General features: G+C 32.2%; 2 protein-coding genes and 2 long non-coding RNA genes across 7 annotated transcripts in view; 2 read left to right on the top strand and 2 right to left on the bottom strand.

Moving 5' to 3' along the window:
• Window positions 1–2,903, top strand: part of LOC145247427 (E3 ubiquitin-protein ligase HECW2-like) — a 328,541-nt gene extending 325,638 nt beyond the window's left edge. Inside the window, exon 29 of the mRNA XM_080109185.1 lies at window positions 2,454–2,903. Within this exon, the coding sequence (XP_079965311.1) occupies window positions 2,454–2,565 (112 nt within the window). The 3' untranslated portion in view covers window positions 2,566–2,903. The remainder of the gene's footprint in view (window positions 1–2,453) is intronic.
• A 27,508-nt stretch (window positions 2,904–30,411) lies between these two features.
• LOC145247425 (uncharacterized) lies at window positions 30,412–63,347 on the bottom strand. Of its 2 annotated transcripts, XR_013863261.1 has the most exons (3): window positions 63,103–63,347; window positions 40,789–40,928; window positions 30,412–33,567 (listed from the first exon to the last, which is right to left on the bottom strand). It is a non-coding gene; the product is annotated as an uncharacterized LOC145247425 (long non-coding RNA). The 2 variants fall into 2 exon arrangements; XR_013863260.1 differs by lacking the exon at window positions 63,103–63,347 and having other exon boundaries at window positions 40,789–45,722.
• A 122-nt stretch (window positions 63,348–63,469) lies between these two features.
• LOC145247225 (uncharacterized) lies at window positions 63,470–136,901 on the top strand. The gene is made up of 4 exons (XM_080108851.1): window positions 63,470–63,496; window positions 72,978–74,971; window positions 76,917–77,027; window positions 131,943–136,901. The coding sequence occupies exons 2-4, from the start codon at window positions 73,726–73,728 to the stop codon at window positions 132,821–132,823; spliced, it is 2,238 nt and encodes a 745-aa protein (XP_079964977.1). The 5' UTR covers window positions 63,470–63,496; window positions 72,978–73,725; the 3' UTR covers window positions 132,824–136,901.
• Window positions 77,846–128,239, bottom strand: LOC145247423 (uncharacterized). 3 transcript variants are annotated; one of them, XR_013863258.1, is made up of 3 exons: window positions 128,141–128,239; window positions 106,760–108,096; window positions 77,846–81,073 (listed from the first exon to the last, which is right to left on the bottom strand). It is a non-coding gene; the product is annotated as an uncharacterized LOC145247423 (long non-coding RNA). The 3 variants fall into 3 exon arrangements; XR_013863259.1 differs by having other exon boundaries at window positions 106,783–108,096; XR_013863257.1 differs by lacking the exon at window positions 77,846–81,073 and having other exon boundaries at window positions 103,009–108,096.
• Window positions 136,902–144,179: the final 7,278 nt, after the last annotated feature.

Here is a 144,179-nt window from a genome sequence, read left to right as displayed (position 1 = left end):
AATTTTTATATATTATAAAGTTGCAATTTCAAAAATAAAAAAAATATATCCATAGGACTTGGGTGCATTAGCTTGAATCGAAAGCGAAATAAAAACTTATGAAAAAATGTGTATGTATATGCGTGTGTGTGTGTGTGTGTGTATATATATATATATATATAACTTGATTTCCTTTAGCCATAATCGAAACCAAAACTTATGAAGAATTCTTGATAAAATTATTTATAAAAAAAAAATCAATGACTTAAGTGCCATCAACTATAATCAAGACCAAAACTTATGAAAAATTCTTGATAACAAGAAATGGAAGTCCATAACAATTAAGCGACCCAGATGTAAGCGTGACACAGAAAATAACACACACGCTATCGTATTAATATATAGATTATTGTGATATCATTAACCTATCATCAATAGGTTTGTTATCACTTATTTATAGTCTCGATTAAGGTTAAAAATTAATATTTTGTTTGTAACTTTATTCATTCTTTCATAAAATTTTATCAACATCTCTTCACAAACTTATTTTTGTTCCTCACTCACCGCCATGATAATTATTTGTTTTTTAGATGTAACTGATAATTGAGTGCATCTTCTCTAATAAGACTTTAAATATCTAAAATTGTTGCCAATATTTAATATCATTTTAAAACTTTGCAATTACTGTACAATTTGACATGATAAGAGTAGTTATTTATTAGTAGTTATATCAAAGATTGAAAGAAAAAAGGTAACCTTTTACTAAACACTCCGCATTATAATATGAAGATCAAGGATAAGTGGAGTAATCCTAGGAAGAGATGTTTATTCTCCTCTACACCTTGGTGTATTAGCTAATTTGAAAGGAGCTAACAGGTTATGTTTGACTATGACTAATATTATGAGTCACCTGAAAATCTATAGAAGTTTTGACCACTCCAGAAATAGGCACCCTGGTCAGTCAGTTTTTATGTCTATAGATTAACAGCTGATAAATCTCTGAGCTGAGTAATCCTGGAAAAGGAGTGAGACCTTCTCCTTGATCTAAAAGCTCATGAAAAAGGGAGCTGTGTGATCACCTTTCTCTATCCTGCATTGATAATTCAAAACTGGCTTTGAAATGATGATGCACTTTTTCTTCCCTGCAGCCTCTTTCTCACAGAAGAGATGTTGCGAGCCTGTCTCTCCGTTACCGTTATTTTCATGGCAAGTGCTCGTCTAAGTTCCAATTTATGATCTCCCTTTGTCACACTTTCAAAAAAAATATTCAACTAGCTACAACCACTATCGACAGTTCCCCCCCACTCTCTATCTGTGTCTAAATCTAAACAGATTCCACGGGTTTGTATTACTGTACACATAGATTCGAAAAAGTTGTCAAAAAACAAATATATAACAAATAAATGTTATCAAAGGCAAGATAAGTTACTTTTCTGCCAAACTAGATATATTTTTTGTGTTTTTATTCAATGTAACATATTTATTCAGCTCGAAAAATATAGTGTTTACCGATGTATTCGAAAATTCAAGATGGCGTCTCACACCCTCTTTAATACTGTAAGTTTGGAAAAAGGTGTTATAAATAAAAAACTATACAAAATACTATTAAAAACCCGCCGAATATATGTCAACCTATGTCACTGTAACATATAATAAGCGAGTTTTTAACAGTATTTTATCCGTTTTTTTTTTTTTTTATAACATCTTTTCCCACACTTACCGTGTTAAAGAGAGAATCAGACGCCATCTTGAATTTCCAATACATCGGTAAACACTGTATGGTTTTCGAGCTGAATAAACATGTTACATTGAATAAAAACACGAAAAATATATCCAGTTTGGCAGAAAAGTAACTTATCTTGCCTTTGATAACATTTGTTATATATTTGTTTTTGACAACTTTTTCGAATCTGTGTACAGTAATACAAACCTGATTCCACAAACAAAAACTTCTTTCCTAAAACTGCCTGCTTGTGGAATTTTTTTTTTTTTTTTTTTTACACGGTGGTCACCACTTATCAAGGTCTGGAAGCCACTCAGGGATAAGGGTTATTGCCAAGTACAGTACGTTAGTGTGGAGATTTGATGAAGTGTTTACTTAAGAGGGCGGTTCATTAGGAATTTGTTAACGTTGGACTTGAAGACATCCAAGTTGTAGTCAGGTGGGAAGCAGGCAGACGGAACAGAGTTCCACAGGCGTGCAGTTCTAAGAAAGAAAGAATATTGTTCCCTTGGCCTGCTTCCCAGCCGACTGCCTTCAAGTCCAATGTAAATGAGCTTTTGTTGAATCTTCTTAAATAATCAAATTCTACTCAACTTACACCATTAGCGATTACTACACTACCACATTACATTTATTAACCCTTATCCTGGAGTGGCTTTCGGGCCTTGATAAGTGGTGACTCCCTTGTAAACAAGAAAAAAAAAATTTTTTTTTTTTTTCTAATACCTATATACATATTTTCTATTTCCAGGGCCCATACATGTTTCAACCGTTTGGATTTGCCTCCATATACATCACAAGAAATGCTTTTTGAGAAATTAGTCACTGCTGTTGAGGAAACAAGTACTTACGGTATGGAGTGAAAAAGCCAAGTGACTGGTGTTACTATAACGACGTGGATGCAACAGCAGTAGCAGCATTAATAACAATTTCTAACAAAAAAAAAAATTGAAATGACAGTTGTATTTTCAACAGCAGCAATAGTAACTTGTGTGTGCTATGCAGACACTATTATACCATTTTTTTTTTTTTTTTTTGACGGACGTCTCCCCAATTCCTACGACCCTCAGTTTATCTGTATTTTGGAAACGTTATTCCCTAGCAGTTCGTCTACAAGTAATACCAACTCCTGCAAAACCTTCTGTCCATATGTTCGTGCATTTATTTCGTTGGTAACAGAAGTTTTTTATGAAAAAAGAAAGAACAAATATGGAAAAGACTCAATAAAATCAATTAGCCACCAAGAGTTAAGTCCCTTTGTTTATACAAGGGAGGGGATAAATAAATTATGTGTGAACCTAATAAATAAATAGTGGGCAGGGAGGAGGTGGGAGATAATAATTTTTTTTTTTTTTTTATATAAATATAACAGACAAATTATCTTAAGTTTATGGCCACAGATTAACCATAATAGTTAATTTCCAACCAGAAATTGCTTTTTAATCAACAGTTTAAAGGCTTCAAAACTAATTTGGAAGCAATCTTATAATGACCTTTTTTTTTTTTTTTGCTTATTTTTAATAATTTAAAATGACTGAATTGTTTTACTAGTGTGATCGTGTAGAAATTCAAAAATAATTTTGAAGCTTTAAACTGTGATGTAGAAAGTATTAATACCCCATCATTTGTGGTCATAATGAAAGGAGAACAGATTTTTTTTCAAGTGCCCCTGTCGTATTGAAGAACCATAAGGGAGGTATATCTAACATGTAATATTTAGTCTTTTTATCTTGCATCTCTGATAGTTGTGATAGGAGCATGCAATAAACAATGTTCATTCTTAATTTATACATAACTGACCGGTTGATATTCATTGAAATGAGAAAAAGTATCCCCCTCCTCATATGCACTCGCTCAAATCTCTTACAGATCAAGATATAGAAGAGTGCAAATAAATAGAGGGAGGCGGCGGGGGGGGGGGGAATATTATTTCTGCTTTTTTTATTTATTTATTTTTTTTTTTTTTTGTTACACAATTCACTGAAATTATGATTACTTTCGGTAAGTAAAGTATTTTTTTTTTTTTTTTTCATGGACATCCTTTTTTTACTTTTTAATATCACCTTTTTTAAACATTAGGCAGGATTTTTTATAGGTGGTAGGGCTAAGTTATGAATCTGTGATCCCCCCCCCCCCCAGTTTCTTTTTAAAAATTTTTTTATATCTAAGTTAAAAAAAAAAAAAATAAAATCGTTTTATCATTCTATTTAACAAAGAGCTCAAACTCAGTTGGATCTATTGCAATCACTTATACTGTAATACTATTACTAAAAGTATGAACCCACCCCACTCCAACAATGGAAAAAATAGCAAGTTGCTTTCAGTCAATCAAAATAAATCACCCAAAATAAGTTATGTAAAACTAAGACTGTCTATAACATTTTTTTTTTTGTTTTTTTTTATGTTTGGTGAGAGTACAGGGTAAGGGTCATATTGTTTTGTTTATAGGATGAGAGGAATATTTGGGGCTTGTCTAGAATGCAACCTAATTAAAAAAAAAAAAACCAAAAACAACAAATATAAAAACTTGGTGCTTATGCATCCATGTTACTGCGCTATTTTTTAATATCAAGTTAAATTCAATTTTTACGATATATCAGTTTATTAAACTGTTAGGTGAAAGTACGAAATAGTTACAAAACACTTTCCCCTCTCCATGTTAAGAATGGGTTTCTAAATGTTATTTTTTCAGTGCAGTAACATAGATGCTGTATGTATGTACCCATCACTGAACAAAAATGTCGCATTCCAAAAATTATGTAAATTAGTCAAGTATTTTTTTACCAAAAAAAATCAAATTTTACGAGTAGCAAGAATTTGTCATTTGATCTGCCATGTTTTAAATAAAGGAAGACAACTTAATTCGAACTACATAAATCAAAATCAGCCTTGTAATTGGTACAATTTACAATTAAAATCAGTAAAAGTCATAAAAAAGTGATTTTCTGTATAAAAAAAATACTTAATAAATTTGTGACTTTTGGAATACAACATTTTCGTTTTTGTTGTATGTATATACGTAAGAAAAAAAATTTTTTTAGGTTGATTACTGGATAACAACTGAATATTTTCACTATTTCATATAAGTCTAAATTCACTTTTCATTGTGCAATTTTCTCCCGATATATTTCTTGTAAATACAAATTGGTACTTGTACAGTTTAGTCAAGACATTAAAAAATGAAAATATAGAAAAAAAAGGTTATATTGCACGTATCCATTATGGAATGAAGTTCTCCGAAAAAAAAATTCCACTTAATTTCATCAAGAGTAGTTTTTTTTTTTTTTTTTTTTTTACAGTGAAAAACAATTTGTTATGATACCGAGCAAAAGGTTCGATTTTTAGGAAGAAAAGCTAGTTATTAAAGATGAGGAGGGAGCGTCGGCGCTTTAACTGGAGTTATCTCCCCGTGGCGTGTTTAACAAATTCCATAATGGCTGACTTCAATGCGCTCTCATAAGAACGTGTTTTTCCACTGTAAAAAAAACTATTCGATCAAATTAAATGAAATTTTTTTTCAGAGATTTTCAGTCCAAAACCAATACGTACAATATAACCTTTTTTTTATATTTTCATTTTTTAATGTCTTGATTAAACTGTACAAGTACCTACAAATTGATAATTGGTCAGCGGTGCATCTTGTTATCTGGCCACTGGACGAATTTTATGAATTATAGGTATTAGGATTCTGAGCTGTTTTGTCCTCAGCAGGTATCCTCACACCACGTCTAGTTTCTTCTTCTACCATGTTGAGTATCCACTAAGCATTGGACAAAACTCATGGTTTATTGGTATTTGTGGTTTGAGCTGCTTGGTCCTCTGCCAAATATCCTTGTGCCACTGCCAATCTTAATCACTCCATCGTACCGAGTGCCCACTGACCATTTACATGGTTTTATTCATTATTTTTGCTGTTTTTCATTTGGTTTTGTTTTTTTTTTGTCTTTGCATACAGAAAATACAGGAAAATCTTTGATGCACATATTCATTATGAAACGAAGATGTTATATTAAAAAAAAAATGCAAATTGATCAAGTACTTTTATTTTTGACAAAGAAAATAAAATTTTATGAGTAAGCAAAAAAGCGCTGTTTCACTTCACCATAAAAACAACCAACGGCAGATAAGTCCACAATAATTCAAATATGTGAGATCAGCCTTTTTTTATGATACAGATATCACATTAATTGCTTTAAATCGTTTAAAAATGATTTTCTTTATATAAAAAAATTACTTGATCAATTTATGTGACTTTTGGAATATGACATTTCTATTTTTTGACAGATTTTGCTGTAGTTTTGATTTTTTTTTTTTTTTTTTAATTAGGTTAAATTCTAAATAAGAACCGGCAAAAAGCCATTTAATGTAATAGACTTAAAAAGTACTTCAAGGTCAAAAACAAGGCAAAGATAAGTATTAGGAGGATCGATTCAGACCCCAAAAACAGTAATTCCATCTTCCTTTGTCAGAAACATCGCTCCTGGAATGTGAAGACTAACGAACAAAATAAAGAAATTTGGAAATAAGATAAAACGGGAAATGTAATGATTATTGTTACTCTTTTAAATGTTAATTTTCTCATTATTAGTTTGCTCCCACAGTGAGAACTCCGACACCAGGGTCGGAAAGTGGGATTGAGAAGTCAGCGCTCCCGAGAAGGGGCATTCTCACCTGCAAAAAATGTCTGGGTAGCCCCATCGGCATTCTCCGGTAAGAGCACCTCAGGTGATTAGCTATAAACTAACCCCTTCTCAAGAAGAAAAGGTAAAGCCTGTGAAGGTGGACCTTCTAGAACTGCACATAAACAGCATTAAACTGCAGTCAACAGGAACCAGTTCATTACAGGAATATTCTAATTTCTGTTGATTTTGGGGGGCATAGGATAAAATATAACTGGAATCCTAAAACAAAAAAAAAACAATTGTTGTGTGAGATTCAAGTTCATGATGGTATCAAGCATCAGAGCTGAAGGCAAATACTTTGTCCACTGTCACCAATCAGATGAAATTATTATTTTATTATTTTTTTTCACTCAAATAAGTTTGGCATAAAGATTTTGTTTACATCATTGCATAGATCTAAAATAAAAAACCAAAAAAGAACATTCTTATTAAAATAAAATGTTAGTGAATATTAATAAAGCATTTTTCTTGTCTGAATTTTCACCTTTTATTTAAAAATCAAAAATAAAGAAAAATCTGTATGATATATGTACCCATGACAAAACAAAAAAATCATTTAAAAAATCACGTAAATCGATTAAGTAGTTTTATTTTCATAAAGAAAATCATTTGAAACAATTAATTAGAATTCATAAGCATTACAACGTAAATCTTGCATTATTGAATTTTGAATTATTGCTGAGTTATCTTTTTTGTCTTTTGAGATTTTTTTTTCAAAATGGTCGGCGAGACAGTCATTTCTCAGATACTTATAAAATTTTATTTCATTTAAAAATGAAACTACTTGATCAATTTATGTGATTTTTGGAATATGATATTTCGGTTTTGTCACATGTATAGAAGTTATACATTTTTTTTTTTAATATAGGTGGAAATCTAGACAGGAACTTAAAATTCTTAAAATATGTTGAACATAAAGTATTTTATCTTTTTTTTTTTTTTTCATTCAAAATATGTACAATGATTTGAGGTGAATGATATAAACAATTGTGTGATTTGATTGGCTGATGGAAGGAACATGTCGGAAAAACTAAATGGAGAGTGCTGAGTATTTTTTGTGTTTTTTTAATTTTTTTGATTCATTTTAAAAATAGTTTTTGCTTGTTGTTCCCACAATTAGTACTGCCTCTATTTTTTAACATCCCTGCAATAATTGATACTGCTATTCTTAATATTTGTCAGTTGTTGGCAAGTAAGCATTTAATTTAAAAAAAAAAAATGCTTATATAGTAAATGAAATATCTCTGAAATTGATTTGTTCTCCGAAATGTTTTTTTTTTATTAAAAAAATCTTACGAGTTCAAATTTTATCAGTTTTTTTTGTTTGTTTTTTTTTTTTTTGAATAGGTCAACTATCGATGACAAAATTGTATTTTTTATTTTAAGAAAAAAAATTAATTTATTGGAAAGTTAATAAATCTTATAATGAGATGGAAATAAAGCTGAAAATACCCATTAATTTGTGTTATTTAAACTATATTAATGATAATTTGTGTTATTTTAATTATGTTAATATATCATTAATTTGTTATTTTAATTATATTAATGTGTCTTTGAAAAATTGTTTTTTGTGAAAAACTTTATTCCATGAATGACATTTTAGTATAATTTCAATCTTCAGTTTGTTAAAGCCAAGTGTGATTCGTGACTCGACACCTATATTATATACATAAATGTAGTAGCATAGGGATATATTTATGACAAGCAAGCTATACAGAAACGTTTGTGTTTCATTCCACCAAGGAATATGTCAGGCCAACTTCAAAAGTTTCATGTGATTTTTGGAATATGAGCTTTTCGTTATGTTATGGGTACAAACATCATACAGATTTTTCTGCATTTTTGTTTTTAATTTAGGTGAAGGTGCTTATGCAGAATAATGGATTTTAAGAGACGCATTTCAGACGAAAAGATTATTACATAAAATTACAAAAATGATCTAGCAGAAAAATAATTACAAGTAAAAAATAAAATTTATCGAATTATCAAGTTTTATTGTATGGTTTTAAAGTATTAAAATTGGGAAGTTTTTTCAAATTTCATGATTTATGAGAAACTAACTTATCTCCCTTGTTTTCCTTGGAATCTGGCAATGGAAAATTTTCAACCACTAGTCTCTATTTTTTTTTCCTGAAAAATAGATCTAGCATATCCCTCTCCTGCAAAAAAAAAAAAAAAAATGTGAAATAATAATAGAATGGAACTCTTTTTTTTTTTTTTTTTAAGCCTCGATTTTGGTGAAGTTTTGTTTCTTTAGATGTAGGCTAATTTCTGAAATTGTTTCTGCATTGTTTTACCGTCGTTGTTGCATGGATTTTGGTTTTAAAGTATTTACTATTTCAGTGGTCCTTTTGTTTCTATGAAGGAATCATAGACATTCAACAAAACTCATAAATTGTATGACTTTTACGAAAGCTGTATGTTACCCTTATCCGCCATGTTATTCGTTCATTTTTATGAATGTTAAAAGCTAAAGTAGTTTTAGCAATAACAACAACAACAACAACAAAAATTCATTTAAAAACTGAATAATAAACAGATTCCAAATATTCTTGGAAAATTGGATGCTCAACTTTTGATTACATTTAATGAAAACTAATTCAATAAAAAAAAAAAACTAAGGTCAATAACATAAGTCAAAGTTGTGGGTTTTTTTTTTTTTTTTTTTTTTTAACATACAAGTCTAGAATTAAACCTAATAGAAAAATACATAGAAATGAATAAAAAAAAAAAACACAGAAAAATCTTTGACCTGTCACAGAATGAAAACGTCATATGCCAAAAATTATGTAAATTGATTAAGCAATTTTTATTTATATATATATATATATATATATATATGAATTTTTTTTTTTTTTTTAGGACTTTTAGTGATTAATAGCAAACCATAGCCATTACAAGGTTGATTTCGATCTCTATTCCTGGAGAGGTAGTTATGATGAGATAACTAGCAATAAATTTTAAATATGGAGTGAAACCCCATTCTTGCTCATAAAATTTTGGTTTCTTAGTTTAAAAAAAAAAGTGTTGATCAATTTACATGAATTTTGAAATATGACATTTTTGCTTTGTAGCGTACATCATAAAGTTTTCTGTTTTTTTAAAGAGATTGAATTCTGGGCTTGTACCATTTTTTTAATATTTTATTTCTGTTTTAATAATTTTAGAAAAAAAGGAACAACTTGAAAAATGATAATTATGACCGTTCATTTTTTTTTTTTTTTTTTACTTTAGAATTATCTCCCTTGGTAAGCTCTGGTGGCTAATAAGTGATTTTATGCAATTGACATATGAACAGATGCTGTGTTTTACATGGGGCTTTTTTTTTTTTTTGTCCTTCCCATAAAGGGTAACACCATTAATGAAAAAAAAAAAAAATGCCGGAGTGGGACACTATAAAAGAAACAAAATGCATACGTAAATAAAAAAATGAAAAATACAAAAGAACATTTTCTTATCGAGAATAATTTGAATCAATTTTATTTTAATTTCTAAGTCTTTAATAAAATTTATGTTACAGAATAAATGTCGAATGAAAGAAACTGGATTCGGTAATTTTGATACGATTCCAGTCAAAAATGCCCTGCTAATACCCCACTTCTCCCCTCAAAGCAATTGACCCTAAACCTAACCTCAACCTTCCCCTGCAACAATTGTGACTGTAAAAAAAAAAAAAAAATTAAAAAAAGACAAAAAACAATGCTTTGAAACAGATCGTTCGAATATTTTCCCTTTTTTTTATTTGAATTCCCAATTTGCATATTTTTGTTCATATTTTTTTCAGCTGTATAAAAAAAAATACAATTTGTAAAACACTGGAAAAAAAAAATGTAGGTAATTTATTTAAACCAAAAAAAGAGCAAAACTACTTATATTGAATAAAGATGAGCAAACAATTGAGTCAGTTGAGCTATATTTTATTTTTATTTTTCATGTTTGTTATTTTATATGTATACAAAGCTGACCTGAGTGTCAAATAAAAATTAAATTGTGTGTGTGTGTTGTGCTGTGCTGCTCCTGTCTTTAGCTAGTGTATTTTTGGCAATAGTAAAGTCTTAGAAAAGTGCCAAGAACAGTGTATATTAAAATACACGTATCTAATTTGATGAATGAAAAAGAGCTAACTCAACTCAACAATAGGATTTGGGGAATGGTATGTGTGGTTAGTTTACCTTCTGGATGGTATGTGTTTACTGGAAATTAAGCTGCAGACTTAAAGAGATTTCAGCATGTTGCAGTCTAGTCATCTGGGATTGGCATTGGAAACTCGAGGCAGGTGCATCACATTGCAGGTGTTTTGGGAAGAATCCTGAACTTCTGTAATTTACCACACATCGTTCAGTATATATACAACATAATCACGTTTGACACACCGGTTCCTATCAGATCACTGAAGTTAAGCAACAATGAGCCTGGCCAGTACCAGATGGTTGACCATTTGTGACTTCCAGGTGCTGTATGTCGTCTCCGCTTATCTTAGCATTGTTTCCAGTCGTCCTGGACTTCTCCTTGCCACTGGACTCAAACAGTGCCGATTCAGGAGAGGTGTTGCTGGAGATTGCACAACCCTTGCCTCACAATTACATGTGCAGCTGCCCCTACAGGGGGTATCCTTTGTCTTTCGAGACTGAACAGAAGCATCTGAATCGTTCAGTATGAAAAAAATTTTTTTAATTAAACTTTTCTTACAAAATATTACTTTAATAGAATTTCGATGTGAAGTAATTTCTTTCAATTTTTGCATTTCACATTTCATGCCTTTAAGAATTGACTTTTATTTAAAGATGCTTGGCAATCTATTGCATCATTTCAAATTTCATGACAAATTTAAATCTTATTTCTTCAGTCCACATGAAATCATGGTCATGAAACCTCATTTACAAAACTTGTTGGATGCATTCTAAAAATTCAGCAGACATTTTCGTTCTAAGCTGCTGTGTCTACAAATTACCCTTAACCCTTGTTTCTTTACATCCACAATTTTTATACTTAATATTGTTATATCTGTATGCAAATCAAAACTGGTTGACAAATAATTCATATTTTGCATTTCATTACAACTAGCGTGGGTTGCCCGGGTGATTGGAGGTGTGTGTGGAGGGGGAAAAAATGTGTTAGTTCAAACCCGTGATGTGAAGGCCGGAAAACTGAGGTCTTAACCGCTGTGCTACGGCAGTAAAGGAAGTTTAAATTTAGCGATTAAAAAGTTAAGTGAATGAGTTCACACAGGTGCGTAAGCATCACGCCATAGGAGAAGGAAATGACGCACTTAACTTTGGCTTCAAACCAGTTAAGCTTTACACTCCACAAGATGTTGGAAAAGCAGCTCCCGATAAGATGATGAAAATAAATGTAGACACGACCTCCTTTTATAAATCGGAGATATTATAATTTAAGGTGTATATAAAAAGTTCTACCCCCCCCCCCGAAAAAAGCCTTTGCCAGACGTACAAAAAAATTGTGCACACACATTCACACACACACACACACACACACATTCACCCACACGTGCATTTACACACACACATTCACACATACACACACATTTTCGCTTTTATATTATAGATAACTTGTAGTTAATTTTTTTATTTTTTCAAATTTTAACAACCAAAATGTTTGAGTTAAAATGGTGAGTATTTTTTAATTAACTTTAAAATGAAACTTAGTTATTTCTGCATTCATCATATGCATACTTAACAATCATACAAACATGCATGCCACGGCCTTGCTGTTTTAACAGCGTTGGTGGCCACGGTTCTCCAAATTGTAATTTGGGGAAAAATTAAAGACAGTAGTTTCCTTTTGCTTTCCATCTTGATTTACGGGTGTATCTCGCCTCAGTGTTAAACGAGTTTGCTTAACTGTAGTGATCTGGCAAGAACTGGCGTGTTAACGTGATTGTTGCGTATATACAATACAAACAAAATAATAGAAAAAATAGAAAATGAAATATAATTATTAATTAAGTTTAACTCCTTATAAGAAAAGCTAAAGACAAAATTAACAAAGCTATCAAAATTTCTCATGAGGAATAGCATTAAACGTAGTTATTGCTGTATGGATAACATGCAATAAATAGAAAAAAGTAGACATAACTGCCTAGAAAGAAAATATTTACAAAATTCTATGCAAAAACTGAAAGAAATCCTTACTCCGCATATAAATCTATATATCTATAAAAGTGAAGATGTCTGTGCATGTCTGTCTGTATACATTTTCCTACCAAATCACTCTGTCAATTTTCAGTCTAGAAACTCGAGTTTGACATCAGGAGTAATGAGATTTGGGAAAATCTTTTTAATCGGTTTTCGGCCAGAAATTTGGCTGTTAAGGGATCAAAGTTCGATTTGACCTTTGAAAACTCTACCAAACTCCTCTGCCAATTTTGGGTTTAAACACTTGAAATTTTAGATATAGGTTACTTGGACATGGATCAAACTTTTTAATTTGATTTGAGCCCAAAACAAATGTTAAGGGAGTCAAAGTTAAAAAAAAAATTTGACCTCTGCAGTCTCTACCAAATTACTCGGCCAATTTCTGGTCTAAACATTTGAAATTTTACATAAAGAATATTCAGAGATAGAGCGAGCTTTTTAATTGGTTTGGGTCAAAAAATTGAGCTGCCAAGGGGTCAAAGTTCAAAATATTTGACTTTTGTGGTGTCTAGCAAACTACTCAGCCAATTTTGGGTCTAAACCTTTCAAATTTATACATAACAGGTATTATTCAGACATGCAGCAAGCATTTTAATCATTTTTGGAGTGAAAATTTGGCTGCCAAAAGGTCAAAGTTGAAAGAGTTGACCTTTGCAGATTCTACCAAATTCATCCGCCAATTCGAGGTCTAAACACTTGAAGTTTTAGATGTAGGTAACTTAGACATGGGTAAAACATTTTTTAATTTGATTTGAGACTAAAACAATAAATGTTAAGGGGTCAAAATTGGGGTCAAAGTTTTGAAAAATTGACCTCTGTGGTCTCTACGAAATTACTCAGACAAATTTTGGTCTAAATATTTGAAATCTTACATAAAGTGTATTCACATGTAGGGCAAGTTATGAACGGTACATAGGTCCCGAGCAATACCGGACAGAACTGCTGGTAAATTATAAAGATAATTGTTGGGAAGGAAAGTTTGCTTTGCTCAAAGAGTTTTTTCATATTGAACAATAAAATCCATTTAATTGGAATTCATTATTGAGATGAGTATTATTTATTAAATTTTATTTATTGTGAACCATTATCCTCGTCTTTTTTCTTAGTTGATAATGGTTCGCAATTAATAAAAATTAATAAATAATACTCATATCCATGATGAATTCCAATTAAAATAATATACACCATTCAGTACGGACCTGACCATGGAAGATCAGATAATAAATAAACATGAAGTTATAAGACCAAAAAATTCAACCTTGATCGCTCTTCGGGGCCCGTGGCACAGTTGATAGAGATGTTGAATCTCTACGGTTCCAGGTGAGAATTGTCTGAAGAAAGCGGTTTCAATTCTACCCACTGGCCAGAGGCTTACTTGGGCAAAAACGTGGTGAGACAACAACAACTACGGAAGACAGTAATTGCAGTGGATGCAGTTACCACCTGACGAAGGCCAGAGGAATAGTTGGTTGAAACGCCGTTAAAAAATTAAGAAATGAGGATAATGGTCTGCAATTAATAAAAATTAATAAAATCCATCTTTTAAACATTTCCATCTCCAACCATCAATTGACTGCAAATAACGGTTAAATGTGCATGGTAAATTACAGATTTCACAAAAATTGGCTATGAATCACTACTTGGCAATCCATTGAATCATTTTGAAATTATCAGACAGCTTCATGACAAGTTGGAATATTATTTCTTCGGATGAAATTATTGTCATAAAACATGATTTACAAAATTTGTTTTAGGCTTTCTAAGAACTCAGCGGCCATTTTTGTTCAAGGCTGCCATGTCTACACATTATCATTTTAAAATGTTTTTTTTAAATTGCTAGCAGTAATAGACGTGGTATTGATGTTAATTGATTGTTGAATGAAAAAATAATTGCCAAGTAATGAATGTTTCACAGGGGATATGATACAAAGCAACAATAAATAACAGTAAATAAAAAGTATACATACAGAAAATAATGGTAGGTAATAATATACATGTAATAAGTGTAGATATAATTATTGTTATTTATGGTTGAAAAACATACAGAAATAACACCACTCTATCTAAATATGTATGCAAACAAAAAAGTAAAGATATTATCTCTATAATAACGCAGAAAATCTTTAAACTAATAGTGGAAACTGTGAATTAACACCTCCAATAAATCCTGAGCCTGACATATAAATGATGCGACTGATAAAAATAAATCCATGATTTTTCTGAAGTACTAACCTTCAAATAGAACATCAAAATTAGAGTTCAATCATATTAGTTTACAGATTTTTATTTATTTATTTTTTTTTTTTAGCAAAGCCACTATTAAAAATTTTCAGAACAAATTTTAATTTCATGTGTTAATAAAGTATTGCTTTCTAAGAGAAATACTGTTTAAGCGAAGCAATGGTTTGATAACTTATTCGAACTTTGCTTAATCGGAAACAATAGTTAAGAAATGGTACACAGATTTATCTAATTTTGATTACTAAATCATGCACAGTGCTTTTTTTTTTTTATCAGATAAAACTTCAGTTTTATATCTATAGATATAGAAATCCTATGAAAGGCCTTTGAGATGTCAAGAGTTACTGCTCTAGAAAAGAAACTCCTGTCAACAAATTCACTGATCCTGTGATATTACAGGCAGCACATTAGCTGATCATCTTGCAGGATGAAAACCATATTGCTTGCCACTGAGTAAACTGTTTTTGCTGAAATGATTGACAAATTTTTGATTCATCACGGCTTCAAGCAATTCATGGTACACAGGAAACTGGTTAGTCTGTATTGAAATGCAAAAGATCGATCTCAAATATTCTTAAATACTGGTCAGACTGACAGTTTACCAATGTGTTGGGAAGTATTTTTCCTTTAAGCAATGTGTGAATAGCTTTGTAAGAATGAGAGCGAGTTCCAGCTTTAGTTTCTTAAGCACTGTGATGGGAATGTTGTCAAGACCAGTTGCTTTGCTGGCATTGAGTTCTTGATAAATTTGGCAGCATCCCAAACAGATATATGGACGTCACTCAGTATTTTCAGTTGTAGAGAGAAGTTCAGGAGAGAACTCTGATTGTAAATGGTGAAATTTGATACAAATTTCTCTGTAAAAAGTTTAACTTTACTAAGAAAATTGATGATAGTTGGGATGGAGGTCATGTGTCTGTTCAAGACCCATGGGGATGATAGAGAGCAAAGATTAAATTCAGTGCCGTCGTACGACCATTGGCCGGTCCCTTAACAACAATCAATCCCAATGTTTGTGCTGCGGTTTTCTGTTTGACTTCATCTTGTCATTTTAACCATGTCAGAGACAGAACAATGGATGGGCACTATTTAAGATAAGTTGTCAAGGAAAAGAACAAGAGGACTTGCAAAATGTCCGTCAGCAATAGATTCGCAACAATCTGTGTTAGATCATGAGCAAAGGAAAAATTGTGACACAACCTTTCTTCATCATCAGTCTTAAGTGGATTAGCTAGTCAACATTATAAACATTAAAATCATCACAAACATGAATGCTGGCAGAAGGTTAAGCAGAGAGGATATCTTCTAGTTTCTCCACATACTCTCAAAGATAGTAGTGACTCTGTCATTTCGGGGATGATGACGAGCAAATATGATTGGTTGGTTGATTTTGTTTTACGGCATATCAACCCTTTTCGGGTTATTTAATGCCGAATCTAAAGATTTTGAAGAAAAAATTTTTAATAGAATATATTTGTTGTTTTCAAGTCGGTTTCTATTTAACCCATAGTTGGAACCTTAACAGGTACTACTACTCCGGGTCAGAGTGGACCTGGGAGCAATGGTAATTAAAGTGTGGCTCCACACTCCCCAAAGCCCGCAAGCTGGGGCCTCACCACTGGATATAGTTTAAGGTCATATCCAGGACCCCCATTGAGGGACTTTTACCCTCTGTAGGGGGGCAGTTGGTGTATTCTAATGCCCCACCGACAGGGTCTGAGCAAACATGAATGCAGTGCTGTTGTATGACCATATGCCGATCTCTCAACGACAGTCAATCTCAGCATTTGTGCTGTGGTTTTCTGTTTGACTTCATCGTCTTATTTTGACCATGTCATCTCTTACACTGACGATTGCCAAGGACACAAACACTAGTTTACAAATGTATATAAAAACAATGCAGATTCATACAATAGAAACACAAAGGTCGATATTATAAATCAGTTGTGCGTTTGTGATACTGTTGTTGCTGTTGATAGTGAACGGTCATGTTGGAACCAGTGACAATATTTCCTTTCTAATGCAGTCTCATTGAATTTCAGATGCTCTCGGCAACCTCCCTGAGCTGAACACTGACTTGCTTCTCAATCTGCCAAAATATGACTCCAATTTTCTCTCGTTTGCTTGATCTCCTCAATGAAATGACCATATCCACTTGCCCTCTTAACATAACACAATTCAACTTGGAATGCTAACTTTGGCATTTCAATTACTAATGTCTCCTGGAACTATTCTAATTTGTTCTTTTGATGTCTGTTAGAATGACATAACACAATCAAAAGGAGTTAAATCCTTTTCTGTTTCAGACAGTTACCTCGCCTCCTTTAACTCGGTTATGGGAATTCTCACATAAAGACACAAGAACGGCACAAGATAAAAACTAGCATGTCCCATTCATAACGCCTTCATATTCGGATGACAAGGCAACGAGGAAACCTATAGGACTGAAGTTGGATTATAAAGAATAGGTTTGGAAGAATCGTTTTCATTTAAGGGCTATCCATAACAATGTCTAAGTTGCTTCACGTGTGTGTTCTTGGCTGCTTTTTGAAATTCTCTTTTTCTCTCCAGTTTTTGTTTGGTCATTGGTTTTTGTTAACTGAAGACGATTCGGCAAAGAATCAAAAACGTTCGTGATACATATGGAATAGGCAATAATTTTTTCACAAAAAAAAGATAATTTAGAAAATTGAAAAAGCAAAAAATATAATTAAGCAGGGAATTTTTTTCTGTGTAACAATGTTTGCATGCACACAAGCACAAACCCACACATATTATATATGTGTGTGTATATATATATATATATATATATATATATAGTTGTCATTTCTTTGTTTATTTTGCTTGTTTGTACTTTTTTGAGCAGATTGCATTAGCTTAATTCTAACTGAGAATAGTTTTTCTCTTACCCATGTGGTGTCCTCGAATGGGGAGAAATATATATATTTTTAAAATACATTAGCTACAAACGTGTTTCATCATCATATAACTTATCAGTGCAGTTGAACTGGAAAAGAATCGAACCCAGGACCATAGAGTCCTGAATCTAGCTCCCTATCACTGAGCCAATACACCCCACTTAAATATATACCACATCTGTTAGTAGTTATCATTTCTTTGTTTATTCTGCCTGTGGTACGTTTTTGAGCAGATTGCATTATTTTAATGCTAAACTATATATCTATAGAAGCGTGTGCGTGTGTGTGAGGACACTTATCAACTTATATACCTAATAAATTTTTGATCTAGACTTGAAATTTGGTATATAACGTATTAAAACATCTAGACAAAAAAATGCTGCTGCGAGGTCAAAATTGAAAAATTGTAACGCGAGTCATTTGCTTGCTATTTCACAAATGTGCATGCGTGAATCTCACATTACAGATATTATATGAAGTTTACATTACAGATTACTTATGTTAAGAGTAAGTAGTTTGAAAACACCTCTAAAAGATTGTGTCATGCTGGTCTAAGGGTTATTGTACTTGACTCATTGTTTTTAGGTTTTGGTTTCGATTTCAGCTTGAGTATTTAAAAAAAATTTTTTGTTACTTACAAAAACTTAATGATTTAGAAAACGACATATTACTCGAATGCACGTCTTAGTTTCCGCACTAATTAAAATATAATATTTATGTGTATTTTACGACCGGGCAACACTGAGCTGTCAGTTGAAATATTTTTATCTTTATCTATGTCATGCTCCCAAATATATATATATATATATATATATGATTAGATCACTCTGACAGACGTTAAAAAGCATTTAAAAAATAAATGTTTAAAATTCAACAGCGTAACTTGCGGTTAACGATAGCTGAATGGATTAGGTCCTTGCTAATGAAGCCAGAGATGGCTTCTCTGGCCAGGTTCGAATCTATAGACTGGTGTTAATTGTGACACTCTGCATTGATGATTCCTGAAAGGATGAAACACTAGTGTCTGTAGGTATTTAATAATTATTATAGTAAACAATATACAATATATATATATATATATATATATATATATATATATAATTAAAAACTGATTAACAGAAACTGGGCAGAACTAAATGTCCAGTATACTTTTGTCTGCTTTGGATAGGCATCGTCAGCAATGAATTCGCTAGACATTGTTTTTTATTACACATCATATTACTTTGCCAAAACACATCATATTTGTCCGACAATCTGTCATTGAGGAACCTGCACCTCACCCATATTAGCGTAGCTTCATCAGATTTCATGCCAGGTGGGGATGACTGTATAGGCCGGACTAACCAACAGCTACATAATCGCATCATATGATGCATACTATCCAAAATACATAGTGGAAGGCTGTATAATTTGCATAAGTCATTCAAATCTGCAATAAGAGAACAGTTTTGAAAATGCTAAAACTAAATGCATTTTTTTATGTACTAGCAGGACTACCCAGTGTTGCCCAGGGCAAAATTGTAACAAACTTCTACCTCTCTATGGCACAATCATGTTGAGACATCCGTTCTTGCCAGATCACTGAAGTTAAGCAACGCTGAGCCTGGCCAATATCAGATGGGTGACCATTTGGGAAGTCTAGACGCTGTTTGTACCTTCTGGGAAGGTTGGGCATGTGGCCAGCACCCTTACCCCGAAAAAAGAACTCCTCGCTATAAAAGCATCTACAAAGTTGTAGATGGATATGGATGGATGGACCTTTCTATCTTGCCCCCCCTCCCTCCCGTTTTCTCTCCTTCTTCCCACCCTGTTCTTTTTGGCCACTGCTGCCAGTGTCCATAATTTTTTCGAGCCAACAATGGTTACTGCTCATAACTGCCACCATCTATTTGTTTTCTGTGTGAATATTTTTGGGCTGTTTATCCATCGTCAGTAATTTACGTGACTCACATACGATAATGCACTAGATAATCAAAGGTTATTTCGTTTTTTTTTTTTTTTTTTTTTTTTTTATAAGTGGGGGGGGGGTCACTGTAGCTGTTCTGGTTCTGTGTCATATTTCCACCGGGCAATGCTGGTACATGGGTCCTGCTAGTTTTAGTTATATTTATAATGGTTAAATGCGAATAACGACTCTTATGTGAGACATGAATTGTTGGCATCTTACGATCAAGTAGTTCTTGTTCACATTTGACATGACTCGAACCATCAAAACTTTTACTGATTATCTAGCATTATAAAATTGTTCATTAGTCTTTTCTCAGGCTTCATGCATAATAGTCTTCTCCTTTAACAATTACAAGACGTCTCTCCAACCTCCTATATCTATGACAAATAACACCCTACCTGAGAATTCTACCTTCAAACTCCTCGGCCTAACATTTGTGGGCAATATGGACTGGAACAAATACATAGAGGACATTAGTAGAAGACTACTCACACCTGAGAGTATCCTGTACCTCTACAAGGTCACCATTCACCCATGTATGGAGTATTGTTGCCACATATGGGTTGGTGCATTTACCATTAGTTTCTCCCTTTTAGATAGGGTCCAAAAAAGAGTTGTCAAGTTAATCGATCCCACTTTATCAACTAAGCTCCAGTCTCTGTCACATCACTGCAATGTTACATCACTGTGCCTGTTTTACTTAATGAAATGTGTTCTGATGAACTCGTTTCACTGTGCCTCCTCGACGTACGTATCCCCGACAAACCCGCTTAGCAATAAGATCTCACCCCTTCACTGTTGTTGTCCCTAAATGCCAGAAAGCTTTCTATTCTAATAGTTTCTTCCCTCGAACAGCTAGACTTTGGAATTCCCTTCCTGCTGCCTGCTTCCCTGGCTGTACTGATATGCAGAAGTTTAAATGTAACATAAACAAATATCTGGTTAATCTTTCCTAGACATGGCCCCAAATAGTAGCCCCTTACGTCCAAATGGCGATATGCTTTGTAAGGGGTGAACATGAGTAAAAAAAAAAAAAAAAAAAAAAAAAAGGGGCCAAAAGATTAAGGTCTGGGGAGCTTATAGATCAAATGGTAGAGGTCATATGATGATGAAAATAATATCTTTCTCTGTTTGATTTTAAATTTTATTTACAAATTTACTAGCTTTGACATAAAATAATCTTTATTCATCAGATAAAATTTGTATCCGATGCTGCATTCACATGTTATTATAGAAATGTGGACAACACAAATCAGAGTGTAAAAGCAACTTTCTTGAGCGACCATCTTACAATAAGTAATTCTCTTCTTTTGTAGGAGAGTTATCTAGAAAGGGGATATAACTAGAGAGAGAGCAGTGGTCAGGGTTTGGTTACATGTAACATCTCCCCTCATTAAGGAGGGTGTTGATTCATTTTGTTTTCTTCTTAGGTAGAAGTGGTAGGTGAAATAGTAATAAAGGGGAGAGTGGACTGTTTATTCATTGCAGGTTTTTAAATAATACGTCCTAAATGCGTAGTCAGCTGTTGACTGTTGTTCCTTTCATGAAGGCTTTCTTCAGTTGACTCGTTTTCCTGCACAGGCCTCTCTTTGTGGTATGGGTTTGTCAGGCTGCATTTCAGAGTGAGGTGTGTGTGGGGGTTGATGGTATCCTGGGAACGAGGTTTTGCACAAGAATCGCTTGTTTCGGCAGTGTAGTTGTCCATCTCTTGTCTCTATTTCATAGGACCTGCCAGTCATTTGTTTTAAGACAGCTGCTTCCCTCCACTCTCTTGTATAGGGATTGGATAGCTGGACTCAAACATTATCTAGAAAGGGGATATAACTAGGGAGAGCAGTGGTCAGGATTTGGTTACATGTAACATCTGATGTCTTTATACACAATAATTCAAATTGTTCTTTCTGACACACTGCATTCGTTTGCAACCGACCTTCTAGGATTACCACTAATGGTGTGCTGTATTTTCTGAATGAATTCCGACGTTCTAGTGGACTCTGTTTATCGAGAAAGTCTATGTACCATCTGAATGTTTGTCCAAGGTGACTTTAATAAAATAGACATTCTCATTATATCTGATAGGCTGTTCCACTGTCATGACATGAGTTACCGTTCCTTGGTCGGGAGTTACTTCCCTTGAATAAATGGATCGGAATCATAGACAGAAAATGTTTCTTCTCAGGAGATGAATATGACTTCATCATTTGCTGGGTTATGTGAGGACCATGACTTGGCTCAAAAGGTAGAATTTAATTCTGGTTGGTAATGTTTTAAGCCAGAATCTGATGTTGTTGACAACATTTCAAGATTGTTCCTTCTGACATATGGTGTTCTTTTGCAGTCGATCTCATAGAACTTCTAGGATTACCACCAATGTATAAATTCAGGCATTCTAATGCTGTAAGCATGCACAATGCTGTATGTTTAGTGGGGTGTATAGTTGCATGGTATGCAAGCGTCAGGCCAGTGAAGGGGGGGATATCTGGCTCGAAATTTGAGTATCCAAACTTTTATTTCTCTGTCATAAATAATTTTTTTTTTATTGAGAAATGTCTCTGCTCGATAATTTAGTTATACACTAACTAATCAACTTGCAAGGCAGATTGATTTCATCTGTTCCGCGAATACCTACTTCAGCTCCTTTAGGAATTGTGATTAGTCAGCAGTCCATTGGAAAAGACATCATTTCTCTCTTTCCCATCTTTCCCTGTCCACTAGAACATATTTTTCTATCTTTCTCTCGGAAACTACTGGTCTGATCAAGCTGAAATTTTATATGGACCTTTGTTATATTAAGATGCAGCAAACGAAGTGTTATGGCATCTGTTTGATGCACAGTGAGGAATTAATAGGGATTAGTTGCCACAATACCATATTTACTTTAGAAGTTTTCTTGGAAACTACTGGAACCAATCTGGCTGAAATTTTGTGTGGATTTGTTATGATAAGGTGCTATTATGGTATCCATTCAATGCACCATTAGGAATTAATATGGATTATTAGAGATTAGTATTTAATGTAAAAATGAGCACAAATTTAACCATAATCCAATCACCAATTTGGCAAAGGATTTCAACGTCAGTGGGCTATAATTCTTGCCTGTTTTCAACGGTAAAAGAGTTTTAGGTTTTATGCGTGAATGTACAAAACCTAATAAAAGATTACTTTGCAGCACAAAAGTACAGAGTAAATAATCAACGCCTCTTTTTAGAACCAAACAACGAAAGGGTTTATTTCAAAAGAAGGACTGCGTCCAAAGTGAAAGAAAAGGAATAAAATCTTCTCGTGTCAGCAGGCAGAAACTTGAAGGGTCCCCAAGTTGTTCAGTGGAGGTCTTCAGTGAAGTAGTCACAGCCATTTTTATTGTCTGTGGATAGAGAGTGAGAGGAGAGAGGTCTGTCTTCTTTGGGGGTCTGAGCTCCTCTGCTAGCTGCTGGCTAATTCCTGACAGAGGTAAGTAGTTCCTTAAGGGACATATAGGGTTAATGCACCCCAGTAGCTGACTGGCCAGTGCATGGTTGCATCAGTCAGCAAAGGGGTATTAATCCACGAGAGAAAATAGTTTATGGTGACTGCTCCAGAGTTATATATATATATACTGGCTTGAGGCAGTTGCTTGTCTAGCCACACTGATGAGCTATGAAACAGCGAAACAGTACTGTATGTGGATGACATACATATATATATATATATATATGTGTGTGTGTGTGTGTGTGTTAGTGTTGGGACGATTAATCAGAATTGGGAATTGGAAAAATCGAAAAAATTGATGCTTATTTTCTGATGCCAAAACGATTCTTTTGTCTTTTTTATTTGATTTTGTTTAAAGATAAATCTTCCAAAATAATAAATATTTATTGCTTTTACCAATAAAACTAAAATCGATTGGTCATCTTCCACAAGTGTAATTTTACTTTTAGGAAAATATCTGCATATTTAACATGTTTTTTTTTTTTTTTTTTGTTCTTTTTTTTTTGTTCTTTTTTTACAGAAATCAGGGAAAATAACAATCTATAGTTAAATATTTAGAGATTTATAAAGAATCGGATTTGGAAGTGGGAATTTTATAAGAATCGGGGGAAAATATTGGAATCGTCCCATCACTAATATATTTCAGATGAGAGACAGATGGGCCTTAAACTGATGGACTGTCTGTGTTTGGTTCTGAGATAGTTTTTTTTTTTTTTTTTTTTTTTTTGTCATTGTAACATCAAATTCAAAATAAAACATTGCTTGTTTGTTTTAAAATTGAGTCATAATCATGTTTAGAAAGAAAATCTTTTGATATAGCAGTGATTGAGACCACAACATTGAAACTACAGCCAGTGTCGTAATCAAACAGCAGATATGGATGATGACAGCTATCACATCCGTGCTATAAACAGCAGCAGCAGCAGCAACAACACAATTTTTTCATCTTTGCTTAATTTCTAAGCTTCTGCAAGCATTTAACTTCTGTCCTGGATTACCCTATCAAGGGCCATCTCTCAGTTGATACAAGGGAGTGCCAACTATTTCGTCTCTTTTCTTAGATATTGACAACAACTCATAATGTTGTTCAGACAACCCCCAAACTTCTCGCTTGGGACTAAAAAGAAACCCACCCGGGCCGCTGGTCCTAGGTTCAACTTCGATAAAAAGACCCAAGAATTCAACATAATCACTGCTATACACGTGGACTTTTGGGGTATTTTTTGGCTGTAATTAATTTGACCAGGAATTAATTGTAATCATTTGTGTATTTAATGACCTCACGCAGGTAATGTGCTTGCTGTTTCATGCAGTCAATGGCTTTTTGAGCAATCAGCAACTCTGGCAAGGAGTTTAAAGAGATTCCAATGCTGACTTAGACATGCTCTTGTCTAGTCGTTGAGTGTCCGGCTACCTGTTCCAGTGCTTGTCAACGTCCAGCTAGCTGTTCTAGCCCCAGATCCTCTTTACATTGCCTGTGGGGTAGACCGGCATGCACCCATTTTTATCAATCAATCATAAACATGCCTGTTGGCAGACAAACACATGAAAGACACGATCCTATCATGTGTGAGAAAAATAATGACAACTTTTTTTTCCTTATCTTAATAACAAAGGAAAAACACAAACTTCCCTTTTTTTTTCTTTTTTTTTTTGCACATCCAACAAAAAAACCGACTTTAATTTAGGACCGAGATAATTATATGTACACAGTCAATAAATACTCCAGACGTCTGTGACTGTAAGAAACCACATCATAAATTAATTTTAGTTATTTTTATGTTTAATGAACCTATTCCAGTAATCTGCTTGCCTTTTCATAAAGCCAGCAACTTTTTCAACAATCAGCAGCTTGGCAGGGAGTTCAAGAAGACGACCAATCCCGATTTAGATGGGATTTTGTCAGGCTGTCAAGCCAAGCAGTAAAGGGAACCAGCAGCAGTACACAGTCTTTTTAAGACTAGCTACTAAATGATTCAAACCGTCCTTTTAAGAACGACTCACAAACTGCATACGATATGCACTTCATTCTCTACTGCTGCCTGCCTTCTGATACTCTTTCTTAACTTGCTACTTCAGTTCTTGCTCCTACTTCGACTGCAACATCAGCTTCAGCAGTTCCAGCTGCAGTGCCTGTCAATGTCCGCCTCTTTGCTCCAGTATTTATAGAAAAAGAGACAACGAAATGGAGTTTCATTCTATATTCAAAAGCAACTTTATTTGTCATCTTCATTAGTAGCGTGTACACAAGAGAGAAACGGGTTAGTAGAAGAGTTCAGTGTTTGTGCGCGCTTGTATTTATAGTTGTTGTGAAAAGAGTTCCCGGTGTGGAGACGAAGATTAGGTATAGGTCAGGTTTGTTGAAAGAGAGAGAAAAATGTTCGACGTGTTTATGGACTACTCCATTTGGTCATACATCGAGAACATCACCAACATGACCTCCTACAACACCAAAGCCAGCCTGATCACCGCCAGCTCCCAGTTCTGAACCCATATCAAGGTGGTGATTGAGACTGAAGGCGGCTACATTGGATAGATGTCAGCTCTACTACATAATCAAGTTACCTGAATTGATTTTTTTCAATAAAAGTTTACAAGTAAAGCTGTAATGTTGTTTTCTTTAGGGCGACAATTTTATCGTTCCACTCTGTAGTTAGGAGTCAGAAAAATGTGTGTAATAGATAGATAACATATGTATAGAAAAGTGGATATCTATTGTATAAAGAGCAGTTGTCTGCATGTTCATCTAAAAGTTAAAAAAAAAACTGCAAAACAAACACCCACAAAGTTATAAGGTATATTCTTAATCAGCGCTGCCCTGGATAGTTAATATCTAAAATTTCAAAATAATTATTAATTCTTTGGAGGTCAACTGGGCCAGGTTCGTTAGATTGTCGTTTTTCAATATTATTATGTATGAATTTGAAAAGAACAGGCAGACTCATTACTCGAGCAATCTATAGATAAAAGAGGATTGTATGTGTGTGTGTGTGTGTTCAGCTAAAGAGAAATTGGTTGAGTGGAGAATAAGGAGGGGCTTCGGTTTTTTTTTTTACATGGAGATCACTACTTATCAAGGCCCAGAAGCCACTTGGGGATAAGGGTTATTGCATGTAAAGTAATCAATGGGATAGTGTTGTAGTATTCGTTAGTATTGGAGATTTGAAAAAGTGTTATTACTTAAGGGGGCGATTCATCAGGAACTTGTTTATTTTGGACTTGAAGACATCCAAGTTGAAGTCAGGTGGGAAACAGGCAAGCGGTAGAGAGTTCCACAGGTGTGCAGTTCTAAGAAAGAAGCTTTGTTCATGGAATCTGTTTCGATTTAGGCACAGATAAAGAGTGGGGAAAATTATTGACAGTGGTTTCAGCTAGATGGGTGTTTATCGTGAAAGATTGGCAAGGGGAGGGCAGAGATTGGAGCTCAGACGAGTGCTTGCCAGTAAAACAAAGATAGGCTCGCAACATCTCTTTTGTGGGAGAGAGGTTGCAGGGAAGAGAAAAGGGCATCCTCCACTAAGGTATGAAGTCTATTTTGTACTCTGTCAAGGCAGGATAGGCTATTTTTAGCAGCTCCTGCCCAGATGTGGCAGCAGTACTCCATCCTTGGATGTACTTGGCTTTTATATAGATAGAGAATTGCATCAGCCGTGAGATATATTCTGGAGCAGTAGAAGGATCCCACCATTTTCCCAGCGACCTTGGAAACAGACGATGTACGTGTTCCATTTCAGATCAGGAGTAAAGGTCAAACTCAGAAGCTTATCCAAACATGGGGCCTTCCCTAGAAGAGAGCCATCCATTTCAATTGATGCCAGATGGGGATTAGAGAGTTAATGATGTAAAGATAGGAGCTTGGTTTTAGATGCATTAAAAGTAACCAGCCATCTTTTCCTCCACTGTACCACGCGCTCAAGATCAGAGGAGAGAGAATCCGAGAGCTTTGTCATTTATGGCCTTTGATGTGTTGCCATAGATAGTCGTGTCAGCATAAATGTCAATGAATAATTTAAGTATGTGTTTTGGGAGATCATTGATGTATATCAGGAAGAGAGTTGGGCCCAGGATGGACTCCTGAGGGACTCCAGCATTAATACTGTAGGCCTCTGATTTCTGCCTATCAACCACTACTCTCATGAGCCTATCAGAGGCTAGAAAGATAGGCGAATTACACACAGAGAGAGAAGATTTAATAGAAATAGATTACGTTTTTCCTTAGGTAATGCTGAGTAGTCCTGCTAGCCACATAAAAAAAAACATTGAGTCAACTAATATTCACTTCTTTTATCAACAGAATTTTTTTAGAGTAAAACAGCAACGCCAATTTTGTATAAAGACAAATTGAGATAGCGTTCTTGTCGGCAGTCTTGTAGTTAAGCCCGGCAAACTCAAAAGTAAGTGCGACAACTCTAGAAGGGTCACATCAGTATTTATACCGTCAAATCACGATATTACAAATTATTAAAGTTTTAAAACATAAAATAAAAATATTTAATTAATATTTAATAAAAAATATTTAAAAAAATTATTTAAATTTTTCATTTATTTTTATTTTATTTTATTACGCACAGCAAGGTTTCACGGTTTTTAAAAAATATTTTAATATTTTTTAAAAATTTAATTTGAAGTTAAAACCACAGCCACTGAGAGTGGTGGCGGTAAAACCGTTAAATCACAAAGTTTTATCATGATATTACGAATTAAAGTTTTATCATGATATTACGAATTAAAGTTTTATCATGATACTACGAATTATTAATGTTCTCAAATATTTTTAAATATTTAGATATTTTAAAATATTTAAAAAAAAATATTTTAAAAAAATATTTAAAAATATTTTTAAAAAATATTTTATTTCAAGTTTTACGCTTTAAACATGACAAAGTTTCAGTTTTTTTAATATTATATTTTTTTTGGTTAAGACTACAATACACTTTCTAAAAATGTTTCGTTTTTCTGTTAAATAAAAATGTATATTTTGTTCGTTTGCTTTACTTAATCAAGTGGTTACTTCCAATTTGTTCAATATAATTTTCAAACAAAATAACGATTTGACGGTGTAAATACTGATGTGGACTCTTCTAGAGTTGTCGAACTTACTTTCTTTAGAGTTTGCCGGGCTTAACTGCAAGACTGCCCCTATATATATATATATATATATATATATATATATATATATAGTCTATTTTGACAGCATTTTTCATTTAAGCAAACATTGTTAAAAATAACCAAGTTTCGGTAAAATCCCTTGAAAGCGTATTGAGGTTATATGAAAAAATAAAGCTGCGTACGCATTACAAATGTTTCTTTTTTGTCTCATTTCGAGTTAAAAGTTTATTTGCTCTACCCATTTGAACTAGAGAAAATCATGATTAAAATGTGTATATCTCTTGTTTTTTTTATGGATTTTTTTCGCCATATTTTTTTTCTGGCAATATCCCTCCAACCCCCATCCAAACAAATAAATGTCCATCCAAAAAGTAAAAAGAACACGGCCCCCAAAAACATGGTAAAAAAGTATCCCCCCACCAAAAAAAAAGTATCCACAAAAAAAATAAAGCATAACAAAATAATCTGAAAAGTGCAAAGTTCAAGCCAAAATAAAAAAAAAAGGCCACACACGCCAAACTTCTTTCCTTTTCGGGATAATGAATGCTCCCTCGAATGAACTGTGTACAACATCGGAGCCAATGCGTGTATGTCTGCCAAAATAATTAATTGCTTGAATCATTTATTTTAAAAGTAAAAACATTAACCATTAAAGTTTTTTCATTTGAAATTTCCGAGTTGTCAATTTAGTCTCATTTCATTTTCCCGTACGCTCAATCTGATTTTTTGATCACCTGTCGGATCTCCTGAATGTATATATATATATATATATATATATATATATATATATATATATATATATATATATGTGTGAAAAAAGGATAACTAATTTATGTGACTGTAAACGTTAAGTTTTTAATTTAAGTTTAAGGGTTTTTTCTTGTGGCTTACGGATTAAATTATTATATTTTCCAGTTGATTGTAAATATTTTTGAAATCTTGGGCTGAAATTTTTTTATTTTTGTTTCAACTCTAAATACGAAATCTAGAAAATGTTTGAAACATTTTTCTGAAATTCAATATGATGGTGTGTTTGGAAGTCTATTATTTTCGTGGCTATGTTTCTATGAACATTAAGTAAGTGTTTTAAATTTATGTTTTTATAGATAAGTGTTTCAAATTTGTTTTTTACAGATGTCTCCTCTTTTTTTCTTCAAAATATTGTGTTCCCTTTTCATTCCATATTTTCAACTTTGTAACATGCTTTTGAGTATTAGATATTCGTCTCTAATAAACAGTTTAGTGATCCAATGGAACACATGTAAGATGCAATATAATGAAAACTTAAATTAAGAATATATAAAAATTGATTCCATCTTTTGGCATGAAAACTGATATATATATAAATATATATTTGCTATCTTCAATTTTTATGCATATTTTTTGTTTAAATGGAAATCGGTTCAAACAAGATGTAAGAAACAAAAAATATTACTTCAAGATCCAAAAGATAATGATTCTTCTTTGCCACTTGCTGACTGTCATGCGTTGGATGTAGCCAAACCATTGCAGTCTTTTCTAGCATAAGGTCTCATCTACTGAATTGAAGTTAAGTCTGGATCTCAGCTCATTGAAAGGGGTTCTGTCAGCAAGCTTTGAGGAACATATATCCATTCTATCATTTCTGATCGCAGCAAGTCTGGTAATGTCCTCAATTGTAATGGACCTAGTTTCACTGGCAATATAGGAGAACACTTCTGACACAGATGCTGTAAGCATAGCTTCTATTGTGTAACGAGATGCCTCTGCAAATAAGAGTTAGAAGGTACTCTCTAAATTTTTCTTTCCAAATCTCTTCAGTGCAGATAATAAGCACATTGAAAAATGTTATTTCAAACTGAAGAATGACAGAGCAAAAAAATGATATTCCAATTTGATATATGACGGATCAAACTGAAATGAGTGTTTGATTTCAACCCAGAAAACAGCAATTCTTCCCCATTCGCTAGAAACATTGCTCCTAAAATGTAAAATAAGAGTAGGAAAAGTTCCGAGACTACTGAAGGTAAATCTAACGTCCACTTTCTATTCTCCTTAAAAATTGAAGCATAAAACAATGGCTAGATTTCCATTCTTTCTTTGTAAAATTAATTACGGACACTTGAGCCTTTATTTTTGTGGAAGAGATGGAAGACATTTCAGTTGAACATGTAGTAAATGAAGAAATTAGGAGAATCGAAACAATAAAAACGTTCTGAAAATATTTCATATTTATTTGTACACAACCTCAAAAAGGTTTTTGTAGTTCTGGATAACGGAATTTTATGCAAAAGCAAAACATAAAATTATAACTATTCTTCAGTGGAATGTTCTTTGTATCAGAGTCACATGTGCCACAATCAAATAGTTTATTACTGGTGAAAAATAGATGCGAAAGTGTAATTGCAATATGTGCAGGAAAGAAGAATAAAGAGATTTGAAATATTTAATCAAACGTTCGGAATTCATAGAAAATATTTTGACTTTTATTTGTACAAAAAAGGTTTCTGAGTTCTGGAGAGTTTTATGCAAAAGCTACTCTCCACATATTTATATTGATACATTAGTTCCCATCAGATCACCGAAGATAAACAATGATGAGCCTGGCTAATACCAGATGGGTGACCATTTGAGAATACTAGGTGCTATATAGAATGGCAGGATAGTGCTGATGTCAAAGGAAAAGTTACACACCTTCTTCTCTTCACAAAGTCGAGATCCCACTTCAGCCCCTTGATCAGAGTAATGTGAGATTATGGAAAGCAGGTGACTGATGTAATAGGGAAACAATTAGGAATCATTTTGTTCATGGTTTCATATCTCGTTGTGTTGGGCAGAAGATCCTTTTGCATACAATGGTTAAGACAATCACCCAGTATGGATACCGTTTGAACAGATAGAAACTGCAACCTACTGTCTGTACAATTGCAAAGAAATCTGCGGTAGTACAGCAAACATATTCAAGAAAACAGCATGAATAGGGTTGTAAATGATGAGCAACAATGAATTCTCGAATGCCTTGAAGAGGAGAGATACACGGAGAATCATAACTGTCAATGCCTGAACTAGACAGAGCACTATATGAATGAATGAATGAATGAATGAATGAATGAACTCTCCACATATTTTCTACCGATATGTTCTTCGGATCAGAGCAACCTGAGCCACAATTATTTCAAATGTGATGATTTGCGATAAGTGAAAATTCCATGTACTTCACAAGATTAGGACTTCCGATTTGTGTGTTCGTAAATGTTGAATTAAATTTGATTTCTGAGTTGAGCTATATTCACAAACATGACATGAATATGGTTTTTCACCTGTGTGAGTTCGCATATGTTTGATTAAATAAGATTTCAACGGACAAGAATATCCGCATATGTTGCAAGAATATGGCTTTTCACCAGTATGTGTTCGCATGTGGACGATGAGATCTGATTTCTTTGTGGCAGAATATTCACACATTTTACAAGAATATGGCCTTTCCCCCGTATGTGTTCTCATATGCGTCCTTAAACTTGATTTCACTGAAAACGATGATTCACAAACGCTGCAAGAATATGGCTTCTCTCCAGTATGTGTTCGGTTATGCTTGACTAAACTTGATCGAACTGAAAATGATGATGTACAAACTTCACAAGAATATGGTTTTTCTCCAGTGTGAGTTCTTATATGCTTTACTAAACTTGATTTTATTGAAAACGCTGAGCTGCAAACTTTACAAGCATATGGTTTTTCTCCAGTATGTGTTCGCATATGCAGAACGAGACTTGACTTCTGCGTTGATGAATATGCACATTCTTTGCAAGAATATGGCTTCTCTCCAGTGTGTGTTCGCATGTGCACAACGATGTGTGATTTCTTATTAACAGAATATCCGCATACTTTGCAAGAATATGGATTCTTGCCACCATGCTTTTGCGATCGGTTTGATTTTTTCGATTTGGAAACAGACTTTTTAGACAAAGATGAATCCACCACCGGTTTGTGTTTTCCGATATGTTTTGTTAAAATTGTTTTCCGTTTGAAAGAAGCAGAACAAACTTTGCAAGAATATGGCTTCTCTTCTGTGCGTTTTTGCATTTTGTTTGAAGTTTGTTGAAAATTGGGTTTATTTTATGACAAGAAACTGAAATTGAGGAAATTTTGCTTAAATGGTGTCTAAATGATATGGATCACTATCAATGTAAATATTTGAATTTTTAATGCTTCTTACTCCAAAAAGGCTGCCAATTTGGGAATTACATGAATTACATACTTCCTGTTTGAAGTTACTTGAAAATTATTGTATAGTTTTTCTTTTTCAGAAAATCTTGTTAAATTGGATCAAATTCAATGCAAATCTGATATATTTGAATTTTCCATGTGAAGCTGTATCCATATGATGCCTCTTACCCCAAAGAAACTGCCAATTACGGAATATTGTTTTTATTTGAAGTTACTTGAAAATTATTGTCACATGAATAGTGTTTTTTTTTTCAGATGAGATGTTTAAGCGTCTTGCTAAAGCAGAAATATTTTATCTGTTCTTTATTTTGTTTTCACAACAGATACTTAATCAGTGTCTAATATATAATAATAATATATAAGTGGAATTCAATGCAAATCTATTTAATTTTTTATTATGAGATTGTGCCGATATGATGCCATTTATTCCAAATAATTTAGGGATATGTATTAATTGATGTCTGATATATAGTTTAATTTTAACAAAAATCAGAAGCACCTGAATTCTCACAAAAGGTTTTTACTCCCTTGCATAAAACTATATTAAACTAAATATAACTCACATTTGGATCCTTAATGCTGATGCTCCAAATACTCATACTGATCGGTTCAGGAGTGAATTCTGTAGATATATATATATATATATAAACATGCCTAATTTTATAAAGATATATGCATATATGATTAATCTAAATGAATGTAGGCGAAAGTTTGTAAGAATATGACTTCTCTTTGGTGCACTTTTGCATTGTTTCCTCTTGGAGTCAATTGAAAATTATTGTTTCTGTTTTCTACTTGAAAATTGTTTCTTTTTTACACTTGAAAAAATATTGTTTCTTTTTTGTACTTGAAAAATATTGTTTCTTTTTATATTTGAAAAATATTGTTTCTTTTTATATTTGAAAAATATTGTTTCTTTTTTATACTTGGAAATTATTGTTTCTTTCCCAACTAGATGATTAACCATTAAATAATTTATTTGTTTTTTATTTTGTTGTCACAACAGATGAAGGATTCACATTCAAAAATTAAAGAAAAAATAGACATGTACATATAATAGATTCATATTATCTCTTTCTCGTTTCTTTTGTTTCTAATAATCCATTCAAATTTCTCAAATTCTTTCACACAGGAACATCTATAAAAAAAAAGAAAAAATGAAATGAGAATATTGCTTACACTTCACCGAACATATGTGTTCAATTAATTCATTAGTAATCATTATTATTAATCACATTTCTTGTCAAGAATTAAAACGCACATTATTACATTTAAACTTTAATTTCTGACCATTAGTATTATTATCAAAGGATGACACTCTTTAAATATTGTTATGAATTTGAAATTTATGAAAGCCATTTCTTTACAATAAGCGTTTATTTACCTTTAAATATATAATGCATGCTTTCGACTTTTTAATCAGTTTTCTGCAATAAATAAACATCTCCCGGAATAGTTTTGTCTTTTGAGATGTTGAAATGCATAGTTTGTAAGTCTCTTCAATTGTAAACACCTGCTACCCACATGACAATGTTATAATAAATAAGATGCACTTTTTTTAAATATCGTTATGAATTTGAATATAAATATTTAAAATTTAAGAAGGGCAAAAATAACATCACTTTCAATAGTAGTCCTTTGTTAAAATAGAGTTTGCAAGTCTTTGAATAGTCTCAGATAAATTGTTAATAAAAATACTAAATTGCTTGTCAAGCTATTTTTATTTTAGTTGATTAAATTTTGGGGTTGATCTCTTTTGTTATTATGAACTCCTGTGATCGGTATTCCACCAAGTATATATATATATATATATATATATATATATATATATGTGTGTGTGTGTGTGTGTGTGTGTGTGTGTATATTAGCATTACAAGCGTATACTGTATTTTTGTGGACATCGGCAATATTACATACCTAATGTGCTTCAACAAGTCATATCTTTTTTATTTGTTGGTCAGTTTTTAAAAGAATTACATTAATGGAAAAAGAATAGAATAAGCATTCTAATGATGTTAATTTATTTTTCTTTTATGCGCTCAATATTTTTATGCTCCAAGTTAAAAATGAAAAAAAAAACGGTAAAAAATTACGACAGCAAAAAGAGAAACTGTTATTTCAATGTTTACATTTTATATGTTACGTTTGGGTACACATGCGCGGGGTCAAATTTGATTGGATATAGCTGGAATTTTACAGGATATATAAGCATAGAAGTGCATCTCTACTGGACTTTGATTTATATTTTTATGACCACAGGAAGCAAAGTTACAACCGAGCAAAGTTGACAAAGAATATTTCAAAATTGATAAGATACATCGGTATATATCATTCATTTTTATATAGATAATAATTACAGAATTATTTTTATGTATAATATGTAAATATTTGATAATTATTAATTGTGTGGAAATTTCTTTAAAATGTTATCTTTTATAGAAATTCAAATCTACTTAACGGGGTAAAACAGCTCACTATGCGCTCAGCTGACTAAAGCGAGTTCCGTCGTATTCTCTTAAAAATAAAAAACTGTTTTTTCCGCTTTCAAAACGAAAGCAGAAAAATCAGTTTAATTTTTTAAATCTGAGTTTGTCAATTTAAAAAAAATTATTTTCAAGTTTTTCAAATTTGGTTTTCAAACAATACTATATTGTTGTTTTTAACGCTTTTAGTACACATGTACTAAAAGCATTAAAAAATAACAAAATATACAAAATGTTAACATTGTATTTAAGGTAGAATTGTGTTTTTTACTGGTAAAAAACAAAAAACAAAAAAAAACAAATATATAACAAATAAAAGGTACTTGTACACTTATGCTACCATGCTGAAATAATAACGCTATTTAGAAACCCATTCTTAACATGGGGAATGAAGGGTGTTTGGTTAACTATTTTGTACTTTCACCTAACAATTAAATAAAATATATTGTGAAACTTGAATTTATTTTTAACTCATTGTCAAGACCATTTTTCGAATCCGTAAAACAAATCTATTTTTTTTTTAACTGAGGATATCTAAATAATAATAATATAATTAGGCGGTTCGATAAAGTATTTCATTGTGATGTATTTTGTAAATTTTTACCTTGTGTCCACCATAACATTATTCTTGAAAATGATTATCTTGTAAGGTTTTCGAGTATGCTGAAAACGAATATCGCATTTAAATTTTCCGTAAATAAGTTGCTTTCCAGATATTAAGCAATGTCATTTCTTATGTTATTGCTGGTGGCCATCTTGGTACGTACATTTATGTATAGTTTCTCGGGGTTAGGTTTGCGCACTTGTGTGTAACAAGATGGCCACCAGTGATAACATAAGAAATGATATTGCTTAATATCTGGAAAACTACTTTATGCAGAAAATTTAAATGCGATATTTGTTTCCAGCATACCCTAAAACCTAAAAAAGTAATCATTTTAAAAATAAAGGTGGAAACAAGGTAAAAAAATTACCGTTTTATTTCTTTGTTTACATAGTTGAATTTTCAGTAAAACAACAGAATAGAAATGACAAAAAATACCATCAACTGGTGAATATATAGTTGTTGCTTATCAGGATTCCTGGTATCCTGGTACTGTGAAAGCTACATGAAGGATTCATGGAGAGTACAATTTATGGTTGCATCTCAGAAAATAGGGGGATATTTTGGGCCAGATAGAGAGGATTAAGAAAATTGAAAATTGGACTGGTCCCAAAATGCATAAGTTCTGGTCGACTATGAGAATTTCCATCTTTTACAGAAATCCAAAATTTATATGAAAAATTTTCTTCAATTTATTTCTGAGATTAATTTATATCTACTCAATTTTTTTTTCCTTTGAGGGGAGTAGTAAATATCAGCCATGAATATTCTTTAGGCATTCAGATTAAGCTCTCCTTTCGTGAGGAGGCAGAAACATGCCTGCTCTCAATAAAGCTATATTTGAATGCCACTATGATACTTAGTTTTGTTCATGAATAGACACCAACTGTATGATACCATGCACCAGTTTAAAAAAAATTGAAATTTGTATACCTGAATTTATAATTCATGGCTTATGGTAAAGAAATACATCAGATTTTACGGCATAATCAGAAAGAGCACACAATTTTACATAAAAGTGCCAAGTTTCATGAGAATAGCTTGAAAAATAAATAAATGGTGGCGAAATTACCGAATTTCTCGAAATGTTGAGGTCTGTAATTTAGCCCACTTTTTCTAAAGAAAAATGTCCACGGAAAAGCCTGAAGTTTGGCACTTAAAATTCTCATAAATTTTGAACTACTGATGGTATTTGTATAATTCAAACGGTTTTAAGCATTTTTTACATAGCTCTTTTTCATGCAAGTTGATAAAATAATAATTATCTAAAAAGAAAAACATCAACTTGTAATGCTATATATATGTAGTATGTATGTGGATGACTATATATATATATATATAGTCATCTACATACATTACTGTTTCGCTGAATCACAGCTCATCAGTGCGGCTAGACAGGCAACTACCTCAAGCCAGGATCGAAACCCGACCGCCCGTACGACAGTCATGGCTTTGAACCATTACACTAATCGACAGCTGCTATGTGAATTAATGATGTTTTGACATCGTCTGAATACCTGAGCTCGATTTGTTTACACAAAAAGCATCACTTAATAAGCTAATGATATATCGTGTATCACTTCCCAATATGCTCAACTCCAGATAAGGAGCATTATATATGACTAATTCATTTAATCACATAAATTAATATACAAAAGTATAAATTTATGCTTGAACTTTAAGTATTTACTTCAATACGTAGGTAGAGCTAGGTAGTAAGTTATAAAATATATATGGCAATGAAGCTACACAGAATATTCCGCACTAGTATTCAGGCTTATGCCTGATGAATCCTAGCGTGGATATATATATATATATATATATATATATATATATATATTAGGCACCGCCAAAAATGGCCGCAAAATCAAGTTGTTGTTGTTTTTTAAAACGAAATTACGTTTATTAAAATCCATTATTTCTGAGTAACTTTTTTTTTCCAGAAAGATAAAACCCTGAATTTTATCATATAGAAAACAGAATAATGTAAAACTTTTTCTACTATTTTTAATTCAATTTTAAATGTTAAATTTTCCCAAAAAGTTAACAATTGACATTTTTTGTCTTGCACAAAAAACGTACTTAAATATTTAAAAAAAAGGGTTTTTGAAATAATTAATTAATTTATTTATTGTCTAACTAAGATTTAGGATGATTTTCTAAGAGAATATGCAAAAATATTATAATATAAGTACCTGAATTTCAAATAATTCCGCTTGTTCATATAGGTAACCAGATATTCGCGTTGACGTAGAGTTCAGATCGACTCTGTTTACGTTTTCGTCTGATAAAAAGCAAACTATGGAAGACCAAACAGGCCCAAAAAAACTTATTTTTCAGTGACGAAAATTTCAATGTATTATTAAGCTGAGGCTGGCCAGTACCAGATGGGTGACCATTTGTATGCGTTTGGTTTTTAATGTGTATGTGTGTGGGGGCCAGACTCCCCAAAATGGGGGGGGGGGCAATTTAAAGCAGAATAAAAAAAAATTATTTCAGCGCGTTTGGTCCACCATAGTCAAAGGCGGCAAACGTTTTCAAACGGGATCGAAAAAAAAGATGCTATTTTTAACACAAAGGGCACAATATTTATCGAATTTTTTTTTTGGTATCGATTATTCAAAGCATGCCCTGTTTAATAATGGTCATGCATTATTCGGCTCGCTAAAAAAAAATTGTTAAAATTTTAAAATAGCTTTTTTCGTATAAATATTAAAAAAATTTTTTTTTTGTTTTGCTTAACTTAAATTAATTATTTTACTTAACATATTCACCGAATTTCACACTTCAAAACTCAAAAGCGGGATAATTAAACACAATCGAAGTTCTGATATTCAGACGTCAAAATAAGGTATGCAAACAATTTTTTTTTTTTTTTTTTTTTTTTGAATCTATAATTCTGTCCCTTACAACACAATATGTTGATTTCAGTCTCAGATGATTATTTTAAGCATATTTGTTCCCACTACAAAACAAGGGGGGGTTGTAAGCAAAAAAAAATATATATATAAATATCGTTTATGAAAAATAAGTACACTGTTATAAAGTTCATTCTTCTCCTAATAATCGCTGAAAATTTCGTATTGATCGGATAATTACCTGATTTTTGGTAGATTTTTAAAAAGACGGTCCGTCAAAAAGTACTGACCTGCCCCCCCCCCCCAGTTTTGGCGGTGCCTAATATATATATATATATATATATATATATATATATATATATATATATATATATATAAAGCAAATATAAAAGTAGAAGTTGTTTTCAAACAGTCTTTATTTGAATTTTTTTTAACAAAATTAGGTGAAAGCGCACTGGGGAACCAACCGAAGACTAACCTTTAAGAAGTTAATTACGGGGATATTGAAAATAAGAAAATGCCCTCGGAATAAACACCCCCAACTTCCCCATGTTAAGAACGGATGATGGAATAAACACCTCCCCATGTTAAGAACGGCTTTTGGAATACCTCCCATGTTAAGAACGGCTTTCGGATTAAACACCCTTTGGAGGTTGGAGAACCAATGCAGTGCGGTAATCGTGAAGAAAGAAAGAGCCTGTTTCCTCCGTTCGACTATAGGTGGCGTTACTGTCTGTCCACCCAGTTACGGAAGTACAAAATGTATATAATGCCACCCTTGAAATAAAAATAAATGTTTTTGTTATATTTTAATTTTAAACATGTTTCTTTTTTTTTTTTTTGTGCAAACATATTTAAGTTTTATTTTTTTGCAAACATATTTAAGTTTTATTTTTCCAAACATTTACGTTTTGATGCTTGTTTATTTTTTAAACATTTACGTTTTTTTTTTTGCAAGCATAAACTAAATATTTTTGCTATATTTTTCTTTTAAACATATTTATGGGTACAACCGTTTTTCCGCGAGTATTTTTTACGGTCTTATAATAATAATAATAAAAAAATCAACGTTTTTTCTTTTATCTTTTTTATGGACCCCCCCTTTTTTCTTAATTTTTCTGCACTTATTTGACCTTTTCCGCAAGTATTTATATATATATATATATATATATATATATATATATATATATATATATATATATATATATATATATATTTGAAAAGGGATATTGTAAAACCTGAATCTTACTTGAAACTACTATTAAAAAATAGCGCGGTACCAATAAGTGCATAAGAAAACTTTTCAAAAAGAAAAATATTTCAAAAATATTTAGTTTATGCTTGCACCCCCCCAAAAAAAAACCGTAAATGTTTTAAAATAAACAAGCAACAACACGTAAATGTTTGGAAAAATAAAACTTAAATATGCTTGCAAAAACAAACAAAAAAAACGTAAATATGTTTGAAAAAACAAAAAACAAAACTTAAATATGTTTGCACCCCCCAAAAAAAACCATGTTTAAAATTAAAATATAACAAAAACATTTATTTCAAGGGTGGCATTATATACATTTTGTGCTTCCGTAACTGGGTGGACAGACAGTAACGCCACCTATAGTCAAACGGAGGAAACAGGCTCTCTCTTTCTTCACGATTACCTGCAGTGCACATGGACCCAAAATTATAAAAATAATAAAAATATGTTTATGAACTGCTTTTTTAATCAAACATTAGGTGTTGGTAATTTTTTTTACATCAAATTTTAAAATATAACTGTTATAAAAAATATGGTACTTATGCACTTTTGTTACCGCACTGAAATAATAATGTTATTTTTTAGAAAGCCATTCTTAACATGAGGAAGGAAGGGTGTTTTCTAACTATTCTTTATTATCACTTAATAATAAAAAAAAATGATAGCGTAAAACTTGAATTTAACTTGAAAATACTATTTTAAAACATAGTGCGGTAACAAAAGTGTATAAGCATCAATCACATTTACGAAGTGTTCTTTTTTTTTTTTTTTTAAAATATGTTTGATATTTAATAACTTGGTGCTAATGCAGAAAGTGAACCGCGCTATTTTTTAAATCGTATTTCCACGTTAATTAAAGTTTTCTGATATGTTTTTTTTATTCAATTGTAAGGTTAAAGTACAGAATAGGTACAAAACACCCTCCCCTCCCCATGTTAAGAATGGCTTTTTAAATAATAACGTTATTATTTCAGCACGGATCAATAAGTGAGTACCAATAACTTTAATTAATTTAATAAGTTTTTAATAACTGTTTGATTTTTTTAAAAAATGTCTAATATATATATATATATATATATATATATATATATATATATATATATATATATATATATATATATCTCAGTTGTTAAATTAAAAAAAATGAGAAAAATCTTACCTTTCTTTCGAGGAGTTTAAAATGTGATAAAAATGAAAACAAAATCAAAACTGAGGTGATTTTTTGTGTTCAAAGCAGATTTGCTGTGTTTGTTAGGATTTCTTCGTCAATTGATACAATTTCTCGCATTTTTGTGTCCACTTCATTAAAAAAAAAAAATAAAACATTGAAAAAATCATTTTAAAAAGAAAAAATTAAAAACACATTTTAAATAGAAAAATGTTTAATGAAAACATTTCGACTGTAAATGCCGTGATGAGTCGGTGTACATTATTATTACGTTCCCTTTGTCAATAACGTCCGCTCTAATGATGTGATGACACGCTTTGAAAAAGTTGCTATCAAGTTTGTCCATGCTCTAGGTTGGGTTAATTACGAATTGCAAAAAAAAAAAAAAAAAAAAAAAGTGCGAAGTTAAATAAAAAACGTAAATTTTTTATGACTAAAATAATTAACTGCTTTACCAAGAGGAAATAGTAGGGCACATTTATAATTTTACACCGGTCTTTGTTTCATAGAAAAATTGAGGGTTTTTTTTTTTCTGGGTTTCTCATATTTTTTTTTTCTTTGTGTGTGTGTGTGTGTGTGTGTGTGTGTGTGTATATGGAGGGAGGGGTGCTATTTAACTAATGACAGGCAAAGGAAATCAACTTAATAAACAAATCATAGAATTATTCGATCTTAAACGTTTTAATGTTTTAGTACTAAATAAATAAATTTAAACGGAATTTTGGGTTCGTTACCAAAATCCGTTTTCCATGGCAACAAAAATGAAAGAAAAAAAAGGGGGGATATAAGGCAAATGTGTTGGAAATAGGAAACTAATAGAAATCAGCTAAAGAAATACAGACCCGAATGTGTTTTAAAATGATCCAAATTTATTAAAACAAAAAGTTATCATTGCCTTTATTTCCCAAAGCTAGGGTTAAAAAAACCCTTAAGAAACATTTAAAATAAATTTAAAAAAAAATACAAAAAAGACAATTCTTACTTGTAAGAAAGGCTAAATGAAAAGAGCATATAAAAAACAGAAACCAGTTCTTTTGAGTCCTTGTTTAAATTCAGTCCTTAACAAAATGTTCAGTCTTGTTGCGGACCAGGATATAAAATACCCTAACTCCCTACAAGAAAAAATAATGAAACGAATTGAAAGGAAACAAAGAACTCAAATGCAGGAATAAAATAAACATGTCGTCTATTTTCTGTTGAGAAATGAAAGTCTGGGGTGTACACGTGTTCATTCAGCCGTTGACGACTACGCGTGTGGAAGGAAAGGGAATACAATAGGGAAACGCGAAGTGGCAAGATGTCTGTAGAAAGAAAGGGTTAAGCTCAGTAGAATGTTGCGCACATGTCTGTGTCGATGGGCCAAAGCGAAGGGGAGATAGAGTGAGTAAGTCAATCCAGTTCATGGAGAGGGAAAGCTTATAAAGTGTGCTTGCGCTTGCCCCACATTACAGTAGCAGGGAAAGTGACATTAGAACATGTGGTCGGTTCGTCGACTAAGCAGGTCGAACACTGGTCCAGATGCAAAAAGGGAAGTTGACAGGTTTTGTTGACTTTTATACTGGGGTCAGTGTTCTGACTGCGCATGTCTGGCTTTCACTTTAAAGGAAGTGACGTTTTGCATGTGTGTGTACTTGTACGCGTATGTGTGCGTATATGTGTGTACTTTAGCGTGTGTGTGTGTGTGTGTGTGTGTGTGTGTGTGTGCATATGTGTGTGCGTATGTGTGGGTGTATATATGTGTGGGAAAACATGTTCGAACAGTCTTTCTAAAAAAATTTTTTTTTCTTTTTCGAAAGGAATCACAAACAAAGTCTCTTTGACCTTAAATGGGAGAAAGAGGTAAAATAGTTTTCCTTTGTGAAGGCTCAGATGCCTTTAAATTCAAAGGAAAAAAACGAAAACAATAAAGCCGCTTTGGTAGGCTTTATATGTACAAATAAAATAATTCATGGGATAAATTCTGGTATTAATGGAATATTTTTTTGTAAAGGAAACTTCGGTTGAATAATCTTTCCAGGAGGTTACGTGTGCCGATAATCTGCTCGACTTGACAGCGAAATTAATTTCGGTTCTTTACAGAAAAGAAATCCTCAAAACACGGCCAGTTTCTTCTGTTAATATTTTAGAGTTTCCCAGTCGATAAAAACTTGTGCTTTTTAATAACTGGGACTAATTTTCCAGTAGATAAAACCTTGTTATTTTTTGATAACTGGAACAAAATTACAATGAAACTTTAATAAGTCTTTCTAAAGGAGAAAGAAAGAAAACCCTGTGACGAATTTAACGTCTAATCTCTTTGACGGAGCCCGAAATAAAACCTCCTCCTCTCAGGCAGGTAATCTTCGAACTGATGAAAATGGGCAAAGCCCCTTTCTTCCTCCCTTTCTCACCCCCTCTCCAAAGGGAGAGAGAGAGAGAGAGAGAGAGAGAGAGAGAGAGAGAGAGAGAGAGAGAGAGATAAACAGGGAAAGAAATGTCCACGAGGACTATATGACAAAAAAGGGAGAGAGAGAGAGAGAGAGAGAGAGAGAGAGAGAGAGAGAGAGACGCACGCACGCACACACATTCACCAGTTGAAAAGGCCTGTCAGGTTCAAACGACTGCTAGACAACGGGGCCAAGAGAGAAGGGGAAGGGGTAAGATGAATGCTACAGGCTAACCAAAAATGATGACCCACCAACTTTCCTTTGACTGCTGATGGCGACGTCGATAAAAAAAAATATAAAATTCCGACAAGTCAAATGTGGAGCAGACAAGTAATTTTCTAGATTCTAAGACATTTTTTCCAATGTATTGCTACATAAATAAATAAATGGCAATGACGTTCGGCATTCATGTACATTAGTACTTTTGAGTTGAAAAAAATATGAACACCAATGAGAACATAATTGATTTCATTGGCTATTAAAAGTTATAATATCCAGAAAACTACTCGTCTGCCCCAAATTTTAAATGTAGCATTCGTTTTCAGCATACCCGAAAATCCATAAAAATTGTCATTTTAAAGGTAAGTATTGAAGTGGGGAAAAAAGCCAAAGAAACGATTTGGTATCTTTTTATTATCACACTCAACATATTTTATCCAAAAATAAAAATGAGATTCTACTCGACAAGAAAAACTATTCCGAAAAAAAAAAAGGAATCAACAGAGAAAATTAGATTTTTGGGGGTTCATTTTCTTATATAAATTTAAAGTTATATGATCACCCACTTCTGGGTCATTGGGAAATAGGATTTATATAGGTAAGTAATCCCCCACTCTAAAATACCAACAATTTGTAGCACTCTTACATACTAATAAGTTCATTTGGCTAGGGCAAAACAGACATATCCAAACTCGCACACGTGATTAGTTTATCATTGCACATGTGCAACACGGATTTCCACCCAAAGCTGGTTGCATATCTTGCTTCTTTGGGACAAAAGAAGACATTAGGTTCAGTGTCCGTGCGAGGGAGGTTTGGGAATGCCCGACTTGAGATGTCATCGCAACGCTGAGAGGCTGACCTTCCTAAGCTGAACCCTGACAGAAAAGTCTGCATGGAACCCCGTGGTCGATGCCACTTTTCCTGACCTCATTCTCGGCCACAAAGTCGCATTGAAAACCGTGGAGCAACATGCAGTTCTTGAGAGAGTGTAGGGCCGTGCTAAAGAGCATCTCAAGGTCCAGCAACCTTTCACGGCTGACTAGAAAGGAACTATATAAGGAACTAGCAAGGGGGGGCACCAACAACCCACTCATCGAGCGTCTGGGGTTGTCGAAGGAGGAGATCTGCTACCGATAGAGTTGGGTGCCAAGTTCGAATCATCTCAACTACTCTGAGTTTTCCTTGACCTGGCGATTGGCTCAAAATGCATTGCTCTGCAGCACCATACTGAAAAGTGCCGGACTAGTGAGGTCGTCAGGGTGTCCTTATTGTAAGACCCCAGCCAAGGAAACACTGGAACGCACATTCTTCGATTGCAGCGGACTCAGATGGTACTAGGCATATTTCAATGATGATGAGCAACCTCACCCGCTGGACATGTCCTACATCATCCACAGCGTAGAGCCGCCATGGGACAGGGAGAGATGAAGGTGTTTCTTGTGATCCTGGCCGTGGCCAGAATGGTGATATGGAGTTCAAGAGTGCAAGAGAAGCGCGGGCTTGAATCTTTTGCTGATCAGGATCTGGTCCCCTTCTTCAAGCACCAGCTGAAGGTAAAGATCAGATGTGATAGGAAAAGATTATACTCTAAGGCCTTTGACCGAAGATAGCTAAAGATAGTGAATCTGTGCGTGTGTTGCATACACGGCACTAGATCCTGCTGGACTCCTAAAACAAGCGTTTAGACTAGGTTCTTAGTAAGCCGAGTGAATGGCCCCGATAGCTGAATAGCACCAGCTGAAGGTAAAGATCAGATGTGATAGGAAAAGATTGTACTTCGAGGCCTTTGGTTCCAGATTCTGTAGAACTCCAGACCCCTAAAACAAATGTTTAGACAAGGTTCTTAGCTAGCCGAGTGAATGGACCCCTCCATCTTCGATAGGAAACCACACCTCGATCCTTTCTTTTCCGTCCCTGGCTACCCCAATAAGTAATCTTGGAGAAACTTCACATAAACCCCACCCAACCCCAGTTTCTTTGATCCTACCTAGAATTTCAGCCCCATATAGAGAACGACTTGCTTGTTTTTGACCAACACCAAGCCGGAAAACAGTGTGCATTCTACCGGCGAGAGAGGGTTGGGAAGGTCACACTAACATTAAAAAATTTTTTTTTGACTTTTTTCCCTATCCCAAGCCTATAATCGAATGATGAATGACTTTTTATAAAATTTTATTGTTTATTAATTTATTTTATGTTTATTAATTTTTTTTTATTGTTTATTAATTTATTTTATGTTTATCAATTTTTTTTATTGTTTATTAATTTATTTTATGTTTATCAATTTATTTTGTTGTTTAGTAATTATTTCATGTTTATCAATTTATTTTATGTTTATCCATTTATTTCAATGGTTATTAATTTATGTTATTGTTTATTAATTTATTTTATTGTTTATCAATTTATTTCATTGTTTCTTAATTTATTTTATTGTTTATCAAGTTATTTAATTGTTTATTAATTTATTTTATTGTTTATTAATCTATTTTATTGTTTATTAATTTATTTTATTGCTTATAAATTTATTTTATTGTTTATTAATTTATTGTATTTTTTATTAATTGTTTTAATTGTTTATCAATTTATTTTATTGTTTAATAATTTATTTTATTTAATATTAATTTATTTTATTATTTATTAATTTATTTTATGTTTATCAATTTATTTTATTGTTTATTAATTTATTTTATTGTTCATCGAATTATTTTATTGTTTATTAATTTATTTTATGGTTCATTAATTTATCTTAGTGTTCATCAAATTATTCTATTGTTTATCATTTATTGTTTGTAAATTTATTTTATTGTTTATTATTTATTTTATTTTTAATCAATTTATTTTATTGTTTATTATTTATTTTATTTTTTATTAATTTCTTTTATTGTTTGGTATTTATTTTATTGCTTATTAATTTATTTTATTATTTATAAATTTATTTCATTGTTTATTAATTTATTTTATTGTTTATTAATTTATTTTATTGTTTATCAATTTATTTTATTGTTTATTAATTTATTTTATTGTTTATAAATTTATTTTATTGTTTATTAATTTATTTTATTGTTTATTAATTTATTTTATTGTTTATCAATTTATTTTATTTTTTATAAATTTATTTTATTATTTATAACTTTATTTCATTGTTTTTTAATTTATTTTATTGTTTAATTTTAATTTTATTGTTTATAAATTAATTTTATTTCTTATTAATTTATTTTATTGTTTATTAATTAATTTTATTGGTTATTAATTTATTTTATTGCATATTAATTTATTTTCTTGTTTATTAATTTATTTTATTGTTTATCGTTTATTTTATTGTTTATTAATGTATTTTATTGTTAATCAAATTATTTTATTATTTATTAATTTATATTTTTGTTTATCAAATTATTTTATTATTTATTAATTCATATTTTTGTTTATCAAATTATTTTATTGTTCATCAAATTATTTTATTGTTCATAAAATTATTTTATTGTTTATTAATTCATTTTATGGTTTATTAATTTATTTTATTGTTAATAAATTTATTTTATTTTTTATTAATTTATTTTATTATTTATTAATTTATTTCATTGTTTATTAATTTATTTTTTTTGTTTCATTTTAATTTTATTGTTTATAAATTAATTTTATTTCTTATTAATTTATTTTATTGTTTATTTATTAATTTTATTGGTTATTAATTTATTTTATTGCATATTAATTTATTTTCTTGTTTATTAATGTATTTTATTGTTTATTATTTACTTTATTGTTTATTAATGTATTTTATTGTTAATCAAATTATTTTATTATTTATTAATTTATATTTTTGTTTATCAAATTATTTTATTGTTCATCAAATTATTTTATTGTTTATTATTTATTTTATTGTTTATTAATTTATTTTATTGTTTATAATTTTATTTGATTGTTTAATAATTTATTGTTTGGTATTTATTTTATAGTTTATCAATTAATTGTAGTGTTTATCAATTTTTTAATTTATTTTATTGTTTAATAATTTATTTTTTGTTTATTAATTTATTTTATTGTTTTTACTTATTTCATTGTTTATAAAGTTATTTTATTTCCTATTAATTTATTTCATTGTTTATTTATTTATTTTATTGTTTATTAATTTATTTCATTGCTTATTAATTTATTTTATGGCTTATTACTTTATTTTATTATTTATTATTTATTTTATTTTTTATTTATTTATTTTATTGTTCATCAAATTATTTTATTGTTTATTAATTTTTTATGGTTTATTAATTTATTTTATTGTTTATTAATTTATTTTATTGTTTATTAATTTATTTTATTGTTTATACAATTATTTTATTGTTCATCAAATTATTTTATTGTTTATTAATTTATTTTATTGTTTATTAATTTATTTTAATGTTTATTAATTTACTTTATTGTTTATTAATTTATTTTATGTTTATACATTTTAATTATTGTTTATCAATTTATTTTATTGTTTATCAATTTATGTTTTTGTTCATTAATTTATTTTATTGTTTATTAATTCATTTTATTGTTTATCAATTTATTTTTTGTTTATCAATTTATTTTATTGTTTATTAATTTATTTTATTGTTTATTAATTTATTTTATTGTTTATGAATTATTTTATTGTTTATTAATTTATTTTATTGTTTGTTAATTATTTTATTGTTTATTAATTTATTTTATTGTTTATTAATTTCTTTTATTGTTTATTAATTTCTTTTATTGTTTATTAATTATTTTATTGGTTATTAATTTATTTTATTGTTTATTAATTTATTTTATTGTTTATTAATTATTTTATTGGTTATTAATTTATTTTCTTGTTTATTAATTTATTTCATTGTTTATATAATTTATTTTATTATTTATTTATTTTTTTATATTCATCAATTTATTTTATTGATTATTAATTTATTTTTACTAATGTAGAATAAATTTTATTTTTACTTACGCAGAATAAATTTTATTTTTTACATGTGTAGAATAAATTTTATTTTTACCTGTGTAGAATAATTTTTTTCACTCATGTAAGATAATTTTTTTATTTATGTAGAATAAACCGTTTTTACTTATGTAGAATAAATTTTATTTTTACTCATGTAGAATAAATTTTATTTTTATTTATGTAGAATAACCTTTATTTTTATTTATGTAGAATAATTTTTTTAGTTTATGTAGAATAAATCCTATTTTTACTTATGTAGAATAAGTTTTATTTTTACTTATGTAGCATATTTTTTTACTGATGTAGAATGAATTTTATTTTTACTTATGTAGAATTTTTTTTTTTACTTATGTAGAACAAATTTTATTTTTACTCATGTAGAATAATTTTATTTTTACTTATGTAGAATAAATTTTATTTTTACTTATGTAGAATAATTTTATTTTTATTTATGTAGAATAATTTTTTTTACTTATGTAGAATAAGTTTTATTTTTTACTTATGTAGAATAATTTTATTTTTATTTATGTAGAATACATTTTTTTTACTTATGTAGAATAAATTTTATTTTTACTTATGTAGAATGAATTTTATTTTTATTTATGTGGAATAAATTTTATTTTTACTTATGTAGAATAATTTTATTTTTATTTATGTAAAATAATTTTTTTTATTTATATAGAATGAATTTTATTTTTACTTATGTAGAATGAATTTTATTTTATTTATGTAGAATGAATTTTATTTTTACTTATGTAGAATAAATTTTATTTTTACTTATGTAGAATAATTTTATTTTCATTTATGTAGAATAAATTCTTTTACTTATGTAGAATAAGTTTTATTTTTACTATGTAGAATGAATTTTATTTTTACTTATGTAGAATAAGTTTTTTTTACTTACGTAGAACAAATTTTATTTTTACTTATGTAGAATAAATTTCATTTTTATTTATGTAGAATGAATTTTATTTTTACTTATGTAGAAAAAAACATGAAAAATAAGTTAAAAAACTTTTAAACTATTTTTATTTTAAAGTAATTGTTTCTTCTATACTTCAGGATGACAAATAATTTAAGCAACTTTTATACAACTTTTACTTTTTAAGAAAAATTTGGTTTAATTTAAAATGAAAAATATTTTATGTAAAATAAATGCACGTGATGCAACAAAGGATTTTTTGACTAAACTACAAATGACAATCTCACAACGCTGTTGGACATATTGCCGTCGAACAGTTAAATAAATTAATCTGAAATAGAAAATACTTCACAAGGAGAAATTACGTATAATAACCAACTAGACGAAATCCAAGTACAAAGAACTGTTAGAACTGACTTATATACCACACATTACGAGCATATGATCCCCACAAAAAAATACTGCTGTCAAACCTAACATACTTATATGGAATAAGTTAGGAGAGTGGCAACCTTGAAGTGAGTGTCCCTAATGAAAGGGAGAAACAGACCAAATATCAAAGTCTCATGTATGATATGAAAAGAAACTGAAATCTTAGGGAGATATCAATCATGCAGATATTATAGGCGCCACAGGGTTTATGAAGAAGAACCTGAAGGTTTACCTAACTAATATTTCTAGTGAACTAAGTGAAAAGAGATCCATAAAATTGCACTTCAAGGAACAGCGCAGATATTAAAAAGAGCTCTCGGCTGATTCCAATAAAAAGCAGGGTAATGTTGGCAGCTGGTTTGGCTTCCCCATACCCAGCATTACAATCTTTAAAAAAAGAAAATTAAAAAGAAAGAAACACAGCATAACAGAGCAATACAAATGTTCATAACTCACCCACTCTTTCTGACTCTCGCTGACAACACACTTCTCTGTTAGGGCGCAACTTTGCTCAGGTGAAGACAAACAAACCAATATGGCTTCCACCGCACATGGGCTTCAAAACGGTATACACATAAACTTTTACATTTTCATACAAAACACTTTAATCTTTCGTGATCAATCACGTGACCGAATACATAAAAGGTGAAATCTGAAACCTTCTTCCTCTTTCTCACATTGCCGGGGGGGGGGGAGAGGGCTTCGGTCCCCGGCCGAACGTGAGTACAACAAACTAACAATGGCTCTCTTCTAACTACCATTTATTTCTACTTTTTTTTTTACGCTAAAGAACATACACCAACACACACCCACGACAACACATTAATACACTGAAGACTTTGCCCTTTCTTTCTCCTTTAATCGGCTTCCTTTGCCCTGGCGACTACTAGCTATAAACATGTGTTGACTGAAGCTGTTCTCTTCTCAACGAGCCAGCAATATATTAATTTCATTTCAACCTACTAACACGTTTCTCTCATCTATCAACGCTACTAACGAAAATGACAAATAAAGTTTGTTTATTAAATGGTTAAATGAGACTTCCTTTCATTGTCTTCATTATTAACTAAACTTTCATCTGTGTCCATACAGATAGGCTCATTCGACTACTAACTCTTTTCTCCTTTTCTTACAAATCATACAAATGAAGATAAATCAATAAAGTTATTATTAAATATTAGAATGAGACTTTGTCTTTCTATTTTACGAGTTAATCCAGGAGAAGCAAAAGTTGCAGATAAAAAAAAGGAACAGAATGAATTTTCAGGGATAGACATCCCACGGAACAAATAGCAGCAACTACGAGCGTTTAGTGAAACACCAAACTACTATATAATCAATATTGACCAAGAAGAAATTTTGGGATATTAATGACCACAGATCACAAGAGCTCCATTATCTGGCATAGGAAATGATTGCTATTGATATTCAAGTATATTTTGTAACATCTGACATTGGATTTAACAGGCTTATTGCGTAATATAGTAATGCTCTCTCCAGCATTGCCTGGTCATATAATAAGCTTAGATATATTGTAATTTATGCAGATTTTCTATTCATTATGATAGAGCCTGTAATAAACGCACAGTAAACGAGAACTTGTTTTTATTAGTCGCTATTTACAATAATGTACAACTGTCATGGCGTTCACACATGTATGATGAAACCCGGATGTTAGTTGGTTCAAGGGAAACTACTCTGAACCTCATTTACATATATTCAGCCAGTTCTCTATTGATTATTATATTGTACCCAATATAAATTAATTATTTCAAAGTTTTAAAAAATGACTTGGGTGCTAACAACTAGAATGTTTTGACTTTCGTTTTTTTTACGTATTTTTACTTCCGTTTTCGGTCTTGTTTTCATGAAAACAATGACTATATTTCTATTGTTTTTCAGATAATGTTTTATAGATAATCTGGAATCAAAAACGTCCCATATTTTACTTCAGCTAGCTTCCAGATATCGAACACTTGGTTTCTTAATGAATAGCCAGTGTTTATGAAACCGGGACAATTCGTTATTAAAAACGGAGAGGATGAAACATGATTTCACCAAAATGTAGCACAAATTTTAAAAAGTGAGTAGTTTATTGGACCCCCAACAAAAGAAGAGATGGACCTAGTAATTCACTCCTGTTCGTCCATTAGTCTGTTCACTTGTTTGCACTTTTCCCAATAACCACGCCTTGGATTTAAAAATTTTTTTCATAAACATTAGTCATGATAAAAGTACATTTTTGCTAGAACAGATTTTCTGGGATAACTCTAGGGGAAATTATAGCAGTAAAATTGTCCCCCAAATTGTTTATCCGTACTTTTCTTAATAACCACACCTTCGATTTTTTTTTTGCCAGAACGGATTTTCCAGGATAACTCTGGTTGATCCCCTGAGGGCATTATAGGGGTAAAATTCCCTTGCAAATCGTTTACTCCTGGAGTGGAGACCCTGCATGCTTGGCTTGTTTTTAATGTGTTCAAGTATAATTGGTTTAATTTGATTAAAAACTGTAACAAACTTCAAATGTTGATTTTTATATTTTGTGGGTTTCATGAACATGGCTAAACTAAATTTGATTTTTTTAACAGAATATCAATATACTTTACAAGAAGATTGACTTCCCTCATCAGTGTGATTAAATTAGATTTATGGGAACAAGAATGTCCACATACGTTACAAGAATATATTTTCTTCAATTACACATATTTTACAAGAATATGTTTACATTGTTATGCCCCAAAATCCACTAGAAATTATGGGAAAACGATGACACAAAAACATGTATAAAAAATTAAAAGAAATTGATCTATGATACCTATTCTCAAGACATCCGTGAAATGTATATGACGGTGGGACACATGGAAATAACAAGACAAAGCTAAATGGAAAAATCAATAAAATTTTTTAAATAAAAAATTTCAAAACAGATAGTCATCAATCTGTTGACATATGAGAGAGAAAGGAAGGGATGAGCTCACGATTCCTTTTCTTTTTACATATGCAAAGATTTTTGTAACTGTCCGTTCTTTCAGCCATATCTTTGATGGCCCATTCATTTACTTCTTTTGATTCTCTTTTCCTCCTTTTGTATTCTCCGTTATTTTATTTCTCCTTTATTCATCTCGCCTCACTCTGCTGTGCCTCCATCACTTCTTTCAATTGTCAACACTTTTCCTAGCAGTTGTCATGTCTCGCTTTATTGGCTGTCCCCTTCACACATGAGTGCTGCATATTGTACCTTCTCCTCCCTTTATAAAAATTCTCTCTCCCTCCTTCTCTGACTTTACATTTTCCTTTTCTTTTTTAAGCGCATGCTCGTCTTCTTCTTTACTGATTTTATCTCTCTATCTTTTAATTTATTTTTTGTTTTACATCGATGACTAATAAAAACAAAATAAAATATACTCTCCATCTGATAAAATTGAACATTTTCCTTTATTTCTTTACTTATATATATATATATATTTCTAAATGCATAATCCGATTTGGGGACTATGTCACAGCATGTGTGATTAAATTAGATTTATGAGAATAAAAATATTCACAAATAATTACGAGAATGTTTTTTCATCAGTATGTGTTCACATATTCATAAATGCATTCAATTTCTTGACAATATGATTTAAACGAATATGAGTTTTCTCAGGTATGTGTTTGCAAATGTTTTACTAAAACTGATTTCCGTGAAAATGATGAATCACAAACTTGACAAGAATATGGCTTTTCCCCAGTATGAGTTCTCATGTGTAGAACTAAACTCGATTTCACAGTGAAACAATAGCCACAGACTTCACAAGAATATGGTTTTTCTCCAGTGTGTGTTCGCATGTGTGAAACTAAACTTGAATTCTTTGTAGCAGCATATCCACAGACTTCACAAGAATATGGCTTTTCTCCAGTATGTGTTCTCATGTGTAAAACGAAGCTCGATTTCACAGTCGTAGAATAGTTACATACTTCACAACAATATGGCATTTCACCAGTATGTTTATGCATATGTAAAACTAAACTCGATTTCACGGTAAAAGAATATCCACATATTTCACAAGAATATGGTTTCTCTCCGGTGTGTTTTCTCATATGTACAGCTACATTCGACTTCTTAGTAGAAGAATACCCACAAAGTTTACAAGAATATGGCTTTTCCCCTGTGTGTGTTAGGATATGTTTTGCTAGAACTGATTTTCTAGAAAAGGCTAAACCACAAACTTTACAAGAATATGGTTTCTCTCCAGTGTGTATTCTCATATGCAGAACCAAACTTGATCTCACAGAAAAAGAATATCCACACACTTCACAAGAATATGGCTTTTCACCAGTGTGTGTTCGCATGTGTAGAAGTAAACTTGATTTCTGCGTGCAAGAATATTTGCAGAGTTTACAAGAATGTGGCTTTTCTCCGGTATGGGATCGCATGTGTACAGTTATATGCGATTTTTGAGTTGAAGAATAATCACAGATTTTGCAAGAATATGGTTTCTCTCCAGTGTGAGTTCTCATGTGTACAGTTATATGTGACTGTTGACTGAAAGAATATCCACACACTTTACAAGAATATGGATTCTCACCAGTATGTGTTCGCATATGTACAACAAGAATTGACTGTTTTGTAGCGGAATATCCACATACTTTGCAAGAATATCGATTTTCTCTAATGTCTTTTCCTTTATGTGGTAAAAGATTTGACAGACTTAAATCGGAAAAAACACACATTTCTGAAATGGATGAATCCACTGCAGCGTGTTTTACTATGTGTTCTGCCAATATTGATTTCTGTCTGAAAGAAGAAGAACAAACTTTGCAAGAATATAATTGCTTGCCTTTAGTACGTTTTTGCATTGTCTTTGAATTACTTAAAAATTAGGAATGACAGTTGATATGATTTCTTGTGATTTAAGATTTTCAAGTCTCTTGCCAGAGTTAACTTCTTAGTTCTATTGTCATATTAGGTTAAGATCTTCACTTCAGTGGAATTTAGCATTTCTTCCTGTTTGGAATAAATCACATTTGTCATATTGTCAATACAGTTTGTTTCCTGTCCTATGAATTATTTTATTTGCCTAAAGGAAAATAAAATGATACTAAAGTACATTTTTGCATTATTTATGAATTACTTAAAAATTATAATTGACAGTCAAATATAGTTTTTTTTTTGTCAATAGAGTTTTAACCCGCTGAAAATACTTCTTTGTTTTGTTGTCACATCAGGTTAAGAATTCATATTCAAAAATTCAAGTTCATAAAAATAACCAAAGAAAAGGAGCATCTACATAGAAAAGATTCATATAATTTCTTTCAGGTTTGTGACATTATGTCATTATCTTCTCTTTATATTAGATTGAAAAGAAAATTTGTTTCCAGAAATTCTTCTAAGCAGGAACATCTGTAAAGAAAACAAAGAAACTCAATTAAAATATGAGTTCAATTTATTTATTTGTATTTGTATTATTATTTGATTGAACTGACTGCCAAATAAAAATGCACACAATCAAATCATACCGCAAATATGAAAAAAATTGGTCAATTTGAGCAATGTTACCTATTAAGAGATGGCAGAAAAATTACAGTCTACATAATAAAATAACTGAAAAAAGTCTGGAGATTAGAATAACGTAAACATTGTAATTATAAAACCAACAAAGATGACAAGTCTGAAACAAGTTAATTATCATTAATTAAAATGCGATGTTTTCTTTTATTTCACTTTGTATTCAAAACAGAAAATTTTAATAGTTTGTTGGTATTTTTTGCTCTACAAGTGACACAATCTGCCCCTTTTTTGTGTCTAATACTCTTAAAAATAAAGAATTGAAAATAATTAAAATCTGAGAGTTCCAAAACACTATTAATAATATGAAATATGTTCAAGGTAAACATCTTGATTGATAAACTAGAAAAAGAATGTCATGCTGAGGTGGTGTAAATTGTTCCTTGGGTCAAACAGATTAGGATTGCCAGACTATAATAAATGTTTGAAGCCAAATTTTTCAGGGAAAAGGCAAAAAAAAAACCCAAATTGAAACCTGAAGCCACATTTTTAGAAATTAAAAAAGCCCAAAAAGGTCAAATTGAAAATTTTCTATATTAAAGCCATATAAAGAAAAAATAGCTATATTGAAGATGTTAGCTTCCAAATATTTGTGGTTTTTTAAATTCATTTTTTATTGTTTTCATAGCAGTAAATTTAAGACATTTCCTATGAAATTGAAATCATAAGCTTTTTATATATGCTTTTGGAGAAATGAAATTATTTTAGATAAATACATTTGTGCTAAGGAACATTGATAATACATTTTACAGTTTACATCTTATTTTTAGAGCATACTGGTGAAAGAATATTTGAAAGTGTTAGATTTAAAGAATTGTTGATAAATTTGCAGATGAATACCCTAATCTAAATCCTACTTCTATAAAAATAAGATTCTTCTTTTTTAGAGAATTACATATTGGAAAAACATTATTTCAGAATTTAAAATTGGGAATTGGTTTTGCATATAAATCGAATGTACATTTATAACCTAATTCAGACAAATCGTCTATCAAAATAGCATTTTAAGAGTATATAATCAGATTTCTTTTCACTAAGTGAGATAAATTGTGTGTTTTTGGGGGAGAAGGGATTGAAAAAATTTCATTAGCTCTACCACAGATCCTAAGTCCATGTGGCAACAGATCTCCCAAATCCCTCTCTTAATTTTATCATTAACCTTAATTTCAAGTGTTCTTTTCCAAAACAAAAAGAATAATACTTTACATCAAAGAACTAGAATGATTAGATGCCATTCAAACGCTATCTGACCAGAAAACAAGAGATCATGTTATGCTAAACTTGTATGTGAAACTGATCCCTTAATCTAAATTCTAATCTGACTGCTGTTGTTTTTTCTTTTACTCAAGTTTTTCAGAGTGTTCATACTAATGCTGGGATTATTAATCAGAATTGGGAATCAGAAAAATCAGAACTTTTTTTTTTGGGGGGGGGCATCAGAATTGGAAAGATTTTAGCCTTATTTTGGATTCTAAGAAAAATTCTTTAGAATTTTTTCTTAACAAATAAAACATGAAACAAACATGATGAATTTATTCATTAGAAGGTTGTTTATTTATAGCATACTAACAGGCTTCCTGGCGTTGCCTGGTCATAGAATATTGATAAATGTTATATTTTAATTAATGCAGAATTCTTATTGATTATAAACAAAAATAACATAGGTATTAAACATAAAATAAAATTCCTTAAAAAAATGAAGTAAAAAACGGAAAGAAACTGAGAAATGTGCATGCAAGTATTTTTTTTCTAAACAGTTCACTTCTTGTAAATAAAAGAATACTCGAGCTGTGATCAAAACCAAAACCTAAATCCAGTGAGTCAAGTACGATAACCATTACACCAGCTTGACATTACTTTTTTAAAAGTGTTTTTAAACCAACTCATATTTAACATAAAGAAACTGTCATATTTCATGACCGCGCATGTGCAGTCATGAAACAGTTGAAAACAGATAAAAATCCAGCAGGCTCCCATGTATCAATTTTTCAATTTTGACCTCTTAGCAGCCCCTTTTTTCCAGATGAAAACCGATTAAAAAGTCTGAATACTTTATATACCAAATTTCAAGCCTGTAGATAAAAATCCGTTTGACAGGTCGAGAAGTGTCCTCACACACACATTCTTATATTTATAGATGTACTAGCAGGCCGCCCGGCGTTGCTCAGTCATAAAATATGCATAAATATTACATTTACATTCATGCAGAAACTGAGACATGTGCATGTGAATATTACGTTTTTTTCTAAACAGTCCACTTCTTGTAAATAAAAAAAAATACTCAAGTTGAGATCGAAACCAAAACCTAAAGACAGTGAATCAACTACAATAACTCTTCGGCCAGCTCTTCAAAAAGTGTTTTCAAACTGACTCATACTTAACATGATGAATCTGTAATATGAACTATTCCTGAATATGCAATTGGGAAAAAGTTATCAAACAGAAAAATCCAACAACTCTTATGTACCAAATTTTCTGGATGGAAACTGATTAAAAAGTTTTTTTGTTTTTTTACATAGGAGTCATCACTTATCAAGGCCCAGAGGCCAGTCGAGGATAAGGGTTATAGAGTGTAGAGTAGTCAATGGAATAATATTGTAGTAAGCGTTTGCAATGGACACTTGGTAATTGGATTACTTAAGGGGGCAGTTCATCAAGAATTTGTTTATGTTGGACTTGAAGATAACCAAGTTGTAGTCAGCTGGGAAGCAGGCAAATGGAAGAGAGTTCTACAGGCGTACAGTTCTAAGAAAGAAGCTTTGTTCATGGAATCTACATTTTGATTCAGGCACAGATAAAGAGTGGGGAAAATAATCGACAGTGGTTTCAGCTAGACGGGTGTTTTTCGTGAAAGATTGGTGAGGGGGAACCAAGAATTGGAGCTCAGATGAGCACTTGCCATGAAAATAATGATAAAACAAAGACAGGCTTGCAACATCTCTTCTGTGGGAAAGAGACTGCAGAGAAGAGAAAAAGGGCATCCCCCACTAAGCTACAAAGTCTATTTTGAACTCTATCAAGGCAGGATAAGATGCTTCTAGCAGCTCCTGTTCAGATGTGGCAACAGTACTCCATCCTTGGATGTACTTGGCTTTTATATAGATAGAGAATTGCATCAGCAGTGGGATATCTACTGGAGTGATAGAAGGATCCCACCATTTTTCCAGTGATTTTGGCAACAGATTTGATGTACGTGTTTCAGTTCAGATCAGGAGTAAAGGTCAAGCCCAGAAGCTTGTCAAAACATGGAGCCTCCCCAAGATGAGCGCCATCCATTTCAATTGATGCCAGATGGGGATCAGAGCGTTGATGATGTAAAGATAGAAGCATGGTTTTAGATTCATTAAAAGTAACCAGCCACCTCTTCACCCATTGTATCACATGCTCAAGATCAGAGGAGAATGAATCAGAGAGAACTTGGTCATTTATTACCTTTGATTTGTTGCCATAGATGGTAGTGTCGTCAGCATAAATGTCAACAAATTATCTAAGTATGTGTTTTGAGAGATCATTGATATATATCAGGAAGAGAGTTGGGCCCAGAATGGACCACTGAGGGACTCCAGCATTAATACTGTGTGCTCCTAATTTTTGACCATCAACCACTACTCTTATGAGCCTATCAGAGAGAAATGATTTAATAATTGAGAAGACATTACCAGCTATACTTAAATAACCTATATACCAAATTTCAAGTCTGTTGATTAAAATTTTTTTTAAATATATAGGATGATAAGGTTCACACACACATTCTCACTTTTATAGATATGTAGATAGAAAACCAAGGGCCACAAGATCACGGATTAGGAATCCCATTTCCAAATTTACCATTAAACTCTCGAAGATTAATTTGTTTGAAATATTAAATTATGGTAAACAAAGTAAATACTCCAGAGCTCACTTGCCTACTCCCTTATCAAATCTTTTAAAATGTTCAAATTTCTTATTAGATATCTCACTGTCAATGCAATTCTCTATCTTTATAAGAACCAAATATGTCCTAAAAGGAAATACTGTTGCCAAATCTGGGCAGGAGCTACTCAGCGTGCCTATCTTGCCTTGATGAAGTTCAAAACTGGCTCTGAAACCTAGTATGTGACACTCTTTTCTCTTCCTTGCAACCTCTTTCTCACAGAAAAAACATTGTGAGTCTGCCTCTACACTATCATTATTTTCATGGCAAGTGTTCATCTGAGTTCCAATCTATGATCTCTCCTTGCCAATCGTTCACAAAAACACTCGACTAGCTACAACCACTATCAACGATTTTCCCCACTCTCTATATGCGCCTAATTCTAAACACAGATTCCATGAACAAAGCTTCTTTCCTAGAACTTCCCACATGTAGAATACTGTTTCATTGGCTTGCTTCCCAGCCAATTATAATATGGTAATCTTCAAGTCCAATGTAAACAAGTTCTTGTTGAACCGTTCTTTTAAATAATCCAAATTCTTTTTAACCTACACTATTAATGATTACTAAACTACCACCTTACATTCATTAACCCTTATCCAGAAGTAGCCTTCAGGCCTTGATAAGGCCTTGTAATATATATATTTAAAATGCTATCTGATGTAAATAATTTTCTAGCATGGAGCCCACGTTCTTTGCAGCAGCCTTGACAATGTCCTCAATGTATTTGTTCCATTTCATGTTACTATTAATATTTTTTCTTTATATATAGGAGTAAACATTTATCAAGCCGTGGAGGCCACTTTAGGATAAGGGTTAATGAGTGTACAGTGGTCAAGAGGAACATGTCGTAGTCATTGTTAGTAATGGAAATTTGATAAAGTGGATTACTTAAGATGATGCCCCATTAAGAATTTGATGTGGGACTTGAAGACAACCATATTACAGTCAGCTGGAAAGCAGGCACACAGAAAAGAGTTCCCCATCACAGATAAAGAATGGGGGAAATTATTGATAGTGGTTTCAGTTAGACAAGTGTTTTTTATGAAAGTTTAGCAAGGGTGAACCATAGATTGGAGCTCAGACAAACACCGGCTATAAAAATAATGATCAAGTAGAGACAGGTTTGCAACGTCTTTTCTGTGGGAAAGAGGTTGCAGGAAAGAGAAAAGCCCCCCCCCCCACTAGGCTACAAAGTCTATTTTAAACACTGTCAAGACAAGATAAATTCTTTCTAGCAGCTCCTGCCCAGATGTGGCAACAGTACTCCATCTTTGGACGTACCTGGCTCTTATATAGGTAGAGAATTACATCAGCAGTGAGATATCAACTGGAACGGTAGAAGGATCCCACCAATTTTTCCAGTGACCTTGGCAATGGATTTGATGTACGTGTTCCAATTCAGATCAGGAGTAAAGGTCAGATCCAGAAGTTTGTCAAAACATGGAGCCCCCCCCCTCCCAGGAGACGAGAGCCATTCATTTCAACTGAATAATAAATAATGCAAATCTTTTCTGTTCTGTTTTTTTTACCCGTTTTTTATAATTTTGCCCATTCATAATTCTCTAAATAAACCGTTTGTAAAAATAATTCCACATTTTTACAACAATGTTTTTATTCTTAGTGATCCTAGTTTTCAATTTTATCACTTTTATTTCGAAGATCGTATAAAAAATATTTCATACACGTTCATACACAGAAATATATTACATTTGAAATTTTTTTTGAGAATTGTTATCAGTAAAATTACATGAAATATTTTTAAATTATATTATTTTTTGGTGAAAATAATGAATAAACAGAGCTTTATTCAATGATAATATCGTTAGTTCGAGAAATTAATTTTTATTCAAGTTATATTAATTTCATTAAGACGGATTTTAAGGGCTATTTTTCTTACTGATATTAAAAAGAAAAATTTCTTAATTGTGAACATCTATGATGCTTTGTTTCCATTAAAAAGCAAAAAAAAAAAAAAATTTTTTTAATTTGGAGATTAGGTGGCAAAATACTCTCGATTCCTATATCACATAAAAGGAAACAAATTTCACTAATCACCGTTATGTTAGGTGTGTCAGAAATTTCGTGAAAAATAGTGAATAATTCCACCCCATCTTTCCAAGCTTATAACTCCTCGAAAAATGTAATTCAAGCCCTAATTTTTTTTTCAATTAAAGGGGCAAGGACCAAGGTTTCATAAAAAAAAAAATAACAACATGTTTTTTTTTAAAAAAGGTTTTAAACTTCGGACTTTACAGGTAAATTTCTAAAAAACACTACTTTTTTTGGTTTTAAATTTGAATATATTATTTATTGACCTTTTTTTCTCTTCAATTTGTGCCATATAACACTTTGGTGAGTAAATTAATTATTTACTTTTTAATAGACATTTCAAAATAGGAGGCGTGAATTATTCGACCCCCTGTCTTTCCAAGCTTATAACTACTCGAAAAATGTAATTCAAGCCCTAATTGTTTTTTCAATTAAAGGAGCAAGGACCAAGGTTTCATAAAAAAAAAAACAAAAGAAAAAACAAATAACGTGGTTAAAAAGAGGTTTTAAACTTCGAACTTTACAGGTAAATTTCTAAAAAACACTAAAATTTTTTTGTTTTAAATTTGAATATATCATTTATTGACCTTTTCTCTTCAATTTGTGATATATAAAACTTTGGTGAGTAAATTAATTATTTACTTTTTAATAGACACTTGAAAATGGGGGGGGGCGTGAATAAAAAAAAAAACGTTTGTCTAAAATATATTCGGTTTATTGGAAAGCGCATAAAATTTCACATTGACCCTGAAAATATCGTAAAAAATAGAATCAATAGAAAAATTTTGATAGATTTTTAAAGTTTAAAAATTGAAAAATATTGAGTTCGTAAAATTCATTAGTTTAAAAAAAAAATATTTCTATTACTTTTAAAACAACTTTAATAGTTTATTTTGGATGTATAATCCATAAAGAAAATAAACAACCCACTTTAAAAAGAGAAATTACGAGTTTTTTTTATATTTTATTCGCAGTTTCGTGTTAGGGGTGTCAAAAATTCCTACAAAATTTCTGATACACCTACCGTTATGTTACTATGCCAACAATATGTAAACAGTGATATCGGTATTTCAGAAGTTAAGTTTTAAATAAGTAGAATTTCTTTTTCCAAAATAAACAATATAAACACAACTTGTAAGTAGTTTTCCGGATATTAAGCAATTTCATTTCTTATGTTTCAAGTGTTGGCGGCCTGGCCATATTTGTACGCACAAGCGCGCATCGAGAGTATTTTGCCACCTAATCTCCAAAACTTTAGCAAAGGTGATTTTTTGTTTACACAAAATACATTTCCCCATATTATTTCAATCAAGATATCGAAAAATTAATAAGTTCATTATATTCTGTGATCGTTATTTAATAAATACTGAATATTTCATTAAAATCGCTTGATTTCTTGAATTTTAGTCAATTTTTAAGTGAGGGAGAAGTAAAAATGTGGCGATTCAGAAGCATGGGTGGCCCTACCGGTGTCGGATGAAAACCTAGCCTTCATGTGAAAATGTTCCGATTACCAAACCGGGCTTCCTGTTTTAATTTTAAATAAATCTGTAAAATATATTCAATAAAATAAATAAATAAAAATGTGTACAAAAGTTTGTATTGTATTTCACGTCAATTTGTTTATTTATTTTAAATCAAACTAGGAAAACCGGTTTGGTTTTCACATCGATATTTTCACCTGATACTATTCACCACCTGATACCATTACGGTCGCACTTGTTAATTCGAGATCACCTATCATTTGTTCCCTGATTTAAATAGAAATAATAATATCAACTCAATGTAAGTTGTTGACCTTAGGCAAATATAAGTATAAATGAATAATTATTTTACCTGAAATCATCAAAGAGGTAGACACCGTTAGAAAATATCTTTAATTTGCTCCTTTTAACTTCTGCGAACCTAGATTTCCGGTCAATATTTTGAATTTTAACATTGATCTGTTTTAATTTTACAGTAATATGACATTTAAAAAAAAATAAGGTCTATCCCCCCCTTTTTTTATACAGATGGTTAAAAAATAAACATTACTTGATTTTTTTTTTTTTTTTTTTTTTTTTTAAACTCTGTCGTATTTTTCTGCAAACCTTCATTTCCGGTTATTTTGAATAAGCAAATCCCACTCTAAAGTTTGTATTATTATTATTATTATTATTATTATTATTATTATTATTATTATTATTATTATTATTATTATTATTATTATTATTATTATCTATTTATTTAAGTAAGTATTAATATAATTTCTTTTTTTTTTTTTGCCCTCAATATTGTACATTTTTTTTTTTATCGATGTTCCAAAAAGATGTCACAATTCTATTCTCTCAAGAAATTATTGAATCAAAAAGAAGAAATTCCGTAAAATAAATCCGTAAAATATTTATTGTTGTTATTGTTAAAAAAGTAAAACTCAATAAAATAAATACGGGTTTGTTTTACTGTACACATAGGGTTATGGTTAACTTTCGTAACCCGTTGTTTACAAAGCCATTTGCCGGAAGTGACGTTTTATCTACGGATGGTCAAAACCGTATAGAATGAACCTTTTTTTTTTTTATATAAGTTTTATTCAAACAGGCTTTATTGGACTTTTTTTTGTATTTATTAACTGTTTTATTCTTTTTATCAAACAAAAATAGAATTTTTATATTGACATATTATGGACTGTTTTTCAAACATCGAAATTTTAAAATTAGTTTTATTTAAAAAAAAAAAAAAGAAAGACGGTGTTTTTTTTTAAATTAAATTCTAAACTTTATTTGAATTTTTCAACAAACTTTTACAGAGATAAAAAATAGACTTTATAGATATTTTATAATTTATTTTAAATATATTTAATGAAAAGTCTTTGTTTATGTTAACTCTTTAACAAATTTTTGCCTTCATATAAAAAAATAGACTTTATAGATCTTTTCTAACATAAAATTTAAAAAATTTTTAAAGAAAAAGTTTTTTTTTTTTCATTGTTCATGTAGTTAACTCATTACATCATAAAAAAATCGTATCCAATACATTATATTCCCAAAATAATTGCTTTTGATTCGCCGCCGCCAAAGGAATTCTTGTAGATGACTATTAAAATTTGCATCAGGTCCATGAGGGGGACTAGCGACGCTAGTCCCCCTCATGGACCTGCATTTATTTTTGCAAAGACTCCACACCGTCTTTCTTTCTTTCTTTTTTTTTTTTTTAAATAAAACTAATTTTTAAATTTCGATGTTCGCAAAACAGTCCATAATATTTCAATATAAAAATTCTATTTTTGTTTGATAAAAAGAATAAAACAGTTAATAAATACAAAAAAAAGTCCATTAAGTTCAAATACAGCCTGTTTGAATAAAACTTATATAAAAAAAAAAGGTTCATTCTATACGGTTTTGATCATCCGTAGATAAAACGTCACTTCCGGCAAATGGCTTTGTAAACAACGGGTTACGAAAGTTAACCATAACCACACATAGATTTGAAAAAGTTGTCACAAAACAAATATAGAACAAATGAATGTTATCAAAGGCAAGATAAGTTACTTTTCTACCCAACTGAATATGTTTTTAGTGTTTATATTTAATGTAACATGTTTATTCAGCTCGAAAAAAATATAGTGTTTACCGATGTATTGGAAAATTCAAAATGGCAGCCGACTCTCTCTCTCTTGGAGACGGTAAGTTTGGGAAAAGGAGTTATAAATAAAAAAAAAACAGCCAAAATACTGTTAAAAAACCCGCCGAATATATGTCAGCCTATGTCACGGTAAACATATATTGAGCGAGTTTCTCACAGTATTTTGTCTGTTTTTTTTTTTTTTATTTATAATTCATTTTCCCAAATTTACCGCCTCAAAGAGAGAGTAGGCTGCCATTTGAAATTTTCCAATCCATCGGTAAACACTGTATGTTTTTCGAGCTGAATAAACATGTTACATTTAATATAAACACTAAGAACATATCCAATTGGGTAGAAAAGTAACTTATTTGCCTTTGATAACATTTATTTGTTATATATTTGTTTTGCGACGACTTTTTCGAATCTATGTGTATAGTAAAACAAACCCATATATTTTTTTGGTACTTCTATACTCTATCGCCGAAACTGGAGACGCCATTTTATTTCGAGCACCTGTCGATTAGAGTCAGGAAGAAATCAGTATTTTAAACTATGGCCAAAGTTAGAAATAAATAACAAAAAAATTAAACTAGATAAACTTCCGGAAAGACTATGAAAAAAAGTAAATAAAGAAAGTGAAAGAGAACATATATCCATAATTGTTTAATTGGAAATGTTTCGATTTAATTAATGAAAACTGGAAAGTTTTTTTTATTTTTTATTTAAGTTAATTTATTCTTTCCGGAATCATTCTCCAGTTTAATTTCCTGTTATTTATTTCATGCTTTGGCCATAGTTTAAAATACTTGGATTTTAACGGCAGGTGCTCAAAATAAAATGGCGTCTCCAGTTTCGGCGATAAAGTGTAGAAGTACCTATTTTTTAAATATACAAATAAATACTGTTAAAGAGACTATGCCCGACTTTTAGTCTGAGATCAAAGTTTATTGCCCGTTTTGTCCTCATCCAAATAAATCCTTCTAGACTGAAGTAATCTACATCGTTGTTTTTTATTTTATTTTTTTAAATTACATTTTCACCCCAAACAAGGCACATTGCCACTTTGGTGTAGGAGGCTACTATTAGGGACATAAGCTACTGGGGTACTATGTAGGGAATTGGGCAGCAAGATGTCGGTTCACATTACACTTGAACTTCTGCATGTCAGTACAGTTGGGGAAGCAGGGACTTGGAAAGGAATTCCAAAGTCTAGCGGTTCTGGGGAAGAAACCACTAAAGTAGAAAGCTCTCTTACATCTAGGGATCTGTACTGTATAGGGGTGGGATTTAGCTGCTTGTCAGGTTTGTTGAGGGTATTTATGTTGTGGGGGCACAAGTGCTTGCAGTTCATCAGAGCATTCACCATTAAAATACTTGTAGAACAGGCATAGGGATGCAACATTTCGTCGGTGGGACAGAGACTGAAGCTTAGATGACAGTTCAGGACCTATCAGGTTTGCAACTCTCTTTCGGACCTTGTCTAGGAGTGAGAGACTAATAGCAGATGCACCAGCCAAAATATGACAACAATACCCCATACATCGGCGAATGGGGGCCTTATAGAGGTACAAGATACTTTCAGACGTTAGTAGCTTTCTAGCACAGGATAGAGACCCTAGCTTCTTTGCAGTGGTCCTGGCAATGCTCCCAATGTAATTATTCCACCTTATGTGTCCTGTGAACGTTAAGCCGGGTGGAGCTACATTTTCTCCAGATTAAGAACCGACTTTCATGTCTGGAGCCCAAAAATTGACAGTTTAGCAGAAACAGGTCACTTATATATATATATATATATATATATATATATATATATATATATATATATATATATATATATATATACTAGCAAAAGTACCCATCGTTGACTAGGTTCAAAAACAGCCTACAGAAAATGGACTCTGATTTATGAAAGTATGATAGGTTATGAAAAGGAAGGGTTGTAAAGAGATAGCTCTAAATTTGGGGGTATCAAAACCAAAGCAAAATATGATGAAAGTAAAAATAGATAAACCCCATAATTTATTATGCCATACCTGAAACACTTATCACTATATTCTGTGGATCTATATTAAAAAACCTTGTTAAACTTTGTGACATATTTCCATTCTATGGAGGTCAGGTGCGAACGAACACCCCATAATTTTATACTACCATATTTCTTCAAACTGAAACATAATTATCAAAGTATACTTACGCAGATAGATATGAAAAGTCTTTATTAAAGTTTGTGCCTATTTCCATTCTATGGAGCCAGGCGCGAATGCAGACCCCACAATTTTATTATACCATCCCTATTTAAGTTAAAACATACTTATCAAAGTATTATTATGTAAATCTATATCAAAACACTTGTAAACGTTTTTTTTTAATTTTTTATTTCCATACTTTGTGGACCAGGCACGTACGCAGACCCCACAATTTTAATGAATCATAATTATGCCAGATCAAACATACCAATTCCTGTGTCTCCTGTGTTTCTATCATTATATGTGATCAGTTTTCTATAATAGTCAACCATATAGGAGCCTATTCGTGACCAGACACACACACAGACGTCCAGCTTTATATTATATATACAGGGTGGCGCAAATCTCTCACGCGTTGATGTGTTTAGGTGATAAAAACTTCAAGTAATTTACTAATATGTTTACACACAAATAATACATTTACCTGGCAATTTTGTTTACATTAGTTTTTTAAAAATGATATCCTTTAAATGGCCACCATTTTCAGTTTCACAAAGACGGGCTCTAGTTATGGCATTTTCCATTACACTTCTTAAAATAATAATCTTTAGTTCTCCGATTTCATGTCTGATATTGTTTTTAAGTTCTTGGATTGTTCTTGGATTCCTCACATATACTCTTTCTTTAAGATCACCTCAAAAGGAAAAAAGTCAGGGGCTGTCAAATCCAGTGAACTTGAAGGCCAGTTAAAACCAGGATAACTGCTAATTAAACACTTGCCTTAGGAGTGCCATACTTTGACGAGCAGTGTGGGCAATTACACCATCTTGTTGGAACCACTTTTCTGGGTTGTCCTGAATAGCTAGTCTTAAACAATTTTCAATCATTTGTTACCGTAACCGCAACACTTATTCATTTTCGAAAAAATAAAGACTTATCACTCTTTCCGAGGTAACACCACACCATACGGTATATTTTATTGGATACAATTCATGCTGATGAACGATTCTTGGATTTTCAATTGCCCATATTCGGCAGTTTTGCTTATTCACAAACCCTTATTTTGTCTATTCACAATGAAAATGGGCTTCATTGCTCATGAATGAACTGCTTATGGATGAACTCATTTTGTTCTCTGGTTAGTTGCTGAATGAGAACAGCATAAGCTAAGCAAGACTGCAAATCTGTAGGTTGCAACGCCTGCACCATTTGAATTTTGTATGGAAACAGGTGTAATTCCTTTAGAATTCTTTGAAGTGACTTTCTGGACATTCCAATCTGAGTGGCCCATCTTCGAGTTGAAGTGTCTGGGTTTTCAACAATGCTCTCCTCTACAAGTGTTACATTTTCAGCTGTACATATTGAACGTGGTCTGCCAGTTCATCGGAGATCACTGACTGAGTCCTGCTGCTAAAACTGTGTCACAATAAGATCAATTGTGCTATGATTGGGAGCTTGTCTGACATTATAATGCCAATGATAAGCTCTTTGAGTCAATATTATGGAACAACGATTTTTGAAATAAAGCTCAATAATTTTGGTTCATTGCTCAGTGCTAAATTTTTCTATGATCAATTGTCAATGTTTTATCTGCAAAATTCTGAAAAACATAAAGAAAAATTTATTAATTGTAAAAGTTATTACTGATTCAAAATAATCTGTGACTCCTGCGCCATCCTATATATATATATATATATATATATGGGTAAATATCAATCAAAATGAGAAATATACAGCAGTCCCTAAAGCAGAATTCAAGTTTGATTTTTATTCATATTTTTATAGGATGACTTGTGCTAGTTAATAAATTAATGGAAGAAAAACTTCTTTTATACATTTTTTTTGATAAAGGAGTCACTATTTATCAAGGCCCGGAGGCCACTCGAGGATAAGAGTTAATGGGTTTTTGATTGGTTTTTAATGAGTTTTAACTGTTATTTCTTGCACTGACATAAAATTCTAACTTACCTGTCTAAGTCTTCAAAATCTAAGTTTAGGTGAATCTTTTAATCAATAGCAGACATTCTTTTACTTTTTTCTCTTGCACTAAATATACTTTGTTATTTTCAAATTTTATTACCCTAAAGCAAACATTGAGCATTCTTTTTTTTTTTTATAAAAGAGAGATTTAGATATAATTGAATAGGTTAAAGCACGAACGGCTTAAAAGAAACTACTCTGTGATTAAAGAATATAAAAAAGAAAATAGTGGCAATATGTAAAAAGTTCAATTTTATATTGTAACCCCTCGTTGTGAAGAAGGTGGTTAGAACCCCTTTTTATCTGGAATTCTTAGCTCGTGTCGTCTAGTCTTCTCCGAGGTTGTTACATGAAATCTGGTATGCTGAAAGCGAATATCAAAGCCACAGGCAGGAAGAAAGACAAACTCATGTTGACTAATCGACAGTGTTAATTTTCAAACTTATGTACAAATGTTTTTACAAATATCACTCAGTTTTTTGTAAGTTTTTTCAAAGCCTCAAATCTCTTCACAGACAGCGACAGACGGTTGGATGAGGAAGGTGGAGGGGTCATGTCTCTTTGGGAACAGTCACACACTTCGAAAGTCCTTCGGGAACTCCCTAATTTCCGCACGACAGTCGTATATATAGTGAGGTATGTGGATCGGGTGGAAATTTTCCCCAGCCAATATGATTTCGCCACAAAATCGAAAGCTTTAGGTTTTTGCGTGTGTGCAATTCTCAAATCTCAGTTCTAACATCTGACTTTGAGTTCACCAAAGCCAGACAATGTCATCAACTTAACTGCAAAACATATTTCTCTGGTTTCAAACAATATCTATTTTGACATGAAATAAAACACATTTATCTTCTCTATCTTAAATCCTTTGGTTATCTGGCGTCACCTGGGAATGATAAGCATAGTTCTAAAACTCCTTAATGGGGGATTACGTCACAATATGCATTAAAAAGTAAATTAGAATTTTATTCCTGACCAAAACCGATTCACTGTTTGAGTACCAAGTAAAATGAGCCAAAAACGTGTGATTTTATTCCCTCATGTGAAACTGTTTCCATTCCCCTGGTCAATATGCATAACAGTTAATAGCAATGGAAAGTTACAAGAATGTGTAAAAACTGAATGATGGCATTACCATCTCATGGTGCCTAATTTGATCACAAACTTTGGGCTACAAGCAACTTAATATACACGTCATTAGTGTAGATGAGATACTTTAGCCCAAAGCACTTTTCCATTTTTTCTGCATATGAAATTGCTTATATAGCATATTCGTTTAATCCCAGTGCTAGGAATCTAATTCATGCTAGAACTTTTAAAGAATACAAACATGTTTACAACTCTTTACTGCGTTTTATAAATTTGGTTCAATCCCCAACTAATAGGAATAATAGCAGTTAAATCAAACACTTTTAGATTCCATGGAACGATAAAATGGACTATTCTGTAGTTCAACTATTTTTTGTATGGAAAGTTTGTTGATATGGATCATAGATCGTTCATCAATGAGTTTTTGACAAGACAAAAATCTAGCAGTGACAAAAGGAAATATTGTGTTACAAATTTGTGTAGGAATATGTGGAAGGTGAGCTATGGTTATACTAAGTACAAAGTGATATGTCCCACAAAAAAAAAATATTCGTTTAAAGTAAATGAGCAATAATCTAGTAAGTTACTTTACTGAATAAGAGTTCATGGTCGCAGTTGGTATATCCTTAATCGTGAGGCTTTCGGTGTACCTTTTACAAGCTTTATCCCAGACTGGTCTACCAGTCAGTATTTATAGCATAACGAGCCAATCATATTCTTGTGATAAGGAACTGAGATGTACACAAAATGACAGTGAACCTCACTCTTATAACTAGAATACTCAAATCCCTATATTCAAATCTCTTTGTTTACATCATGTCATGCTGTCCATGTAAAATAAATGATTTATAACAAATATGTACTGAATGTTGTGTACAGTGGATGTTTTTTCTGTAGTATATATAGGATGTATTTCATTAATACCATACTACATCATCAATTCTGATCGAGTACATGTACATCTCTCTCTGATTTTGATATATTTTTATCATTATTATATTAGTCTATCATGTTTATGCTTATTCCTCTTATACTATTACTGGACAATTTGAATAAAAACGATACTGTATTAGCAGAGAAATGTTAATTTTTGAGACTCTTTTCTTGTGTGCCTTTTTATCGTTTGATTTAGGTTAATTATCAATCAAAAAAACCCGGGTACTGTACAATGGAATTATTATCGTATAGTATTTATATAAAATTCATATCATGTGCCAAGAGGAAATATTCTGCAGCAAATTAGTGTAGGAATATGTGGACCGACAGTCCAATGTTTTGGCTGATATGTAAGCCCTACAATTGAGCTTATTTCAATGATAGAATATTCCATAAACTACTTTTCTCCAAAATCTGAAAACTTTAATCACCAAAGCATAGAAACTAAAGAAAGAATTAAAAGAATTTTTTTCTGATAGTCTGGGAGGATATTTAAAAAATAAGTGCCAAGTTAAAATTAAAACAAAATATTCAATCAGTTTTTAAAAAGAAAGGAAATGTTCCATTCATGTCATTGAAAATTTAAAAAAAAAATGAAGGTATTATCACAAATGGAATAAAGTAAATGAGCTTTGCCTATAGTCTGTAAAAAAATATTAGTTCAAACTTCTCCAGAAGATTGAACTATGCACTAAAGGATTATGACTACCCTCTGCTTAGTCTAGAGGAAAATTTTTTCAAAGTTTAATTTAAGAGATAGCCACCTACAAATACTAGTGGACGAAGAGTTCTCAAAGCTACCTATAAAAGTTTGTACAAATTTAAACATATTCTGTAAACATACACTGTTGTAAATATACCAGCATGTTTTCTTAATTATGACCGTCCCTTCAATGTCACAACACTTGGTTGTAGTTTTGTTGCACTTTTAAAAAGGTAAAATTTAATATATTCAACACTGCTCCATTTTTCTCTCGTTTCTGTAAAATAAATAATTTGAAGAATTTTTTTTTGTTTTCTCTTGAACAAATTTTGTATTACAATCAATACAATTCTGTTTTTGAAAATCAAACTGGTGATTTTTTTCCGTGATTGTAATTTTTTGTTAATTTCTTTTGTTTCCATTAATATGACATAATCAGCAGGACAAAGGATATGAGTTCTCCACACACACACACACACACACACACACACACACACACACACACACACGAAGAGATAAAGAGAGAGAGAATCAAAAGAGAACAAAGAGAGAATCAAGCAAACAGATTGAAAGGCGTTTTTCTAAATATACGAAAATCCTTCCCTTATATTAAAAACCAATTTATATTCTTTGATTTCATATCATTATATTTTTAAAATTGGAGTGCAGAATCGAAACTGCACACTCAATGTTCTTAGTCTGCTACGTTCTTAATTGAAGAATTCAGTTATTTGTATACAATATACAAATATTTGTATATAATATACAAATATAATATACAAATATTTGTATATAATATACAAATATTTGTATATAATATATAATTGGTATAATCAAATTCCTATTTTACGCTGTGCAAAATGTTGGAAAAAAGCTGTGACTTCTTTTAAAAACATCTAGACAGTCAAGATTCCTTCCATTATGTTTATAAGAAAATTATACAGTAGATGAATCTTTACATTTTAGGGACATTCTCTAGTAATAAAGTATGTACCTATCTAGCTTGATTGACTTCTTGGCATTCGATTATTTTTTTTTGTCTACTACACCACAACATCTACATTATTAAAATGCTATTCCATGGAGTAAGTGTGGCTGAATATTTTCATTAATATTTTTTTCTTGAACATGAATAATATCTAAAATATAGATTGAATGCATTAATAAATAACATTGGATTTGTGTTGATGTAATTTCTTCTTTATTTGCAGATTACAATGATGGAAAGAAGAGACTCAAAGAAGAACATAGGAAAGTCTTGAAGATAACTGCTGACTCATTTACTGTAAAGTAAATTGATTGTATTAGGACACATGCAGATAAATAATTTTCCAGTATGAATGTACATAATAATTTGAACCTGATTTAGATTTATAGAGGAGAGGAACCTTACTTGTATAATCTTTGTGAGTTTTCATTATCACAGAATTCTCATCTGACTACCCATTTGTGAAAACAAAGAACCTTCAGAAATACTTAGAAGCAATCCCTGGAAGACCAAGCTGTAACGAGATACAAATAGCAGGCATAAAGGGAACAGCATCTATTCTTAAAAGAGCCCTCGGATATAAATTTAAATCATAACAGAGTCAAGTGTTAGCTCCAGGAGGGAGCCCCTTGATATCTTAAAACTTACTGAAGTTAAATAAAAAAAACAGTGAAAATATATTCCTGTCAGGTTTGTAGTTCTACCTTTTCAAAAGGTTTTCATCTTAAAGCTCACATACAAATATGCTCAGCAGATCTTGTGCGAGTCGCAGAAGTCTACTTTGACAGGGCACAACAGTTGGAATTAAAGTCATATAGCATCCACTATAATTATACACTTTCTACAGCTCCATAGTAGAAAACAGTTATTAAATCTGGCATAATAATATAGGATAAGAAGAAGAAAGAAGCAACCTTAGTAGAAGTTAGTGCTCCCTAATAATAGTGGCTGAATGTCTGGCATCTGTTAGGATGCACCATCCTCAGCTAGAACAAAATGATATGAAAATTACAGAAAAACGAGTAAAACGATATTCTTGTCAAATTTGTGGTTCTACATTTTCACAAGATTCTCATCTGAAAATGCACATACGAATACACACAGGAGAAAAACCATATTCTTGTGAAATTTGCGGTTCTGCATTCTCGCAGAAATCAACTCTGCAAGGCCACATACGCAGGCACACCGGGGAGAAACCTTTTTCTTGTAAGATTTGTCAGTCCACATTTAAGGATAGTTCTACACTTCACTATCACACCCGAACGCACACAGGAGAGAAACCATACTCTTGTAACGTCTGTGAGTCTTCGTTTTCGAAACACACTAACCTAAAACGACACATGCGAACACATACTGGTGAGAAACCTTATTCTTGTCACATTTGTGATTCCACATTCTCGCAGGATGCACATCTCAAAACGCATCTGCGTGCACATATTGGGGAGAGGCCATATTCTTGCACAGTTTGCGGGTCTTCATTTTCAAGGGATGCCCATCTGAAAACACACATGCTCACACACACAAAAGAGAAACCATATTGTTGCACAGTTTGCGGATCTGCATTTTCAAGGGACGTGCATCTGAAAACACATTTCCGCATGCACACTGGCGAACGGCCATATTCTTGTCGTGTTTGCGGTTCGGCATTCTCACAGGTTGCTCACCTGAAAACGCACACGCGTACACATACAGGAGAAAAACCACATTCCTGCAATCTTTGTGGCAGTGCATTCTCGAAAAAGTCAACCTTGAAAGGTCACATCCGTACCCACACTGGGGAGAGACCATATTCTTGTAAAATCTGTGGCTTGTCCTTCACACATAATGCTTCATTGAAAGGTCACATCCTATCACATTCTGATGAGAAACCTCATTCTTGCAATGTTTGCGGATTGGCATTTCGACTTGATTCGCACCTAAAAACGCACATGTTCACACACACAGGCGAGAAACCATATTCTTGCAAAACTTGTGGTCTCGCATTTTCAAACAATGCTAATCTGAAACGTCATATGCACATACACACGGGAGAGAGAGCATATTCTTGTAGCGTTTGTCACCTTGCGTTTTCAACGGATTATCATCTTAAAACTCACATTCGCACACATACTGGTGAAAAGCCATATCCTTGCAATATATGTCAGTTGGCATTTTCACAGTACGCTCATCTGCAAAAACATCTGCGAACACACAGACACAGACGAACATGTATGATATGAAGAGAAACTGGAATCTTAGGGAGATATCCATCATCTCAGTGATTATAGGTGCCACACGGCTTATGAAGAAGAACGTTCAAGCTTATCTAACCAGTATTCCTGGTGGACCAAGTGCAAGAGAGATCTTGAAAATTGCACTTGGACGAGAATCCTGAAAAGAGCTATCTGCTGGAGTTAATAAAAAGCGGGTGAATGTTAGTAGCTGGTGTGCCTGTGCCATACCTAGCTTATAACTAAAAAATAAGACAATTACAAAAATAGAAACCATAGTCTATTTACATTTGTACACATTTCATACTGAAATTTTATTTTTTGTACACAATTCATACCACTTTGAAAAAAAAAAATGCTGCACCAAGGAGAAATCCCTGTAGTCTGTGGCAATTTTTATTTTATTTATGGTCACATGTTGACACATAATGCCAAAACTATTGCAACACAATCTATTTAAATTTGTATTTATATATTTCACAAAAAACAGTTATTCCTTCTAGACTGAAGCAATTGTTACAGGGTGGAATAATAAAAGTGTAGCCTAAAGAAAACACATCAGCTTTATTTTAAAACTTTTATTGAAAAAATCAATTCAAGTAACTTGATTATGTAGTATATTTGACGTCTATTCAATGTAGCCGCCTTCAACCTCAATCACCACCTCAATACAGGTCTGGAACTGGGAGCATACCCTTTCCACAAGCGACGGCAGTAGCTTGGAGAATACTCGGCAGATCACGGTGATCAGGCTGGCTTTGGTGTTGTGGGAAGTCAAATGAAGTAGTCCAGTAAGTTTAGGTCGGGAAAGGAGGGGGGCAAGTGAGAAAAGGGTACAAAATCGAAGATTGAAGCAATTTTTATTTATACTCCTAGCCAAAGTGTCTGGTTTTGAGGAGTAGAATTTTCCTCACATTAAAAACCACCCTTGTATTTAAGTCTACTCATTGAATGGCAAGTAAATGATTAAGCCATGTGAATAAAATAGAAGAGAAATTTGTGGAACTATATTTTCCCATTTAGATTATTCAGAATAGTGTTTTCAACTAGAGTGTTATTTGCACACCGTTCTGACTAATGTAACCTCCAATCTTCTTTAGATGTATAATAATATAACTTAATAAATAATACAAATATCTGTCCGTTTCAATTCATACCACTTTAAAAAAAGGAAAAAAACGTTGAGATAAAGAGGAATCCTTGTAGTTTGAGGCAATTTTTATGATGGCATACACTCGTGTAATGTCAAAAATATTGAGACACATTCTATTTAAATTTGTACATATCAAATACCACTCTAGAAAATCACTCATTAATCCTTGTAGACTGAGGCAATTTTTAGTGTCTGGTTTTAAGGAGTAGGATTTTCCATTGCATCAGAAATCACCCTTAGGAAGGCAATTAAATGATTAGGCCATGTGAATACAAATAGAAATTTTAGATTATTCGTACTACTGTTTTTATCTTTAGCATCATGTGCACGCTATTTTAGCCGATGTAAACTTCTTTAGGTGCATAATAGTATAACTAATAAATAATACAAATAATTATCAATCCTTATATCAAAAATTCAGAAACATAATACATGTTGTCAATTTTATCTCACACTGAAAATAAAAATTGTAGAACTTTTCACAGAATCTCACACTTGAAAATTGACATGAAATGATAGAATTGTACAATTTGTAGATTTGCTTTTATTTTTCTAGAATTCTAATTTGTAGAATTGCACTAGTAGAGAAACTTAATTGTGAACGTTATTGTTAATTCTCAATCATTTCATTTTATTTTGAATACAAAATAAATTTAGATTATACTTTAGATATTTTGATTCTTCAAAGGTATCTTCAATACTTTAAATTCACCAAATAAAAGAATTCCGAATTTCCCCTAAAAATTTATTGCCTACATGCAAAATATCTGTTCTTATACTTCATCTTTTCTTTCTTCAGTCATTGAAGGTGAAGTCCTTCTAGACTCAGGCAACTTTTGTCCCAATCCAAAGTGCCCTTTTTGGAAGGGCTGGATTTACACCACATTAAAAACTGACCTTGTGGGGAGGGGTAAGTCAATAGGAACTGTGTATCTGAACAGCAATGACGTTTCCAATAATGCATTATCTACTAGTGAATAAATGAAAAAGTGACTGTCATGTTTATGAAGAAATGTTTAGTAATATTGATGAATTTGAACTTTTAAAAATTTCTCTTAATACATGACATTACTCAACAAGAAAAACAATGTGTAATTAAAGGGAAATAACTCATAATATGATTATTTCTCTTGAATGTGTCTGAATGTTTGGTGAGTAGGAAAACATTTTGCATTTATAAATGTTTTCTTAAACTGAAAATAAAACAAAGAAATAAAAAGTTTTTTAGATTATGGGCATTAATCGATTCTTATTTAACAAATAAAAATGTGTATAATAATGTATATTTCACGTACGTTGATTGTTATAGGTCAATTTTTACAAACTTTATTGAATAAATATAAAAGAATCAAATTTATTTAGGTACGGTTCTGCATTGATTCGTGAATAGTTTTTGTCAATATCTTAATAGTTTTTGTCAATATATTAATAGTTTTTGTCAATATCTTAATAGTTTTTGTCTATACTTTAATAGTTTTTATCAATATTTTTGTCAATATATTATGATCTTTAATATGAAGATTATAAAATATATTTCTAAGAATTGTGATTTCATGATATAAAGCAATACTTTTTAGGATGTTTTTATGAGTAAATAACATATATCATGCTTACTGTTTTAGAGTATTATTTTTTTTTAAATAGCGCATTTTATTAAAAATAACTTAGTATTTAGTATTCCTTAAATTATTTGAAAGAACTATTCTTCAATGTGTTTAGTTTATTAACTGTCCCTTAAATATAAGAATTATTTACTCATATAAATGCTTGTTTTTTTTTTTTTAACAAAGAAGTAATGGGTGCTATGTACCATCAGCATGACATGGATGTTTAAGAAAAGGAACATAATTATAATTTTTCAAATTGTTTTTTATACATTAGTATTTTTGAGAATTATTAATGTGTATCCAAGATATTTTATTTACTTCCCTCACAAGGCCAGAAAGTGGAGAACACTGACTCTTTAACAATTCCTGAACAACCTCATTATCATTCGCTTGTGAGGGCGCCTCAGTTAGCTATAAACTACTTTGTTCTCAAGGTAGAAGGCAAGGCCTGGAAAGCTGGACCTAAAACAAAACAGAACAAATACTACAGCTTAGCAGAGAAAAGACACCTACAGTGGTTCAGTCTCTGTTAGACTGATTCTCGATTGATATGCTAGATATAAGAAAACAAACAGTATTTTTGCTTTTATACTTCTATCTAAATCTCAGTAAACAACTATAGATGATTTCAGACTTGTGTTTACTTTATAGTATACACTGAATAATTTACATAGATATTGTACAAAGGTCATTCAAAATCTCAGTATAAAAACTTCTAATACATATAGAAACTTTTTTATTTTTTAATGTAGTCTTCCAGCAATGTCGCACATTTTTCCCACCTGTGTACAAGCTTCTGCATTCTCTCAGTGTACAGATCTTTGGACTAATATCTCAGCCAGTCATTCATAACTCTTTTGACTTCATTCCCAATTTCAAACTTTGTGTCTCTCATGAATGCTTTCAAGTCCAAAGTAGCAAGGTCTGGACTGTAAGAGGGATGTAGGAGCAGTTATCAGCCCAGCTCGTTGATGGTCTGCACCATTTGGGCTGCTGTGTGAGGCCTTGCATTGTCATGATGAAAGATAACTCCTTCTGACTGATCACCTCTGCATTTGTTCTTTATGTCTTTCTTGATCTGCCTCAGCAATTCACAGTAGTTGGCATTGTTCACAGTGCTTCCTTTCTCAAGAAATGAAATGGAGATTGAGATCTGCATATCCCAAAAAACGTGAGCATCATCTTTTTCATGGACCTCTAGAACCTGAGCATCTTCTGCACTGGATTGCTTATATGCTTACACTCCATGGATTCCTATTTGGACTCAGGCTCATAGTGCCAAACCCATTCCTCGCCACATGTTACTACCTTGTTTAGAAACTCATTACCATCCTTCTCATAGCAAAAGATATACTGCTGGGACAACTCGACCCTCCTCTGTGCTCTGCAGTAAGCATCTTTAGCATCCACCATCAGGTGATCTTCAAGTAGCCAAGGTAATCATGGACAATTTTGTGTGCTATCCCAACAGAAAACTTCAAAGTTCTTGCCATAACATCTGCTGTTCTTCTGTCAAACTGAATGAAGTCACTGACAGATTCGATCACCTTAGCAGACCTCACTTCTCTAGGCTTCCCACGCATGTCCTCGTTCTCAATACTGCTCTGTTCTTCTTTAAACAATTTAGCCTAATTGGAGATATTTTTTCAGCTGAAGCATGTGGCACCATACGCAGTTGACATTCTCTTATAAATTTTAACTGGTTTACACTCTTCAGTAACTAAAAACTTGATAACTGACTGGAGCATGCTTCTTGGTCAGTCATCTTTGTTAATTGCTAAAACTCAAAGTTTTTTCTTGAATCTGCAAAAGAAATTAAATTAAATCCATATGAAAATGAATTAAAACAAAACAAGTTTTCAAAAATAAACTTTAATCTGTATTAAAAATCCAATACCCCCCCAAATCACCTTATTTATTAAATGACCCTCATATTTCAGTATTAAATGATCCAGAATATATACTGTAAATCAAATTCAAACACAATACCATTTCAACATTTGAAAAGGAGAAAATAAAGGTTAAAATTTATCTGATCAAACAATATTGTTTAAAATATTGTCTAAAACCGAAAAAGTATTTTTGAATATTATACAAAATCGTTTAAAAACAAAATAGTTTTGTGCTAGAAAATCTATCTGGAAAATGTTTCTTTGTATTTTTCATCTGTATTTTTATTTTCTCCATTAAGTTAATAATTATCTCAGATTTTGTTTACATACGTAATCATTCGATTATTTATATTTAATGGTTTGTGCTGATGTATGTTAGGTCCATTTTTCTGCTTTTTACCCAATTTTTTTTATCTTTTGGTTGATGTATAGTAGATCATGTGTCCATCTTGTCATATTCTGTTCATTGAGGGAGTAGTCGATGATTATTAAGAGTGTGGCGTATGTCTCTGCTCAGCTGTTAATCATTTCATTCTTGAAGTAAAGGTTTATATTCTCTAAAACAGGAATTTGACAGAACCATTTTAACATTTAAGAAAAGAAAGAGAAATAGATTGAGCAATTAATTTCTTTGGCCATTATAATCCAATTACGATAATCCTAAGCTGAGTCACACAATATGATTCTATAGTCGAGCATTAACTACTAATCCAGAACTTAACCCAAGATCACATGTTCCGCAGTTTATGATAAGCAGCCAGAAAATGCTGATGTGAACATTACCAGACAATAAATTTAAAACACTGAAAACAAAAGTTCAACACAAGAAGATAAGTTTAATTATATGAAAGATTTTTTTTCAAGAAAAGTATAATTTCTTTTTCATGAAATAAGTTTTGTTTTATTTTCAACTAAAACCTGGACACAACTATGAACGAAAAAAATGTTTTCTTTTTCATAGAAAGTATCAAAAATGAATTTTGATCTTATGGAAACAAGTGTGAGGAGAAATCTTTTAAAAAAGTATTGGAAAGTGATTTTAAGGTAAGAATGGATAACCATGTTTTACCTTTTGTATTTGTGTACCTCCCTGCAAATTTGTAATAATGTTCCTTTCAAAGACTTTCACTTATTTCTGACTTTGAGTCTTCTTTCATATAACATGTTGAGAATAGTTCACTTTCGATTTTAAAAAGATTTCTTGTTGCAATCGATTTTCTTGAAATTGTAAACTTACCTTTGTTGATTGCTGATTAATTGCATCGGCTTTTCTGGCAGCTTATAAATTGTCAGAAGATGTCAATGCAACCTTAGATCAGGTTCCGAATCAGTGCCTGTAGGTCTCATAGTGTACTCAGGTCAATTTTGATTGTTGCCAAGCAGGCCTTCATCTGCTCATCAATACACTTGCACCAAAAGTGGTGGAAAAGTGCCCCTTCATGTGAAAAGCTGCATGCCTAAAACATGATTAAAATCCAAGAGATAATTATTTTGGTGACATTGGGTCATTCTATTTTGCACCTGTTGATAATTTACGGCATAAATCAATTCTGTCATGAAATATCCTTAATCTTACTGGATAGCTGCATTACTACTACTACATATTCATTCCATTGCTATGAACCTGGAGCAGCATGTAAAGCATCATTCAATTGATGATGAAAGTATTTTATGCCAATTGAACGTTTAATAAAATCTTCTAGTCTGCATGCATTTTGTTGTTGGAATTAATGAGATCTGAATTGTCTGCCATGTAATGGTTTCAGAGAGACAAAATTCAGCCTTAAGTTAGGGCTAGTGCTACAGTTTCTGCAAAGGTGTCACATAACAATGGTTTCAAGCCAATATGTAAAATAAATGCAGAGTAAAAAAAGAAACTTTAGTTGACCACCCAAGGTCCAGCTAGAATTTTTTACTAGATCAATATGAACAAAGTAGAACTATGCATCAGGACTAGTGAATGTCGCAAAAAGAACTCTGATATGTCTGTGCATTTTCGATTTGTAGAAGGGTAAAGATAAATGCATTCAAACAGTGATGAAATTGAATAATTTGACTGAAATAAGCTCCATTTTGGCAGAAATACTGGGGTGGCAAAGAGAAAAAAATGCAGAAAGTGTTACAATTCATTTATGTGTGCCAGTTGGCACAGTTTAATATTCAAATTTAAAATCGTTAAATACAATTTAGGCGCGCAGGGCAATTGATTGTTTCGGCGCATTAAAAAAATGAAAAATGACACCCACGCAAATTCCGGCGTGACCTTTATATACCAAAGGTGCGGACCTAGTTGAAAGCACCCCATGTGATGTCTTCCGTCCAATGGAATTCCTCCTAGGACATATTTTAAAACTGATTTTCTAGAGCTCGTTTGGAGCCGATCAAATCATATATAAACATGCACAAATACAAAATCTATCTCTTTAGTCTCTTAGCCTTTTCGAGCATTCTTTCGTCTCTTTAAACTCTTCCGACTCATTCAACGCTTTCTCATTAGGACTTGCCACGCGTGCAAACATCTATTATTTCATTTCCACTGCTCCGTGCATTAACACTCTCTTTTAACAGACGAACTTTAATATTGTCTCTGTTACATATTTGAACATTCAAAGAACACAAAAAAAAGGAGATTCTCCATCTTTCATATGAACTCAAAAAAAAAGAACTCTGAAATATTGAGAACTATGTTTGCTTGTTATTGTTTGTTATTTCTATTCCGGAAATAAACCTCCGTTTTTGTTGCACATAAGATTTCTTATTTTCATTTTTATTATTTGTGGAGGAAGTCAGTTCCCAAAAAAAGGCCAGGCGACCCCCACAAGTTGGTGACCTGACGCAGAAATCATATGCACAACGGAATCTTATAAGCTATTAAACAACCATGACTCAGCGGCAAAAGCGACAATTTTTTTTCGACCACAGTTTCAAGCTCCGCGTCCTCGGATAAAGTCAGTTGACAGTTTAAAGGCTTTGAAATCACTTTCGAGCGAAGAAAACAAACATGGAACCTTCCTGTGTTGAAAAACCTCTGGCAACGTTAACGGTAAATATACCAGCATTTAATCCTACCAACATAAAGACCTGGTTTATCCAAATCCAGGCCCTTTTCGACGCAAAGCGGATAACGTCTCAACGAACCAAATACTGTTACTTGGTGGAAAAACTCCCGGCAGACGTCGTCGAAGAGGTGGCGGATTTATTGGAGAATGTGCCAGAAGACAACCCATATGACGAACTTAAGGAGGCCATCTTACGACGGACAGGCTTTTCAAACGAAACAAGGTTACGCAATCTTTTCACCCAAGTAGAATTGGGAGATCGCACTCCGTCACAACTTTTGCGATACATGTGTACATTGCTAGGGGACAAGAAAATGTCCGAAAATATAATGAGAAGTCTGTGGCTGGATAAACTTCCAGACACAACAGTACAAATTCTAGCACCCACAACGGAAGAGACAAATATTGAAAAACTCGCTGATATGGCAGATCGAATCCATGAAAATCTGAGGCACCGCAAAGTAAACTCAGCACAAGCACAGCAGAAACAGACGTGCGACGATGATATATCGGGACTAAAAATGACGGTCGAAAATCTCACTCGACAAGTGCAGGAATTAATGCAATTAAACCATCGTTACTCATTTAATAAACGATCGAACTACCGAAAACGAAGTCTTAGTAGAGGTCGAAGCAACACACGGGAACGAGCGAACGAAATCTGTTTTTACCACAAAAAATTTGGCACACAAGCTCGGCGTTGCACTTATCCTTGTTCTTTTAAAAACAAGAATCAGGGAAACGATTATTCCGGCCAGTAGAGATGACGACTGTCGCTGGATTTTCCACTAAAGGTCGTCTATTTTATATTTGTGACAATAATCACGGATATAACTTCTTAATAGACACTGGAGCTGAAATCAGCGTGATACCACCTCTACGTAAACAAAAAGCTATTCCACAGCCATACCACCTCCAAGCAGCTAATGGCACACAAATACCGACATACGGTGAAAAATATTTAGACGTCAATCTCGGCCTGCGCCACACATTTCCGTGGATTTTTACCATAGCCAACGTGACGACACCAATATTAGGAGCAGATTTCCTAGCACGGTTTAATCTATCAGTAGACATGACTAGTCGCACACTGACGGATAACCAAACAAAAATCGTAATTAAAGGTATCACCACAAGATACCAGTCTACTGGGATTAGTTCTGCCTTACCTGAAGAGACGTACATTCGTTGGCTGTTTCAAAAATACCCACAACTTACTCAGCCATTCAAGGTCACAGATAATATTAAACATAATGCAAAGCATTATATTAAAACGAATAGACAACCCGTCTACGCCACCCCCAGACGTCTAAAGCCGGATAAGTACAAGATCGCAAAAGATGAATTTCAACGCATGTTGCAACAAGGAATTATCCGACCTTCCAAAAGTGCGTCGTCATCTCCTCTACACATGGTACAGAAAGCAGACGCGACAACATGGCGTCCATGCGGCGATTTCAGGAGATTAAATGCACAAACTGTACCGGATAGATACCCTATCCCACACATTCACGATTTTGCAATCGGACTGCAAAATGCCACGGTATTTTCCAAACTGGATTTAGTAAAAGCGTATTACCAAATACCGGTGGCGGATGAAGATATCCACAAAACAGCACTGACCACACCATTTGGACTTTACAAATTCGTCAGAATGCCATTCGGACTTAGGAACGCTTGTCAAACCTTCCAAAGGTTAATAGACGAGGTTTTTAGGGACCTTCCATTCGTATTCGCTTACGTGGACGATGTCCTAATTGCTAGTAGAAACCTCGACGAGCATAAACAACACTTGGAACAAGTTTTTCAAAAACTGTCCCATTACGGTTTAAAAATAAACTTGGACAAATGTATTTTCAGTCAGCAAGAAGTAAACTTCCTTGGACATTCAATTGATAAGGATGGTATATCACCATTACCCGAAAAAGTAAGCGCCATTACGGATTTTCCACAACCTACGTCTGTTAGACAAGTTCGTCGCTTCATAGGTATAATTAATTATTACAGACGATTTTTACCCAACTGTTCCACAATCCTTGCACCGTTAACGTCATTATTGAAGAACAAAACGAAAAACCAACAATTAAAACTGGAAGGATCAGCTTTAAAAGCTTTCCATCAAGCTAAAACTGCCTTAGTCAATTTCACAAAATTGAATTATATTAAGGACAGCGAAGAATCGAAGCTTACACTTACAACAGATGCGTCAGACATAGCTGTAGGAGCAGTTATACATCAACTGACAGGGGATACAATGACCCCTATATCGTTTTTCTCAGCCAAACTGAACAAGACACAGACAAAGTACAGTACCTTTTCAAGGGAGCTATTAGCAATTTATTTGTCAATTAAACATTTTAGACATCTGTTAGAAGGAAGAAACTTCTGTATTTACACTGACCATAAACCGTTAACATATGCACTGCATACGCATGTAGATAAATATGGTCCAAGAGAAATCAGACACCTTGATTATATTGCCCAATATTCCACAGACATCAGATACGTCAAGGGGCAAGAAAACATCGTGGCGGACGCATTATCACGAGCTGCAATAACTTCACTAAATTCCAGTTCGTTAACTATGGAATTAATTGCACAAGAAGGGAAAGACAGGAAAGACAACATCGTGATCGACCGAATTGAATCAGCATACATTGAGGAATACCCTCAGACAATTTCCCCACCAGAACAAATTCCCTTAGAACATGGGAGTCCAGCAGAAAATGACAAGGACACCAAACCCACGACAAAAACGGGTAGGAAAGTCCACTGGCCGAAACATTTCAAGGAATACATTACATATTGAAAAAAAACAAACCTTTTTTTTTTTCCAATCTGAGGGGAGTATTTGTGCCAGTTGGCACAGTTTAATATTCAAATTTAAAATCATTAAATACAATGTAGGCGCGCAGTGCAATTGATTGTTTCGGCGCGTTAAAAAAATGAAAAATGACACCCACGCAAATTCCGGAGTGATCTTTATATACCAAAGGTGCGGACCTAGTTGAAAGCACCCCATGTGATGTCTTCCGTCCAATGGAATTCCTCCTAGGACATATTTTAAAACTGATTTTCTAGAGCTCGTTTGGAGCCGATCAAATCATATATAAACATGCACAAACACAAAATCTATCTCTTTAGTCTCTTAGCCTTTTCGAGCATTCTTTCGTCTCTTTAAACTCTTCCGACTCATTCAACGCTTTCTCATTAGGACTTGCCACGCGTGCAAGCATCTATTATTTCATTTCCACTGCTCCGCGCATTAATACTCTCTTTTAACAGACGAACTTTAATATTGTCTCTGTTACATATTTGAACATTCAAAGAACACAAAAAAAAAGGAGATTCTCCATCTTTCATATGAACTCAAAAAAAAAGAACTCTGAAATATTGAGAACTATGTTTGCTTGTTATTGTTTGTTATTTCTATTCCGGAAATAAACCTCCGTTTTTGTTGCACATAAGATTTCTTATTTTCATTTTTATTATTTGTGGAGGAAGTCAGTTCCCAAAAAAAGGCCAGGCGACCCCCACAATTTAGAAAAAAATGTGAGAAATACATAATTATAAACCTGAAACGTTTCAACTGCATCTCTATAAATCCCAATCTCCAGCTATTCTGTTACATTTGAACCTTGTGTAATACATTCAGAAATTAAGTTGGCATAATTGTTACAGAAACATTAAAGTTTGAAAATTCTATTTATAACTTGGTTGCCAGTCGTTACTTGTGTATGCATTTCTGTAGTGATCCCCCTAGATCAAGGGCACTCCATGCTGAAATGAAAACTCCTTATTCATACTTTCAAAAGAATCAAGTCAAAACAAAGCTGATAGAAGACAGAATAGGTTTATTTGACTTGATCTTCATTTCAAATCACAAACTAGCAAGGAAAGACATAAAGATATCAATAATCACTGTTTAATCATTTTTTGTCAGCTCATTTCATTTTTCATGTCCACATATTGCATGCTTCCAAACACTGTCGTCTTCTTTCCCACTTTTATTTGAGCCATGTGACATTATGTCAGTTTCTATTAATTTTCAGTTTTGAAGTCATCAGCTCAAGTTCAGCAAGTTGACCCCGGCTGCCATTTCATTTATTTTTTATTTTCAACTAACCATTTGATAGAGGGTTTATTCTGTCAATATCTAACAATATGATAAGAGCTCATGGGTATAAATGCAACTTATAGAGAAATCAAATAGCTGATAGGAGACACCATGACCTCTAAGAACTAATTGATTAACATTTTAAATAAATAAATTATTCTCATGAATCCATTCGGAAGAGATGTTAATACATTCATTTTATAAAGTTTACAGAGAACAACCATTTTCTTGTGAAATATACGGATATTTATTTTCTCAAAACAAGCCCAGCATGTGTAATGCCTCAGATGAGTGAAAAATTTACTTTCACTGTGACTAATGTTTATGCAAAATTTAAAAAAAAATGTGATTATTGAGAAAAGTGTGAGCAAATGAAGAGACAAACGATTTGAGGGCAATTTTACCCCTATAATCTTCCCTAGGGATAACAAGAGTTATCTTGGAAAATTTGTTCTGGCAAAAATTTAATTTCACCATAGTTAATGTTTGTGCAAAATTTAAAAAAATCCAAGGTGTGGTTATTGAGAAAAGTGCGAACAAATAGATGAATGGGAGTGAATTACTAGGTCCAATCCCTTGTTTTTTCAAATATGTGAATGCAACCAGTGTCTTGGAAAATAGACAAATAAATTTTAAAGAGTACATGTTAATGCAACCATTTTCATGTGAAATATACGGAACTTCATCCTCTCATGAAAAAAAAAACAACTTAAGAATACAACTATTTTTCTGTGAAATATACAAACACCTGTTTTTTTTTTTTCACGGGTCAATTCAAAAAGTACATGCGAATACAACCATTTGCCTGTAAAATAGTCACAAATAAATCATTTTGAAAGAGCACATGTGTACGTTTGGCAGAAACAATTTTCTTGTGAAATATGTGGATCTTCATTATCTCATTTGAAAAGAACACACACACATTATATATATATATATATATATATATATATATATATATATATATATATATATAGAGAGAGAGAGAGAGAGAGAGAGAGAGATACAATATCAGCTAACATACTTTCTACTGACTATTACCGAGGCTACCGAGATAGGAGGTCAGCGAATCTGAGAACATGACGTCATTACCAGAGTGAGATGTCGTTAAAGTGTCCCTATCAGTAGCCGTTTCGTCTACAGTTTTCAGCTTGCTGTCCAACATGGTTTATTCTTGTCTTGTACCAAATTGTCAGGGGGATTATCAAAAAGGCCTCAAGGTACATATATTTTCTTTTCCTAAAGAGAATGAGCAAGTCTTTATTTGGATACGTGCCATTAGAAGGAAAAATTTCATTCCAACCAGATATAGTAAAATAATTTGTATTAATTAAATGCGTAGTTAACTAGAACTGTATTCAAGTACTTTCATAACGTTTGATAATACTGTTACTATAAATTAAAGAAACAATACTATTTATTGATAATACAACAAATATTATGTTGATATGTTTAACTGTTTGTTTTCTTATGAGGTTAAAAAAGTCCATCATGGAAGTTGAAAATTTAATTTAATTTTGTTTTAGTTTTTAAAATTGTAAACAAATAATTTTTACATGAGAATGTTTTTTAAAGTGTTCTCTTAATAATAAAAAAAACTGTCATTGACTATGTCCAAATATTTTAAAGTTATATGTATTTTTCGGAAGAGACGTCATGTTTTAAAAATGAGAATATGGAACATGTGGACATTGAAATATATTTAAATGTGTTAAAATTTTGTTTGTTTGTGTGTTACAACATGTAAGCATTGAATAATTTACGTTACTAAAAAATATAATTGTTGGAGAAATATTCCATTCTTTCAAAGAAAGTTCAAAAAATTAATTTTTAATTAAATGTTCGATATGAACTAAAAAAAAATAAAGGGTACATTAAATTTTATTTAATAGAACAATGTCCAACAAAACACAACAAATATAAAAAAATAAATGTTCCTATTTACTCACCTCCCCACGAGGTTAGAGTTAGACAAAAGTCGGTTTTTAATGTGGGAAAATCTAGCTCCCAAAAAAGGGCACTCTGGATAGGAACAAAAATAAAATAACAATTGTCTCAATTATGAAGGATTTCTTCTCAATTAGAGTGACATCCTAAGGGTCAGAGGTGTCACTGAATCCATGTGAATTCTGGACAGATTTTGTCTCTCTCTTTTGGCAACACTTCAAGCAGAGAATGGGGTCGCATCATGTGGCAAGACAAGTTATCCCTCTATCTGTCTCTCTATCTTTCTCACTGGCATGTACATAATCTGTCACTCTAATTTTTTCTTTAATTATTATTTTATTTGTAATGAACATTTTTTATGAATTAACATTGGTATCTGCAGGGTTTTTCAGATCTAAGAAAAAAAGGTTGACCTTGCATAGAGTCATTTACAACAGAAATGTATGGATAGAATACATCTCTCATAAAATGAGGAGAAATCGGTTTGGATCTCATTGAAATCAACCATTTATAAGAAAATGAGGGAATATATAGATAAAAAAAAGTTCCAGGTATGAACAACAGACATTCTGTTAACATGACAGACGTGAAAAAGAATCAACTTTAAAAGATTGTCAAATAGAATTGACACCACAAACCAAAAATAAGTGCCATAAGCCAAGTGACAATAACTGGCACTTGTATAACTGAGTATCCATAATGTTAGGCCAACAGAATGAAAACTTGAAAATACTGTCATCTACAAACACTGATGTATCTGATCTAGCTGAAATTTTACATATGCAATGATCTATATCTCTATGGGTTATGTGGCAAATTACAGTTCTAAACTAATTGTGGTTTCTGATTTACATGTGTTTGAACTGAGTGAAATGGAGCATGTTGAGTGTTGCACTGTGATCAGTTTTTTTGAATTTGAAAGGGCACGCAGCACAGAAACCTTTTGATAAAATGAAAGAAACGTATTGTAATGATACCTCACCATATGAACTTGTAAATGGCCAGATCTGAGAAAACAGCACCCAAACCTGGTCGTTTCTCTTCTGTCATTGATGAGGCATTTGTCAGTAAAGTTAAGGCTGCCATTTTGGAAGATCAACTTGCGACTATTTACCAAATGGTTTCAAGAGATCAAGATTAGTACAGAGTTTGTGGAATATCATTCATGACTATTTGCATATGTATATGGTGTCTGCCAGATAGATTCCCAGAAGAGAAAATGCTCGAGAATGAATTTGGAAATATGTCAAGAAGATAAGTCAAAGTTTTTCAAAAGACTAATTACAAAGGATGAAATCTGGGTCTATTACTATGATCCAGAGACTAAAGCCCAGTCAATGTAGTAGAAGCACTTGAACTCAACAGAGAACTCAGTATCTTCAAAGAAGGCAAAAGTGCAGCCCATTCACTGGCATGGTAATGCTCACAATCTTCTGGGATCAGGACAGAGTAGTGATGATAGATTTCCTGGCAAAATATACCACAATTACAAGAGCCTCTTATGCTTCACTTTTGAGGAAATTAAGAGAAGCTATCAAAATCAAGAAACAGGGAAAGATCAGCAAAGGTATATTCCTCCTGCAAGACAACACAATGCTCTGATTCACAACATACATGTTGCCAGATCAGAAGCATGGACGTGTGGCTATGAAATCTTCTCCCATCCCCTATGCTACTGATATTGCAACCTATAATTTTCATCTCTTCTCAGTCATGAAGTTGTTTTTGAATGGAAAACATTTCCCAGATCATGCAGCCTTCATTTCCAAAGTCACATTGTGGTTGGAGGACTAACCTGGGGTGTTCTACAAAAACTGTTTCCAGAGCTGCCTTAAACGAGGAGAGAAATGCAAAACTATGTAGATAAAGATTAATAACTGACAAGTTTCATCGTTCTACTATTATGAGAATTCAATCAGGAACATTACTTATTGAACAACCCTTGTAAAACAGCTAAAGACAAAGCAAGAAGAACAGTGGCATCATAAGAGAACAGGAAAATTCATAGAAGAACTGAATATTAAAAAGAGGCTTCACTGCAATGACTTAAGAGTGACAAACTTCCACTTGATAAGAAACAAATTACTATAGCAGAACAAGACTCAAGAAAATGGTTGGAAAACAAAAAATGACCAATACCAGGTTTTCAATTCGGACATTGAAAATCTGTCGAATTTAATGTCTGGATGTAGGATCATTTTGGTAGATAATCACTACACAGTATCAGATCTGTTCAGAGATTCAATAGTACAGATTGAAGTAAATCTGTGAGCATGGAATAACTAACTATTAATAACGGTTGAAAAGAGGCTGCACTAAGTAACAAACTTCCACTTGATTAGAAACAAATTATTACATCAGAACCAGATAAGTAAACACTCACAGACGGATTCAAGAATATGGCCGGACAACAAAAAAAATAAACAGTACCAGTTTTGCCATTCGAGCATTCAAAATCTGTAGACCAGATCCAGCACAAAGTCAAAATCTGTAGACCAATCCAGCACAAAGTCAAAGCGACGGCCAAAGTGGACAATGTTGCCACATGGACTTAGGGTTTTGCATGCCCCGAGCAGAATCATTTTGGCAGATAAGCTCTACACAGTTTGCCACAACAAAGTTTATAATTATTTCATGAGATGTAATAGAATAGATTGAACATGAATCTACATCCGATAGTATCAAATAGAAAAGGGATGATGGTCTATGATAAGAACATACAAGAGGATCCATAGAAATAGATTATTACACTTATCAAATGTTATCCCAAATAAGAGCCCCCCCTTTATCTCCCTAACTGAAGCAAAATGAGAAAATCCATATTCTTGTCAAATATGTGGATATTCTTAAGCATCTGAAAAAATATATTGTTACGTCACAATTCTTAACAGAAAGTAAAGGCAAGAAAGAGAACTTTCTGTAAAGAGAAATGAGAAAAGCCATATTCTTGTCAAATATGTGGATATGCTTCTACTCAGAAACAATTGTTATGAATATGCAAATACAACCCGGGTCAAAATTATTAAATACCATTCTTCTGTTCCTTTTTATTAGAGTTTGTCAGAGATCTTGACATGAAAATACTACCCATTTGAAGTAAACCATGACCAAATATTCAAAACAAAAAGAGTGTGCTGTCTCTTTAAGCTATCCATCATGATCCCTGGATTGTAGATGGTGTGTGTGTGTGTGTGTGTGTGTGTGTGTGTGTGTGCACCCTCTATGCAGTTATTATTAAAAATAAAGCCATAGGCAATGACTGACTGATGGCCAAACATCCGCAAGCATGAGCCGTCATGCTTAAAATCAAACAAAGTTGACGGATGGGCACAGACATAAGACAAGGCCATCAAATCAAACATTATCATATGAAACACACTTGAAAGAACTGTTCCCATTATTTATAAAACCGCCACGAATGTATCAAACGTGAAAAGATAACAGAATATTATGGACCCAAGAATATCTTGAAAACAATAAGAAAGAAATAAACATTATACCGGTTGTGGTAGGTGTAACTGATTTAATAAAAAAAAATCTAGCAAAATACCTAGATAAGCAAACTATAGCAAAATACAAACAGCAGCAATAAATCTTTAAAAAACCTTCTGATATAAATATAATTCATACCAAAATGTTTACCTTAAAGTTGAACTCAAATGAGAAAAGCCACATTCTTGTCAAATATGTGGATATTCTTTAACTCAGAAAAACAATTTAGTTATACATATGCGAACACACACCGGTGCCTACTAGATTCCAACCTCAGGTATCTTTGGTCTCTCTCTACAAGTGTAACGGAATCCCGGGTGATGCCAGGTATCCCATTCAGCTAGATGAAGATGAGAGAGGATGAGGTATGGTTGGGGAGTGCATGCTGACACTTGGTCAAGGAACGACAGATGTTCATGATATTCTATCCATCGGAAAAATAATATCTGTTTCAATGAAAGGAAAATATAAATCTGATAATAGGATTCTTTGGAAAAAGGGATCGTTTTCCTGGTTGGGTTTGGTAAAAATTAATTTTAAATAACTAATTGAGGGAGACAAGTACAATAACTTAGATTCAAAATGTCTGCTTGGGTGTCTGGGAGATGTTGTCATTTGGTTCACCTGTTGCCAGACCAACAAACAAATGATAAGTTAGTTTGGACAGATAATGCAGTTTCTTTGAGAGAAAAGTAATTGGAGTTGAAGAGAAAGAAAGAAAAAGGGTGGGAAAGAAAGAAAAAGGGTGGAAAAGAAAGAAAAAGGGTGGAAAAGAAAGAAAAAGGGTGGAAAAGATAATTAAAGGGAGATATGGGTATGAAAGAGAAAGAAGAAAGAAAAGAAAGAGTAATCTATAAATGACAGAGGGGGAAGAAGTCGATTTAATAAAAACCATTATGTTTTTAGAAATAGTAGTCTTTTGCTGGTTAGCATCAAGGAGTTCACATCACTGTGGCCTCCCGCACGGTAGGGTGAGGGCCAGAAACCCCCATAATAGCGAAGTGAAAAAGCTCTTGTTCTTAGCTGGGAAATTAACTAAATGAACTTAAGTTATACAACCTGCATCACGAAGCTGTTAGGAACCCAAAGAACTCAACCTTAAACAATTTTTACCCTGAATATCTTAAAATGATTTATAAATGATTATTTTGTTTGGTTTATAAGAAAATGACCCCAAGTTTTTCTTTGTTTCTTGATTGCCGGCCTAAATAAAAATGCAGTTTATTTCAGGTAAGCCCTGACGCCAGACGATGGAAGACACAGACCAGATCCATCACAAAGTCAAAGTGATGACTGAAGTGGACAATGTTGTCACACGGACTCAGGGTCATGCATGTTTTGCATGCCCTGAGCAGCAGAGCGGTATTTTCCAGTGACCAGTGAGAGTCTGGTCACCCTGAGGGGTCCACCACTAGACAATTAAGAATGTAGCCTTGCTGGGTTGCATCTATGGTCCTGTGAGTGGGAACGACGGACATGGCAAGGGGTACATCACAAGTATGATCCCGTGAACCAGGATTCAACAGATGCGGCCCAGAGAGTATAGGGTTATACAGGGGTTTGTCAGCAACTCTGACATGACTTCAAGTTTCAAGTAAACACTGACCAAAATCAAACACAAATGAAAAGAAATTCAGAATTCACAAACTGGCAGGATGTCGCTCAGAATAAAAAGATCCCCTCAGCATGGCTATGCACTGGGTCATATGAGGAAAGCAACGGTGCTCCTTCTCCTAGTGATGTTACCACAAGTAACAACACTAAGCTGGATACTCCACCAGACCAGACCAGACGAATTCTAGTCCTGGAATTCGGCAAAACCAAACAAAGACCACCAAAAAAGAAACTATAATTTCATAAAGTGGTCTGTTGAGAAGAAAATTATTCTTCTGTTTCGCCTACTCAAGGTATGAGAAATGGGGAAAAAGAAAACTATGTTTGAGGCTCAAATAAGATCTCTTTTATGAAAAGAAAAAGTATTAGGGACAACAATCAAAACCTTACTTTCGATTGTGTCACAGATAGATAAATATCTCACAGAAGAGGTAAAAGATGCAATAGAGTGTAAAGCTCTTGACAAAGCGAAGGTTCACTTTGGCTAAAGAGACACAACCGAATTTACACAAACGCAATGGAGCAGGGAGGACAAATAGACGCTTATATGGGCGATAGAATATGCAAAAAGAAAACATTCAAAACTTAAGGAAAGATGTCAAGAACAGCAAAAAACATCTTCAAATATCAAATAAGAAAGGCATCGCAAGAGAAAAACTCACATGTCAGAAGTTTAACTTCATTAAGCTAGGGAGCAGATTTCCAACAAGATTAGACATTCGCTTGATGATTAAAGATGATCTCTGCCCAATAAACAACCCCATCTCTCTCCCCACACATTATACAGGAACTCACTTCACCTTAATTACCTGACATGATCTCACCAAAGCCAACATCAACAGAGGATATGTATTCTTAAAGGCAATGTCCAATAAACAACAATAACTCTCCCCAAGGTTCAGCCCCGAAAAAATCCCAACTAAACAAACCTGGGCAAAAACAACGCTGCAATGTCCCATCTGGGCATATGACACTGGATACAGAGTAGAGAGAGCTGGAGGAAGAACTGGCTAACAGGATAAAAATGGCATGATGTCTGGCTGTTGGAGCTCGACCCATTCTAGTGACAATGAATTGTAACAAAGCCTTCAAGATTCTTGTTACAAAAGTTAATCATGCTCTCACAAGTATTGTCCCAACTAATGTGTTTCTAACTGAAATAAACTATGCAACTTATGGGCCAGCACTGAGGGAAACTTTAAGACCAAAACAAATGAACCAGTCTGGAAAAGTAGGCTTCAACAGAAAATACAAAAACTCCAAAAGGAAACTTCCCGGATATTTGCCTTTCTATTGTGAAAGCTCAGCGGGGGGGGGGGGGAAGATGAATAAACTCAAAACCGAATATTCCCTAAAGCAGTAGAAAACAAAGCTGCAATTTGTTGTATTTCGACGAGACACTTAGGACTCAGACAAAAAAGAAACATGAATATACAAGTCGGAGAACAATAAAAGTGTATTTAACTTCAAATATAAAATAAGCAGGTTGCAAAACAATTCTCAAGTTTAGCGGGTTGTTGCGAAAAAAGAAAACACACAAAAAAAAAAAAATACAGATCACTTTTAAAGAAATTCCCTATTTATATATATAAAAAAATCTCTATATACACATGAACGAACTGTGTTTAAATTCTCAAGGCGCGAACGAGTAGACCTTTATGACCTCGTGTGGACTTGGAAATATTGTTCTCCAAAAAAAAAAAGAAAAAAAGAAAATTCTTTGCTATTATTTATCTTGTGACAAGAAAATAAACCCCTTTAAAGTAAAGCTTATTTATTGCTTATCCCCCCCCACCCCCGACCAACAAAAAAAAATATATTTTACTATTCTTGAGTTAAACTCTGCTCTCGTGGGGAGACAAAAAAATAGAAACATTATTGGTCTACTTGGGACTCCACGTGTTTCAAAAGCTGTGATTCTCTGGCGAGGCTGTTTTACAAACTGTTTGCCGCTCTTTGAGAAAAGAAGAAGAACCGGATTCACGTTTGATTTAAAATAAATAAGAGTGAATCCTAAAATGGAGAATTTGAAGACATTGAAGGGTGTAAGGGCTCTCGAAGTTGCCCAGGAAGTCTTAAAGGATGATATTACACTTAACATTGAAATGCTGGAACAGCGTGAAGGACTAAAAAGAAGATGACCTTCCTGAAAGAGGAAGAGGGCTAGTTGAAGTTCGTTCCTTGAATGAAAAATTAAAGCAATATGCATCAAAGCAGAGTTTGATTTGAAGAACTGTGGTTTCGTTGACGAACAGAAGAAAGAAATTGAATTTTGAACTAATGTTAATGATCGTCTTGCCGACATCGAAGACACAGTTGAAGAACTCAACACATCGGAGAAATCTGAAGTTGGCTCTGTACCTCTGTTATCCATGCCCAAGTTACAATGTGCAACCTTCAGTGGAATTAATCCATCCAAATTCGAATTCAAGAATTTTATTTCACAATTCAAAAACTGTACCGATGCTGTTAAACCCGGTAAGTCTAAATTGGCTTCATTGAAAAGTTATTTAAGTGATTATGCTTTACAATTGTTTTCTCATCTAACATTGGAAGATGAAAATTTTAATGTTGCTGTCGATCTACTGACAAAGGAATTTTTAGATATCCCCTTTATTATTAATGAAATTTTTAAGTAGATAATTTCTGCTTCTCCTCAATATGACCCTGAATTTGTGTCTGTGAAACAATACCTTGTGGAAACGAGAGCAGATTTATCGGAACTGAAAACGTCATATCAAATCGATTTTTTTAGAATAAGTCCCCTGGGTTTTTGTTGATCAGTCACATTATGTTTGAAAAGTTACGTGTGGTCTTGAGAAGGGAAATTAGTCACAGAGTGGGCACGAATTGCCCGTCTTTGACTCAAATATTTGACAATTATAATGAAGCTGTTCGTGCTGTTGAGGAATAAGAAATATTCACGATCAGCAGAAACTAATTCTAAAGGCGATGGAACACATGTTAAAAATCAGGAAAAGGGGAAAGAAGATGCTGCCTTAGAGAATTTTTCTACTAATTACGGCGGTACATACTGCAAACTTTGCTCAATATGTGGCCACTCCATGTTGAAGTGCAGCAAATTCTCTACTCATAAAGCAAGAGTTGAGAGGTGTAAACAGTTGGAATTGTGTATCAGATGTTCCAGTTATAAACACAAAAGTAAAGATTGCCCTGGGCACCAGAAGAATTCTCTCTCCTGCAAACTGTGTCCCTCTAAGGCACACATTACACTTTTATGTGATAATCCCAAAAAAGTAATTTCACTATTTTCCCATGTTGATGAAAACCACATCATATTACCTGTTGTAGCTATTTCATTATATAATGGAACAAAGAAAACTACGGTTAATTGCCTATTAGACACTGGAAGTCAGCACTCTTATTTTTCCAAAAAAATATTAAAAGAACTAAGATATTCTGATGGAGATTCGAATCTTACCGATTACCAGATGAAAACCTATACAGGTGTTACGGTAAAGAGTCTTGAACAAGTTGTTTTGAATGTTAATGTTGGTAAAGGGAGACAACTCCCCATTCCGGTTTTAATAGATGACCAATTTGGTATTCAATTTCAGTTTGATAATTTCTGTCAAGTAAATCCAAACTAAATAAATTAAAATACAGGTTGGCATTTTCAAGTGAAAAACAGAGCAATGCTATAAAAATTGACAGTATCCTAGGTGTAGATATATTTCAATTCAGGACTAACTCCAGAATTATAAAATGCATGAATGGAAACGCATGGGATTTATCTCAAGGGATTGCTCCATTTGGTAACGTTCAGCATTTTTTATATGCCGATCAAATCTTTCCTGTAAGAACTGGAAGATCCAATCATTGTGCTAATTATCATACTATAATATCGGAACATGCCCGTTGCCCAGAGCACCAATTGAACGCTATATTGGAATCCAAATTAACCTACCAGGATACATTCTCTAATATATTTGAATCTTCAAATGTGGAGAGAAATTTAGAAAGGATGTTTGCTATGGAAACTGATGGCACTTCCCTTCATGAAGAATTAATCGCGGATTATGACCGAAATAAAATCGATAGCTTCAAGAAGTCTATTGAATTCAAAAACAACTCATATTTTGTGGATTTACCCTGGCATAAAGATAAAAATCAATTCTGTGCCTTCGAACTATCAAGTCGCTTTGAAGGTACTTGACAGAACTATGCTTTCCTTGGAAAAGAAAAAAATGACTGAGGCCTATACTGATATTTTTCGTCAACAAGAGACTGAAGAAATTATCGAGAGAATTGAAGTTGCCCCACAGAATTTTCACAAATATATATGGATACCTCAGAGACCAGTTTTCAGATTTGATAAACAGGTAACTACCCAAATAAGACCTGTTTTTAATTGTACTTTAAAGGCTGGAGGTGGTTATTCTCTTAATGAGTCATGTTACCCGAGTGTTAATATGTTGAGTAATATGCTTGAACTTTTACTTTTATTCATCACTGATAAATATGCTCTGCTAGGTGACATAAGAAAAGCTTTTCTTATGATCAGACTCAAGTCTGATGAAGATAAAAATAGATTTTGTTTTTTTTTGTGAAAGATGAAAACGAGTTGATTTGTTATCGTTATTGTACATTGATATTTGGCTTCAATGGAAACCCCTTTATATTATGTCCTGCATCATCACGCGAGTAACTTTTCAAATGACATGTGTACTAAGATATTGAAAAATCGATTTTATGTTGACAACCTGTGTATGACAAGCAATTCTTCAGGGGAGATAATCAGTCTTTATAAAAATGCAGTGCCTCGACTTCAAAAGGGAAATTTCCAACTGAGGTCGTATAATTCCAATTGAAGTCCTACGAGAAATCATGATTGAGGATGGTAACTAGAGTTACCTCCCTTTTCGTCTTCTCATTTCCTTTCCTTACACTTTAAATAAGGCCCTGTCTCATTGGCCAAAGGTGCTGCTCATCAACCAATCACAGCAACCTATTTATTAAGCGGGACTAGAGATTCCCTTTAAATGCTCTTTCGAACCTCTGTGGAGGAAAGACTTATTATTTCATTTCTCTTCTTTCCGAACTTGAATGGGGCCGTCAAACTGAAGATGCTAAAATAAGAACTTTTTGAACTTCTTAAAAAGCCGCAAACGCAATTGTTTTGCAACCTGCTTATTTTATATCTGTATTTATTTGAAGTTAAATACACTTTTATTGTTCTCTGACTTGTATATTCGTGTTTCTTTTTCTGATCGAAACACAACAAATTAAAGCCTTAGCTGCATAAATTAAAAATAAACAAGAGGGTTGGTTGTAGAGTACCTTTTGAGCACTTTCTCAGGTGTTCTCGGTCCAACCTGTCAACAGGCTTACTGATTTACCAGTATAAAAACACATCAAAAGATACAAACCCAAACAAAACTTCCATAAAATCATAAATATGAAACCAAATAAGAAAGGATACTGTCAGGACATCATCCAGGATAAAAAGGTTGTCAAAACACACTTACTCACTAGAGTATGTGAGGAAAGCAATGATGCAACTTCCCCTAATGCTGAAGGATATAATGCTATCATTAGCAGTAATCTGGCTAGTCCACCAGACCAGGGAGGCCCTGGTCTTGGACCCCAGAAACAATGTCACAGGACTAAAAGAAGCATAAGAACCTACAATCTGATGGTGAGTATAACTCACACCCACAAAAAGAGCACTAGAGAACACCCACTACCCAAATAGCTGACCAACTTCTTATAAGAAACCCATCAAGGAAAAAACTACTCTCAGCCAGACTCAAAAACTTCATAATGAAGCAACACATATATATATATAAAAAATCAAAATAAGACAATGTATTCCACGAATGAGTGGGATGAAATGTTGCAATGAAAGAGACATAAATCCGAAAGAGTTATTTAACTCTTAAACTACCCCCAAAAATATGTGCAACGACATGAAAAAGATAAATGCTTGTTAAGACCCATCTGTGTTCTGTTCTCTTTTCTTAAAGTGACACCCATGAGCTTGGGCCTTTCAACATTTCAGTAGTTAGGTTCCTTGTATAACCTAGAAGTAGAGAAGAGTATTTGCCCATAGTTTTTATGGATTTTCCTGAATTAATAGATGCATCTCCCATACTTGGACTGAAGAGTAGGCAAGATTAACACAAGCAAGTTTGATTTTCTGTTGGAATTCAAAAACTTTTTGGAGAACTTACTACACTTCCTAGCACTTATTATATTAAAATGGATCCAGAAATGAAACTGGTCATAAACCATCCACAGAATATTCCATTTGCATTTGCAAAAAAATTAACAAAGGAACTTGAACGATTAACAAAATTATGTATTATTACACATACACCAGACAAGCTTAATCTTGACTGAGGAAAGAAAGAACCTCAGGCTAATCAAGTTGGTCAGGTTGCTCAATAAACTGAAGCCAAGCATGCTTTTTTTTTTCAAACAAAAACAAATTCTGCCAGGACCAGGTGCACAACAGCCAGAACCATTGTTGGATTGCCATGAATAAACAGGGACATGCCCAGAGTGATGAAAACAAAGTTTCTAATTACGGTTATGGTTTTTGGTGTGGTTTCAAGTGAGGGCCACATCATGCCCCCTCACATCTTTGAAGTCGGATTAAAAGTCAATACCAAAGTGTACCTGGATGTGTTGAAGAGTGTGGTGATCCCCTGCTGCAATCAGGTGGCCACTGGCAGACCCTGGGTGTAGCAGCAGGACTCGGCGCTAGCCCACAAGTCCAAAAAGACCCAGGCTTGGCTTCAGAAGAAGTGCTACAACTTTGTACCCTTCTCTCACTGGCCCACCTCCTCCAACCTGAACCTGCTGAACTACTCTAGTAAGATGTCGAGAACATCACCAACATGACCTCCTACAACACCAAAGTGAGCCCGATCGCCGGCGGGAGCTTGGTGGATGGCTGTGAAAAAGGCATTCTCCCAGTTCCAGACTCATATTGAGGCGGTGATTGAGGCTGAAGGCAGCTACATTGAATAGATATCAGTTCTACTACATAATCAAGTTACCTGAATTGATTTTTTCATAGGTATATGAACCTACAGAATGAGTTTCATCACTAGTGGTTGTAAAATAACCCGATGGCTTCACAAAATCTAAACATGGCCATAAAAAAGACACACAAAATCTAAACATGGCCATAAAAAAAGAGCAATGCAAGATACTAACAGCATCAGATACAATGGACAAAATGGTAGATACAAAGTTTTTCACCAAGCTCAATGCATCAAATGCATTCTGTGAAATCAAGGTTGATGAAGAAAGTTTAAAGCTTCCCACTTTCAACTTACCCTGTCAGCAGTTCAGATTCACATGTAGGTATACCATATGGTATACATAGTGCCAGTGATGTATGCAAAACTATCAAAAACATACCACATCAAACAAATGAAACAAAACTACAGCATTTTGTAGGTATGATAAATTATTTAGAAAAATTCATTGTTAGCTTATCAAATGAGATTGCACTTCTTCATCTCTTGTTAGAAAAAAATAATAGCAACTATAAAATGTAGTTACGCAAAGTCCAACATTAAAATACTTTGACCCAATACTTCCTATCAGATTTTCTTCAATGGAGCCATGCTAGAAGAAAAACACAATGATTGAGCTCCAGTGGCATTTGCTAGCTGCTGTCTTACATCTTTTGAGAGTTACTATTGCCCTCCCTTGAACTCGAAATGTTTGTCTTTAAACATTTTCATGAAGACCACACCCAATGTTTCTTAATGGTTCTACAGAAGTATAATTTGGAAATCTGAGGCATTCTAGGCAAACTAATCTCCAACAAAGAAATAAACTACTCTGTAATGTCTTCAATATCCATTAGTGACAAACGTTGAAAGCAGCAGTAACAACTATGTAATAAGCAGCCCACAATATGCACAACCTAGAGGAAAGGACAATTCAAACAATGAAAAAACACTGCACAAATGCTTTCAAAACAGAGATGATCCATACCTTATATTGCTAACTTTGCGTACAAACTGATGACCTTGTAGTATAATGGTCAAGTAAATGTTGAAAAACGTTAAGCTCATTCTTAGACCTAAAGGAAGATGGCTTTTTTTCTTAGAACATCATGTATGTTTGACGCAGTGAAAGAAAAACTTATGGAGGTGGAAGCTGGATTGTGAGAAACAAGAGGAAGGAATATACTATAAAATGGAGAAAAAAAAAAAAACATGGAAATTCATGAAAGAGCTTAAACAAGGAGCATTCACTCCAATGGCTCAAGAATGGCAGATTTCCATTTGACAAGAAAAGAATTATAATAATCAGAAAAGACCAAGACTTACTCAAAAATGGATTTGAAAATGAGTAGTATATCATCAAGGGTGTGAATTTCATATAGAAACGTTGATTTAATTTGAATAAAATAATAATACTTGAAAGCCAAATTACAACGTAATAGTAGGAAAATAAACAAATATTTTACTTGTTTAAAATTTTAAAATTAAAAATTTTTTTTTTAAATTTTAAACAAGTAAAATATTTATTTTCCTACTATTACCTTGTGATTTGACTTTCAAGTGCACTTGATGTATATGTTTATACATTTAGTGATTACGAGCCAAAATAATCTAATGACTGGATACAAGAGCATTTGAGCAGATGGACACAACACTACCCATCACATCAAAGCATGTAAATATCTCCATTGGAAGATCTGTGGAAAAACTGACAGATTGTCAAACATCTGGGGGTATAAATCTTCACTCGCAATATCAAATAAAAAGGAGACAATGTTCTATGACAAAGACCTGCAGATGGGCAAATACGTAAGTCTAAGCCATAAAGCCACGCATTTTTATATGGGATAAACCTGAAAGAACTGCTCCCATCATTGTAACAAAAGGACTCTGGCTGTGAAAAGATAATAATATATCATAACTTCAAAGTATATAAATTTAAATCATAACGAAATAAAGGAGCCCCTTGATCTCTTCAAACTCACCAAAGTAAACCTTTTTTGAAAACAGAAAATTTTCAATGATTGAAAAAAAAAATTTTCACATCAAAATTTCCACCAAAGAATAAAATAACTGCCACTAATCAATTGGCAATACTTTTCGTTTCCTATGAATTTGACATTATTGGTTGGCTATATCAATAGCCTTTACACAAAAAGCAGGAAAATTATGGCTTTACATAAAGTCATTTACTCAGATCAATGTATGGACAGGTCATACCTCCAACAAACAGAATACAGTTTGAAATTAACCATACAAATCGAGTCTCACATTGCATTGGGCAATATATCAAGAGCTCCTATAATGCAAAAATGAGAATGAGGTAGGAACATCACACCAAATGTCTACAGCAGATTTCAATAATAAAACATGCAGAAATTTTTCAGTAGAAACCCACTGTGGAACAAAAGCAAGTGTTAGGAAGGAGAAGGGTTGTCTCCTTGAATTAAAATAATGAGAAAAGCCATATACTTGTAAAGTATGTGGATATTCTTTTACTGTGAATTAAACAGTCGGATATTTATCTCATAAAGAAATCGTGGCCCTTGATTTCTGAGAGTTAAGAAAAAAAATGCATGAAAAACTTCAGGAGGAAGAACTTTGGTCTCTAAAATCTAATCAGTTTGTGAATTATTGTTTTCTAATAAACTCACAAGGCGAATAATCATTTTACAGTTTGTGTTTGTGTATGTTTTTGTAAGCCAAAAATAAAGATAATCAATTACTTCAATTCCTGGACATTTCACTTTACTGACAGCCAATGAAGATAATTTGAACACAGAATAAATGCATTTCTTTAATTATCAAGTATCCTTAATCATAATCTAATACTTCAATTGAATTAAACTCAGAAATTAAGCATTTTGTCCAAAAAGTCACTGAAGGGTTGGAAATTTTTGTCATTTTACCATTATTGATTACTTTTTCTCTAGATTTTGGAAACTAATTATGGATAAGTATAGCATTGAACAACGTACACAAGTTGTGAAATCGTTTTTTCCAAAATTAGGGGTCAATTGTTTTGATTCAAAGAGCTTATCGACATCATTTTCATGTAAGAGATAGTCCAAGTTACAACACAATTCAAAACATTGTGCACTGATTTGAAGACCAAGGAGCTGTACTTAATCTTCTACGAGCTGGCAGACTTCAAAACGTCATCACAAATAAAAATAGGGAAAGAGTGCGAGAGCATGGAGCAGCATCCTGAAACATTGATTCGACAACATTCCACACAACTTGGAATATGTCGAAGTTCACTACACAATATTCTGCACAGTTTAAAACTCTTTCCTTATAAAGTGCAGGTTGTTCAACACTTGAAGCCTGAAGATTTTCAAACAAGGGTTCAATATGCAATTCAAATGCAAGAACTTGTCTGAAATGACCCCAATTTTCTGCAAAAGTTGATTACGCCAGATGAAGCCCATTTTCATTTGAATGGATTTGTTAAACAAAATTACAGGTTTTGGGACTCTGAAAATCCAAGAGTAATTCATCAAAAGCAGTTGCGTTCCATAAAGTGCACTATATGGTGTATAGTAACAGAGAAAATTATTGAACCTTATTTTTGTGAAGATCAAGACGAAAATGCTATCACTGTTACTGGAGAGAGATACCGGACCATGATTATAGACATCTTGCACCCACAAATTCAAAATAGGCCCAGATTATGGTTCCAACAAGATGGGGCAATGGCACATATGATGAAAGACACCATGGAGCTTCTCAATGTCAAATGGCCACCACATTCCCAAGACTTGACTAGCCCTGACTTTTTAAAGAAAGAGTCTGTGTTAACTCTGGAAGAATTGAAGGAAAACATCAGAAATGAAATAAGGAAGTTAAATCGCAATCCAGAGATTCTGCAATCTGTCATGAACAATGTTTTGGAAAGAGCACAAATATGCAAAGCTGAAAATGGGTAACATTTAAAAGACATGCTTTATAAATAGAGATTCTTTGAATTTGGCATATATTTTTTAAAAAATTCCCAATGTTTTAGTCAAATTGTGTTAAAATTACAGAAAGATATCATCAAAAATAAAGAATCTATTTAAATTCAAAACCCTTCAGTGACTTTTTGGACACCATGTATTTCAAAATGGCAAATTTCAATGCTTATGCACTTATGTTACCATGCTATCTTTTTAAATCATATTTTCAAGTTAAATTCGAGTTTTACAATATCTTTTTTATTAAACTGTTAAGTGAAAGTACAGAATAGTTATAAAACTCACTCCCTCTCCATGTTAAGAATGGCTTTCAAAATAATGACATTATTTCAGCATGGTAGCATAAGTACCAAAATTTTAGAAAAGTTATTTCAAAATTTTAGATTATTTGTATTATTTATGATTACTATTCTCATATTGTTTGTTATTTTCACAGCGTTTTTAGATGTGGCGCATAGGATAAAGGTGTTGAGTCAAATTCAATTTTCCTTACAGGTGATTCTAAGGATAAAATTTAAATGAATTAAGATTTCTATACAATCATGGACGACAGAATGAGAACAATCTAACTTTGTGGATTAAATAAAGAATTTAGTTTGGATTTCTGTAAAGATTGCTAAGTTTGAAAAGATGCACCTGAAGAAAGCCAGAGGTTACATCAGCCAATACGTAGTGAAAATAACATTCAAGATGTGAACAGTAGCCCAAACAACTAAAATAAATTTATTTGTGAGGTGGTATAAGCAAAGAAAAATATGGGTAAATGATAGCACATGATGTAATAATCAGAAGTACAGAATAGAGTGACTACATGATGAAAATTAGTGATCATGTTATTGTTTCTGTATACTATGGTAGATATAAATGCTGCAGATGGCACTGAAATATATGAAGCGCATCACTTTCATCATTATGATTTGCATCATATTCAGAACTTTGTAAATCTTCGCTGAAGTTTCCTGAATACTTTAAAGACTGTGAAATGCGAACAGGAGAATTGTGACCCAAGTGTTGAAAACAGTGGCTAACAGGAAGGATGATAGCATGTGTTCTTTGTCCACACACCAAAATTAGTCAAGGAGCTGAAATTATGATTATTTATTAATTTCTATACATTTTTGACATTTTGAAAATTTTTTATGATGATGTTTTCTCAGGTTGAATTTTTATCTTAATTTTTTTTAAATCTGTTCATAAACACTAAATAAATCGTATGAAATTTATGTGGCTAGCATTTTCTGAACTGCATGTAGTGTAGATACTAGCAAACTATGAAAATGAATAAAATGCAAGGATGAATCTAATAATGAGGTTTTTCTTTAATAAATTTCAAAATAAAACACTAAATATATTTTTTATTTTACATTAACTGTATTTAAACATTAACTGATGATATTTTACAATTGAAAAATATTCATATTCTGTTTTTTAAACTATTTTCTTTCTCAGATTTTTTAGTAAAGTGAAAAATTCAAGAATATGCTGAAGCCTAGAAACTGATGATATACATATGTAGGAGAAAAATGTTTTCTCCCCGGTGTTTATTGGATATCTTTTGCTAAAAATAAGGCACACAAAAACAGAACATTCATTAACACAATATGCACAATAAAATAATTACTCTTTGATTCATTTTGTTTTCATTGTGTTTTAGAGATCAAAGATTCCTGGAACGAAACTCTATTTTTTATAAGTTACATTTATATCCAAAACCCTACTTTCAAATCTTTTGTCCATTATCTGGACTTTGCGACAGGCTGATCTACAAGGTGGATTTATGAGAGCGAATCATCCTGACATATAGTAAAAATTTATAAGATTATCTTCTGGTACAGTGAAAGATTAACTTTTTTAACATTAATGTGTCTCCATATAAAGGATAAAAGCCGCTTGAGGATAAAGGATTAATGAGATGGATAGATTATATGTTGAATAATGAAGAATATACAAGAGGATTGAAAATAATGACCGGAATAAACAAAATTGGGTTACTTATGAGAACAGGTCATGACAAGTATTTGTTGATATTGGATTTGAAGACCACCATGTTGTTGTGTGCATGGAAGCAATCCCATGATAAGCTGTTCCACAGATGGGAATTTTTTTTAAATATTCCATTTGATGTAAGCTTCACAGTTGAGGGTAGCAATTCTTTTCAGTTGCGCTTCAATTATTGTTTGTCCAATTTCCCAAACGTTACGAAAGTAATGAATATTTTTGTTCTCTCCAATGGATCACTCCATTATAATTTCTTTTACTTGTGATCATTGCTGGGTCTAGCTGGATTCAAAGACCAGGATTGGGCAGCTTTGATGGTTGGTAGAGTATCCAGTTTAGTGTTTTACTTATGATAGTATCATTAGCAGAAGGTGCACCATTCCTTTCCTTATATAATCCAGTTTGTAACTATGCTGAAAGGAATAGTTGGGAATCCTCATATGAAACTCTCATACTCTAGAGTTGATTTCATGTAGATTTTCAGATGAGAATTCTGTGAAATTTATAAGTTTTTGTTAGGTTTTTCAGTTTTTTCAATTTTTTTATCATCTTGTTCTAAATGGGGATGGGGCATCCTGTTAGATGCCAGACATTCACCTGTTATCTCATACATTCCAACCAAGAGGTTATTTTAAGATTCTAATCATCTCTTTAAGTGCAATTGTTTGTGTCTCTCTTGCACTTGGTTCAGCAGGTATATTTGCAAAGTAAGTTTTGAAATTCTTTTCCATGAATCTGGGTGTTCCTTTAAGTACAGGAATGCTGTTTCTGTTCACATATGCATTTCCAACATGGAAATACATCACACACGAGTAGGTAAACCCAAATAAATTGTTTTGAGACACATGTTCCAGCTATATTTCATTTAAAATCTTTTTATATTGCCAATGATAATGTTTATTCTTGTTTGGTCTATGAACATTTGAAGGTTAGTTAACAAGTGTATGTCAAGGGAAACATAGGAGTTACTGATAAGGAATGACTTGAGAGGAAGAAGGATAAATAAAGATCTGGCCAAAGATAGGTTGGTTTGGAGGTAATTTTAAAAAGCTACCCAACACATGCCAGCATGGCAAACTAAATATAATGATCTGACAATGTCTGGATTTTGGGGGATTTCAAACCGAGTCCTTTATTTGATGTGTAGGCATAGAAACACCATCTCTGAAGTTAAGGTAAATTCATTATTGTTTGATGTTTTATACGCTCAGGAATTTGTAGATTCTTATGCATCTGCCTCATGAAAAATGTAGAGCGTTTGCTACATTCTTTGTCAGAACTGAAAAATCTCTTTTCCATAATTTCAATCTGAAAATAAATAAAAGGTAATAGAAACAAAAATATGATGTTATTTAATTCAATCTGTTTCAATAAACTAACAAAGACTTATATCATTCATGTCAGTATAAAACATTAGTATAAATAATTTTTATCACAAAGAAAATATATATATATTGCATGCGGTGAATAGAAGTTTCTTTAATATATGTTGCTAGTGTAAAAATTTGCATAAATTTATATATACTAGCAGTTCAACCCAGCTTTTCTTGGGCCCTATGTACTGTTCATAACTTTATGTGCATATGTATATATATATATATATATATATATATTAAAAGGTTAGACTCATGTCCAGGTAACCTACATCTAAAATTTCAAGTGTTTAGACCTAAAATTGTTTGGTAGAGTCTGCAAAGGTCAACTCTTTCAACTTTGACTTCTTGGCAGCCAAATTTTCGCCCTAATACTTAATAAAAAGCTTGCTGCATGTCTGAATACCCTTTATGTAAAATTTCAAATGTTTAAACCCAAATTGGCTGAATAGTTTGCTAGAGATCATAAAGGTCAAATATTTTGAACTTTGACCCCTTGGCAGCCAAATTTTTGGCCACAAACCAATTAAAAAGCTTGTCCTATGTCTGAATACACTTCATGTAAAATTTTAAATGTTTAGATAAAAAATTGGCCAAGTACTTTGGTAGTGATCGCAATTTTGACCCCTTAACATTTTGGGCTCAAATCAAATTAAAACGTTTTATCTATGGCCAAGTAACCTACATCTAAAATTTCAAGTGCTTAAACCCAAAATTGGTGGAGGAGTTTGATGAGGTTTTCAAAGGTCAAATCGTTGAACTTTGACCCCATGACAGCCAAATTTCTGTCTGAAAACAGATTAAAAAGATTTTCCCAAATCTTAATACCCCTTATGTCAAATCTCGAGCCTGTAGACTGAAAATTGTCAGAGTAGTTTGGTAGGGAAATGTACACACACACACAGACAATTTCACTTTTGTAGATATATAGATTGATCATATATGATATATGATTATGTTAATTGATAAACCTACCATCTAAAAGAGTGATCTCTCGGACGCATAATATCTGAAAATTAGAAAAAAGATTCTGTAGTGGTCAACTGAACCATTTCTTGCAAGAGGGAGTCACTTTTCGCAATGCCATTTTCGCAAGTCACACACACATAGCAAAGTCAAAGCAGGTTTAAAAGTTATTTTGCAGAGTTATGCCATCATAAGTCACTGTGGTCCAATGGGCAAAAGCATTTGTCAGTAACATTTTTCTCTTTTTTCCCCCGTTTCAAGTTCGAACCTGCCCATTGCAGCTAATTTTTTTTGTGATCGCATGGGCACTCACTGCTATTTTGATTAAAAGAAAAGTTGTTTGATTCATTTTTTTTTTGGGGGGGGGGGGTCCAGCACACAGGCTGCCGAAATATCTAATGGTGAATTGGGCAATTCCATTCTTTTCTGGGAGTTACTCAATATCCTTAGTATAACAATTATGTCCAAACTGAACTTCATGTCCACCCAGACAATGCCAGGTATCCATGCTAGTCTATTATATAAAGGGGAACTGTCAGTATGTTAGTGTGTATGTGTTTGTATGTCCACAAAAAGCTTTTCCCATGCACATTGTAATTGCACCAACTTGGCATCATTAGAAAGTAAAAATGATCAATCATTTCATGTAGAAAATATTGCTTTCTTTGAAGAAAGATGTCAGATAAAAACCTGCCATTTGACGTGATTTGCAAAGGGCACATGTGCTAATCATCAATACCTTCTTTTGTTTGAAATAACTAAATTTGCAATGTCATAGCATCGGTGTAATCATGGCTAAATTGGTAAAAAGCTTAACGGATCATATTTTAGAAAGCATGTGTATGAGATTGGGAAGTGGAAGATCAGTAGAAATGCTTATTTATTAATTTTTTTTTTCTTTTTTTTTTTTTACAAAATTTAAAAGAATATTATCATTATAAAAAAAAGGACAGGAAGTAGATGGTGGCAGGCAATTTTGCATCCCCTAATGAAAAATGTTTCTTTTTAGTATTTTCAATTGACTTTAATTTATTCTACTACGTTTTCTATAGGGTATTTTTTTATTCTTTATATGTATCACATATAAGTTTTTCCAAATAACTTTAAATATAACAAACAGGTTTTTGCAAATAACTTTAAATATAACAAACAGGTTTTTGCAAATAACTTTAAATATAACAAATACGTTTTTGCAAATAACTTTAAATATAACAAATACGTTTTTCCAAATAACTTGAAATATATCAAAGTTTTTCCAAATAACTTTAAATATAACAAAGTTTTTACAAATAACTTTAAATATAACAAAGTTTTTACTAATAACTTTAAATATAACAAATACGTTTTTCCAAATAACTTTAAATATAAAAAATACGTTTTTACAAATAACTTTAAATATAACAAATAAGTTTTTACAAATAACTTTAAATATAACAAATAAGTTTTTACAAATAAATTTAAATATAGCAAATAAGTTTTTACAAATAACTTTAAATATATCAAATAAGTTTTTACAAATAACTTTAAATACACAAATAAGTTTTTACAAATAACTTTAAATATAACAAATATGTTTTTACAATTAACTTTAAATTTAACAAATAAGTTTTTACAAATAACTTTAAATATAACAAATAAGTTTTTACAAATAACTTTAAATATAACAAATAAGTTTTTACAAATAACTTTAAATATAACAAATAAGTTTTTACAAATAACTTTAAATATAACAAATAAGTTTTTACAAATAACTTTAAATATAACAATGTTTTTCCAAATAACATAAATATAACAAATAAGTGTTTCCAAATAACTTTAAATATAACAAATAAGTGTTTCCAAATAACTTGAAATATAACAAATAAGTGTTTCCAAATAACTTGAAATATAACAAATAAGTGTTTCCAAATAACTTGAAATATAACAAATAAGTGTTTCCAAATAACTTGAAATATAACAAATAAGTGTTTCCAAATAACTTGAAATATAACAAATAAGTGTTTCCAAATAACTTGAAATATAACAAATAAGTGTTTCCAAATAACTTTAAATATAACAAATAAGTGTTTCCAAATAACTTTAAATATAACAAATAAGTGTTTCCAAATAACTTGAAATATAACAAATAAGTGTTTCCAAATAACTTGAAATATAACAAATAAGTGTTTCCAAATAACTTGAAATATAACAAAGTGTTTCCAAATAACTTGAAATATAACAAAGTGTTTCCAAATAACTTGAAATATAACAAAGTGTTTCCAAATAACTTGAAATATAACAAAGTGTTTCCAAATAACTTGAAATATAACAAAGTGTTTCCAAATAACTTGAAATATAACAAAGTGTTTCCAAATAACTTGAAATATAACAAAGTGTTTCCAAATAACTTGAAATATAACAAAGTGTTTCCAAATAACTTGAAATATAACAAAGTGTTTCCAAATAACTTGAAATATAACAAAGTGTTTCCAAATAACTTGAAATATAACAAAGTGTTTCCAAATAACTTGAAATATAACAAAGTGTTTCCAAATAACTTGAAATATAACAAAGTGTTTCCAAATAACTTGAAATATAACAAAGTGTTTCCAAATAACTTGAAATATAACAAAGTGTTTCCAAATAACTTGAAATATAACAAAGTGTTTCCAAATAACTTGAAATATAACAAAGTGTTTCCAAATAACTTGAAATATAACAAAGTGTTTCCAAATAACTTGAAATATAACAAAGTGTTTCCAAATAACTTGAAATATAACAAAGTGTTTCCAAATAACTTGAAATATAACAAAGTGTTTCCAAATAACTTGAAATATAACAAAGTGTTTCCAAATAACTTGAAATATAACAAAGTGTTTCCAAATAACTTGAAATATAACAAAGTGTTTCCAAATAACTTGAAATATAACAAAGTGTTTCCAAATAACTTGAAATATAACAAAGTGTTTCCAAATAACTTGAAATATAACAAAGTGTTTCCAAATAACTTGAAATATAACAAAGTGTTTCCAAATAACTTGAAATATAACAAAGTGTTTCCAAATAACTTGAAATATAACAAAGTGTTTCCAAATAACTTGAAATATAACAAAGTGTTTCCAAATAACTTGAAATATAACAAAGTGTTTCCAAATAACTTGAAATATAACAAAGTGTTTCCAAATAACTTGAAATATAACAAAGTGTTTCCAAATAACTTGAAATATAACAAAGTGTTTCCAAATAACTTGAAATATAACAAAGTGTTTCCAAATAACTTGAAATATAACAAAGTGTTTCCAAATAACTTGAAATATAACAAAGTGTTTCCAAATAACTTGAAATATAACAAAGTGTTTCCAAATAACTTGAAATATAACAAAGTGTTTCCAAATAACTTGAAATATAACAAAGTGTTTCCAAATAACTTGAAATATAACAAAGTGTTTCCAAATAACTTGAAATATAACAAAGTGTTTCCAAATAACTTGAAATATAACAAAGTGTTTCCAAATAACTTGAAATATAACAAAGTGTTTCCAAATAACTTGAAATATAACAAAGTGTTTCCAAATAACTTGAAATATAACAAAGTGTTTCCAAATAACTTGAAATATAACAAAGTGTTTCCAAATAACTTGAAATATAACAAAGTGTTTCCAAATAACTTGAAATATAACAAAGTGTTTCCAAATAACTTGAAATATAACAAAGTGTTTCCAAATAACTTGAAATATAACAAAGTGTTTCCAAATAACTTGAAATATAACAAAGTGTTTCCAAATAACTTGAAATATAACAAAGTGTTTCCAAATAACTTGAAATATAACAAAGTGTTTCCAAATAACTTGAAATATAACAAAGTGTTTCCAAATAACTTGAAATATAACAAATAAGTGTTTCCAAATAACTTGAAATATAACAAATAAGTGTTTCCAAATAACTTGAAATATAACAAAGTGTTTCCAAATAACTTGAAATATAACAAAGTTTTCCAAATAACTTGAAATATAACAAAGTTTTCCAAATAACTTGAAATATAACAAAGTTTTCCAAATAACTTGAAATATAACAAAGTTTTCCAAATAACTTGAAATATAACAAAGTTTTCCAAATAACTTGAAATATAACAAAGTGTTTCCAAATAACTTGAAATATAACAAATAAGTGTTTCCAAATAACTTGAAATATAACAAATAAGTGTTTCCAAATAACTTGAAATATAACAAATAAGTGTTTCCAAATAACTTGAAATATAACAAAGTGTTTCCAAATAACTTGAAATATAACAAAGTGTTTCCAAATAACTTGAAATATAACAAAGTGTTTCCAAATAACTTGAAATATAACAAAGTGTTTCCAAATAACTTGAAATATAACAAAGTGTTTCCAAATAACTTGAAATATAACAAAGTTTTCCAAATAACTTGAAATATAACAAAGTTTTCCAAATAACTTGAAATATAACAAAGTTTTCCAAATAACTTGAAATATAACAAAGTTTTCCAAATAACTTGAAATATAACAAAGTTTTCCAAATAACTTGAAATATAACAAAGTTTTCCAAATAACTTGAAATATAACAAAGTTTTCCAAATAACTTGAAATATAACAAAGTTTTCCAAATAACTTGAAATATAACAAAGTTTTCCAAATAACTTGAAATATAACAAAGTTTTCCAAATAACTTGAAATATAACAAAGTTTTCCAAATAACTTGAAATATAACAAAGTGTTTCCAAATAACTTGAAATATAACAAAGTGTTTCCAAATAACTTGAAATATAACAAAGTGTTTCCAAATAACTTGAAATATAACAAAGTGTTTCCAAATAACTTGAAATATAACAAAGTGTTTCCAAATAACTTGAAATATAACAAAGTGTTTCCAAATAACTTGAAATATAACAAAGTGTTTCCAAATAACTTGAAATATAACAAAGTGTTTCCAAATAACTTGAAATATAACAAAGTGTTTCCAAATAACTTGAAATATAACAAAGTGTTTCCAAATAACTTGAAATATAACAAAGTGTTTCCAAATAACTTGAAATATAACAAAGTGTTTCCAAATAACTTGAAATATAACAAAGTGTTTCCAAATAACTTGAAATATAACAAAGTGTTTCCAAATAACTTGAAATATAACAAAGTGTTTCCAAATAACTTGAAATATAACAAAGTGTTTCCAAATAACTTGAAATATAACAAAGTGTTTCCAAATAACTTGAAATATAACAAAGTGTTTCCAAATAACTTGAAATATAACAAAGTGTTTCCAAATAACTTGAAATATAACAAAGTGTTTCCAAATAACTTGAAATATAACAAAGTGTTTCCAAATAACTTGAAATATAACAAAGTGTTTCCAAATAACTTGAAATATAACAAAGTGTTTCCAAATAACTTGAAATATAACAAAGTGTTTCCAAATAACTTGAAATATAACAAAGTGTTTCCAAATAACTTGAAATATAACAAAGTGTTTCCAAATAACTTGAAATATAACAAAGTGTTTCCAAATAACTTGAAATATAACAAAGTGTTTCCAAATAACTTGAAATATAACAAAGTGTTTCCAAATAACTTGAAATATAACAAAGTGTTTCCAAATAACTTGAAATATAACAAAGTGTTTCCAAATAACTTGAAATATAACAAAGTGTTTCCAAATAACTTGAAATATAACAAAGTGTTTCCAAATAACTTGAAATATAACAAAGTGTTTCCAAATAACTTGAAATATAACAAAGTGTTTCCAAATAACTTGAAATATAACAAAGTGTTTCCAAATAACTTGAAATATAACAAAGTGTTTCCAAATAACTTGAAATATAACAAAGTGTTTCCAAATAACTTGAAATATAACAAAGTGTTTCCAAATAACTTGAAATATAACAAAGTGTTTCCAAATAACTTGAAATATAACAAAGTGTTTCCAAATAACTTGAAATATAACAAAGTGTTTCCAAATAACTTGAAATATAACAAAGTGTTTCCAAATAACTTGAAATATAACAAAGTGTTTCCAAATAACTTGAAATATAACAAAGTGTTTCCAAATAACTTGAAATATAACAAAGTGTTTCCAAATAACTTGAAATATAACAAAGTGTTTCCAAATAACTTGAAATATAACAAAGTGTTTCCAAATAACTTGAAATATAACAAAGTGTTTCCAAATAACTTGAAATATATCAAAGTGTTTCCAAATAACTTGAAATATAACAAAGTGTTTCCAAATAACTTGAAATATAACAAAGTGTTTCCAAATAACTTGAAATATAACAAAGTGTTTCCAAATAACTTGAAATATAACAAAGTGTTTCCAAATAACTTGAAATATAACAAAGTGTTTCCAAATAACTTGAAATATAACAAAGTGTTTCCAAATAACTTGAAATATAACAAAGTGTTTCCAAATAACTTGAAATATAACAAAGTGTTTCCAAATAACTTGAAATATAACAAAGTGTTTCCAAATAACTTGAAATATAACAAAGTGTTTCCAAATAACTTGAAATATAACAAAGTGTTTCCAAATAACTTGAAATATAACAAAGTGTTTCCAAATAACTTGAAATATAACAAAGTTTTCCAAATAACTTGAAATATAACAAATAAGTGTTTCCAAATAACTTGAAATATAACAAATAAGTGTTTCCAAATAACTTGAAATATAACAAATAAGTGTTTCCAAATAACTTGAAATATAACAAATAAGTGTTTCCAAATAACTTGAAATATAACAAAGTGTTTCCAAATAACTTGAAATATAACAAAGTGTTTCCAAATAACTTGAAATATAACAAAGGGTTTCCAAATAACTTGAAATATAACAAAGTGTTTCCAAATAACTTGAAATATAACAAAGTGTTTCCAAATAACTTGAAATATAACAAAGTTTTCCAAATAACTTGAAATATAACAAAGTTTTCCAAATAACTTAAAATATAACAAAGTTTTCCAAATAACTTGAAATATAACAAAGTTTTCCAAATAACTTGAAATATAACAAAGTTTTCAAAATAACTTGAAATATAACAAAGTTTTCAAAATAACTTGAAATATAAAAAAGTTTTCAAAATAACTTGAAATATAACAAAGTTTTCAAAATAACTTGAAATATAACAAAGTTTTCAAAATAACTTGAAATATAACAAAGTTTTCAAAATAACTTTAAATATAACAAAGTTTTCAAAATAACTTTAAATATAACAAAGTTTTTACAAATACTTTAAATATAATAGTTTTTCCAAATAACTTTAAATATAACAAAGTTTTTACAAATAACTTTAAACATAACAAATACATTTTCCAAATAACTTTAAATATAACAAATACGTTTTTCCAAATAACTTTAAATATAACAAATACGTTTTTCAAAATAACTTTAAATATGACAAATAAGTTTTTCAAAATAATTTTAAATATAACAAATAAGTTTTTCCAAATAACTTTAAATATAACAAATACGTTTTTCCAAATAACTTGAAATATAACAAATAAGTTTTTACAAATAACTTTAAATATAACGAATAAGTTTTTACAAATAACTTTAAATATAACAAATAAGTTTTTACAAATACCTTTAAATATAACAAATAAGTTTTTACAAATAACTTTAAATACACAAATAAGTTTTTACAAATAACTTTAAATATAACAAATACGTTTTTCCAAATAACTTTAAATATAACAAATACGTTTTTCCAAATAACTTTAAATATAACAAATAAGTTTTTACAAATAACTTTAAATATAACAAATAAGTTTTTACAAATAACTTTAAATATAACAAATAAGTTTTTACAAATAACTTTAAATATAACAAATAAGTTTTTACAAATAACTTTAAATATAACAAATAAGTTTTTACAAATAACTTTAAATATAACAAATAAGTTTTTACAAATAACTTTAAATATAACAAATAAGTTTTTACAAATAACTTTAAATATAACAAACAGGTTTTTGCAAATAACTTTAAATATAACAAACAGGTTTTTGCAAATAACTTTAAATATAACAAACAGGTTTTTGCAAATAACTTTAAATATAACAAACAGGTTTTTGCAAATAACTTTAAATATAACAAACAGGTTTTTCCAAATAACTTTAAATATAACAAACAGGTTTTTGCAAATAACTTTAAATATAACAAAGTGTTTCCAAATAACTTGAAATATAACAAAGTGTTTCCAAATAATTTGAAATATAACAAAGTTTTCCAAATAACTTGAAATATAACAAAGTTTTCCAAATAACTTTAAATATAACAAAGTTTTCAAAATAACTTGAAATATAACAAAGTTTTTACAAATACTTTAAATATAACAGTTTTTCCAAATAACTTTAAATATAAAGTTTTTACAAATAACTTTAAATATAAAGTTTTTACAAATAACTTTAAATATAAAGTTTTTACAAATAACTTTAAATATAAAGTTTTTACAAATAACTTTAAATATAAAGTTTTTACAAATAACTTTAAATATAACAAAGTTTTTACAAATAACTTTAAATATAACAAAGTTTTTACAAATAACTTTAAATATAACAAAGTTTTTACAAATAACTTTAAATATAACAAAGTTTTTACAAATAACTTTAAATATAACAAAGTTTTTACAAATATCTTTAAATATAACAAAGTTTTTACAAATAACTTTAAATATAACAAAGTTTTTACAAATAACTTTAAATATAACAAAGTTTTTACAAATAACTTTAAATATAACAAAGTTTTTACAAATAACTTTAAATATAACAAAGTTTTTACAAATAACTTTAAATATAACAAATACATTTTCCAAATAACTTTAAATATAACAAATACGTTTTTCCAAATAACTTTAAATATAACAAATACGTTTTTCCAAATAACTTTAAATATAACAAATGTTTTTCCAAATAACTTTAAATATGACAAATAAGTTTTTCAAAATAATTTTAAATATAACAAATAAGTTTTTCCAAATAACTTTAAATATAACAAATAAGTTTTTCCAAATAACTTTAAATATAACAAATAAGTTTTTCCAAATAACTTTAAATATAACAAATACGTTTTTCCAAATAACTTTAAATATAACAAGCGAGTTTTTCCAAATAAGTTTAAATATAGCAAGCAAGTTTTTCCAAATTACAAATAACTTTACAAATAACTTTAAATATAACAAATATGTATATCTGTAAATATTTTATTATATGTTTGTTTACGTTTATGCATTGCATGTAATTTTTTCGAATCAAATCAAAAATCGTGCAAAAATAAACATATTTATTTGAAAAAAACAAATCATTTAAAGCATATTTATTTTAAAAAAATATGTAAACCTATTTATTTGGAAAAAATTTATATGCGATACATTCATGAAAATAAATAAACCGATATTCTTATTTATTATATTAGAAGTCAATACTGAAAAAGAACAAACAATAACCCAGAACTTTTTTCACCAGCAGATGTGAAATTGACTGTCACCATCTATTTCCTGTTCTTAATGTTTATTAAAATGAGTGTTATTGCCATTTTAGTTTTTATATTAGCTTTTTTATATTAGCTATATATTAATATGTATTAACAATCTCAGTCCTGTCCTTCCTTAGTATTGACTACAATGAATAAATATGCACCATTGCTACAGATTTTAAATAGTAAAACTCCTTTCTAATAAAATCTGTGACCTAAAAGGGGGTATGTTTTACTGTCCACAGTCCTTCGAAAAAGTGGTGAAAAAAAATCAAATATACAATAAATAAATGTTACCAAAGGCAGGATAAGTTACTCTTCTACCCAATTTAAATGTTTAATCGGTTCGAAAAGCAAACATTTTTAAAGGGTGCATGATCACAAGAAAAAGTGTCCACAATGTATTTGTTATGCGGCCATTTTGTTTTTGTGGTCACATAACCTTTATAAAATGCTTGTTTTTCGAGCCGATTAAACATTTTAGTAACAAAATTGGGAATGGTAGGCACTGTATGTGTTGGAGACAACTCCTGCATCTAGTATCATGCTTGGTCATGTTGACCCTATCTTGCTATCAGGAACAAGTGTTTCTGAACAAGAGAATGTGGTAGATGCAAGGCCCCACACTTTAAACTAAGTAAAGTGCAAATCACAGAAAAAGGTGGAGATGACAACTGTTTGTAAATATGAACAACTGTTTGTAGGACTTTATAGTCTATCATAGGTGAGGAAATATGTAATGACAAACTGCTAAAAGAAATGATCGTAATTTAGCAAAATGCACAGCTATTTATTGATTTTTTTTCTGGTATCGATTCTTCAAGGCATTTCAATTTAATGGCATATTAGCAATTTTGGGTTCATTAAAAGAAAATTATTAATTTATTTTTCAAAGATTTAAAAGTAGTGTTTTTTTTGTAAAAATAATGAAAATATTTTTTTTCTAATCTGAAAGAATAATTATTATTAACATATTCAATGAATTTCATACATCAAAACACAGTGGATGCAAAATTAAACACATTCAAAATTCAGATTTTTTTACCTTAAAGTGTGATACATAAACAGTTGTTTTTTTTTTGTTTGTTTTATCTACAATCCTCCCCACAATATATTTTGTTCAGATTTGGCTGATTATTTTAAGCATATTTGTAATCACAGATAAAGAAAGAGGGTTGTAGGCAAAAACTATATATATAAATATCGATTATGAAAAAAAAAGAATGTTATAAAGTTCATTCTTCACTTAATGATTGGTGAAACTTTTGTATAAATTGGATAATTACTTGATTTTGGGTAGATTTTTAAAGAGAGACTCCATCAAAAAATACTTACTCTCTTCTTGCGTTTTGACCATGCTTAAAATAATCATTAAACTTTTTCAATTCGGTCGGGAAATTGCATTTGTTTGCCCCTGCATATGTACTCCCCAAATCTCCAAATTGAAAAACAAAAAAGTGGTTCCTTCGCAGTAGTGCACAAGTGTCGTTTTTATTTTTTATTTCCAAATTAATTTTGCTGAATAATATTTTATAAACACGAAAAAAGGCCCGCATTTTCAAGGTGATCACTTAACTTAATACTGAAAAATAAAACAATCACTTATCCTAAATCAAGAGCCAAAATAATCTTACAAACAGTTTTCACACGTTAAAAGTTTGTCATAAGTAGATAATTTTATGCTACTGCATTTGCTATATATTATTTGTTGTACATTTTTTAACGATTTCTTAAATATTAACTATTCTGGACTTTTATCCAAAACAATTTTTCATTGCTCTTCATTTTAGAAAACCACGCACACATACATTTTAGAAAACTACGCACACATACATTTTAGAAAACCACGCACACATACATTTTAGAAAACCACACACACACATACATTTTAGAAAACCACACACACACAAACATTTTAGAAAACCACACACACACACAAACATTTTAGAAAACCACACACACATACATTTTAGAAAACCACACACACATACATTTTAGAAAACCACACACACATACATTTTAGAAAACCACACACACATACACTTTAGAAAACCACACACACATACATTTTAGAAAACCACACACATATACACTTTAGAAAACCACACACATATACACTTTAGAAAACCACACACATATACACTTTAGAAAACCACACACACATACACTTTAGAAAACCACACACACATACACTTTAGAAAACTACACACACACATACACTTTAGAAAACCACACACACACATACACTTTAGAAAACCACACACACACATACACTTTAGAAAACCACACACATACATTTTAGAAAACCACACACACATACATTTTAAAAAACCACACACACATACACTTTAGAAAACCACACACACATACACTTTAGAAAACCACACACACATACACTTTAGAAAACCACACACACATACATGTTAGAAAACTACACACACATACACTTTAGAAAACCAAACACACATACATTTTAGAAAACCACACACACATACACTTTAGAAAACCACACACACATATATAACTGTTCGTCAAACAAGAGTTCTGACTACTTTGTGAATTTAAAGTAAAAAAAATGCCATAAAATCTGAGCTTGAGTTTTTACAGTTGGAAGATGTAACCCTAGGTTTGGAAAGTGGAATTTGAAAAGCCAGAGCCCTAGAAGAAGAGAACTCTATCTGAATCAAAATGACCTGGGCATACTGTTAGCAGTCCTCAGCAGAGACGCCTCAGATGATTAGCAATTAACTCCTTCTTAAAGGGCGAGAAGGTAAAACATGGGAAGGGTCTCCTCTGATAAAGAACAAGCCATTCTCAAAAAATAACCTAGACTCTGCCGGTCTGAGCTCAAGTTGTTCAAATCAAGAAACATTATTTTTATATATTCTTCCATATAGAAACGTGAGGAAGCATATGAAGTGATATTCAAATAGCAAGTTTTTTTTTAAAATAAAAATATTTCAAATTTCAAACACATACATGCTTGTATTATTTGGATTCTTCACACTACTGTTCTCATTTTGAGCGTAATTTCACAGCATTTCGATTAATGTAAATCTTAGATCTTCAGGTGTATCCTGCCCTGCCAAACATGGCAAATTTTTTGTCAAACTCAGAACCCTTTATTTAATTCACAAAGGTAGCATGCTGTCGTTCCGTCAGTCATGACTGGATAGAAGTCCTAAGTTGTGTAAATAACATAGTGAATCTAAAAACTATAATAGCAAAATTCGAAATTTTTAATATTGAATTTCAAGGCAAACCAATAATCTCTTCTTATTTGTCTACAGTAATGAATATATCCAAAAATTACGAAAAATGGGATCAAGTAAAGAATAGATACTTACTCTGTAGCAGAAGACGACGACTGGCGCACATTTCAAGTGACACCGGTGATTTGACCATGACATTGGCGCGTGTTGGTTGTTTGTAAACACGTCAAATAGCAGACATGGCCAAATGTTTGCGAGCAGGATTTTTAAAAAGTATATTTACAAAACTTTTGAAGATTTAAAAGAAAAAAATATATATTTACAAAACATTTTTTTTTTTAAGTAAGTAACAAAATGAACGTATCTAAATAAAAGATAATTAAAAGAAAAATATATATTTACAAAACATTTTTTTAAGTAACAAAACGAATGTATTTAAATAAATGGGTGTCTTTCTGAGTGTGTTTTTAATATATTTACAGAACTTTTTAATAAATCTTAGAATAATAGTAATTATAATAATAATGAAATAAATAAATAAATAAATTTAAACCAAACTTATTAATGGCAGAAACAAATATAAAATAACTGACTTGTTCGGATTTTTCTTTTTTTTTTTTAAATTACATTTTTATCCCAAACAAGGCATATTGCCACTTTGATGTAGGGGGCTATTATCAGGGACATAAGCTACAGAGGTACTATGTGGGGAGTTGGGCAGCAAGATATTGGTTCATGTTACAATTCTGTATGTCAGTACAGTTGGGGAAGCAGGAACTCGGAAGGGAATTCTAAAGTCTAGCGGTTCTGGGGAAGAAACTACTGGAGTAGAAGGCTCTTACATCTAAGGATCTCAATTGTGAAGGGATGGGATTTTGCTGCTTGTTGGGTTTATCGGGGGTATTTACGCAGAGGGGTACAAGTGTTTGCAGTTCGTCAGAGCATTCATCGTTAAAGTACTTGTAGAACAGGCATAGGGATGCTACATTTCGTCGATGGGACAGAGGCTGAAGCTTAGATGACAGTTCAGGACCTATTAGGTTGCCGAGTCTCTTTTTTTGCGATGAAGATTGATTTTTATGTACAGTGTTTTTTTTTCTTTTCTTTCTGTGTGTGTTTTTAAGACAATTCAATATTTATTTAATTATTCTTTAAAACATTAACTTAGGAAGGAATTCCTGTGGCATGAAAGAAATTCAGAAAATACATTTTTCAAATTGTGTGATACTATTTCTGTACAACATCCATTTATTTAAATGTTTTTCATTACATTAAAAACTTACTTGCATTTAATTTGCTGTTGTGGAGAAGTAAGCAAATAGCAAGTTTTTTTTTAAATAAAAATAAAAATTATAAAAAGATTTGTATCTTGTGATACTAGATTTCATCTTTATAAAAATAAAAGTTATAAAAAGATATGTGAATAAAATAATATATTTTTTAAATCTCGATTGTTTATACTTGTGATTTTATTATGCATAAAATTGCCTCGGCCTAGAAAGATTTCTTCTTCACTGACCACCAACATACATCGCACTTTAAATAAATATTGAATTGTATTAAAAACACAAGCAGAAAGAAAAAAACACATAGAAATCAACCTTGGTCGCAAAAGGCCATAAAACATTTGCAAAAATCTGAACAAGTCAGTTATTTTTTATTTGTTTCTGCCACTAAAAAGTTTGGTTTAAATAATTTTATCTTTAAAAGACTTTAAAATTATGTATTTTTAATAGACAGAACCTTAATTTTGAATGTTTTGTATAGCTCATTCTTTTTATTTATTTTATTATAATTATTTTAAATATTATTAAAAAATTCTGTAAATATTAAATATACACACATTTTTTTAAAATATATTACTTTTTGGATCTTTTTGTCATTTAATAAATTGATCACGTGAAGGTATCATAAGAGGAAATAAAAATTTAATATTTAAAAATATTATTTTAAAAATATACTAATTGTCGCTAAAGTTAATGTTTTAAAGAATAATTAAATAAATATTGAATTGTCTTAAAAACGCACACAGAAAGAAAAATAAACAAAAACACTGTACATAAAAATCAATCTTGGTCACAAAAATCTGCAAAACATTCGCAAAAATCCGAACAAGTCAGTTATTTTATATTTGTATGTATGGGCAAAATGAATGCTGACGCTCTAAATGTATAAACATTTTGACCCCTCCCTTAACTTAAAAATTCACCAAACATCAGGAAATCAACCAATTTTAATAAAATTTTCAGTATTTATCAAATAATAATTGCAGAATATAATGAACGAATTATTTTTATTTAAATCTTAGTGGAAATGTATTATTTTGTTTAAACAAAAAATAACTTTACTAAAGTTATGGTTTTCAGTAGTAAATAAAAAACACAAGAATTTATTTTTGCTTTTTTATATTAATAAAGCATCGTAATTTGTAACAATAAAAATAAAATAATTTTTACAAGAACATTACGAAAAAATCCCCTAAAGCCCGTATTAATGAATTCGATAAAACTTAAAGAAAAATGAATTTCTCGAACTACAGATATTACCATTGAATTAAGCATTGTTTATTTAATATTTTCGCACAAAAAAATTATAATTGCAAAAAATATTCCTATTTTTTTTTTTTAAATTACAGGTTTCGGATAATTTTTATATGCAAGATTTTAATAATTTCCTTGCTCGCAAGAATGTGAAACTTTTGGCATAACATATTTTTTATATAATATTGAACAACAATAATAATAAAAAAATGAATTTAAAAACAGGAACATACAAAAATAATTAAAAAAATGGAAAAATTTATACAAACATTCAATGTCAGTAACTATGGATGCCCATTCTTGAAAAGAAAAGGAAACTTGTACGTTTTGCTCCCTCCACCTCTGCACACTACCTTTTCCCTCCAACTACCCGATGTCATTTTCAGATACGTTTCAAATTGTGTAAAGTCGACTTTAAATTTCACATAAATATTCTGATTAATTAACACATGTTTGTATTTTTTTTAAGTGTTAATTTTTTCAATAATTATAAATTGTTTCCTTTCCACTTTGAATTCTGTATAGATATTAATAAATAATGAACTTTTTTTCAATGAATAAATTGTCAGTATAATTAATGAATTTAATTAACATTTATGCCGTTTAAAGTTTATGAAACTATACTAATTGTTTGAACTTTTATAATGAATAAATTGTCATTGTAACTTAGTGAATTAAATTCACTGAATTTAATTGAGTTAATGGACCTTCCAAAACTTAAAATACATTTGTAGTTTTATTGAAAAATAATTTATCAACGCATTTAGAGTAGCCAATGAAGCAAAAATGAGAGGGAAAAACAAATAAATATTACCAAAGGCAAGATATCTTTCTACATAACTAGATCAGTTTTTTTTTTTCTGTGTGTTCTAACTTATTTTTAAGTGTTTTTTTTTTCTATTAAAAAATAAAACTATTGGAAAGCTATTAGAACTGTTTTGGAGTTGCATAACTTTTTGACTCCAAAATAGAGTCGGGCAAAATTATGGAACACCATAAATGGGTTCATAGTATTCTATGATCATTAATTAATAAATACTGAAATTTTCATAAAAATTGGTTGATTTCCTGAAATTTTAAGTGCAGGGAGAGGTCTGAAACTGAAAAAAAAAAAAAAATGCTTAATAAACCGGAACATTGTTAAATAATAATGAAATTATGTCATTAATGTGCTTCCGTATTTCTTTGAACTTTGCTGTCATGACTTTTTTTTTGACACAAAACTAATCTTGTTGCTACCGTGGCCATATTTTTGGATAATTATTACCCTTTTTAGCAAAAGTTAAGTACATTTATTGTATCAATTCATTATTTAAAGACTTTAACTTAATACTTAACTTGGAAATAATTCCAGAAAACTTATATTTCTCTTGCCAGAAAAATGTAAACACGATATTTCTCATAATGAATTTTTATGTGAAATATACGGTTTTTCAGATTTGGGATAAAATTATGCCATGTATTTTTTATTTCACATACTATTTTTTCTTTGAGAAATAAACTTTAAGCTGTAATCTTTTAAACATAATCAAAAAGTAATCGAAAATTTAAAAAATATTATGATTAACCGGCATTCAAAACCAGGTCCTATACCTCAGCAGCCATTAGAATTGCCCTACCTATATATTTGTTTCTGCCATTAATAAGTTTGGCTTAAATGTTTTTCTTTATTTTATTATAGGTAAATATGAAGAATTACTCCATTCTCGAAAATTCCTTTTAAATTACAACTCTTATAGGTTTTTGGGTTTGCTGGAAACGAAAATAACTTGTAATTACGGCAAATGAGTAGTTTCCAAGATATAAAGAAATGTTAGTTTTAAAAATGTGGGGGATCACTTTTTTATAATAATTTAATGTAAAATGAGCCCCCACTTTGTGACCACAATTTTTTTTCGGGGGGAGGGGGCTTTTTTTCACCCTCAGAAAATCCTTTAAAATTACCACTAACGTTTAAAATTCCAGGAAACAACTAGTTTCCAAAATATGAAGAAATGCACTCACTTTATGGTCACCTTTTTTTTTTTGAGCGGGGAGGATTGCTGGTTTGTTTTTCATTCTCTTTTTGGAGGGGGATATTCAATTATAGAACTTGTAGTTTTTTAACAGGTGTTTATGTATATTAATTAACCATTTTAATGTAAGTAACATGCCGACATTAACCGAGCAGAAGAACTGTTTAATATTTTACAAAAATTCTGTTTACATTTGGTGGGAGGCGGTGGAGGGGCGGAAGTATTGTGGCAGCTGCCACAACACCCCCGCCTCCCACTAAACGTAAACAGAATTTTTGTAAAATATTAAAGTTTTCCTGCTCAAGACGGTTAATTAAACTGCATAAGCACCTGTTAAAAAACTACACCAGTTCTATAATTGAATATCTCCCACCACCAAAAAAAAAAAAAAAAAAATTGTGGCCACAAAGTGGGTGCTCATTTTATGTTAAATTATTATAGAAAAGTGATCCCCCATTTTTTTAAAACTAAAATTTCTTCATATCTTGGAAACTACTAATTTGCTGTAATTTTAAACGTTATTTTCGTTTTCAGCGACCCTGAAACCCTATAAGATTGGTAATTTAAAAGGAATTTTCGAGGGTGGAGTAATTCTTTATATTTACCTTATTATAATTACTATAATTCTAAGGGTTATTAAAAAGTTCTGTAAATATATTAAAAACACACCCAGAAAGACACCCATTTATTTAAATATCTTTTATTTAAATACGTTCGTTTTGTTACTTACTTAAAAAAATGTTTTGTAAATATATATTTTTCTTTTAAATCTTCAAAAGTTCTGTAAATATATTTAATAATAATAAAAAAAAAAATCTTGCTCGCGAATATTCGACCATGTCTGCTATTTGACGTGTTTACAAACAACCAATGCCATATGCTTGTGCCAATGTCAAGGTCGAATCACCGGTGTCACTTGAAAGGTGCGCCGGTCATCGTCAGTCGTCTTCTGTTACAGGATATCTATTCTTTACTTGATCCGAAAAGCGATAAGGTAGAGAAAAATCTTTAAAGAAAACATTTTTTGACGAAAATTAGCAAAAATAAATCGTTTGGCTAAAGAAAAGAAAAAAAAAAAGACACCGAAGAGTTCCAAAAGGGGAGGTAAATAGCATGTAACTATTACCAATGTTTTAAAAATAAATAGTGCGTTAACAATGATAAATATGAGTTAAATGCCTTGTTTGTAGCATAATTGAGTTAATTCCCTTGTTAGCATTGGCACATGTTCTCAGAGCAATATGGCGAGTTTTTTTACAATAAAAATCGAAAACTCGTTTTTTTTATAATGCAGTAATATTTAAGTACTTCTGACATGCCAATTAAGTAGATCAGTGTTTTTAGTTGAAATTATCACAAAAAAATCAGTAGATACCAATGCATTTTTAATTGATTTTATCGTTTTCCGAATTTCGCTATTATATGGTAGTTGCATAACACTAGAAATGAGAACAGTAGTCCGAATGATCCAAACAATCAATTACTATCTCGAAAATTCACAACTATAATGGATAAAGACGTTTGAATACTGAGCCCTCACCCGACCTCGCAGGGGCTACTGAGCCTCCACCTCACCTCCCAGGGGCTACCTATTTTAAAAAGCTCGAAATCTCATTACGTGTCAATTTGACATTGTCCGATTAAGTCGATTCGATTTAAAATTACCTCTAAATTGTTGTTTCATTTAGGTTGATAATAATATCAATTAAACTCCCGGCAGTTTCGTTAACTATTCATACATTTTTCCTCTCTATTAAAATAGTGAAATATTAAAATAAATGAATAATGTTACCTGGAATCATCGAAGACGTGAAGACTATCAGGAAATATCCCCCTTTTCATCATCTTCAATTCTGCCAACCTGCATTTCCGGTTATTATTTGGAATTTAGAATTCGTCTCGTTTCAATCTATCAGTAATAAACACATTATTTTATAAATCCTATAGACTTTTATTTTAAGCAGAATGTAACAAAAAAAAAGAAAAGAAAAAAAAAGTAAGCATTAAATGGATTTCTTTGTTTTCAGCTACCTTCAGTTTCTGCGGACCTTAACTTTCGATCGCCATCTTGAAATAGCAGTTTACTTCAAAGAAGATATTTTTTTAAGTAAGTATTTAGTTTGTTTATTTTACGATAGTGTACAAAATTTTTTAGCATTTAAAATATCATCTTTTATTTCCCAAATATTAATGCGTAAATAAAAATATTGAAAACTGACAAGTAATTTCTTTTGTATAAATACGTAACTCAATAGGTAAAGACATCATATTGATTTATTTTTTTCTTTTTCTTGCAGCAAAATATTTTAGCTATTAAAAATTTTATTCTACTAAGAAAATATTTTTGTTTCTTGTACAAAAACGACTGGTCGATTAAAAGAAAAAAAAACAAAACGCCCTTATAAGTAAAGACAATATTTCTTAATTGTCATATCGAAAATAGTAATATATCCAAAAATTACGAAAATTCATAAAGAAGAACCCTATTTGTCGAATTTTACAAAGTTAATAAATCTCTTTGAATTTGAATCTCTTAAAAAAAAAATTCTTTAAACTGCTTTATTTAAAAACATTCTTTTTTATTTTATTTTTTTACTTTGGCCACTCTAATTTGTATTATTATTATTATTATTTTTTTTTTAGGGGTAATAGAGGTCGCTCTCGCTGACAACGAAACCCACCGCAAATTTACCGTTTGCATGGTATTAACCCTGAACCGTGGGACTATTTTGCGCCATTTCAGTTACTGCCTTTGTTAACGCTACGCGCGTGTGCGCAGTAGCGATTCCTACTGAAATGTACGTTCGTGCGCGCACGCGCGTAGTCACGTGACGTTTCACAAGGTGCATGACGGCGGACATTTTCAATTACAGGAAATATTTTTCCATAAAATAAAAAAGTTTTCACCTCATTTAATAGTAATTAGATGAAATAGTTTTCATAAAATAAAAAAAAAATAGTTTTCACCTCATTTGATAGTAAAAATAATGGTTATCAGTAAGTTTTCACGAGTGGTTTACAAAAACATTTTTGGTTTTCGTTCTTCCTTTCTTTTCTTTTTTTTTTGTTTAGAGGAACGCTATTCAATTATAGAACTTGTATACAAGTGCTTCTGCAATTTAATTAACCATTTTCCATAAGTAGCGTACCAATGTTAACCGAGCAGAAGAACTGTTTAATATTTCACAAAAATTCTGTTTACATTTTGGGGGAGTGGTTGAGTTTCTTCTGCTCGGTTTATGTCAACACATGACTTACAGAAAAACGGTTAATTAAACTGCAGAAGCACCTGTTAAAAACTATACAAGTTCTATAATTGAAAAAGCATTAAAAGCAACACCAAAAAATGAACCACATTTTAAAAAAAATTTTCTTGTTATTTCAAATATCTGCTAAAGATTCCTTCGCGATGTGGTAAGTCACTATACTACGCACATGCGCGCATCAAACGGTAAATTTGCGATGGGTTTAATTATCAGATTAGTTGTCAGTGACCTCAAATACCTCTAAAAAACGAATTTGTCGGTGTTCTGTTGTAGTGTAAGGTAATACTATCTTGCTTTTGGTATCATTTATTTGTTGTCTGTTTCACCTTTTCATTTTTTACATAGGCATCACCGCTTATCAAGACCAAGAGGCCACTCAAGGATAAGGGTTAAAATATGTGCAGTAGAAATTGGACAATATAGTAATCATTAGTAATGGAAATTCGGTAAATTTGTTAACTTATTTAGAACTGTTCATCAAAAGCTTGTTTACGTTAGACTTTAAGACAACCATATTGTAGTCAGCTGGAAAGCAGGAAAATGGAAGATAATTCCATAAGCGTGCAGTTCTAAGAAAGAAGCTTTTTTCATAGAATCTACGTTTAGGTTTAGGCACAGATAAAGAGTGGGGGAAATTAGTGATATTGTTTTCTGCTAGACGGGTGTTTCTTGTGAAAGTTTGGCGAGGGGGGACCATAGATTGGAGCTCAGCCGAACACTTGCCATGTAAATAATGATAAAGCAGAGACAAATTCGCAACATCTCTTCTGTGAGAAAAAAGTAGCAAGAAAGAGAAAAAGACATCCTCTACGAGGCTACAAAGTCTATTTTGAACTCCATCAAGGCAGGATAAGTCGTTTCTAGCAGCTCTTGCCCAAATGTGGCAACAGTATTCATCCTTGGACGTACCTGGCTCTTATATAGATAGAGAATTGCATCAGCAGTGAGATATCTACTGGATCGATGAAAGAATCCCACCATTTTTCCAGCGGTCTTGGCAACGGATTTAATGTATGTGTTCCATTTAAGATCAGGAATAAAGGTCCAGCCCATAAGCTTGTCAAAACGTAAGGCCTCCCCAAGACGAGAGCCATTCATTTCAATTGATGCCAGACGGGGATCAGAGCGTTGCTGATGTAAAGATAAAAGCTTGGTATTTTGTTGTCTATTGTAATAAATGCTCAAAATTATTTTCTAGGCATTGGTTAGTATAACCAACAAGCCTGAAGTGATAAAAAACAATAGAAAATGAAAAAATGTTACGAAAAGCATGATAAGTTACTCTTGTACCTAACTTATTTTTAAGTGTTTATTTAAGTCCAAACTCGGTTCACCGGAAACTCCAAAGAATTTCCACCATCTTGCTGTTCTAAATTAACAACTCAGTGCTATTTGTTCCAAACTTAAAAACCGATTTAAAAATAAGTAAAAATACTAAAAACGGTACTTGTTCCCATGCTAAATTAACGTTATTATTTAGAAACTAGGCACGGACAAAAAATGGAAGAAAAACCAAGTTGTTTTTTTTTTTTTTAATTAAAATCTATTATTCTTGAGCAACTTTTTTCCAGAAAGATAAAAGCCTGAATTTTATCATATGAAAAGGAGAATAATATAAAACTTTATCTACTATTTTTAAAAGAATTTTAAATTATAAATTTTCCCAAAAAGCACCATTCACTGCTATTTTTGTCTTGATGGATAAGACATTTAAATATTTTAAATATTTTTAAAGGTTTTTGAATCAATTAATTTTTTTTGTCTAAATAAGATTTAGGATGATTTGCTATAAGAATATGCAAAAATTTTATAAAATAAGTACCTGAATTTCAAATAATTCCATCTTTTATATCACTCTATAGATTTCACGTGGTGAAATTAAAAAATTAAAAATTTAATGAGTTTGGAAGAAACTACTGTAGTCTTTACATGAATAAATAAATTTATGTAATCCTATAAAAATCCATGCATAATTCACATTCACATAAGATTTTCATTGCTGTATGTACACATTATGTTTCTATTGATACTGTCTCCTCTTTTTAATACATAATTAATAAGTAATTAATAGTTGATAATATCTACTCTTTATTTACAGATACAGGGTGATTTGGAAATCCGACAAAGGATGTAGAAAAGTCTTCAAACAGTACTTATAACAATTCTCCCATTTTACTGCAAAGCGGATTGATCAGAATAATAAATTTCATGTGAAATAAGAAGCCATGCAGGAAGAACATTTGAAATTCGACAAAAGATGTACAAAAGTCTTCAAACAGTATTTATAACAATTCCCTCATTTTACTGTAAAGTAGGTCACTAAATAAGCAGCCATGCAAGAAGAACATGCTGGACACAAATCATTTTCTTGCAACGTGTGTGGATCTGCATTTTCTTTCAAATCTTCATTGCAAACACACGTACGAACACACACAGGTGAGCGACCATTTTCTTGCAAGATTTGTGGATCGTCATTCGCACAGAATTCTCACCTGACGACGCACATGTACACACACACGCATGAGAAACAATATTCTTGCCGCATTTGTGGTTCCGAATTTGCGAGACGTTCGCATCTCACAACGCACATGCGAACACACACCGGTGAGAAACCATATTCTTGCAAAATCTGTGGTTCTTCGTTCTCGCAAAGTTCAACCCTCAAATCTCACCTGCGCGTGCACAGTGGCGAGAAGCCCCATTCTTGTAAAATCTGCGGTTCTTCATTTGCAAAGATTTTTTCGCTCAAATCACACATGAGAACACACACTGGCGAGCGTCCATATTCTTGCGATGTGTGCACGTCGACGTTTGCTAAGATTTTTACGCTGAAGATCCACATGCGTACGCACACACACGAGCGGCCATATTGTTGTGTCGTTTGCGGGTCGACCTTCGCTGACAACTCCACGCTGAAAAGCCACATCCGCCGACACACTGGCGAGAAGCCATATTCTTGCAAAGAGTGTGGGTCTGCATTCTCACAGGATTCCCATCTCAAAACGCACATGCGAACACACACAGGTGAGAAACCATATTCTTGCAAAATCTGCGGTTCTACATTCTCACAGAAATCTACTCTGGCGTGCCACATGTACACACATACTGGAGAGAAACCATATTCTTGTAAAATCTGTGGTTCAAGATTTTCACAGAAATCTAATTTGAGTAGTCATATACGTACACATGAAAAAAAATTGGAATCCTAGGAAGATCGCCATCATACCAGCAATTATGGGAGCAACAACCAAACTCATGAAAAAGAATTTCAAAACCTACCTGGCAAAAATACTCAGTGCACCAAGTGCAAGAGAGATACAAAGAATCACACACAAAGGAACAGTTAGAAATCTAATTTGAGAAATCATGTGTGTACACATGAAAAGAAATTGGAATTTTAGGAAGATCTCCATCATTCCAGAAATTATAGAAACTAACTCACGAAAAAAAAAAAATCCCACACAAAGAGACAGAATTTTTAAAAGATCTCTTGGTTCGAATGTATGCGATAATGGGTTAATTTCTGGCATCTGTTAGGATGCCCCAACCCTAGGCATAAATCTACTTTGGAATAACTACATGTACACACATACTGGAGAGAAACCATATTCTTGTCAAATTTGTGGTTTCACATTTTCACAGAAATCCAATTTGAGAAGTCATGTATGTACACATGTAAAGAAACTGGAATCTTAGGAAGCTTGTCACCATTCCAATAATTATAGAAGCTGTAGCAGTGCCGCTAGCGCTGTTAGCTAGCATATGCAAATGACCAAGTGACGTCACAGGGAAACAAGACAAGGAAAAGAAGAAGCAGAAACAAAAAGACACACATGGCTAGAGAAGCGGCAGAGAAGCACGCGTTTGAGACATGGCTGGAAAATAACGGTGAGCAACATGTGGGTGACAAGAACATCTTTAAAAGACGTTGGTACGAGAAACGAACTGTTTAACACCAGATGCAATGCATTGTTAGAAATACCAGGAATAAATGTCTTTTGTTAAAAAACTGAAAAAGGCAGTTGAATTCATTTACTTTCCCTTTCTTCTGTTTCTTTGTTAGACTTTCATCTACAACGTGTTGGGTCTGTTAAAATGTTACGGAAGATTATTCTGAATCATTAAAAAAGGTTGTACAACATTACAGAGCAACTAAATTCATGAAAAAGAATTTAAAAAAATCTAACTGACAAATATATCCAGTGAACCAAGTGCAAGTGAGATACAAACCATCATACAAAAAGGAGCAGTTAGAATTTTAAAAGGCAATCTCTCGGTTTGAATATATGAGTTATTGGGTGAATGTTTGGCATCCAGTAGGATGCCCCCACCCCTAGCTAGAACAAAATGATAAGAAAATTGAGAAGAAAGTGAGACCATATTTTTGTGACATTTTTTGGTCTACATTTGCTAAGATTTCTACCCGGAAAACTCATGCACACACACTGAAGAGAAACCATATTCTTATAAAGAGTGTGGTTTTATATTTTCACAGAAATCTACTTTGGAGTGTCACGTGTACACACATTTGGATTCCTGGTGAACCAAGTGCAAAAGAGATTCAGACAATTGCACTTAAGGGAACAGCGAGGATACTAAAAAGAGCTCTCGGTTGGTTTCAATAAAAAAGCGGGGCAATGTTGGCAGCTGGTTTGGCTGCCCCATACCCAGCATTACAATCTTCAAAGAAAGAAAAAAAAAATGTTTACTAGACACTGTCCTCGAGTGTCTGAGGCCTCTCTGCACAGAGGTTTGTCAATATAATATGGCATGAGGATACTTCTGTCTACAAGTAAACCCTGACTAAATATTCAACATCGCAGAGTATTTGCAGTCCAAATAAGATCTCAGTATGGCTAAACAACAGTGGCTTATACAAGGAATGATGCACAGTCTTCAAGTGATGTTGCCTATAATAGCAACACTAATCTGGATACTCCACCAGATTAGATGAATTCTTGTCCTGGAAGCCAGTAAAACCAATAGACCACAAGAAAGATATACAGGGTGGGTGGCTCACTTAAAAGTAGCCCAAATCTCTCTAATCTTTCTCTTAATGACCAACGAACACCACAAGACAAAATGCAATTCTTTTTCCAACAAAATGGCACTACATGCCACATATTTCAGATCACTCACACGAGTTCATGACATGTTTATGAAAGAGAGAACAATAAGCAAAGTGTTATGACCACCACGTTCCCCGGACTTGTCATCATGTGATTTTTATCTTTGGAGGACTTTAAAACAAAAAGTTTATACAAATAATCCTGACAATCTAGACCAACTAAAGGAGAACATTACCAACGCAATCACGAAAGAAGACCTACAGGCAGTATCTGCAAGCGTTGTTAAATGTGCCCAGAAATGCATAGATGTCAACAGAGAGCACTTCCAGCATCTTTTATAACACTAAATGTAATTTAAACAATAAAAGAATGGCCCTCCTCTCTATTACGTTTTCTGGGCTACTTTTAAGTGGGACTACCCTGTACTATAACATATGGAACTGGTCAATTAGGGAGAGGAAATTACTATTCTTAGCTTCTTTACTAACTCAACATTTGAGACATAAAAGAGATTTAATGGAATATTTGAATATCTATGTATCTCATATAGAGATCAAGTGTTAGCCTCTAGGAAGAAGTCTGTTAATTGAAGTAAAATGAAACAACCATTGAGTTCCAGAGGATGGAGCAGGAGGAAAGACATCAGTTGCTAAAAGTCCAAACTACACAAGCTACCAAGGCAGTGGTAAAAAGGGTTAATGTTGCTCTCCAGAAACTTGTCTTATACAACACATCCCTCATGGAGCTGAACCAGATCTTTTATGCTGCAGGACTTTACATATTTAGAAAAACCGGTCCCTAAATTCCAAAAGCAACACCAGCAGGAGTCTGGAACACAAAACAAAACACTGCTGGAAACGGAACCTGCAAAATCAGCTGAACCTTTACAGAAAGGAATTGTCTTAAATCAAACAATTCTTTGTTGTCCTGCTGTACAGGGACGGCTGAAGTACATTATCTACAGGTTTAGTGAAAAATATAATGCAGGAACTTGAGGGGAAGATTCTAACACTTCTCAAAGAATAAAAAAAAAAAAATAAGGCAAAATCCGAAAACAAATGGTTCAATCAAAATGTGTAACTATTCTACCAAAGCTTAATAAAGGGCACAATAATGGCAGAAAAGTCATCTGAAAAGCAAAAGATGGAGGATTTTTGTGGACCTCTTTTTGGAAATGCAAGTACAATGGAACTTTTTGAAAATGAGGGCAAGTACAATGAAAAGGTCAAATGGAACCGAGATGTTGCAAAAAGCATCAGCAGAAAGAAAGAAATATCAGAGCCAGAGATAAGAGGTGTTGTTATAAAACAAGCTAAATGGGTTCCAGAATTACAAAAAGCCTGGCGTAGACAGCCTACAGGAATTTTTGGCTTAAGCAACTAACAGTACTTTATAGTCATAGCAGTTGCTTCAACAGACTATTAAGGGTTGAAGAGGCTAACCAGCATGGCTGTTAAAAGGTGATATAATCCTCACACCCAAAACGAGTGAACCATAACAGTATAGTAAGTATAGATCCATCTGCTGTTTCACTACGATTTACAGGCTTTTCACTGACCTGGTTGTAGACAGCATCTATCAACACCTCTCTTCTTCTAGAGGATACCTGATAAAAAGAAAAGCAGGGTTTAGGAGAAAGTGTTGAGGCACTAAGGACCAGTTGTTGATGAATAAGACCATTTTTAAGAATTGTAGGAAAAGGCAGAGGAATCTAACATAGTTTGGATTGATTACCAGTAGTATAGTTTGTACTTTTGGCAGCTGACGTCTTTCCTCCAGCCCAATCCTCTGGAATTCAATTATAACAATAAAAAATGAATTGATAAGAAGGTATTATTGAGGAGCAAATGGAAGATTTGTGTATTTCGTCAAATATCAAAAATATCAAATGAAAGTAATTGGCTTAAAATAGTATATATATGTAAATCAAGGAATTAATGATTTATTTGAAGTACTGAGACATCAAATAGCATTGTGCAGAAATGCAATGAAAGACAATCAAAGAAGATAATCATCTTTGACTCTGGAGATAAATAAAAAATGTAAACAATTTTGGAATAAAAATGGAAAGTTGTTTAGTGATACCCCCACCCTCCACCTCTCAGGATAATAATGAACAAAGTCTGAAAAAAAGACTATAAATAGCAAGTATTATAATTGTTATTAATTTATGTGCTATGCTTGAACGAGAATAAAAGATATTTATTTTATTTCCTAACATTGTATTCGAGCCTATTTATTCCTATTGTTGGTATATGATAAAAACAAGTATTTAAATTTTAAACGATGAATTATCTGTCTTCCCTTATATTTTCCAAAATCTGTATGACAATTGAAAATTAGCCAAAGTCCACCTTTAAGTCAATGTTGATGATTTCTTTTGTTTTCTTGCTTGAGAGTTTGGAGAATCCATTTCGACATGTAATTTCTTTCTTCCAGCTATTTCACCATTTAACATGCTTTTTGATTATTTCAACCTGAAACTCATCCCTGGATTTGATAGATGATGAATTGGGGAGTTAACCTGTCGCTTATGTAGCGTTAAGCAGGTTGATTTATTCATCCCTTGTAACCAAAGTGAGATGCACCGAATGTTTATTAATAACTAAGCAACAGTTATAAGACTGATGTTGAGCTGACAAAGGCTGCCCTGTACAGATTTTTTTATTATGGACACTTGTACATCATACAAACGCTTTACCACCTGGAAATTATTGGCTGATGAGATAGAAGTCTTCTTTAGAGCACTGAAGAAGCTGGCTGTTCTGTGTGGTGGGTTGCCTATATATATTTGTTGTTGGCTTCTCGGTTCGAATGAAGTGATTCTTGAAATGCACAAGCATTGCTGTAACACCAACTGAACAGCTAGTTGAACATGCATGAATCATCATCAGAGATAAAGTAGAATCTAAGATGCCTGTTGTAATGGTCATGCAGTAAATTCAGCCTGGTGATGCCAGAACTACATACCAAAAGGAAATGCGTCCATTGTGAGCAGAGTGATTATATTGCAGAAAATTGCATGGACAGATGACAAAGATGCATATGCTGTTTTCACTGAGACAAGAGCCAGATAGCAAGATATTAGTATCACTCTGCTCTCAGGACAATGTGTAAACGGGCTGCAACCAATCATTTAAGTTTGTATCAATCAAACATCCAGTGCTTCTTAATTCAAGCTACTCCTTTACCATAAGAAGTAGGAAGTTGTTCCGCACCTGGAGCAAGAGAAGTGTTAAAATAATCATAAATGGCAAGATACAGGCTGTGAAGTTGGGTTAGTGAGGATTTGAACAGACTCTGGAGCATCTGCTGAGGTCACTATCCTGGTGAGGAAGAAAGATATGTGGGTTTCATTATATTATTCCCAACCAAGTGAAATACAAGGCCCTCATGAATAGAGACTAATCTGCTGTCTCACTTCCACCTACACATTGTTCGCTGATCGGGTTACAGACAGCATATGTGTACAGTTCTTGTCTGGAGAACAGTGCTAGAAATGTTTTAGCATCAAAGATCAGTTATTAATTAACAATACAATCCTTGAAGACTAGGAAGAGGCTGAGAAGTCTAACAACATACGAGGAGCATACAATAAGTAATGCCCCTGACCCACTTCCCGTAGCAGTAGAGCAACGAAACTTGTCACAGTTATTAGTCTTTCTCTACAGAGGAAGCACCCAGTTATGCATTTCTCCCATCGTTTGATGCAGCTCTGGAGACCGTTTTTGTAGAACACCCCAGGTTGGTCCTCCAACTGCGTGACTTCAGAAATCAAGGCTGCATCATCTGAGAAATGCTTTCCTTTCAACTTCAACAACTTCATGGCTGGGAAGAGGTGAAAGTCAGAGGGTGCAAGGTCAGGAGAGTAGGGAAGATGGGGAAGGATTTCATAACCACATGCCCATGCTTCTGATCTGGCGTCATGCGAGTTGTGGACCGGAGTGTTGTCTTGCAGGAGGAAGGTACCTTTGCTGATCTTGCCCTGCCTCTTGATTTTGATAGCTTCCCTCAATTTCCTTAAAAGTGAAGCATAATAGGCTCCTGTAATTGTGGTATCCTTTGCCAGGAAGTCTGTCATCACTACTCCATCCTGGTCCTAGAAGACTGTGAGCATGACCTTGCCAGCGGAAGGCTGCACCTTTGCCTTCTTTGGAGGTGGTGAGTCCAAGTGCTTCCACTGCATTGACTGGGCTTTGGTTTCTAGATCATAGTGATGAACCCAGGTTTCATCCTGTGTAATCAGTCTTTTGAAAAGCTTTGACTCATCTTCTTGGCACATCTCCAAATTCATCCTCGAGCACTCGACACATTCTCGCTTCTGGAATGGTGTGAGCAATCTGGGCATCCATCTGATAGACACCTTATGTATATGCAAATGATCATGAATGATAGTTTCCACAGACTCTATATTAATCTTGACATCTCGGGCTATTTGGCGAATAGTAATGCGCCGATCTTCCAAAATGGCAGCCTCAACTTGACGGATAGATGCTTCATCAATGGCAGAAGGGAGGCGACCAGGTCTGGGAGCTGTTTCCACAGACTTCCGGCCATGTTTGAATTCACGATGCCAACGTTTTACAAGGTCATATGATGGGACATTATCACCATAAGTTTCTTTCATTTTATCAAAAGTCTCCTGTGGTGTGCATCTTTTTAAATACAAAAAACGGATCACTGCTCGACATTTAACAGGCTCCATTTCACACTTGACTCAGTTCAAAAACCATTAAAACAGAAACCACAATTAGTTCAGAGCTGTAATTTGCCACATAACCCGTAGAGATATAAATCATGGCACATGCAAAATTTCAGCTAGATCAGACAACTGGAAGTGGGCCAGGGGCATTACTTATTGCACGCTCCTCGTATATACAGCTTACAAAAATTACCTTGGTTTATACAAGTGTGGTATGACGTGTCTTTCCATTCGGCAACAAAAGTTGACTCCAATGCTGTTTCCATGGTCTTCTCTTTCATCTTCTCTTTTGGATGTGTCATCATCTCTCACATTATCGGCCGCTGAGGAGATGCATACGGCTTCACAAGTATATATAAAAAAAAACCCTCAAAAGAAACCATAGAAAATGCATTATTTCAATATCAATTGGGCTCTGGGTGGAGTGTGTGTGTGCATGTGTGTGTGACACCATCGTGGAAAACGTTGCTAATGTTCACATCTACATAGTTTGTGAAGACCTTTTTGTTGCCAATTGACGTCAGCTCATCTCAATCTGCTCCAAACCAAAACCTTTGTTCTAATTTATAAAACTCAAACTGTCTTCAACGATCGCCAACCCCAGAGTGTCCGTAAACAGTATGTAACTGTTTTAAACTGTTGCAAAACTCATTACCACTTCTAAAACTGCCCGTAAAACAACTCTAAATATATAGTCCTCTATTGTCTAGTCCTTTTGTCCTGCACACTGTCACACCTTGATTAACAATCTTATTTTTGCTCCGTTTGTGTGCCTTGGTGAGCAACTTCCTTTACCTTTGTTCTGCTGATAAACTAATTTCCTCTTTTTTGTTACTTTTTTTTTTTTACTTCCTAACGCTTAGGGGGTATGGTGATAATAATATATTAAATTCACAAGCGATCCTCTGTCACATGTATATCCTGGTCAGAGGAGACACCGACGTTAGATTTTTGCAATTCTTGTAGGAAGTATATATTTATATCAATAACTTTACAGAAATGTAAAACATACTTTGAAAAATCAAAGTTTGCTGAGAAGTTCTTAAATATAAAGTAGATAAAAGTGCCAGAAAGTTTATTTCAAAGTTACTTGTGGTTATGAGTTGTGGAACCAGTCCGTAATCCATGTAAATGAATGCCTGTATGTGTGTTTGCATTGTAAGGATAGTGGTTTGGAATATGAATGTTTAAATGGAGGTTTGAGTCTCACTGGATGTGGTGAATTTCCACGATGGGTATTGTAGTTCAGTTGAAGCCTGTGTAAAACCACGGTGAGTGTTTTTAATAACACGTAGGCATTTCAAAGCGGTGATCACTGTGGCAATGTTCCTTCCTGTCATTTAGTCTGGCTGGACATAGTGGGTCACTACATATGTAACCCACAGCAATAAGAAACTAACGTTCTTGGAATTTAAAACCAAACTTCACAGCTTCGAAGAAACATTAAAACACAAAGGCCAGTCGAGCAGTGACGTTATGAAATTACCTTCCTCTTTTTCATGGACTACTAAGAGGAATGATAATTATGACTTTAAATATAACAGAAAAGGGCATCTATCCCCAACTCCCAACAATGACAAAATATTCATTCATGGCATAAAATACTCAGCCTCTGTAACTATGATGAGATAGCAAAACTGCCCAATGTAGTTAGTGGAATGAAAATAAAAAATAAAGACACAAGCAACAAAATTGTGACATCTGCCTTCTAGGAAAATGTTCTCAAAGTAAGAATAAATACCTTGACGAACAGGCAACTACTATATTACATTTGGTCAACTGAAACCTAGCAGGCCCCATAGGCCTGGCAGATTTAAAAGGAAATAGATGCTAATGTTCGAGTTCAACACGAAAGACCTTGGAAAACTCCACCATTTCAACATAGCCAAAAGTTACATACAAATGAGCCAAGAAAAGTATGCAACAAAAATACTATAAAGGTTCAACATATTTGACTGTAAACCCATGTGAACAAAAATTGTATTCAATCGGCAATAACCCCGATGACATAATCAACCCTAGAAAATATTGTGAAGTCGTCGGTATTTTAATTTACTTGATGATCTATACTTGATCAGATCTGAATTATATTGCCAGAAAACCATCACAACATGAACATCAATAAAGGGCACTATGTAGTGTCACCTATTCTACACAAAAACGCATAACCAACTTCAGTTAATTGCATACGGTGATGCCAATTGAGCATCAGACCAACGCGATAAACAAAGCACTTCTGAGTTTAACCAAAAATCATCCATCTATTTCTTGGAAATCCAAAAGATGTGGAGTTGAATGTAATAGTCAAAGAAGCAAGCACCCACATGTGTGTGCCTTGAGTGGCTGTACGACTTACCTTGCAGTGGGATCTGAGAGAGAGAGAGAGAGAGAGAGAGAGAGAGAGAGAGAGAGAGAGAGAGAGAGAGAGATTAAAGATGGCGGCCATGGCTTTATAAGGCGTGGTCTTGTGGAATTGCACAAGATCACACCACCCACCACACACATATCCTGTTGTTATCATAAAAAGGAGGGCCGTTGTGTGTGATCGTCTAAATGTTGCTGTCTATTTGTGATATATTCTTATCTAATTGTTCATATGCAGTTGTGTGTGTGTATGTGTGTGTGTGTGTGTGTGTGTGTGTGTGTGTGTGTGTGTGTGTGTGGTACATGTATTTTGGACATACCTTCTTCATGCGTCATTGATCTTGTCTACCTGAAATTCATCTCGTTCTTGGAGAGGAGACTGGAAACTTTTTTTGGACGAATATTCATTCACTCCAAGATGATGAATGGTTTTATATAGTTTTTTATTCACCTTCTAGATGTCAATCGCAGAAGAATGGAAAGGGAATGTCTTTGCTTGCATATGTTATATAATAACACGAGCGTATGGAAGCAAGGAGAACAAACAAAGTAATTCAGTTCAAACCTTTATTAAGGGTCAAGGTGAATTGGTATACACGGTCTACTAGGCGTCAGGAAGGCCGGAATTGGGATCCAGGTGTTATGGTAGGTTGGAATCCTCTGGTGGTAGGCCTCAGGGAACAAACAGTGATAGGTGACTAAGCACTTTTGAATCAACTGCTGTCGCCGAGAGGGGAGCTGCTGAAGAGAGGTGGAGTCCTCTGGTGGTAGGCCTCAGGGAAAAAACAGTGATAGGTGACCAAGCACTTTGGAATCAACTGCTGTCGCCGAGAGGGGAGCTGCCGCTGCTGCTGCTGGAAAGAGTTGAGGGGATCGGCTGTGGCTGCTGCTGCTGCTGGAAACAGCGGAGGGGAACGGCTGTGGCTGCTGCTGCTACTGCTGGAAAGAGCTGAGAGGAACGGCTGTGGCTGTGGCTGCCGCTGCTAGAAAGAGCTGAGGGGAACGGCTGTGGCTGCTGCTGCTGGAAAGAACTGAGGGGAACGGCTGTGGCTGCTGCTGCTGGAAAGGGCTGAAGAGAACTGGCATGGCTGCTGCTGCTGCTGATACCGTCAGCGAGGCGATCCGCTCTGACTTTTTTCTCTGACGGTCGGCTTATTTATACAGCGAGCGCGGACGTAGTAGGGGACATAGCGGCTCCGAGGCAAAAATGGCTGTCGTATTTTTTATTAGTGTTAGTTTTCCGTAATTAACCACACATCAGGGATTCGCTTATTTGGAGGTATATTCAGTTGTATATATCCCATCAAAGCTGTAAACATTGCGAATCAGCTTATGTAGGAATTACGTCGCGACCGTACTCCGTGACCTTACTATTTATGTTTGAAGTGCATGTGAGAGGGGTTGTCAGGTGTATTATTAATATTTCTACTCCTAATTTAGTTGATGCCGTTAATGTGTTTTCCCCCCCGGATGATTTGCGGGTCATGCTGTTGATGTTGGTGTGGGAGTGGATGTGTTTTGACACCCCGATGTGTGTTTAATACGGCTCTGAACATTTCGCCGACAAACAACATTTGTCTCCGCGCTGCCATTGTTGTTCCCTAGTTCCTCCTCGTCCTGTGCTTCGTTTATGTAATTGTGTGGGGATCTTGCGATATAACACATAGGTCTTATTTTCACACACGTCAGCGCCCCCCAAGTTAAGGGGAGGGGACGACCTGTTAAGCCGTCCGCTGTTCTCTATGTCCAAATCCAAACTCACTCCAGCTAACCTGATCACGTGACTCACATGCAGGTCCGATCAGTTGACCCTCACTTCCGGTAAAACGTGTCTACAATATGATTTAACATATTTCTTTCTTATTTTCGATCTATTTCCTAACAATGCAAATGAAACTCAGTCAGTTTTTGTTATTTTTTTAAATAAAAAGCCTGTTGGCAAAGGTGAGAGGGATAGACACGTGCTGGAAGTTGAAGAGAAAATTGTGAGGAGGAGGAAATACAATCACAAAATCTATCTGAACTTTTTTTTTTTACCAAAATACCAGCCCATTTAACTGCAAAAAATAACCCATGGTTGCGTTATCTACATGCAAAACTGAATACGTGGCACTAGAAAAAACTACCCAAGAAGCTATTCACAGAAATGCACCCATATGAAAAATATGCCCCTATTAAGATGAGGACAATCAAAGTGCTATAGTGCTTTCCAAGGACCCTGTACACCGACAAAAGAGTAAGCATCTAGATATAAAATATCATTTTATCAGGGACGCCCTAAATAACAAGAGTATAGAGATAATTTATTATGCCACAACAAATATGCTGACATCATGACAAAACCTCCAACTTGAACAAAACTAGAAAAATTTGAAAGACTTTTATTCGAACTTTAAATTTATTTACACATTTTTTTTAATAAATAAAAAC

Source organism: Euprymna scolopes, chromosome 25 (assembly GCF_053919585.1).
Source record: "Euprymna scolopes isolate OS-2025 chromosome 25, ASM5391958v1, whole genome shotgun sequence".
NCBI classification, from domain to species: domain Eukaryota; kingdom Metazoa; phylum Mollusca; class Cephalopoda; order Sepiida; family Sepiolidae; genus Euprymna; species Euprymna scolopes.
Note: the sequence above shows the minus strand (reverse complement) of the source record. Positions and strands in the feature narration are given on the sequence as shown.

Bases quoted from the DNA above. Each gene is read 5' to 3' on its own strand.
- LOC145247225 (XM_080108851.1), top strand. From the start codon at position 73,726: ATGCACCATCCTCAGCTAGAACAAAATGATATGAAAATTACAGAAAAA. The intron at 74,972-76,916 runs GAAGAGAAACTG...TTCTTTCTTCAG, and splicing joins CAGACGAACATGTATGATAT to TCATTGAAGGTGAAGTCCTT. The intron at 77,028-131,942 runs GTAAGTCAATAG...TCACTAAATAAG, and splicing joins AACTGACCTTGTGGGGAGGG to CAGCCATGCAAGAAGAACAT.